Below are 144,179 nucleotides of genomic sequence, written 5' to 3'. Positions count from 1 at the left end.
CTGGTTAGTTACAAATATTCCCAATTACTTGAGCAAAACACTTGTAGCATTTAAAAAAATATTATCTATTTGCACAAGGAGACACTTAAACCATTCCCTGGAGCTGGAATGGTCTTTAACTTTACTGTCATTAAGCACTGTTCTACAGGTTTACATAGGCTGGTAGGTAATGTTGACTCATGGAGAGCTGACTCCACAATCAGTAAGATTGTAAAGTAGGTATGTTTATACAGCACTGGGCGGCACAGGGGGTAGTCCCACCAAAGTCGTGTGCCCCTAACACGGCAATTTGCTTTGGTTATATGCAGTAAAGGTTTACATATGCATGAGGTTTCCCAGTATGCCTATACATATTCATAACCCGTCCCCGCTTAGTATTAAAATTAGTTCCAAGAAGTAATTTCCATAAACTCCTCCCCTCTGTGCTTGCGCAGTGCCTTCTGGTGGTGGGCACTGAGGGTTGTGAGGATGAAGTAAGATGTCTTCATCCCCAAGGTTGAACTTTTCACCTTGTCTCCTTGCGCATGCTCTCTGAGCCCTTGGTCACAGTCCGAACCATAAAGTTGGTTTGATCTGGTTCTTGGGGTCCCAGGGGCTCCTGTTATCTGGAAGCCTAAGTGCAGCACAGGCACATCGCAAATGTAGCACATATTAAGCAATGACTGTTGCCTACATATTCATTCTTAATCAATCACTCTCTAATTTCTAATCCCATGTTTCAATGTAACAAAGCATTTAGAGGCTAGCTGTGCAAAGGAGTTGATTAGAATATTTTCCTTTCACTCACCAGGAGTGGCATCCTGTGTAACTCTGATGGAATACAGTGTAGCAGCAAAACCAGAGCCATATGAGAACACGCTAATTCTTTGTCCTGTGAGCTGCTCTGGAGAGTACCTACAAATCAAACAACAGTTGTTTAAAGTGTTAGACCTGGGAACAGAGGCGGGGGCAGTGTCTCAGCGGCCGTCAGTGCCACCACCCACAGGGCCAACGGCGCTGCCCGTGGGGGGTCCCTTTGACCCCTGAGATCATTGGAAACAACTTCAGAGAGAAGCAATAAAGGCGGGGGGGGGGGGGGGGGGGGAAACTCGCTTTTCCAGTCCAAGTTCAGGATTGTGGGCAAAATGACTGGCAACCCTTCCATCGGGACCTTATTAAAGAACTACGTAAGACAGTGACCACTTATGGGTTATTGGCCCCATCTACGCAGTCCCTGCTGGAGAATGTCATGACAGGACAGCTTTTAACTCTCTTTGACATACGACAAGTAGCAACGATGATATTAACTCTGACACAGAAGTTATTATGGGAACAGAAATGGAGAGAATTGTGCGAACACTCAGCACTCCAAAATTTAGAAAGACAACCGGGGGAATCCACTTTTCAGAGTCGGTATACCTCAATTGATGGGTACAGACCCGATGGCGGATCCACACCTTCAGGCGAATCTAGATTCAGGCATTCTCCGGCTGACTGCAACCCTAGCCCTCCAGGCAATGTTAAGAATCCCAGAGAACTCCGAAGACAAGGAAGCCCGCGCAGCCCTTTACAAAGGTCCAGCAAGGGGTGTCTGAACCATACACGCAGTTTATCGATCGGCTTCGCGATGCACTAGATAAGCAGATTGACAATCGGGAAGCAAAAGACGCCTTGCTACAAAGGCTAGCGGTAGAAAACGCAAACACCGACTGTAAAAAGGTGCTACAGACTCTGCCCGTGAATGCAACAATAGTTCAGATGATAGAGGCGTGTAACCAAGTGGGTTGTATCGAACATCATACCGAATCGCTGGCGTCCGCTTTTGCAACAGCACTAACCATCAGTCAGGACCCCCAGGGGAGATAAAACGCAGTCGGTGTAGAGACCCGAACCACCTAGTCTCTGCATGCCCCAGGTGGGGGCGGGGGCGGGCAGCTCGCCTCCAGTCCCGCCCACTTTGTATCCCGGATGTGGGAGGGGACGCTACTGGGCGAGCCAGTGCCGCTCTAAATACAACGCGGAAAGACAGCCTCTGTCGCCGCGGCAGGGAAACGGGAGGAGGAGCGCGGGGCGGGGCCGCACGACGACACAAGTACCCCCGCCTCCCGGTTAAAGGAGGAACCTCCCACAAGGGAGGGCTCCAAATGCAATGCTGACGCAGGGTCCAGCGCCATCTGCTGCCGCGTTGCCACGGTTACCACCGTGGACACCCGCTCAGCAAGAACCAGAGGGAGTGCCGGAGTGGATGTCTCTACAGTAACAGACGCCACTTTGTGGGGTACTCACGTTCATAAAATTCCATTGAATGTCAAAGGACCAATTGGGAATGGCTGTAGTGCATTGCTGCTAGGACGATCAAGTACAACTTTGACCGGATTGTTTGTTTTGCCGGGGATAATTGATGCCGACTGTAATGGACAAATCCAAGCTATGGCTTGGACACCGTCTCCACCATTGTCAATACCAAAGGGAACTAGAATTGCTCAATTGATTCTTTTTCGAGCAGTAGTACCAAAGGCTGTGGATGCTATCAGGGGAGCAGCAGGTTTCGGGTCAACCAGGTTCCCCGAGATGTTTTGGGCCGCCGACATAGCCCAGCATCAGCCAATGCTTACTGTTACCCTTTGGAATAATTCTGAGCACCCACCCTCCAGTCAATGCAAGATGCTGGCGGACACTAGAGCGGACGTTACTGTAATTGCCATTAAAGACTGGCCCTCTGCTTGGCCCATGACAACTCCCTCAGGTGGATTGGTTGGAGTGGGAGGAATGTCAAGCACCTTTCAGAGTGCCACGACGCTTACTATAAAAACCCAAGAAGATACTACGTGCACAGTACACCCTTACATTACTAATATCCCCATCAGCCCGATGGGGCGAGATGTGATGGGACAATGTAAATTCACCATCTCCTCTCCTGAAAATTTTCAGTAGTGGCCATTGATAAGCGACCGACACTCTGTCTCACATGGAAAAGGGAATCACCAATACGGGTGGATCAGTGGCCGCTTACAAGAGATAAGATTGCGGCATTGCAGGAGTTGGTTCAAGAACAACTCCAGCAAGGACATATTGTTCCAACAAACAGCCCATGGAATTCACCAGTGTTTGTCATCAAGAAGAAGTGCAGGAAATGGAGATTACTGCATGATTTGCGACGAATCAACGCAGTGATCGAGGACATGGGCTCCTTGCAGCCAGGATTACCCTCACCTACAATGATACTCTGTAATTGGGACATCGTTGTTATGGACTTGAAAGACTGTTTTTTCACAATTCCTTTGCATCCTGATGACTCTTCTCGTTTTGCCTTTTCATTACCAAAGATCAATAGGAAGGAGCCTATGGACCGATATCATTGGACCGTACTACCACAAGGCATGAAAAAACACCCCAGCCACGTGCCAAACCTATGTCGCAAAAGCTATCCAACCAGTACACCAATGCTTTCCGGAGATATACATATACCACTACATGGACGATATCCTACTAGCTGGACCTTCTAGTGATAAGGTCCAAGAGGCACTGCCTGCCTTAAAACAAGCGTTACAGACAGCAGGACTCCAAATTGCACCTGAAAAGGTGCAGACCCAAGCACCTTGGAAGTATCTGGGGTGGAAGATACAGCAAACCATTCAACCACAGCAGATATCCATTAATGCAGATGTTAAGACACTGAATGATGTACAGAAATTACTAGGCAATATAAACTGGATTAGACTACAATGTGGGATAGACAATTCGATATTAGCGCCTCTCTTTGAGTTATTAAAGGGAAACACTGTTATTAATGCCCCAAAGCGATGGACTGAGGAGGCTCATAAAGCATTGCAAATGGTTAACGAAAGAATCTCAGCACAGTAATGCCATCGTCGTAGTGAGAACCTCCCCCTTCAATTATATATTTGTAATCAAGAACGACAACCAGTGGCTATTATCGGGCAATGGGACCCCTCCTGTAAGGACCCCTTAGTGGTCCTGGAATGGGTCTTTTTACCCCATCAACCCTCAAAAACTATTGCAACGCGGCTGGAAATGTTCGCCGTCCTAATAAAGAAAGGAAGTGAGAGAATACTTGAATTAGTGGGAGAAGAACCCAATCTGATTATAATTCCTGTAGTAAAAGACTATTTCACTGTTTTGGATGTGCTCTCACAGAGATTTAAACTGCATTGCTCATGGCTTGGCTCTGGGCAGCAGTGGGCCCCTTTGGAGTAGGCTGAAACTGGCCCTTATCTAACATGGGGCAGCTGCTGGATTCTTCTCACAGGGGCTACCACTGCAGCCCCCTCCGCTACCAGAACCTTACCATGTGAACCCAATACACTGAGGCACCTAGGTCATTACTGGCCTGTGAAGTATTAAGGCTTAAATTAACTAATGAAACTGTAAAGGTGATGGGGGTAGAAGGTGCTGGGATAACAGTGCTACTTTTGGGAGACACCAAGCTGAGGCTAGGGATAGAATGATCACTGGGCAATTACTGTATGCACCCGAGGCAGGGACTAATTTGTTGGGAAAGGATTTGATGTTGCAATTGGGCATTCAAATAGTAAACTGTTAGACTGGAATAAAGGTATTATTAACAGGGTGCTCTCAGACCTTGAGGGCAAAGATATACTTGCCTTTGAGTGGAAAGACTCTGAAATGGGGCGAAAGCTGCAATACGGATGGACAATTTTACCTCAGAGGTTTACAGGGCCACCAATGTATTTGGGCAAATACTAGAATAGATTTTGGAGCAATTCCAACCTGTAAAGGAGATGTTACTGTTACAATATGTGGATGATCTTTTATTGTCAGGACAGGAAAAAACAGTTGTGAAGGAAGCCACTAACAAGCTGTTCAACTTTCTGGGAAAACAGTGCTTGAAAGTATTGGAAAATAAATTGAAATTCGTAGAAAGAGAAGTCAAATATTTAGGGCATATAGTGTCAGAGGGGGAATGAAGAATAAATCCAGAGAGGATTCAGGGAATTGTTGAGCTACCCCTACCCAAAACTAAAAAGAACAAGAAAGTTTTAAGAGAAAGAGGTTTTTAAGGAATTAAGAGTCACAAAGTCCAAAGGAAAACAGATACTCTCTGATTGGGGGAGAAATGCTGAATAAATGAGGCAAATATTAACTGTTTTACATCAAGAGGGTTATTGGGAAATTCATGCAACATGTGAATATAGTGTCCTGGTTTTTAGAAGAGTATATGTCAAGGAACCAAAAGGGCTCCGGTGGGCTTTTGGCATAGCTGCCTTAGAGACAGAGGGCATTAAACAGTCGTCTACCTTGCCCGGTCTCTCAGAGGACCCCTCTGTTGTGGGGTTGCTGAGGGTCGAAGAACAGCAGGTGCCAATTGCTACCACAACTGTGCACCGGCGGCAATATCGCACCAACCGAGACTCCCTGATTCCCATCCATAAGCTAATTCGTCAACTGGAGAGGCAAGGAGTGATCAGCAAGACTCATTCACCTTTCAATAGTCCCATATGGCCAGTGCGAAAGTCTAATGGTGAGTGGAGACTAACAGAGTACTATCGTGGCCTGAACGAAGTGGCGCCACCACTGAGTGCTGCAGTACCAGATATGCTAGAACTCCAATATGAACTAGAGTCAAAGGCAGCCAAGTAGTACGCCACAGTTGATATTGCTAATGCATTTTTCTCCATCCCTTTGGCAGCAGCATGCAGGCCGCAGTTTGCTTTCACTTGGAGGGGCATTCAATACACCTGTAACCTTAGATCTGTAATCTAAGTTATATGTTGTAGGAAGACGCTGCAGGATCAAAGACAGGTCAAATTTGCAAGGAACCAGGCAGTGCAACAAGGACTTGAGCTAAGCTGGTGCTGGCATCCAGACATACAACTCTGCCTTCCCCGAGTGACCACTTTGGAAGATGAAGCCTAAAGCTTCAACAGTTCTTATGAATATTTTCCGAGAAAGACCTATAGAACGAAAAAATATAGCTATCAGTCTGTTAAAGAACAAGGAACAATGGTGATGAGAATACTTATATGCTAATGTATGGGGGACCCGAGAGTGACACAAATGTTATGGAATAAGGGGTGAAGGTTGTACTATCCTTTACTTCTTCCCCTCCTCTTATAAGGAGGGGGAGTGAGAGAGCAGTTGTGGTGTTCGGCTGCCTAGCACAGTAAAACCACCACAGTCACAGTACATGCTAAGCTGGCCTCACGATGTTTGGAAGGACCTAGGGGGCAGCTTTGTTAGGGCACCAAGGCTGGAGAAATATTGCAATTAGATTATAGTCACTATTATGGAGCAACTAGTTACTCAAATTGGCAATTGGCATGCAGCTTTTCATCTCATCAATGCCTTTTTCTCAGTCAATAACTTTCCACCGTGTCAGGACCAGTTTGTGTTTACATGAAAAAGTAGAAAATATACATTTCCTGTTCTCCCTAAGGGCTATAAGCATAGCCCTACAATATGCCACCAAATGGTAAGCCATGGACAGGATAAAGCTTGCCTGTCTGACAATATAGTCCTAGAACATTTCATTGAATCATAGAATCATAAAAACATAAAATGATAGAACATCCTGAGTTGGAAGGGACCCACAAAGATCATCGAGTCCAAATCCTGGCACAATACAGGTCTACCCAAAAATTCAGACCGTATGATTAAGAGCATAGTCTAAATGTTTCTTAAACTCCGATAGGCTTGGTGCCGTGACTGTGTCCCTGGGGAGCCTGTTCCAGTGCATGACCACCCTCTCAGGGAAGAACCTTTTCCTGATATCCAAGCTGAACTTCCCCTGTCGCAGCTTGACTCCATTCCCAAGGGTCTAGTGACAGCACTAGTCACTAAAGAGAAAAGATCGGCGCTAGCCCCTCCACTCCTCCTCGTGAGGAAGGTGATCTCCCCTCAGCCTCCTCTTTTCCAGGCTGAATGGGCCAAGTGAACTCAGCCGCTCATCATACGTCTTCCCCTCTAGGCCCTTCACCATCTTCATAGCCCTTCCTGTGGACACTCCCCAACAGCTTCACATCCTTTTTGTACTGTGGTGCCCAGAACTGCACACAGTACTCGAGGTGAGGCCTGACCAGCGCAGAGTAGAGCGGGACAATCACTTCCCTCGACTGACTAGCAATGCCGTGCTTGATGCACCCCGGGATACGGTTGGCCCTCCTGGATGCCAGGGCACACTGCTGGCTCATATTCCACTTGCTATCAACCAAAACCCCCAGATCCCTCTCTGCGAGGCTGTTCTCCAGCATCTCGTCCCTCAGTCTGTATGTATAGCCAGGGTTGCCCCTTCCCAGGTGCAGGACCCGGCACTTGCCTTTGTTAAACTTCATGTGGTTGGTGATCGCCCTGCTCTCCAATCTGTCCAGATCTCTCTGAAAGGCCTTTCCACCCTCAACAAATTGAACAACTCCTCCAAGTTTAGTGTCGTCAGCAAATTTTCTCAAAACACCTTCTAGTCCTACATCCCAATTATTTATGAAAACACTGAAAAGAACTGTCCCTAAAATGGAGCCCTGGCTGACTGCCTGCCAGCCTGGTATAAACCCTATTTACCATAACCCTTTGAGCCATACATGTTAGACAATCATTCACCCATTGTATGATGTTTTTGTCTAGCTGTATGCCTGTATGCTGGACTTTTTGTCCAGTAGGATCCTATGAGAAACTGTATTGAAAGCTTTACTGAAATCCAAGAAGAACACATCAGCTGGTTTCCCTTGTTCGACTAGATGGGTGATCTTATCATAAAAGAAAATCAAGTTAGTCAAAGAGAACCTACCCCTAGTGAACCCATGTTGTCTGGGACCTATGACTGCATTGTCCCCCAGGTGCGCTTCACTAACTTCAAGGATAATCTTCTCCATAATTTTACTAGGCGCTGATGTGAGTCTGAGAGGCCTGTAGTTGCCAGGGTCTTCTTTCGTGCCCTTCTTAAAAATTGGCACAACATTTGCCAGCTTCCAGTCAACTGGGACCTCTCCAGATTCCCAAGACCATTGAAAAATAACTGAGAGGTCCCGCGATGACATCAGCCAGCTCTCTAAACACCCTGGGATGAATCCCACCAGGCTCCATGGACTAGTATGGATACAGGCGGAGCAGCTGAGAGTGGAGTCCCCTCTGAGCAAAATACTCAGGGTGCACCTAGGGGCGTCCGCGCCGCAGCCGATCCCGCAGCCGAGCAGAGTGTCTCCTGCCTGGCTCACCAAAATGACTCACAGAAAGCTGACTCCACAATCAGTAAGATTGTAAAGTAGGTATGTTTACTCAGTTCTGGGCGGCACCGGGGGGGGGTAGTCCCACCAAAGTCGTGCACGCCTAATGTGGCAACTTGCTTTGGTTATATCTAGTAAAGAGTTACATATACATGAAGTTTCCCAACACTCCTATACATATGCATAACCTGTCCCTTTGTGAACAGTCCTCCTTATCTCAGACCCCTTGGTTAAAGTCCGAATCATGAGGTTATTTTGATCTGGTTCTCGGGGTCCGAGGGGCTCCTGTAATCTGGAGGTCTAAGCGCAACACAAACACAGTACATCACAAATGTAGCACATATTCATTCTTAATCAATCGCTCTCTAATTTCTAATTCCAATGTTTCAGCTGCAGCATACTTGCTCTCTTCTGGATCCACGGTTATTCTACTATTAACATTAATGTTCAAAGCCTGACAGACCCAGTCCTCCATGGACCCAAATATCGACCAAAATACATGGGGTCTTAAGGGTTCTTTTGGTCATTCTATCATATAATAATGGACCATTTTTAATTTATTCTTTCATTTTCTGGGGCCCCTATTGTTCCAATTTCTAATCATTATTCCTAATGGACTTTCTGGTATTTTTCTCCCTTTCTTCTGGTCCTTGGTCTTCAATTCTGTCTGACCCATGTAGGAATTTTACTATGGCAATTCCCACAGCCCTTGTTTACCTTAGTAAGAGTGTCTTGCAGGGGGTTTAGGACCTATCACCCACCCACGAATCCTATAGGAATCCCTTCGGTCCTTCACCGGCCAAGTCCCTCACGGGAGACTGGAACCGCGGTTAGAAGACCTCCACACTCACTTTGGAACTAAGTTCCGTCTCAGTCACACTCTTACACACACAGGCAACCGAATCCCACCCAACCAAATGGTATACTCCTTAAACACTTAGGACTCCGTCGTCTTCATTCAGATCTTCACGCACAGAATTACAGGCAAAATACAGTGCTGCAGCCGGCAAGGGAGCTCATAAAAAAATCAAAATCTTTGCTTACCTTTATTCAGGTTCAAGATGGCATCAGTCCTGACCCGACTCAAATGGGAGCCACCAAATGGTGGGGCGCCTCTCCTAGATCAAATCAGAATTCAGGAACCAAAGCCATACCGGACGAGCCCCCATTTGTAATAAATGGCTCAGTCTTCAAAATAGGACTATCATCAAAGTTTACAATTTATTAAAGGAATAGAGGTAAGCAAACAGCTCTGGGTGCGCCGGGAGTCTCTGCTCCACCAAGACGCACACCAGTTACATCAAGCAGCTGGTTTTTATGCTCCTAGGCTAATACATATTCATTACTACTTCTAAAAAAACAGGGTTATTATAATTAGTTTCCGGAATACAAACCCTCCTACTGGCACATGCGTAACAGTCTCTGGTGGTCCCTCTGGGGGTCTCTCGTGCTGAAGGCTCATAGTCTTCCTTCCTCTTGTCCTTCTCCTTTGTCCAACTTGGCTCTATGTCAGAGACTTGTGCAACGTCCCCTGCAAGCTTTGTCTTTTAGTTGTTCTTCAGCTCTCCCCATCTCCTTAATCTCCTGGCCAGTTATCAGAGACTTGCATAGTGTCCCATGCAATAGTCATAATAGTTAGCAGTTATTCTGAAACCCCCCAGATATCAGAGACTTCAAGGAAAAGCCTACAAATACATTTCCCTTCAAGCTCTCTATTGACACGACTTGCTAAAACATTCCTTTGCAAGATACAAGAACTATATACATTAACCACTCTGTTTTTCTTAGACTTGTGCTTATACAAGGGTATGTAAGACAGAAGGTCACATTCATCATACCATGCGGCCCTAGCATTGTTCCATACTGACACGAATCAGATGAATGTATTTCACAGAAGTTATCAAAACTGCTCCTAGTAGAATTCCATGTATGTTTTTACAATTTAAGCATCACTGTATGCATATTCTATTTCAAAACCATTTTTTAAAAATTAGGAAGAGAAGACTGAGGGGGGAGTAGGAAATGAAGTAGCAATAGATTATTCACCTCCCTATCCATAAGTGAGTTTTTTGCTTTCCTTAAATAGACTCGTATTCACCAATTCGGCTCATCTAAAAAAGATTTTCAAAGAAAATACACATCTACATGAGGTAGAAGACCACAGATTTGGAGGAAATTCTAGAAACAATGTTCATCCAGGAGTACCAGGTTCAATTTTTCCCTGTTCCTGAGGGAATATAATCCCAGTCTCCCAAAATATACCCTATTATAAAGAAATCTGAGAGCAATCTCAGCCTTAACTGTTCATGCTGTTATAATTTTTGCTGTAATTGATCATTCAGTGGAGCAGAAACGGGTCCCAGTTGTCTCACTACACAAATAAGAATCACAATCACTTAACTAAGCACAGTCCTGCTTCCTGCTCTCTGACCTGAAAGTATATTTAAATATCCTACATGATGTGAGGCAACTCTGACAGAAAGCATCAAGGTAAATCCACACTTCTATGTCATATAGGTCAGTAGTTAAGATTCTGACATGGAAGACCTTGGTTCAAACCCATGCTCTGAATCAAGCAGAGCAATTCTGCACATAATCTGCTGAAATGGTTTGGTTTGGACCACACAAGCAGCTTACTCCACAGCATGATGCGGTTCGCTAGAGGGAAGGTCTTGCTTTTCCCACTTGGTGAACTAAGCCCCCAAAGTTTCCTTATAGTCATTGTAGAGAGAAGGGGATGCTTGCATCCAATAATTAATAGTAGGAATCTAATTTAGGCCTTCTGAATCACTTCCTAGAATAAGTGGGCTCTCCATTGCTGGCAGGAGAATAGCCAGCCAATTGTCTTTGCTTCACTGTTCACAGATTTTAAAGGCTGAGACCTAAGAGTCTCAGACACGTTTAGCAAGTCCATCATATGACACATGCTGTTAAAAGTCTCCCATGCATGTCCAATAAATCTGACATGCCCAGTATGCACATAATTTATCTGCATACACTCACTGTGTAGGCTTGCATTTAGAAAATCAGACAGTTGTTGCAAAAGTATAGGCAAAAGTCATGCCTGATATGGTCTTCCATATGGAATACAGCATCTGACTGTGTAATATAGGATATCCACAGAATATCTACTTAATATGGCCCTAATTATTTGTATATGTATGGTTCAGAAAAAAAGAGAAAAAAGATAGTTTTTTAATCTAAACCCAAAAGATTTCTGTTGTCGTAACAGCAAAACCAAGACAAAAAATAATTAAATATCTTGTCCAGCCCCAATTAAAGGTCTATCAGTAGATTCTTCCATAAGAAGCTTAGAAGTGTTACTATTTCACTGTGATTCTGTTTCATCAAAGGACTAACTTTGATTAATGTATTGTCCTTCTTTTAATTATACATTGGAAAAACGTATATAGTGAACTACTGAATCTAGTACAAGATTCTGTAGTGATTGCAGCTGTCACTGTTTTGCACATGGAACTACTATGCAGATACATTTAAATATGGAATCTTCTGCACCGCTCTAAAATATTCAATCTCAACTTCCTCTTGCTTCAACATATTCAGTTTTCAAACAATAGGAAAATGCTTGGGATCCAAGCAAGGCCCCAAGTTAAAGATAAATCAAATGATGGACTAATAGACCTCAAGAATATCCCTCCTCTTCAAACCTAAAAAAGGCAGGAAAATGCTTGAATTAAAGTTCTTTTCATCCTTAGCACATGTTCTCTAAAGTACTCTATACTGGTGAAATGCTAATTCCACTGAAGTTTTGCCACTGTTTTTAACAAGTCCAGAATCTGAGCCCTAGGTTCTCCTTAAAATAAAAGTCATCTAAGTATCTTACTGGATCAGGACCAGTAGGCTTAGCAAAAGGCTGGCTCAAGTCACACCATTTAGAGATTATGATCTTTCACTGTGTTTACAAATTACTTGGGTCTTGTGTCTGTTTTGTTCTACTTTCTCATAGTTTTGTAAAAAAAAATATTGTTTCTTCAGGCCCTGCTTAGAACTAAGGAATATTGACCTAAAATTTGTTCTTCAAGACTGTCAGAAACAAGAGTAGCTGAACTGGTATTAAATATATTTAACTGTTTCAGCTATAACTGCTGTTGACAATCATCAGTCAATACAGGTCATTTTCTTCCAGGTAAATTAAAAAAAAACGCATATTGATAATAGATTTTCACGGCTCCTTTCCTATAAGTGCATTATGATTCTATAATGTTATGGTTAATAATAGATATATAAGAAAGATGATCTCCATATGCCTATTTCTGGGGGCAGGGGGATAGAGTGGTTTGCTTTGCTTTATGCAGTTTCTGAAAACTTAGTCTCTCAATTAAAAAGGAATTAAGGTGAACCCTCAATATATTTGTTTTCAATAACAGCTATATGACTACAAAATTTTTATAAGTAATTATTAAATGCGGTGTCTATTAATAGATTGTATTCCCATCCCAGGCAGCATAGGCATATGGCTTTCAAACGTCTATGAATTTTTCTCCATTTGAAGTGCACATAAAAGATAAATTAATACAGTCAGAGCTTCACTTTTTAAAGGACAGATTTCAAATAGATTTTCCAAGGATAACAAGCTAAATATGCTTTTAACATCAGTACTGAGAAGGTTTTTTAAGTTCTCTGCACTGTTTTTCCAGGTAAGTCCCCAAAGAGCCCCATAAGTCCTCACTGACTGTAAGAACAATGATTGAAACAAGGCATGCAAAAGGTTACCTGGGAGCAAAAAGAAGCAAGGGTATAAAAAACACTACGGTTTGTGATATTTTGTGGTATCTTTATGGCCTGGAAATTACAAAACTGATTTTCATAATACTTACTTTCAACTCACCTTAACCAACTATGATCTTTAAAGGAAGATTAAAGAAATGGACAGATTCCTAAAAGGACCTATTCTATCTCATCTGTCCAAAATCCCTTTAATAATTTGCAGCCTGATCCTTTATTTTATTGTATTATTCCAAACCACCAGAAATAACCATTAAATCAAGCCAAGCCATGCCACTGAGAGAGGGAGTTAGGAGAATCTTATCAAGTAGACATAGAGCGCTGACGGCATTAAACTAGGATGCTACTTAGTATCTTTGCTAACTATGGTGCATTGTGCAAATTAACTAAAGCAAAAAGCCTTGGGCCGCTTACCAAGGTCAGTCTCCTAATAAGAGTGTGAGCCTATCTTAAGAAACTGGTCCTGCGGATGGACAAGAGCCAAGGAGCAACTGAGTCTGCGCAGAGACAAGAGGTCAACTAGCGGTGACGAGGAAGTCATCAATCTTCATCCCCTGACCCCCGGCGACCACCACCAGGAGACACTGTTTATGGAAATGACTCCTTGAAACTAATTTTAATACGAAGCAGGGACAGGTTATGAATATGTATAGGCGTAGTATGAAACTTCATGCATATGTAATTCTTTACTGCATATAACCAAGGCAAGTTGCCATGTCAGGTATGCACGACTTTGGTGGGACTACCCCCCGTGGTGCTGCCCAGCACTGAATACCTACTTTACAATCTTACTGATTGTGGAGTCTGTTTTCCACAAGTCACCATCCTGTACAGCCAAAAATAGTTTTCCAGAGGAAGGGGATGGAGGTTGAGAAGCCCTGTTAACAGTTTTATATTCTATTTAATCTACAACAGAGTTTAGAAATCCAAAATGAAAGACACACAAAATACCAACAGCACTGAGCTTCATATGAATTTAAACACGCTTTTTTTAGCACAAGCTCACATGACTTATGTGAGAAACAAAGTTCTGTTTTTGCAGTGGAAAATTCCACTTCCATGTGGCAGGTAATAGGGAATATAAAGTTATGATATACTTTTGCTGTGCGCTCCTGCTTGCAGGACGCCCGCCATTGCAATCGCAAATAAAATAGCTTCACAGAAGATCCTGTCTGAAGAAAATTATTGAGATTTTTCTCACAATTTGCGGGTTCATCCAGGATCTTGTTGCCTACCGGAGAGTTCTTGCCACCACAGACAGGAAGGTGCACCCTACTGATTTCAGCAGTCCTGTCAGGGGTGGTAGGTTGTCTTGGGATGGCTGACAAAGAACTGAGACTGTTAAACTGAAGACAGGTTCTGTGAAACACTAGGGAGAAGGGACAACAGTAGGTACAGGCACAATTATTGAAATAGACATGGACTAAGGTAAGACAAGCTTTACTGTATTGCCTTGGGAGTTCAGGGAGACTCTTGTGTGGAGTGTGAATGAGAAGTGCTTTTAGTGCGAAGCAAGTGTGGAGTCCTGATCTGCAGTTCCATAGTCCCGCAAGGGGTGCAGCTGGAGATGGACAAAGCAAAAGATAGAAGGGCTAAAGAGAGTCTGGAGGAATTAGGAGCCTTTAGGTGTACGGTACCCCAGGCATGGTAGAGTGTTTGGCAGTACAACCCATCTCTCTCCTTATCCTAGGTACAGGCATGTGGTACCCCCATGGGTGGTGAAGTCCGCAGCAGCGCGTCAGGAAGAGATGGGGAATAAGGGCTCCAAGTATCAGTAGAATGGGGATGGAGACCCCAAAACTGTGCCTAAATATAGTACTTTGCAAAGAATGATAAGGAACTGGAAACACAACCAAAAACCAGGGGAAAAGATAAAATAAAAATAAAAAATAAAAAGGTTAGATGTTGTGTAATTGTGTGGCCTACGGGTCTGATGAAAGTTCAGGCTTTAAATTTATAAGTAAACAATAAGACTCCTTTTTCAGGAGTTATGCTCCCTCTAATCCTAATATTGCACCAGTGGTGGAAGCAGCTGCTCCAGGAGGGGAGACAGGGACTGCAATTGACACTGTCCCTGGAGGAAGAGTGCACTCTAGGCTCTGGCAAGAATTAGAACAATGTAGAAGAGATGTTGAGAACTTTGCCTTCCCTGATACTAACAGTACTAACACTAACTGTGTATCCTCTTAGGGAGGTTCCAGTGGGACAAAGTCAAATAGGTTATGTGAACTCCCCCCTGAACAGTAGAGAGGTTAGGAGTTTTAAGAAGGAAATTAAGTCTTTAACTGAGGAGCCTATAGGACTCGCAGAACAGTTAGATCAGTTTCTAAGGCCTAATTTATATTCCGGGGGGGTGGGGTACATCTTGAGTATGTTATTCACTGGAGAAGAATGTTTAGGAGGGGAATGATTCGGAGGCAGCTGTTCAAGAATGGGAAAAAAACTAACCCCCCCAACCAGGAGTAATTCTGATAGAGCAGAAATACCTGCTTATCCAACTGGGATAATAACAACCCACAACACAGAAATCATATGAGAGACTTAGGGTCAGAATGAGAAAATACTCGGGAATGAATTCTGAGGACCCAGTAGCGCAAGGGCTTTTGAAAGTTCATTTTGTGATTAAAGCCTGACCGGATATACAGAAAAAGCTACAGAAGGTGGGAGGATGGAGTGAACAGTCACTGGAGGCCTTCCTGTGAGAGGTCCAGAAGGTGTATGTCAGGAGGGGAGATCAGAGGGAAAAGCAAAGTGCAAAACTAATGGTCTTCGCAGTGGACCAGGTAGTGAGGCAGAGGGTTGGAGACAGAGGAAGAAAACTTTCAGGGGAAGTCAGGCCCAGGATGGGAGAGGAAGAGAGCTGAAGAAATGGCAGGCAAGGAAAGCTACCTGTGCTGCAGCCTAAATCCTAGCAAGGACAAGCTTTGAGAAGATGTTTTAAGTATGGCCATGCTGGCCTCTTCCAATAGGAGTATCCGGAGAGGAGGAAGGAGGAGAGATTGTTTGCTGTTATAAATTCAGAACAGGGGAGTCAGGGTTTCTCAGAAACCTAGTCCCACTGACAGCCCTTGAAAAATGAAAAAGGGCTCAAGAGCTGAGATAAGGACATGTGGATCACTCTACAATTATCATTGCAGGCAAAACAGACTTAGCATAGGAAGATTAATAAAATTTATTACCTATTGCTGATGTGTTGAGGGATTTTTGAAACAGCAAGAAGACCATGACTTTCTGCAGCTGAGCAAACCAAGTTACCAGGACAACTATGAGAAGTTCCTTACGACTATGTTCCCACATCTCCCGATTGAGGAATTAAAAAATATTGTTGCCAGCAGCTGGCTTCAAGGACAAGATCTACGTGACTGCTAATCACAAGGGAGTTGTTTCTTGCAGGTGCGGTTGTTTTCTTGCAGTTGTTTGTCTGAGTGCTTTTGATCAATAATCTTGTGTGAGACACTATCCACCCCTGTTAAGTTTGCTATAAAAGTCAGGCTATTTGGGTATGTCCTGATTTCAGTTAGGACAGAGTTAATTTTCTTCCTAGTAGCTGGTAGAATGCTATGTTTTGGATGAGAAGAGTGCTGATAACACCCCGATGTTTTAATTGTTGCAGAGCAGTGCTTACACCAAGCCAAGGACGTCTCAGCTTCTTGCTCTGCCCTGCCAACGGGCAGGCTGGGGGTGTAGCAGGAGCTGGGAGGGGACAGACCCAGGACAGGTGACCCAAACTAGCCAAAGGGGTATTCCATACCATCTGATGTCATGCTAAACAATATATAGGGGTGGCTAGCCGGGGGAGGGGGGCTGGACTGCTCGGGGTTAGGCTGGGTAGATATTGAATATCCTTGGGATACTCAGACCATCATGGTCTTGTTATGTCTCCTGAATGTGCTTCAGGTTTTGTTTAAAGTTAAACAACTACTTAGGAATCTCATCCAGAGATCTGCCCGGAGGCAGTATAGTTGTGAGTGGCAAGGAGTAGCGCAGGCATTGAGAGCAGTGGGAACCTCCAGTGTTTTGGAAATTCACCCCTGAACAACTGCAAAATCCTAAAAAAAACTGGTAGAATGCTTGAAAAAAGGGTGTCATGACTCTGGCAGTTCCAAATTGACACAAAACACTGTAGTATGCTGGGGTATGGCTCATGCCTATTGAGCTGCAATTGATACTACTATAAACTTAGTGACAGACCCTGAGGCCACTCCAAGTCCTGTGACAGACCCAACAGCTACTCTGACCCCTATGATGGACCCTGCAGCCAATCCAGTTCCTGCAGCCGCTCCAGCTCATGTAGCCGCTCCAGTTTCAGCTCCTGCAGTCACTCCAGCTCCAGCTCCTGCAGCTGCTCCAGCTCCTGTGGCTGGGTCAGAGAAACGAGCTGTAGCAGTGCAAGTTGCACCTGTAGAGAAGGTGAAAAAATGGTATAGAGATTCAGGTTTTTTAGAATGTAGAGAGTTTTCTGCCAAATCTAGGTATAGAGATGATGATGCCGGGCCATCAAGGGATTCAGGAGGAGGAAGATGAGGATGACAAAAAAATCAACAGTAACTACCCGAAACCTATACCAGCGGGAGCTACAAGATGTGCAAAAAGATTTTGGTCGTTGCATAGGTGAGCAGCTTGTCACCTGGCTGCTCCGGTGCTGGGACACGGGAGCCAATTGTGTGGAATTAGACGGCAGGGAAGCCAGGCGGCTGGGATCCCTTGCTAGAGACGCAGGCATTGACAAAGCAATTGCAGATGGAGCACAATCTCACAGCCTCTGGAGGCATCTCCTCTCAGCTGTGAGGGAAAGGTATCCCTTCAAGGAAGAACTTTTATGTCTACCAGGCAAGTGGACCCCTATGGAGAAGGGAATCCAGTACCTGAGGGAATTAGCCCTACGGGAAGTGATTTATGAGGATCCAGACCTCAGACAAACATCCACAGATCCAGATGAAGTCAAATATACACGACCCATGTGGCGGAAGTTTGTACGGAGTGCACCATCATCATATGCCAGCTCATTGGCAATAATGGCCTGGAAAGAGGATGAGGAACCCACAGTGGATGAAGTGGCTAAGCAACTCCGGCAGTACGAAGAAAGACTCTCCTGTTCCTTACAGACCTGCGTCTCAGCTGTGGAGAAACTTTCTGAAGAGTTCCACCAACTCAAAAAGAATCTATCTTCCTCCCCACCTGAACCAACCAGTGTCCACCGACCAAAAGAGAACACTGTGGAGAAACTTTCTGAAAAGGTTCACCAACTTGAAGAGAGATAATTTTCCTCCCCACCTGTACAGAGCAGTGTCTCAGCTATCAGGGGTAGGCGTTCATCCACACAAGGAAGACGATATGGTGGGTACTCACCCCGTGCCACCCTGTGGTTTTACTTACGAGACCATGGAGAGGACATGAGAAAATGGGATGGAAAATCTACCCTAGAGGCACGGGTACTTGAGTTGCAAAAGAAAACAATCAAGAAAAAGGGATTCTCTTAAAAGTTTGCTGCTCCATCTTCCAGCAGACAGTCCTTCAAACACAGAAACGAAGAAGATTCTGACCAGGATTAGGGGGGCCCTGCCTCCAGCCAGGGGGAGGAAAGGGACAATCGAGTTTATTGGACTGTGTGGATTCGATGGCCTGGCACGTCAGAAGCACAGAAGTATAAGGCTCTAGTAGACACCGGTGCACAATGCACTATAATGCCATCGAGCTATAAAGGGCCAGAGCCCATCTGTATTTATGGAGTGACAGGGGAGATCTCAGCAGTTGACTGTATTGGAGGCTGAAGTGAGTCTGACTGGGAATGAGTGGGAAAAGCACCCTGTTGTGACTGGCCCAGATGCTCCATGTATCCTCGGCATAGACTATCTTAGAAGAGGATATTTCAAGGACCCAAAAGGGTTCTGGTGGGCTTTCGGTATAGCTGCCTTAGAGACAGAGGGCATTAAACAATTGTCTACCTTGCCTAGTCTCTCAGAGAACCCCTCTGTTGTGGGGTTGCTAAGGGTCGAAGAACAGCAAGTGCCAATCGCTACCACAACTGTGCACCGACAGCAATATCACACCAACCGAGACTCCCTGATTCCCATCCATAAGCTAATTCGTCAACTGGAGAGCCAAGGAGCGATCAGGAAGACTCATTCACCTTTCAATAGTCCCATATGGCCAGTGCGAAAGTCTAATGGTGAGTGGAGACTAACAGTGGACTATCGTGGCCTGAACGAAATCACGCCACCACTGAGTGCTGCAGGGCCAGACATGCTGGAACTCCAGTACGAACTGCAGTCAAAGGCAGCCAAGTGGTATGCCACAATTAATATCGCTAATGCATTTTTTTTCCATTCCTCTAGCAGCAGAGTGCAGGCCACAGTTTGCTTTCACTTGGAGGGGAGTTCAATACACCTGGAATTGAATGCCCCAGGGGGTGGAAACACAGCCCTACCATTTGCCATGGACTCATCCAGTCTGCGCTGGAACAGGGGGAAGCTCCTGAACACCTGCAATACATTGATGACATTATTGTGTGGGGTGACACAGCAGAGGAAATTTTGAGAAAGGGAAGAAAATAGTCCAAATCCTTCTGAAGGCCGGTTTTGCCATAAAACAAAATAAAGTCAAAGGACCTGCACGAGAGATCCAGTTTTTAGGAATAAAATGGCAAGATGGACGTCATCAAATCCCAATGGATGTGATCAACAAAATAACAGCTATGTCTCCACCAACTAGCAAAAAAGAAACAAACTTTCCTAGGTGTTTTGGGGTTTTGGAGAATGCACATTCCAAATTACAGTCTGATTGTAAACCTGCTTGGCCAAGTAACCCGTAAGAAGAATGATTTCAAATGGGGCCCTGAGAAACAACAAGCCTTTGAACAAATCAAGCAGGAAGAAGTTCATGCAGTAGCCCTTGGGCCAGTCTGAACAGGACCAGATGTAAAGAATGTGCTTTACACCACAGCCGGGGAGAACGGCCCCACCTGTAACCTCTGGCAGAAAGAACCTGGGGAAACTCGAGGTCGACCCCTGGGGTTTTGTAGTTGGGGATACAGAGGATCTGAGGCCGGCTACACTCCACCTGAAAAGGAGATATTGGCAGCATATGAAGGAGTTCGATCTGCTTCGAAAGTGGTCGGAACTGAAGCGCAGCTCCTCCTAGCACCCCGACTGCCAGTACTAGGCTGGATGTTCAAAGGAAGGGTCTCCTCTACACATCATGCAACTGATGCTACATGGAGCAAGTGGGTTGCACTGATTACTCAGCGGGCTCAAATAGGAAACCCCAGTCGCCCAGGAATCTTGGAAGTGATTATGGACTGGCCAGAAGGCAAATACTTTGGGATATCATCAGAGGAGGAGGTGGGTTGTGCTGAAGAAGCCCCACTGTACAACCAGTACCAGAGAATGAGAAGAAGTATGCCCTATTTACTGATGGGTCCTGTTGTATTGTGGGGAAGCATCGGAGATGGAAGGCTGCTGTATGGAGTCCTACGCGACGAGTGGCAGAAGCTGCTGAGGGAGATGGTGAATCGAGTCAGTTTGCAGAAGTGAAGGCCATTCTGCTGGCTTTAGACATTGCTGAACGAGAAAAATAGCCAGTTCTCTGTCTCTACACTCATTCATGGATGGTAGCAAATGCCCTGGGGGGATGGTTACAGCAATGGAAGCAGAACAACTGGCAGCGCAGGGGCAAACCCATCTGGGCTGCTGCATTGTGGCAAGATATTTCTGCTTGGGTAGAGAACCTGGCTGTAAAGGTACGCCACGTAGATGCTCATGTGCCCAAGAATCGAGCTACTGAAGAACATCAAAACAACCAGCAGGTGGATCAGGCTGCTAAGATTGAAGTAGCTCAGGTGGACCTGGATTGGCAGCATAAAGGTGAATTATTTATAGCTTGATGGGCCCATGACACCTCAGGCCATCAAGGTAGAGATGCAACATACAGATGGGCTCGTGATCGAGGGGTGGACCTGACCATGGACACTATAGCACAGGTTATTCATGACTGTGAAACATGTGCTGCAATCAAGCAAGCCAAACGGTCAAAGCCTCTTTGGTATGGAAGACGATGGCTGAAATATAAATATGGAGAGGCCTGGCAGATTGATTACATCACACTTCCTCAAACTCGCAACGGCAAGCGCCATGTACTTACAATGGTGGAAGCAACCACCGGATAGCTGGAAACATATCCTGTGCCCCATGCCACTGCCCGGAACACTATCCTGGGCCTTGAAAAGCAAGTCCTATGGCGACATGGCACTCCAGAAAGAATAGAGTCAGACAATGGGACTCCTTTCCAAAACAACCTTATAGACACTTGGGCCAAAGACCATGGTATTGAGTGGGCATATCACATCCCCTTTCATGCACCAGACTCCGGGAAAGTTGAATGATACAATGGACTGTTAAAGACTACATTGAAAGCAATGGGCGCTGGGACATTCAAAAATTGGGATGCGCATTTGGCAAAGGCCACCTTGTTAGTCAATACTAGGGGATCTGCCAACCGAGCTGGACCTGCCCAATCAAACCTCTTACGTACTGTAGAAGGGGATAAAGTCCCTGTAGTACACGCAAGAAATATGCTTCGTAAAACAGTCTGGGCTACTCCTGCCTCAGGAAAATGCAAACCCATTCATGGAATTACTTTTGCTCAGGGACCTGGATGCACTTGGTGGGTAATGCAAAAGAACGGAGAGGTCCAGTGTGTACCTCAAGGGGATTTAATACTGGGTGAGAATAGCCCATGAGTTGAATTGTATCATGTTAATTACTATATAATACTGTATGTCATCACTACCATGACTACTATACACCCTAGATGAAAATGGTGATTAATTAGAATGTATGGGAAAGAGTGTAACCTGAGCCTGACATAAATGGTATGGAATAAGGGGGGAATAGATGTCCTGGTTTCAGTTAGGACAGAGTTAATTTTCTTCCTAGTAGCTGGTAGAATGCTATGTTTTGGATGAGAAGAGTGCTGATAACACCCCGATGTTTTAATTGTTGCAGAGCAGTGCTTACACCAAGCCAAGGACGTCTCAGCTTCTTGCTCTGCCCTGCCAATGGGCAGACTGGGGGTGCAGCAAGAGCTGGGAGGGGACAGACCCAGGACAGGTGACCCAAACTAGCCAAAGGGGTATTCCATACCATCTGACATCATGGTAAACAATATATAGGGGTGGCTAGCCGGGGGAGGGGGGCTGGACTTCTCGGGGTTAGGCTGGGCATCGGTCAGCGGGTGGTGAGCAATTGCATTGTGCATCACTTGTTTGTACACATTATTATTAGTGGTACTATTATCATCATTGTTGTTATTATTATTATTGTTATTATTATTATTGTTATTGTTCTTTTCCTGTCTTAAAAAACTGTCTTTATCTCAACTCACGGGCTTTACTTTCCCGTTTCTCTCCTCCATCCCAGAGAGGGAGGGGGGAGGGTGAGCGAACGGCTGTGTGGTGTTTAGCTGCTGGCCAGGTTAAACCACTATGGTGTATATTGTGGTGGGAATTGCAGCTCTGGTGTCCACTGGCTTAGTAATAACGTTCATTATTCTGAAGTTTGGAGGACACTCTAAGTTTGGGATGAAAGGTAAGCAGGGTTGTTGTCTATATCTTCTCTAACTGTTGTGGGTTTTACAAGCTTATAGCATAGGCATCTGCACTGAGAACAGTCAAGGTAACTAAATAAAATTCCATCACATTTTGTGTTATATTTATTTGTCAGGTAAGTAAGGGCAGGGACAGATATAGATAGGAATACATGTGAGAAAAATCTCAATATTTTTTTTCAGACAGGGGCTTCCATGAAGCTTCCATGATTTTATTCGCGATTGCAATGGTGAGCATCCTGCAAGCAGGAGCACACAGTGAAAGTATATCATAACCTTATATTCCCTATTACCCGACACCTGATTTCTCCCATTTCCCTGTTTCCTCATTGGCTGAATACTACAGGTTCACAAGCTACTCGACGCCTTTCTATACCATATATGTACAATTTTATCTCACCAACCATTAATTTCTCCTTTTCCTTTTTTTTCCTTCTTCTCTAGTGACTAGAGGGCTCGTGATTTTTGTTTTTACTGATTTTGTACTGCTCGTCCTGTTTTTCTTAGCTATCCTCCTTATTTTAGGATGGGGGACCTTCCCCTTATCTGCTTAACATACTCCCAAAACATATAACATTCACTGCTATGCTACTGTCATGCCTGCACAATCACTTTTGAATATACAAGGTTAGTGGATTTTTCCACTGCAAAAAACACCTATTGCAAAAACACAACTTCGTTTCTCACATACGGAATTTTGGATCAAATGTTCTACTTCTCTGTTTTTGCTTATCACAGATCCCATTTCTTTCTCTTCCATTGCACATCCCCATGAGACACTTCCTGGAATATAATATTACTTAAGTCAATGAAGGGAAGAAGATTAGAAATTACATTTATTCTGATATGACTTTGATTACAAACATTTGACAAGAATCAAACAAGTGTATGTAACAGGTACTTTCAGACCATACTATAAATGTCATCTTGAGGCAATAGATTAAAGAGGGGAAGGTAGTTGTAGTGCATTCTGTCACACTGGTGCTTTCTGATGGATGCGGTTTCTTGAGCTTGTGGGCATGGGAAAAGGCAGCTGGAAAGAGTGGCATATGCTCATGTCCTTGTGGGAGGGTGGAAGGGGAACTCTCAGCCATTTATTTATTTATTTTGTAGACAGATGGAGGTATAGATAACACAGAGGTACCTGTAAAAACTCCAGTATGGTATTATTGTACCAATCTCATCAGTCTGTGTCTAGGGATATGGATGGAATTTTATTTAAAAAAAAAAAACAACCACCTCCCCCCAAAACAAAACAAAAAACCCCTCCCCCAAACAAAACAAAAACAAAGCAACAAAAAAAACCACTTATCTTGTTGATAAGACCTAGAAGGCATTTTTTGTTAGCTAAAGGAGATGACCTTTTGATTTTGAGATGTGTAGTTTAGTATCTGTGGAGACAATGGTAAATAATTTTTATGTTACTATTAAGCTTATGTCCTTCCTCTCACTTGTGCTTATTTATAGTACCACAGTAGTTTTTTTTCCCCTATAGTTGCTTATTTTGATGATTCTGACTTGTCCTTGACAGTACTCTTCAGAGATATCTACTGTACATATATATTTTGTATTTGTATATTCTGTGTAGGAGAGAGTTCCTAGGACAGATGAGATTTGAAGAGAGTGGAAATATAAATAGCACAGATTATCTCACTAGGATGGTAACCTCCCTTTCTATCACCTCCTTCTGATTTGACACAGTCTCTGGTCTTGGGGTAGCATTAAAAGAAGACAGACCTTGTGGAATGTCCCAAAAAACAACATGGAGCCTGTGAGACAGAGATGCAGAGCTTTGGCCAAAGACTAGAAAAAAACTCTCTTGAACTGAACAACAGCTATGTGGAAATTTTCTTTGTGGCTGAAACTTACTGAATTGCATTTTAAGACCTGAAGTAAATGAAGCTAAATGAGAGCAATGATGAGAACTGTCTGACATCCGGGCTTTAAAGCTGAATGCTTGTCAGGTTTTTCAAAATTTGCATTACAGATTGCAACACATCATTATTAGAGGAACTAGGAAGTAAACTCTACCGTGAGGGAGAACAAGCAAAAATGTATTTTTCACAGTAACATAGTGAGTTACCTTCTGGGTCTCTCCTTACATGGTGGTTATATTTCAGTATCTTCAATTAGAACTTCTCTCACAAAAATAATTCTCTTGCATAACCAGTAAACTTGACTTAAGCAGTTTTCTGTTGCAAAATTACCCATCTAGATCACATCTGAGTAAAGATGCATTTCTGGGGGGAATGACTGGCTGAAATTATGAAAAGGCAGCAACTGCATATATGAAGTTTATTTTATTCTGTTAATTTGACTAGTGATGGTTAGTAAAATTAATTCACCGTTCAGGTACACTTCTTCAAACACTAATCACTGGCATGGCATGTAGGGTAATGGTGAAATGTCACTGTGAGATACAAATAACCCCTGAATGTTTCTGAATGATGTTCAGTTTTCCCTGAAATGAACCTCAAACTTCTCCAAATTTTACATTTTACATGTGTGAGCTTTGCAGTGTGGATCTACAAACTATCCATAATCCAAAGTCACAGAAACACTTTATCAATTTATCATCATCAATATTATTGAATTTATTTTAAATAGTAATATTTAAAGACCTGAGATTAGAGCACCATATTGATATGTATTTCTTAGACTGATAATAAAAGAATGCCTGCTCTGAAGAGCTTGGAACGTAAGCATATAATGAGAAATAATAAATGAAGATAAACAACCTGGGGTATTTGAACATGAGGAAAATAAGGCAAAGGTGAAGAGAATTTTTTTACAGCCAATATTGAGCAGTTGAATACATTTGAAATGTGGTTCTTTGAAATTCTGGATAAAAAGATCAAACCAGCTACCTGTGAACTCCATGAGTGGTTTTCCATGGAATTCAGTGAGAATAAATTTAAACTCAACTTAGCATACAGACATCATTTTATAGTTGGTGCAGTTTAGTATGCTCTTTGTAGGGAAGTGTCGGGGAATAAAATATCTAGAATGCCATGGAAAATATTTATAAAACAAGATAAACAAATAATCTCAAATCTTCCCCAAATTGTGAATATTTTGCATTCCTGAGAAGAAACTTTCTGAATTCCATAGGGTAGAACTGCAAAAAAGATAGTGCTTCATTTTTGTTATTTTGTTATATACCACAAGATCATATCAGAGACCCTGTCATTAAACATCCCCCCACCCTTCCTCAAATAATAGTTTAGGAAAAACAAAAAACCAAAATAGTCACTCAAATGAAGCAATAAAACTGGCACCCAATGGTATTTTTCATGTTACTGTGTACTAAGAGGGGAAAATTTTCTGCTGAAAATCAGAAAAAGAAATCTGTAAATAGGTTAAATAGGTAGTCAGCACTGTGTGTCCTGTAGGAAATATCTTTAAGTAGGGGATGAAATTTTCATCCCTTTTGAGTTCATGATGCATCTACAGCGTCTTGAAGCCATTGCTGAAACCAGGACAGCTTTATACTTCTTATTTTTAACACCAAATTATCCCATCTTCTGCATGTGCAGGGATCATCTGCCCCCTTCTTGCACCATGTCCTTATTAGTCCTTCCACTCTTTAAAAGTCTCAGCATGGCTGGAGTTCAGGACTGAAAGTAACTAGTCTCCCCAGAAAGAGATGTGGAGCAAGTAGTTGTGGTCTGAGCTATGCTATTATCAGAGCTGGCCATAACTGGAAATACTTGCACTTCAGCTGAACAGCAGCAAAAACTGCCACAGAGCTCACATACACCCATTTTGTCCTTTCCATGACTGTTCCTAAGAAGAAAACTGTCTAATTTACAAAATAGGGAACACCTGGTTCTCTGGGGGCTTCCACTACATTTGCATCGATCTCTTTTCAAGAACATGTTGAAGACTTGTACAAAAGTAAATTACCTTCTCTTTGGCTTCTCTCTACATTTTGTATATCTAAGATGAGGGGACAGCTTTGGTTGTTTTACTCGTGAGCAGCTGAGTTCCACAACAACTGCTCTCTCACTCTCCCTCCTCAAAGGGAAAGGAGGAGAAAATATGATGAAAAGGGCTCGAGGGTTGAGATAAGGACGGGGACATCATTCAACAATTATTGTGATGGGCAAAACAGACTCAGCGTAGGGAGATTAGAGAAATTTATAGCCTATTACTAACAAGGTAGAGAAGTGAGGAACAAAGGAACCAAATTAAAAACACCTTCCTCCCATCCACCTTCTTCCACCTCCTCCCCATGAGTGGCACAGGGGAACAAGGAATGGGGGTTGCAGTCAGGCCATAACACTTTGTCTCCACTGCTCCTTCATGGTCACTCTTCCCCTGCTCCAACATGGGGTCCCTCCCATGGGATGCAGTCCTTCCCGAACTGATCATGCATGGGCTTCCCACAGGCAGCAGCTCTTCAAGAACTGCTCCAGATATGGGTCTGTACCACAGGGCCCATACCTCAGGAGCAAACTGCTCCAACCTGGGTCCCCCATGGGCAGCAGCTCCTGCCAGGTCACCTTCTCCTGAGTGGTCTCCTCTCCACAGGCTACAGCCTGGAATCTGCTCCAGCAGGGGTCTTCCACAGGCCGCAGCCTCCTTCAGGGCAGATCCATCTGATCCACCGTGGGCTCCTCCATGGGCTGCAGCATGGAAATCTGCTCCTCCGTGGTACACCATGGGCTGCAGAGGGACAACCTGCTCCACCATGTTTTTCTCCACAGGCCTCAGGGGAACTTCTATTTCAGTGCCTGGAGCACCTCCTCCCCCTCCTTCTTCACTGACCTTGGTGTCTGCAAGGTTCTTTCTCACTCCTCACTCTCCCAGCTGCTGTTGAGCAGCAGTATTTTTCCCTTTCTTAAATATGTTCTCACAGAGGTCCAAACAACATCACTTACTAGCTCAGCTCTGGGCAGCAGTGTCCCCCTTTGGAGCTGGCTGAAACTGGCATTTATCTAACATGGGGCAGCTTCAGGATTCTTCTCACAGAAGCCACCCCTGCAGCTCCCCACTACTAAAACCTTGCCACGTAAACCCATTACAACAACTTGGGATATATTCATTTCACACTGATACATTCCCAAATTACAGTAGTATAGTGTTGAAGAATGGCTCAAAGAGCAAGGGCACGGGTCCCTAGAGGAATTGTACAAGCAAGGCAATGAAAATACAGAGTTTATAGCCATGGAGTAGGCCGGATGAGAAGCAGTTTTGTGAAATATGCAAGGAGCAGTCTGTCCTTGAGAGAGAGAGAGACGACTTAGGCAGAACTGAGGCCCGGGAAGATAAGGAAGTAGCTCATGCGCTGTAACCGCAAGTAGGAGGAACAGTATCTTTGCAACACTTCTAGGCTTAGCAAATAGGATAGTGACCAGTAGGCATAATTATCTCTGTGTGTATAAATATACAGATATCTGCGCAATAAAGTTGAAGCTTGTATTACCACTCATATTGAGCTAATCGCTTGCTTCCCCACGCCGAACTCGGTGGGTCCCGCACCCGCAGTATAGTGCTTTTGCAAATGAAGAAGACAGGCAAATCAGTCCACCAGTTCACCACCAGTGACAAAACTAAAGCATTTATTTGTGATATCCTAGACTCTGGCTGAACTTGGATTGCATTATATTTATGGCAATTCTTCTCCATATTTTTTGTAAAAACACCCAGCAGCAAGCTTTTATCAAAAGCTTCTTTTAATGCATCTGAAAATTTCTTTGTTGTCATAGTATGTACATTCTGAGAGTATTGCACTCCTTGGATATGAATGCTTGGAATAGAAGATCAAAAATTATTATTTTTGCAAGAGCTATGATACTTCTTTGTTTCTGAATGAACAAGAAATGTTGTAAGCCACCGTTGTAGCAGTAATGTTGCTGCTTCGGAAGAAATCTGAAAGTAAAACGTTCACAGGAATTAAGAATAATGAAGACCTGTACTGGGTCTGGCTGGAATGTTAACTTTCCCGGCAGCAGCCCATACAGTGCCGTACTCTGTACTTGTAGCTGGAACAGCAGTGTTATCACACCAGTGTTGTGTCTACTGCTGAGCAGCAGTGGCACAGCGTTGGGCCTTTCTCTAACCCTCCTAGGGGGTGGGCAAAAAAGTGAGGAGAGAAACATCACTAGGGCAGCTGACCTAAACCAATCAAAGGGATATTCCATACCATGTGGTGTCACACTCAGCAATAAAAGGTGGAAACAGGAAGAAGAGGGGAGGGGTGGGCTCTCGTTGAGAAGACGTCGGTCCTCCTCTCGAACACCGGCTGCGTGCGTTGAGGCCTTGCTTCAAGGACGTGGTCAATCATCGCTCATTTGTGGGAAGTAGAGAGTAATTTCTTTCCTCTGCACTTCCATATAGCTTTCATTTATTTTGTTTGTTTGTTTTCCTCCCTTTTCCCCTTTCCCTTTTATTTTCCCCTTAGTTAAATTGTTTAGTTCATGGTAGTCTTTATTTAATTATTATAATTATTTCCCTTTAATTAAATTATCCTTATCTCAACCCGTGAGTTGTTCTTTGCTTTACTTCTCCCCCTCCTTATCTAAAGGAGGGGGAGTGAGAGAGCGGTTGTGGGGTTTAGCTGCCCAGCACAGTAAAACCACCACAGTCCTTTTTGGCGCCCAACGTGGGGCTCGAAGGGTTGAGATAACAATAGAATTGATTAAACGCATACAACTAACACACTTGCTTGCTAGTAACCATGTTCCTTGCCCTGTTAATAATAATGGCTTTGTTCATATGTCATGCAATTCGTGTCATATTCTCCTTTCTCCTATATATCCGATCCGACCAAGTGCTACAATCTGTGTTCACTTTTTTTAATTCGTTGTGCTGCCAAGCACTGACCTTGGTTTTACTCTGGAATTCAGGCTCTGCGCTGTTATCATTTGGGTCCCATGGAAACTATCTTTCAGAGAATATTCAGAACTACACTGCCTTCCTTTTCTCATCTGGACACCAGTTTATTAATAATATCAGGAATGGTACCTTTCCCTTCTTTCACAGTGGGCTAATTACAACAGTTTGGGAGTATTTTGAAGATCCATCTGTAACCCATGTATTGCTATTTCTAATTCTGAATAACAGGTTTCATTTTCTCTCTAAGATTAGTCGATTGTTTAAAAAACTTATTTGGGAATCTGTCCCGAAACAGTCTCGTGGTGAGTGGCACGGTGTGTGGGATGATGTTAGCAGATACCTGTCACGAGTGTCTCCTCCAATAGTTTTGAACTTCACCCCTGAGCAAGTGCTAAATCCTAAAAACTTGGTAGAATGTTTGAGAGTTGTATGTCCTGATCCTGATAATGCCGGAGAACAACAGCTTGCAGCATTGTGCTGGGTCCTGGTTTATTCCTATCAAACACTGTTTAACATCATCCAGCAACTTGAAGAGAGGGAGGAAGTCTCTGAATCTGATGACCAAGTAACACATGCTGTGGCTGACCCAGAGGACCAACCAACTATGGTATCAGTCGCCCCCATAGTCAAGTCAAAACAATGGAAACGGAGGTCAGCTCGTTTAGTAAGGGAAGAAGGCTCTCCTAAGAAGGAGGGAGAAGGGGAATTGGCAGGTACCTCTAAAGCAGAGCCATCACAAAAACAGCAGGAAGACGAGACGGAAATCATAAAGGAATCAGAAATCACTCGATCCTTATCCCTGAGTGAGATGCGAGAAATACGAAAGGATTATGGTCGACGCCCAGGTGAACACATCCTCACTTGGCTGCTCCGATGCTGGGATGCTGGGGCCAGTAGCCTACAATTAGAAGGCAATGAAGCCAAGCAGCTGGGATCCCTCTCTAGAGAAAGGGTAATCGACAAAGTAATCGGGAGAGGAGCACAGGCCCTCAGCCTCTGGAGACGACTCCTGGCAGCTATCAAAGAAAGATATCCCCATAAGGAAGATATTGTATATCACACAGGCAAGTGGACCACTGTGGATAAAGGTCTCCAACATCTGCGGGAATTAGCTGTGCGGGAGATGATTTATAGTGATTTGGACAATGCCCAGACACCTCAAGATCCCGATGAAGTCCAGTGCACAACATCCATGTGGCGTAAATTTGTGCGGAGTGCACCAGCAGCACATGCCAGTACCCTGGCAGCAATTCACTGGGATGAGGGGATGGGACCAACAATGTATGATGTCTCCTGCCAACTTCAAAAATATGAAGACAATCTCTCTGCTCCGCTACAGTCCTGTGTCTCAGCTGTGGAGAAATTGTCTAAAGGACTTGACAAGCTTGTGGAGAAAGTATATTCCCCCTCATCTAGACAGAGTGATACTTCAGCCACTAAGAATCAGCATTCGCCTGCTCAAGAGAGAGAGTATCCAAGACGTACACCACGTGGCACCTTGTGGTTTTATCTGCGTGACCATGGGGAAGATATGAGGAAATGGGATGGTGTACCTACTTCAACCCTAGCTGCTCGGGTACGTGAACTGAAAGGAAATACAGCAGCAAGAAGAGGGGCTCCTAAGAGAAATGCTGCTCCAGTTTCTATTGGGCAGTACCCCAGAGGCAGTAGAAGAGCTGATGTTATTCTTGACCACGATGAAGGGATCTCTACCTCTCATTTGCCAGAATTTGTGCATTTGCAAGAATTAAGTGGCAGACGCTCCAGCCAGGACTAGAGGGGCCCTGCCTCTGGCCAGGTAGAGGAGAGGGATAACCGGATTTATTGGACTGTGTGGATCCGATGGCCTGGAACATCAGAACCACAGGAATACAAAGCTTTAGTGGACACTGGCGCACAATGTACCATAATGCCATCAGGCTACCAAGGGACAGAACTCACCTGTATCTCTGGAGTGACAGGGGGATCCCAACAACTATCTGTACTGGAAGCTGAAGTGAGTCTAACTGGGAATGAGTGGCAAAAGCATCCCATTGTGACTGGCCCAGAGGCTCCGTGCATCCTTGGCATAGACTACCTCAAGAGAGGGTACTTCAAGGATCCAAAAGGATACCGGTGGGCTTTTGGCATAGCTGCTTTGAGCACAGAGAAGATTAGGCAGCTGTCTACCCTGCCTGGCCTTTCAGAAGACCCTTCTGTTGTAGGATTGCTGAAGGTTGAAGAACAACGGGTACCAATTGCTACCACAACGGTGCACCGACGGCAATATCGCACCAACCGAGACTCCCTGATTCCCATCCATGAGTTGGTTCACCGACTGGAGAGTCAGGGAGTAATCAGCAAGACTCGCTCACCCTTTAATAGTCCTATATGGCCAGTACGAAAGTCTAATGGCGAGTGGAGGCTAACAGTGGACTATCGAGGCCTGAATGAAGTCACGCCACCACTGAGTGCTGCAGTGCCGGACATGCTAGAACTTCAGTACGAACTAGAGTCAAAGGCAGCCAAGTGGTATGCCACAATTGATATTGCTAATGCATTTTTCTCCATCCCTTTGGCAGCAGCATGCAGGCCGCAGTTTGCTTTCACTTGGAGGGGCATCCAATACACCTGGAATCGGCTGCCCCAGGGGTGGAAACACAGCCCTACCATTTGCCATGGACTGATCCAGTCTGCACTGGAGCAAGGGGGAGCTCCTGAGCATCTTCAGTACATTGACGACATCCTCGTGTGGGGCAACACAGCAGAAGAAGTTTTTGAGAAAGGGAAGAAAATAATCCAAATTCTCCTGAAAGCTGGTTTTGCCATTAAAAAGAGCAAGGTCAAGGGGCCTACACAGGAAATCCAGTTCTTGGGGGTAAAATGGCAGGATGGACGTCGCCATATTCCAATGGATGTGATCAATAAAATAACAGCAATGTCTCCGCCAACTAGCAAAAAGGAAACGCAAGCTTTCCTAGGCCTCGTGGGATTCTGGAGAATGCATGTGCCAGGCTATAGTCAGCTTGTGAGTCCTCTATATCGAGTGACTCGAAAGAGAAACTATTTTGAGTGGGGCCCTGAGCAACAACAGGCATTTGAACAAATCAAACAAGAAATAGCTCGTGCAGTAGCCCTTGGGCCTGTCCGTACTGGACCAGCTGTGCAAAATATACTGTACACTGCAGCTGGGGAGCATGGGCTCACCTTGAGCCTTTGGCAGAAAACCCCAGAAGAAACTCGAGGTCGACCTCTGGGCTTCTGGAGCCGGGGCTATCGAGGATCAGAAGCCAATTACACCCCAACTGAAAAGGAAATACTCACAGCATATGAGGGTGTTCGAACTGCTTCAGAAGTTGTGGGTACAGAGGCACAGCTCCTCTTGGCACCGCGGCTACCTGTGTTACATTGGATGTTCAAAGAGAAAATTCCCACTACACACCATGCAACTGATGCTACATGGAGTAAGTGGATAGCGTTAATTACACAGCGGGCTCGAATGGGAAAATCCAATCGCCCAGGAATCCTGGAAGAGATTATGGACTGGCCGGAAGGCAGAGATTTCGGAGTGCCAACAGAAGAGGTAACCCGTGCTGAAGAGGCACCACCATACAATGAGTTGCCAGAAGACAGAAAGCAGTATGCGTTGTTTACTGACGGATCCTGCCGTGTGATAGGGAGCCATCGGAAACGGAAAGCTGCTGTGTGGAATCCCATACGACGAGTTGCGGAAGCCATGGAAGGGGAAGGTGAGTCGAGTCAGTATGCAGAAGTAAAAGCCATACAACTAGCCCTAGATATTGCCGAAAGAGAAAATTGGCCAGTATTGTATCTTTATACTGACTCATGGATGGTGGCAAATGCTCTGTGGGGGTGGCTGCAGCAATGGAAACAGAGCAACTGGCAGCGCAGAGGTAAGCCTATCTGGGCTGCTACCCTGTGGCAAGATATTGCTGCCCGGGTAGAAAACCTGGATGTTAAAGTACGTCATGTAGATGCCCACATGCCCAAGAGTCGCACTACTGAAGAACATCAGAACAACAAAGAAGTGGATCGAGCTTCGAAAATTGAAGTGGCTCAGGTGGACTTAGACTGGGAACGTAAGGGTGAGCTGTTTGTAGCTCGATGGGCCCATGAAACATCAGGACATCTGGGGAGAGATGCCACTTACAGATGGGCTCGTGATCGAGGGGTGGACTTGACCATTGAGGCCATCACACAGGTTACCCATGAGTGTGAGACCTGTGCTGCAATCAAGAAAGCCATGAAGGTAAAATCTCCCTGGAACAGGGGGAGATGGTTAGGGTTTCAATATGGTGAGGCCTGGCAAATTGACTATATCGGACCACTCCCAAAAACTCGCCAAGGCAAACGGTACATACTCACCATGGTAGAAGCAACTACTGGGTGGCTGGAAACATACCCTGTAAACCATGCCACAGCCCGAAACACTATCTTGGGCCTGGAAAGACAAGTATTGTGGCGTCATGGTACACCAGAGAGAATTGAGTCTGACAATGGGAGTCATTTCCGAAACAATCTTGTTACCTCCTGGGCAAAGAGGCATGGTATTGAGTGGGTGTACCACATCCCTTACCACCCACAAGCCTCTGGGAAGGTTGAGAGGTACAATGGACTGTTAAAGACTATGTTACGAGCATTAGGTGCTGGGACGTGGAAACAATGGGACACAAATCTACCAGAAGCCACTTGGCTAGTTAACAATAGGGGGTCTGACAGCCGTGCTGGTCCTGCCGAAACAAAACCCCTACACACTGTGAAAGGAGCTAAGGTTCCCGTAGTGCATATAGGAAGGTGGATGGGGAAGGCAGTGTGGGTTGCTCCTGCCTCGGGAAAAGGCAAACCCACTCGTGGGATTGTCTTCGCCCAAGGACCAGGGTATACCTGGTGGGTCATGCAAAAGAATGGGGATATCAAGTGTGTGCCTCAAGGAGATTTGACATTGAGAGAAAACTAATCTATAATCTAAGTTATATGTTGTAGGAAGATGCTGTAGGATCAACGACAGGTCAACTTTGCAAGGAGCCGGGCAGTGCAACAAGGACTTGAACTAAGCTGGTGCTGGTGTCCAGACATCCAACTCCACCTGCCTTGAGTGGCCACTTTGGCAGATGAAGACCTAATCATCAACAGTTCTTATGAACATTTTCCAAGAAAGACCTATGGAATGAAAAGATACATCTGCCTATTAATCCTGTCCTGTTAAATCCTTGTCCTGTTAAAGGACAAGGGATAATGATGAGAATGCTTGTATGCTAAAGTATGGGGATCTGAGTGTGACACAAATGTTATGGAATAAGGGGTGGAAGTTGTACTGGGTCTGGCTGGAATGTTAACTTTCCCGGCAGCAGCCCATACAGTGCCGTACTCTGTACTTGTAGCTGGAACAGCAGTGTTATCACACCAGTGTTGTGTCTACTGCTGAGCAGCAGTGGCACAGCGTTGGGCCTTTCTCTAACCCTCCTAGGGGGTGGGCAAAAAAGTGAGGAGAGAAACATCACTAGGGCAGCTGACCTAAACCAATCAAAGGGATATTCCATACCATGTGGTGTCACACTCAGCAATAAAAGGTGGAAACAGGAAGAAGAGGGGAGGGGTGGGCTCTCGTTGAGAAGACGTCGGTCCTCCTCTCGAACACCGGCTGCGTGCGTTGAGGCCTTGCTTCAAGGACGTGGTCAATCATCGCTCATTTGTGGGAAGTAGAGAGTAATTTCTTTCCTCTGCACTTCCATATAGCTTTCATTTATTTTGTTTGTTTGTTTTCCTCCCTTTTCCCCTTTCCCTTTTATTTTCCCCTTAGTTAAATTGTTTAGTTCATGGTAGTCTTTATTTAATTATTATAATTATTTCCCTTTAATTAAATTATCCTTATCTCAACCCGTGAGTTGTTCTTTGCTTTACTTCTCCCCCTCCTTATCTAAAGGAGGGGGAGTGAGAGAGCGGTTGTGGGGTTTAGCTGCCCAGCACAGTAAAACCACCACAAGACCAAAGGTAGCCAAGCTGTTTGAATGCCTTTTAAAAAGAAATCTTTACATTTTGTTTAAATTCTGGGAAAAAAAAAAAAAAAAAAAAAAAAAATAGGAAAATATATTTTATTTGAACGAATAGGCCCTTTTAATAGCTCTTTTTTCACACACACATATTTATCATCTCTCTCAGGATGATACAGCTGGACAGCTTTGTCCTACTCCTTCCATCAATACATTTCTTTCTTGCCCACTCTGAACATTGAGCTGTATAATAATACAGAGCTGGCACCTCTGAGAACTCAGAATTGAACCTTTCCTCACAATTTGGTTTTGTATTATAAATGCATCATTTTCATGGAGTACCAGGAAGGAAGAAGAGAGCCCACGGCTGTGGCACCTAGCACAGCTGGATCCAATCTTTGCACTACCATAACTTGTCCATATTTCAGTTTCCCTATCATTGTAAAGGAAACAGCATTTTTCTTTCTGTTGATTGATTAACCTTATAATACTGCTACAACTGTAAGGTGCTCAGATGCTGTCATGTGCAGTGTAAAACATACTTAATGGTACAACTAGCTGAAAATTTGGAATTCAGATAAACTGTATAGAAATGACTGCAGAGAGTATATGGAAACTTCTGCAACCAGAGATCATTTATCTGAGGAATGTCTGTGTTCAGAGATCCAAAATTTGTCCCCAGATTTGATAGGGCCAGCCCCAACATGGAGACATACCTTATATGGCCTTTTAGAGTGGAAGACATTTTAATTTTGCTTATGGTTAGAAAACATTTTCAGTAATTAAACTTTGGAAAGAAATACTCAATATAAGTGAATTGAGTTACTAGAGTTACTCTTTCATCTGGGAGCACTCAGACACATGACCTGGTGGCTGTGGCTGAACGCTAATATCTAAGGGCTTCCAAGAAAATGTTATTGCCTAGCACCTCTAAGTTTGTGTCCTTTCAAAAAGTTACATTTCTGCAATGAGTAGCAATAGGCAGCAGCAAGAATGCCCCTCTGTGGTTGTTTTACTTGAGTGAGTGGCCGAGCTCCACTTCAGCCGCTCTCTCACTCCCCCTCCTCAGAGGGAAAAGGGGAGAAAATATGATGCAAATGGCTCAAGGATTAAGATAAGGACGGGGAGCTAAATAAACTAAATGGCCACTTTATGGATCAATCAACTATAACACTATCTTGCAATTAATGATGTTTTTGAGGAGAGAAGGAAAATAGGATTAAATGTGTTATACCAATATGTTGTTTCAGCAGGAATTAAGTTGGCCCCTGACTAAGCCTTTGGTGTTGGCATGAGAAATGTACAGGCTGGAGAAAAATAAAGGAAGCTTTAAAAGAGTTGTTGAAGGTGTGACATGTTGAAGGTGTGGCATGTAGTATTTAACAGAGCTGTTTGAAGTTGAATGAGCAGGGAAAGAGGATGTAGGAATGTTAATAGTTCTGCCTCAACAGGAGGCTGTGATCTCAAAATCACCGGTGTGAGCCCTCTGGGGCAGAAGGACCATGATGGGTCCGAGAGAGTTGTCATGGAAACAGAAAAGCAGTTAACTCTTAAAACAACCTGAGTTTATGAGTGAGCACAGATTGCCAACGGGACCGCTCAGGGAACTGTTGACGATTGCATTCCCCTGACCGACCCCACGCTGAGACCATAGTCACCCCAGAAATAATGAATGGTAAATACCAAAATCTGGTTAAATTGGGAATTGAGAATCTGTTCCAACAAAATCCAAAAGAAACTCCTATGGAATTTTTGGACCGACTATGAAATGCAATGGAAAACAAAACAAACAAACGAAACTGGAGAAAATAAGGGCTAAATTAGAACAAGGAAAATGGATACTGCCAGACAGGCGAGAAATATTGCCAAAAGCTTATGCGAAGCAAATATTGGGACGTTTGCATGCACAAACACATTGGTGTACAAAGGTGTTAAGTGATCATTTACTAAAAAAATTTGGTTGCATTGTGTTTTTTTTTGAAATAGAAAAGCAAATTACATAACCGTTGCTTAACTTGTCAGAAGATAAATAAGAAAGTGTTTCAACAAGCAGCCTCGGGAGGGAGAAAAACAAAACAAAACAAAACAGTTTATAGGCCTTTTGAGAAAGTACAAGTTGATTTCACTGAATTGCCCAAAGTAGAGAGGATAAAATATCTATTGGTAATAGTAGATCATTTAACACAATGGGTAGAAGCTTATCCCGTAGCACAAGCTATGGCACAAATGGTGATAAAAATTCTATTAGAACACCTGATACCTAGATATGGGATAATCCAGTACATTGATTCTAATCAGGGCACACACTTTACTTCTAAAATAATAAAATTATTATGTCAATCATTAGGTATTCAGTGGGAATACCATACTCCATGGCACCCACAAAGCTCAGGGAAAGTAGAAAGACTGAATCAAACAATAAAAAAACAATTGGCTATGTTAATGATTGTTATATATGGAGCGGTAATTCGTGTCGAGAAAATGGTTGATATTAATAAAGAAGGGGGAGATTTGGGAGTGTGGCCATGGGGATTGGAAAGCCCCATGATTGAGATAACATTAGACGCTTAACGACGAGGCCATCAGGAATGTAAAAGAGTTTAGAGGGAACAAAGAAGGGTGATTCAGGAGACTCCATGCAGTCTCTGGTTTCTTGTTCTCCAGCCATTAAGGCATGGATGTTTCTGGGTGTTTGCTGTTGTTGTTACATTCAAAGTTATTTGACCAATGAAAAGTTGTTTGGAAAAGAACTGCTGTGGAGAGAAGGGTATCAGAAGGAAGCCTGCCCTCAAGAAAGAGAAAAAAAAAAAGAAAAAAGAAAAAAAAAAAAGGCAACACGATGAAGTTATGTCTTCAATAAAGAATAAGGAAAAAGAAGTGAAGAGGAACAGGCTGGCAGAATGGAGACCAGGACAGGAACAGGCACTTTGATTGCCTCATGAAGATAGGTTTGGCCAAACTCAGCAAACCGCTCAGAGAAGCTCATATGGAAAGTCGCTGGAAACAGGCGTACTGGAGCTGGAGAGAAGCTCGAGCTGAGAGAAGCGGACCTGTACACAACTGCCTCTTGCTGGTAAGCAGTTGCGCATTATGGGCAATCATGCGTGTTATAAATTAGACCACACAATTTTATTGGTCTATTGAAAATTATTTTATTAATTGTTATAAATTAGACCACACAATTTTATTGGTCTATTGAAAATTATTTTATTAATTGTTATAAATTAGACCACACAATTTACTGGTCTATTGAAATTATTTTATTAATCAAGTAAGCAGACACAAGCAAAACAGCGCTGGGCGGCTGGGGAGTCTCCGCTCCGCAACAGCACGCAACTAACCCCCCTCAGTCCCTTCTTCTTATAGTCTAGCAGTTCCAGTTGTTTGTCTGCTACGTTGCCACATCCTGGTATATTCTGCGGCTGCGCACGCTGTTGCTAGGGGGTCGTGAAGATGAAGGCCGTAGTCTTCCTCCACGAATTGGTCTCCCTTTTCTCCTTATATGGTATTAAGTCCATCTCTCAGGTCATGCCCTGAGGACGTTGTAAAACCTGCTTGGCGACTTAAGCAAGAGGCAGATTGCAATCTCTAACTTAATCAGGGAGCTACCATGGTCCATTGTTTTATCACAATAGGTTACAACATGTATGCAACCTTCCCCCAGTCTCTGCCCTGAATCAAGGCCGAAGGGCAGAAGTTCCCCTTACAATCCCTTTTACAATGAACAAACCACTTATTCTATAACATTAATCAAGTAAGCAGGCACAAGCAAAACAGCGCTGGGCGGCTGGGGAGTCTCCGCTCCGCAACAGCACGCAACTTCCCTTTCCAGTGTTGCTGTTTTATAGCAGTTGAATTCTGGCTTATCAGGACTTGTTGAACTGGCTGAGGCTGCACAGTCTATTGTTGAGAGGGGGGGTCGTTATTCCTCTGCTTCGTGTTCAGGTGGGGGTAGTGAAGCGGCAAGAAGGATGTCTTGTGATAAGGAATTTCACAGAGTCTGGTTTAACTCAAGGATGTTCATTCAACACCCCCTCCTGCTTCCTCCCTTATCAAGGCCATTAAATTTTACAACCTTCTCTCCCCAACAGATTCTCCAAATTCCTCAAAGACAATGAACAAACCCCCACTAATTTACCACAATCCCCCCTTTTTCTTTTTCTAGCATATTTTGTTCATTGAATTTTTGCAATATTTGCTTGCTGAGCATCAAAGTTTCTGCGTCGTCCTTCTCCTGCTCAAGAGATTCATACTTAGTACGCACAAGCATAAGATGAGCTGCCTCTAATCGGCTTTTTACAATTGCAATAACTCGATTGAATATACATGGTCCAAAAGTCAGTGCTAATGTAAGTAACAACAAGGGCCCCGCTATGGTTGATAGCAGGGTAGTAAGCCAAGGTGAGTAATTAAACCAGGATTCATACCAATTCTGACGAGCCTCATTTTCCCTTTTGTGTTTTTCTAATCCTTCCCGCAATTTAGTCATTGTATCTCTCACCACCCCAGTATGATCTGCATATACACAACATTCTTCACGTAGGGCTGCACACAGTCCTCCTTGTTGTAAGAAAATCAAATCCAACCCTCTATGGTTTTGGAGTACCACTTTGGATAATGACCTAACCGATTTTTCCAAAGCTGTTATTGATTGCTCTGTACGGGCCAGATCCTCATCTACGGCAATGCATAGAGAAGTAAATTCCTGGCTTTGTTTTATCAGGGAAGCAATTCCAGTTCCCGCACCTGCAGCCCCGAGAGCCATTAAAGTGGCTAAGGTGACGGCCGTAATAGGCTCCCTCTTTACCAGATGGTATTCAGCCACTGTGTGATGGGTATACATATACTCTTCAGTGTGGTATAGAATCCTTGGTATAATGACCACCTGTACACAAAAATCATGAGATGTGCTAAACAATTTTAAAGATATGCAAGGAATGACTCCTAACGATGAACATACCCACCTAGTGTTATTTGCAGGAATTAACCATTTGTGTGTTCGGTCCATTTTTTCAGTGGCATGGCACAGATCATTTTTATCTCTTGGAACTGTGCCAATACATCTACCTTTTCCCGTAACTTGAGTCAAAGTTATCCCAATTTCCTGACCCCAACTGCATTTGGAAGGATTTAACTCATTTGAGTATTCAGACCTCCCCATATCCCCTATAGCTTCATAATATGGGGGCTTAACACTTACACATAGCCAGCACCCTTCAGTTATCTCAGGATTAGTTTGATTTAGTACCTGGAAACTAGCATTTATAATTTTCCACATACTACTCCCGGGTACAACCTCTTTCTTTTTCACAATGCTTGGAAGCAGCGTGGGAAAGGATAACTCTGTCGACTTATTAGAAAACACTGTAGTAGGTCAGGCAGTCCCAGGTATCTTTACGGTCTGGGCAATCAAACCTTCCCCTAATAACTCTTTATTAGGCCCGACTAGCTTGGAAGTCTCGGGTATTTCCTTCTTTATTAGTATGAGTCCTCCCCTATCAGTTCCAGGTTCAGTATACCTTATTCCCCACACTCTTCCCATGTTCCACCCTCTATCCGTGGGTTGGGTAACATTTAAAAAGAGATATTTGCAGTTTCCACGTCCTCCCCACCCTTGCGGTGGAATGCACCCATATGGACCCCATTGGACCCTTAAGTATTTATCTCTACCGTATCCCGGTATCCAGCTAGGGGCTATAGTCTCACAACCCCAATAGCTGCAGTAATATTGATTAGGGGAGTTGCAGTACCCCTTTCCAGGATTCGAACTCGGGCACATATAAAATCCCATATATTCCCAGCATCGGGGCCTCGGGATCAGCTTACATAGTGTAGAAGTAAAGCTTGGCCCCCCCGATGTTATCTGGGTAGCAATAACCTGTTGATCTTTGAATTGACTTAAAGTCCATTTAAAAGGTTGGTCGCTATGCAGGATGAAATCACTGCGAGAACTCCTAAATACCGATAGGAATGGCTGAGGCCCATGTCTTTCCCCACTTATTCACTCCTCTGCCTCACTCGTCAGTTGGGCAGAGTAGTGGGTTTACGTGGCAAGGTTTTGGTAGCAGGGAGCCATAGGGGTGGTTTCTGTGAGAAAGATCTAGAAGCTGCCCCATGTTTGGGAAGGGCCCCATTGTTTTCCAGATCTGAGCCAATAAGCGATGTTGTTTTGCGCCTCTGTGAGAGCATATTTAAGACAGGGAAAAAACGCTGCGCCAGACAGCAGCCGGGAGTGAGAGAACAGCCTTGCAGGTGCCAAGGTCAGTGTAGAGGGAGGGGGAGAGGTGCTCCAGGCGCCGGAGCAGAAGTCCCCTGCGGCCTGTGGTGAGGACCATGGTGAAGCAGGATGTCCCCCTGCAGCCCATGGAGTACCACGGTGGAGCAGGGTTCCACGCTGCAGCCCGTGGAGGAGACCACGGTGGAGCAGGTGGCCCTGCACCGACGGAGGCTGCCGCCTGTGGAAGACCCCTGCCGGAGCAGATTCCGGGCCGGACCTGTAGCCCATGGAGAGGAGCCCACGCAGGAGCAGGTGACCCGGCAGGAGCTGCTGCCCGTAGGGGAGCCAGGTTGGAGCAGTTTTCTCCTGAGGGATGGACCCCGTGGTACGGACCCATATCTGGAGCAGTTCTGAAAGAGCTGCTGCCTGTGGGAAGCCCACGTCGGATCAGTTCATCAAGGACTGCATCCCGTGGGTGGGACCCCACAGCACAGGGGACAAGAGTGACCGTGAAGGAGCGGCAGAGAAGAAGTGCTGTAGACTGACCATAACCCCCATTTCCCCGTTCCCCTGCGCCGCTCAGGGGGAGGAGGTGGAAGAGGGTGGATGGGGGGGAAGGTGCTTTTGTTTTTTTTTTTTTCCTTTGTTTTCTCACTTCTCTAGCTTGTTAGTAATAGGCAATAAATCTTACTATCTCCTTATGCCAAGTCTGTTTTGCCCGTTGCAATAATTATTGCGTGATTTTCTCGTCCTTATCTCAACCCTTGAGCCCTTTTCACATATTTTCTCCCCATTCCTCTTTGAGGAGGGGGAGTGAGAGAGCGGCTGTGGTGGAGCTCGGCTGCCCACTCGAGCGGAACCACGACAGTTGCAGCCAACTACGAGGTTTTAGTTCTTCTCGGCAGCAGTAGTGTTCTTCAGGGGAGAGCCTCTACCTTAACCCACGGTACCTATCGAGTTCGTCGCAATGTGAGCTTCAGGTCTTTGTTTCCTGGAGCGATCTCCCACTTCTCGTCACAGATGGGTCCTTTAACACGGCTGGCATGTGTCCATCCTTTTTCCGCAGTCAGGACAGCTGTTTCTGTAGTAAGCAAAACAACATAGGGGCCTTCCCATTGTGGTGTTAATGTAACTTCTTTCCAAGTTTTTATCAGGACCTTATCTCCAGGCTGTATCTTGTGGATTGCCATATCCAAAGGAGGACATTGCACAATTAAACCCTTTTTCTGTAATTCCCTGCGTCTATTTATCAATTGTGTGAGGTAAGGTTTTAATTGATCATCTTGTAGGTGGGGATGATCAAGGGGTATCTCGAGATCATAAGGCATACCATACAGCATTTCAAAAGGGGAGATTCCCAGATCAGTCCTGGGCTTCACGCGTATACTTAACAAAGCTAGCGGCAAGCACTTTATCCAAGAGGTTTTCGTTTCTAACATTAATTTAGTAAGTTGCGTTTTAATTTCCCCATTCATCCGTTCTACTTTCCCTGAGCTCTGAGGATGCCAGGGAGTATGATATTCCCATTTGATTCCTAAAGCTTTCATTGTGTCACGGGACACTTTTGACACAAAGTGTGATCCCCTATCAGAATCTATTGCTTCTACAATCCCATATCGGGGAATTATGTTTTCTAACAATATTTTCACTACAGTTTGTGCTGTAGCTCTTGTCGTGGGAAATGCTTCAACAAAATTTGTAAGATGGTCTATGATTACCAGCAAATATTTGTATCTTCCTGTTTTGGGAAGTTCAGTAAAATCCAATGGAATTCTTGCAAAGGGTTGGTGGGCTAATTCTCGTCCTCCCAGAACCCTTTTTCTCATGTTTTGAGCATTAACCCTCCAACAAATCATACACCCATTAACAATTCCCTTTGCTATGTTATATATCCCTATACACATATATAGTGGCGAATTGATCTACTAACGCCTGAGCACCCCAATGCATTTGTTCATGAAATCTCTGTAGCACTCTCATAGCTACTGATTTTGGTAACACTTCTCGTCCATCAGGTAGTACCCATTTTACTTTTTCATTTTCTCGAATCCCCATTTGTGTCATCTTTTCCTTTTCTACAGTAGTAAAACAAAACAAGGGGAGGGGGGCGTGCCCACCAGACCATAAAGACTTAGCTGGGCCATGCTTGTAACAGTTCCTGTAAGGCGGACTCTCCTCCTCCGATCAATTACATTCAATCCCTTCTACTCCCCAGTCTTTCCAGCAATCATAGCATGGAAATTTCTTTAAATCTTTCCCCTTGCCACAACTCGGGCAGTCTGCTCTCTTAGTCACTTCATATACACACATGAGAGCTGCTCTTTTTGCTTCCTGGTCAGCTAAGTTATTACCTCTGATTTGGGGATTCAGCCCTCGCTGGTGTCCTTTTACATGCACCACCGCAATCTCCTTAGGCTCCCTGATGGCTTGTAAAACTTGGAGAATCAACTCCTGATGAATTAGTCCTTTTTCTCGTGAATTTATAAGTCCTCTCTCTTCCCATATTTTCCCAAAGGTGTGTATTACTCCATAAGCATATTTAGAATCTGTATATATTGTTCCGCTTTTGTTCTTTAATAATTTCAGAGCTCTTAACATGGCATATAGCTCACAAGCCTGCGCTGACCAGCTCGGGCTCAGAGGGCCTGATTCTATTACCTCAAATGTTTTACCATTAACCAATGCGTACCCTGATTTTCTTTTACCCTCGACTACCCTTGATGATCCGTCCACAAATATCTTTTCCCCTAAAGGCAATTCTACATCTTCCAGATCAGGCCTCAATCTCACTTGTTCTTCTATATTTCTAAGACAATTATGTTTGGGCTGCTCATTTGGTTCACCATAAAGAAACTGAGCAGGGTTTTGTGCTGCAGTCGTGTCTAATGTTAATCTGGGTGAGGATATTAGGATTCCTTCATATTTTAGTAACCTTGCATCCGTTATCCATTTTTCAGCTTTTTGTTGCAGCACCCCACGTATATTGTGAGGGGATATAACCTTTATTTCTCCCCCTAACGTAATTTTTTGTGCTTCTTCCACTAGTAGGGCAGCTGCCACCACTACTTGCAAGCAGCTGGGCCAACCTCTACTAACGGGGTCTAATAGTTTAGATAAATAGGCTACTGGTTTTTTACTGTCTGCCCATTCTTGAGCTAGTACACCATAGGCAGTCCTCTCTGTGCTATTTACGAACAAGAAAAATGTTTTTTTTAATTCCGGGCAATTTAAAACTGGTGGATGCATCAGTTCTTCTTTTAATTTTTCTAATTGCTCCTCATCTTCTTTTGTCCATTTGAGTAATCCATCCCTATTCAATTTGTTATATAGAAATTTAACCTTTCCACTGTAATCTTCTATCCATTGTCTACAATATCCAGTTAACCCTAACAATTGCCGCACTTGCTTTTTGGTAGTTGGGGCCTTTATTCCTAGGATCCCTTTAACCCTTTCAGGATCCAGCCTCTTAGTTCCTTTATTTAGCAAATGACCCAAATATTTTACCTCTTTTTCTACAAACTGTAGTTTTGACCTGGACACCTTTAGTCCCTGCGACCCCCAAAAATTCAATAGACTAACACTAGCTTGTCTTACAATGTCTTCATCTTTTCCAGCTATTAGTAAATCATCTACGTATTGGATCAGGGTTGTGCCCGGTACTCTGTTGTACTCCTGCAAAATTTGCTCCAGTGCTTGCCCAAACAAGTTTGGGGATTCTGTAAACCCCTGGGGCAGGACCGTCCACCTTAACTGCTGTTTTCTATAGGTGTCTGGGTCCTCCCATTCAAAGGCAAAATAATCCCTAGATTTTTCGTCCAGGGGGCATGCCCAGAATGCATCTTTTAGATCAATTACACTATACCACTGATCTTCTGGGTGTAATTTACTGAGCAGTGTATGTGGATTGGCCACCACAGGAAACCTGCTAACAGTTCTCTTATTGATTTCTCGTAAATCATGTACCAATCTGTACTCTCCATCCTTCTTTTTTACTGGCAAAATAGGACTGTTGAAGGGAGACATACAAGGTTCTAATAGCCCTTGCTGTAGCAGCCGTTGAATTTCGGGTTTTAACCCTCTCCTGCCTTCTTCTGAGATGGGATATTGTTTTATCCTTACTGGTATGTCTGATTTGTTTATGGTCACTTCAAAAGGCCTTATTTTCAATTTTCCTACACTTTCTGGCGTGTACCAGACTCTAGGATTGATGTTTGCTTCATCTTCTACTCGGAGTGGGCACAATTTAATTTCTAATTTTTTCCTATCACTTCTAACCCTATTCCTAATTCTATTATTAAATCTCTCCCTAACAAATTATACTCAGCCTCCGGTACTAGAAGCAGAGTCCCCTTACTCACTTTAGAATCTGATTCTATTAATACTTCTTTTATAACAGGGACCCCAAAGGGCTCCCCCTTTGCTCCAATTACCTGGACTTTTTCGGTGGAGGCCTTGCATCCAGTGGGCAAGGTTTGGACTGTTGATCTTTCAGCCCCTGTGTCCATGAGGAATTCTACCTCCTCACGCTGGGGACCCACTTTTAATTTTATCAAGGGCTCTGTCTTATTTTGGATCCCCAGCAAATAGAGCCCCTGACACCCCTATTCACTATTAAACATCCTCTCATCCTCTTTTCTTTGCCTGCATTCTTTCTTCATGTGACCTTTCTTGTTGCAATAAAAACAGGTCACGTTTTTCCGTTCTTTACTGCCTCTTTCCTCCTCCCTAGGTCTCCCATGCATCGGGTCGAACCTTCGATTCGGTCCAGCCCCCCTTTGTCCTTCTCGCACTGCTGCCACCATCATACGTACTTGCTTTTTTTCCTTCTCTTCTTCCCTTCTAACATACACCTTCTGTGCCTCCCTTAATAATTCGTCCAGACCACGATCTTGCCAATCTTCTATTTTTTCCAATTTTTTCCTAATATCTACCCATGATTTTGCCACAAACTGGACTTTAAGTAATGCCTCCCCCACTGGGGTTCCAGGGTCTAAACCACTATATAGTTGCAAATTCTTTCGTAATCTTTCTAACCATTCCGTTGGGGTTTCATCCTTTTTCTGTTGTTCGTTAAAAGCTTTGTTTATGTTCTGTCCTCTGGGGACAGATTCTCGTATTCCCTGAATTATGATTGTTCTTAAATCTTGCATATGTCCCCAGTGTATGGGGTCTTGATTGTTCCAATTAGGCTGCTGCATTGGCCACTTTATGTCTGCAGCCGGCCCCTGCTGGTGTTGCTGATCCCAAATTCGCATCCCAGCACGCCTAATCATTCCTCTTTCCTCTGATGTAAAGAGAATTCCCAGGATGGATTGTAACTCTTCCCAGGTATATATATTTGGGCCTAAGAATTGGTCTACTCGTTCCGCCACTCCCAGTGGGTCTTCTAGTAAATTTCCCATTTCTTTTTTAAAATCTCTCACATCCCCTGAGTTAATGGGGACGGCCACGTATCCCATTCCTGGCTGGGGTCCCCCCATCACTATTTCTCGTAGGGGATATAATTCCTCCCTTAAAGCAGATTTCTGATTTCTTGCCCTGCTTCTGGTTACTGGCCCCTGTGTTTCATGATCCGATTCCGATTCTCCTGGATTAGCTAATTCGGGGAGTCCATTAAGGACGGGAGCTGTTGGTGCGGGCGGTGGAATATAGGGTGGGGGCGATGTCAGGACTTCTAAGTCCTTTTTCTTTTTATTCCACCCTCCTTTTTCTTTTAGAGGATATAGATGCGTCCTCGTATCTGAATTTATCCAGAGGTGCGCATATTCACTTTCTTCCAGATTAAAGGGCTCCTTAGAGTTAACATAAATGTTGAGGGCTTGGCATACCCAATCCTCGAAGGAGCCGAACGGAGGCCAGAAAACGCTGTCCCCTTTGATGGGCTTGTTGCCCCACACTTCTATACAATAATAAATCATTTTAACTTTACTCTTTCCCTGCCTAGAAGGGGAATCATCCCAATTCTTAATCATTTGTCCTAACGGACTGTCAGAAGGAACAGAGGGTATCCCTACAACACTGGATTCCTCCCTCATGGGGCCAGAAGGCTTACTTTTCTTCTGCCCCATCTTCCGGAGCACCTTCGCACACACACACACACAACGCTTCCCCCTTTTCGTGGCCCAGTCCCTCGTGGGAGGTGGGAACTGCACTACCGAGGGGTCCACACTCGCTTTGTCCGCACTTGGACGTCTCACACGTCGTGCTCCGGGATACCCAACCCCAACCGAACTGAACACCGGCCTATACTTACCCACCCCGTGGGTCTTCGTTCGGTCTTCGTGCACAAAGGTTGCCTGGGGTTTACCGGTTTTATTTCCTTGTGTCTAATTTTGGGTTCGTCGATGAAGGGCTCGAGCAGGAGTTTCCGTTTCTGGGGCCGCCGAAATGGGCGGGACACCTCCCCTAGAGGGACTCCTGATCAATCCGCCTTCATCCGAGTCACGGCACCAAATTGTTATAAATTAGACCACACAATTTTATTGGTCTATTGAAAATTATTTTATTAATCAAGTAAGCAGGCACAAGCAAAACAGCGCTGGGCGGCTGGGGAGTCTCCGCTCCGCAACAGCACGCAACTTCCCTTTCCAGTGTTGCTGTTTTATAGCAGTTGAATTCTGGCTTATCAGGACTTGTTGAACTGGCTGAGGCTGCACAGTCTATTGTTGAGAGGGGGGGTCGTTATTCCTCTGCTTCGTGTTCAGGTGGGGGTAGTGAAGCGGCAAGAAGGATGTCTTGTGATAAGGAATTTCACAGAGTCTGGTTTAACTCAAGGATGTTCATTCAACACCCCCTCCTGCTTCCTCCCTTATCAAGGCCATTAAATTTTACAACCTTCTCTCCCCAACAGATTCTCCAAATTCCTCAAAAACAATGAACAAACCCCCACTAATTTACCGCAATGCGTCCTTAGGAACAAAGACTGTCCTGATAACCTTACAGCTTATTCTCCTTCTTAACAATTGAGCCTGAAATATGGGACCAAACTGAGGTCAAGGTGTGGGACTCTGCAACTAAAAATGACAAGGCTGCAGTGGGATTGCTCGACACCTGGCGAGCAGTCTCTGAGGCCTTAAAGAGCCCTGTGGGATCACAGTCAGAAACGTGTGGTTTGCCAGATAGCGAGGGAGCTGCAGGCTCCTCTACTGATCTGACTGCTACGCCATGGGCCCCTCTGCTGCTACAGCCATCGAAGGCTTTTGCTGTTATGCCCCCTGTTGACCTGAATGTGCCTTTTGACCCAGGCTTATTGGCCTTGAAAAGGAGATGGATATGCTTTTCTTCGATCTGGGAAGAACGGGATACATAAGGCCTGAAGACCGAGTTGCTTGACAACTTAAAGCGAGACATATTGTTCAAAAGGAATGGAAAATGGAGACTTGTTAGTAATCAAGAAAAGGAATGGAACATGGAAACTGTTAACTTATGGAACTTAAAGGATTGTTTGTTACCTATCCTGACTGTATGTATGTATAGGCATACTCGGGTTTAGTATGCAAATCAATGTTCTGTATATTTAGATTGTTTTATGTTTGTGTGTGCATGTTGGAGGAGCGTAGACTCCCCGCACACCCAGCGCTGTTTACTTGTCTTTTATACCTTTTAGAAATATTTGTTTTATAAATATTACAAAATTCAGATTGAGTTGAGACCTCATTTATAACATGGGGAACTGAAACTTAAGCTAAGGAAGAACTAATATTCTGGCAACGAGGCTCTGCATGAAGTAAGGATGCCAAATAAAGGGGACAAGCCTGAAGGGAGGAAAGGGAGAAGGCAAGACCAGGGCAGGACCTTCCACTGCGGTGTGTATGGTCTACCGAGGGAGGCAACCCCTATGGGTATTGACTGCCGATTGAGAGGGCCTCGACCGGACTTCTCCCACACGAAGTTCAGGTTGTCCCGAGAAAATAACATAAGAACCTCTTTTTTTAAACCCTTATAAAATTGTGATTCGTTTTCCAGGAGCTGGATCACCCTGACAGGCTGAACAGTAACACAAGCCTGAATCGACCCTGAAAGCGGGCCCAACCCCTTGATTGAAGGTGTTTGCCTATTATGGTCCAGCTACATGGGCAGAAGACGGATCCTGGGGCTATAGGACCCCAATATATATACTTAATAGAATAATTAAGTTACAAGCTATAATAGAAATAGTTATAAATAAAACCGGAGAGGCACTTGGATTAATTGCAAAGCAAAATACCAAGATGAGAACTGCTTTGTATCAAAATTGCTTAGCTTTGGATTATTTACTAGCACAAGAAGGAGAAGTCTGTGGAAAATTTAACTTTAGTAATTGTTGTTCAAAGATTGATGATGAGGGTGTTTCTTCCTAGTAGCTGATAGAATGTCATGTTCTGATTTAGGATGAGAAGAGTGCTGATAACATGCTGATGTTTTAATTGTTGCAGAGCAGTGCTTACACCAAGCCAAGGACGTTTCAGCTTCTCACTCTGTCCATTTTCTTGTCTTTATCTCAACTCACAGGCTTCACTTTCCCATTTCTCTCTCCCATCCCAGAGAAGGAGGGGGGGAGGCGAGCGAGCGGCCGTGTGTTGTTTAGCTGCCCGCTGGGTTAAACCACAAAAAATCCGGTTTCTTGTTCTCCAGCCATTAAGGCATGGAAGTTTCTGGGTGTTTGCTGTTGTTGTTATATTCAAAGATGTTTGACCAATGAAAAGTTGTTTTGAAAAGAACTGCTGTGGAGACAAGTGTATAAGAGGGGAGCCTGCCCTTAAGAAAAAAAAAAAAAAGGGAAGGCAACACGATGTGATGAAGTTATGATCAATAAAGAAGCAGGAAAAAGGAGTGAAGAGGAACAGGCTAGCAGAATGGAGACCAGGACAGGAACAGGCACATTGATTGCCTCATGAAGATAGGTTCGGCCAGAGTCAGCAAACTGCTCAGAGAAGCTCGTACAGAAAGTTGCTGGAAATGGGCGCACTGGAGCTGGAGAGAAGCTCAAGCTGAGAGAAGCAGACATGCGCACACAACTGTCCCTTGCTGGTAAGCAGTTGCGCATTATGGGGAATCATACGTCCTTAGAAACAAAGACTGTCCTGGTAACCTTACAGCTTATTCTCCTTCTTAACGATCGGACAATTTATGATCCTGAAACATGGAACCAAATTGATGTCAAGGTGTGGGACTCTGCAACTAAAAATGACAAGGTTGCAGTGGGATTGCTCGACACCTGGCGAGCAGTCTCTGAGGCCTTAAAGAGCCCTGTGGGATCACAGTCAGAAACGTGTGGTTTGCCAGATAGCGAGGGAGCTGCAGGCTCCTCTACTGATCTGACTGCTACGCCATGGGCCCCTCTGCTGCTACAGCCATCAAAGGCTTTTGCTGTTTCGCCCCCTGCTGACCTGGACGTGCCTTTTGACCCAGGCCTTTTCCCCCCCCGCATCCAGTAAAGGATGGAGATTATCCTTAGTCCTCCTTTTCATGTTAATGCATTTATAAAAACATTTTCTATTGTCTTTATCAGCAGTAGCCAGACTGAACTCCTGATGACCTTTGGCTTTTCTAATTTTGTCCCTACACATTCTTACAACATACTTATTGTCCTCCTGAGTGGCCCACCCTCTTTTCTAAAGATCATAAACCCTCTTTTTTTTCCCTAAGCTCTAGCCACAACTCTCGGTTCAGCCAGGCCAGTCTTCTTCCACACCGGACCATCTTTGGGCACATGGGTGTCAGTTTTGGAGAAGTACTTCCCAAATGGCATCTGCATGGTACTAATTGGATATTACTAATTGGATAATCATGGCATCTTGGCATGGATCTGAGTGACTCCTGACATTTCCTTGCTGTTGAAACGGACACAGATCAAGAATAGAGAGTTCTTGAACAGTCAAGTTTTTGATTATTACAATTAATAATTTGTGACATTGGCCTTTATTCCAGATAATCCTGAGCAGAGTGTTATCCAAATGTGGGATATGTGTAATGAAGGATGTATGTGTCTGTAGCTGTAAAGAAAGACCCAAGAGTTAATTCTGTCAGCTCTAGAACTTATATACTGGCATATGGAAAGCTACCTTCTGTAGTCTTCTGTGACTCTGTGTTGGGTCTGTCTGAGCTGGAGTCGCCTTTTCCCTGCAGTAGCCCACACAGTGCTGTGCTCTGCACTTGTAGCTGGAACAGCACTGATATCACTCCAGTGTTGTGTCTATTGCTGCATAGTGCTGGCACAGCATCAAGACTCCTTCCAAGTCCCCAAAAGCCAGCAGGCTGGGGGTGGGCAAGTGATGGGGAGGGGACATCGCCAGGGCAGCTGACCTAAAATAACCAAAGGGATATTCCATAACACCTGATGTCACACTCAGAAATCAAAAGGGGGGCTCTCGTGGGGGAGGGGGCTGTTCCTCCTGAACAACCACTACGCGTTTTGAGGCCCTGCTTCCCAGGACGTGGCCGAACACCGCTCGTTGATGGGAAGTAGAGAATAATTTTTTCCCTCTCTCTGTGCTTCCGCGCAGATTTATTGATTCTTTTGTTTCTTTTTTTCTCCCCATTCCCTTTCCCTTTAATTAAACCTTTCTCATCTCAAACCTCGAGTTCTCTGTGTTGTATTTTCTCCCCCTTCCTCTTTGAGGAGAGGGGGAGTGAGAGAGCGGTTGTGGTGGAGCTCGGCTGCCCACCTGAGTAAAACCACCACAGACTCATGGTTAAATAATCTAAATGAGAGAAAAAATACCCGAGGGATGACTTAAGGAGCCTGTAACAGCAGCCAAAGAAACAACAAAAAAACACCACAGTATTTGCTGAGAATTTGTCAGGAGACACTGGACAGCCAAAGAGTTCCTTGCTTGTTTGTAAAATTGCTTAATTTTAGGTGAGTCCACAGTGCACTAACTGGAGACTCTGCCTCTTTTCTGAGTTACAGAACATTCTTTTAGCCGCAGAAGTTTTGTTTGAGGATGACCTTCTGAAATCTGGTACTGGTAATACTAATAATGAAAGCAGAAAAATAAAATAAATTGGAATGGGATTGTAATAAATGGATAAGTCCCAAATAGGACTACAATCAAAGTTTACAATTTATTAAATGAATAGAGGTAAGCAAACAGCGCTGGGTGCTCTGGGAGTCTCTGCTCCACCAAGACGCATGCCAGTTACATCAAGCAGCTGATTTTTTATGCTCCTAGGCTAATACATATTCATTACTACTTCTAGAAAAGGCAGGGTTATTATAATTAGTTCTTGGAATCCGAACCCTCCTACTGGCACATGCGTATCAGTCTCTGGTAGTCCCTCTGGGGGTCTCTCGTGCTGAAGGCTCGTAGTCTTCCTCCCAGGCTTTTTTTCTTGTCCTTCTCCTTTGTCCATCTTGGCCGGATGTCAGAGACTTGTGCAGCGTCCCCTGCAAGCTTTATCTTTTAGTAGTCCTTCGGCTTTCCCCTTCTCCTTAATCTCCTGGCCAGATATCAGAGACTTGCATAGTGTCCCATGCAATAGTCATAATAGTTAGCAGTTATTCTGAAACCCCTTTGTTCTCTTATCCTCTATTGACATGAATTGCTGGACCATTCCTTTGCAAGATACAAGAACTATATATATTAACCACTCTGTTTCTCTTAGACTTGTGGTTATACGAGGGTATGTAAGACAGAAGGTCACATTTCAGCATATCATGCGGCCCTAGAATTATTCCATATTGACAAGAATCAGATGAACACATTTCACAGGTTTGAGTCTCTATAGCTGCAAAGAACATGCTGCTGTTAGAGAGTCTGTCCTGGGGGAGCTTAGTCCCACATATAAAGATTTTATGTTTGAGTAGAAGTTATACCATTGGTTCCTACATCTGTCTGAAACCTGACATTCCTGATATGCAGTGTTATGTAGTTCTGTGCTTTGTTTTCAAATTATGAAAGTTAACACCACTTCAGCTTTATTTAATGTTTGGTTTCAACAAGACTGCAAAGGAAACCCATTTGAATCTACCAAGTGTGGTGGTTTTACTCGAGCAGGTGGCCAAGCTCCACCACAACCACTCTCTCACTCCCCCTCCTCAAAGACAAACGGGGAGAAAATACGATGAAAAACTCTCAAGAGTTGAGATAAGAATGAGGAGATTGCACAGCAATTATTGTGACAGGCAAAACAGACTCAGCATAAGAAGATAGTAAGATTTATTGCTCATTACTAACAAGCTAGAGAAGTGAGAAACAAAGGAAAGAAACCAAAAGCACCTTCCCCCCCATCCAACCTCTTCCATCTCCTTCACCCAAGCGGCACAGGGGAACAGGGGAATGGGGGTTATGGTCAGTCTATAACACTTCTTCTCCGCCACTCCTTCTAGGTCACTCTCGTCCCCTGTGCTGTGGGGTCCCTCCCACGGGATGCAGTCCTTGGTGAACTGATCAGGCATGGGCTGCCCGCAGGCTCTTCAAGAACTGCTCCAGATATGGGTCCGTACCACGGGGTCCATCCCTCAGGAGCAAACTGCTCCAACCTGGGACCCCCACGGGCAGCAGCTCCTGCCAGGTCACCTGTTCCTGCATGGTCTCCTTTCCACGGGCTATGGATCTGGCCCGGAATCTGCTCCGGGGGGGTTGGGGGGAGCTCCACAAGCTGCAGCCTCCCATCAGTGCAGGTCCACCTGATCCACCATCACCACAGAGACCTGTTCCTCCATCTGGACTGTAACAACTTTATGGGGCCAGATGGGATCCACCTGAGGGTGCTGAGGGAGCTGGCGGATGTGATTGCTGAACCGGTTTCCATCATTTATCAGCAGTCATGGTCATCAGGACAGGTCCCAGATGACTGGATAGTAATATCTTTATTGATGATTTGGACAAGGAAATTGAGTGCACCTTCATGAAATTATCAGATGACACCAAGTTGGGGTGAAGTGTTGATCTGCCAGAGGGTAGGTAGGCCCTGCAGAGGGACCTGGACAGGTTGGATCAATGGGCAGTGGCCAATGGGATAAGGTTCAACATGGCTAAGTGCCGGGTCCTGCACTTTGGTCACAACAACCCCATACAATGCTACAGGCTTGGGGAAGAGTGTCTGGAAAGCTGCGCAGAGGAAAAGGATCTGGGGGTGTTGGTAGATGCTTCCCTGAACATGAGCTGGCAGCGTGCCCAGATGGACAACAAGGCCAAAGTCATGCTGATGTGTATCAGGAATAGTGTAGACAGCAGGACCAGGGAGGTGTTCATCTCTCTGGACTCTGCTCTACTGAAGCCGCACCTGTGGTGGTTTTACCGTGCTGGGCAGCTAAACCCCACAACCGCTCTCTCACTCCCCCTCCTTTAGATGAGGAGGGGGAGAAGTAAAGCAAAGAACAACTCACGGGTTGAGATAAGGATAATTTAATTAAAGAGAAATAATTATAATAATTAAATAAAGACTACCATGAACTAAACAATTTAACTAAGGGGAAATAAAAGGGAAAGGGGAAAAAGGGAGGAAAACAAACAAACAAAATAAATGAAAGCTATATGGAAGTGCAGAGGAAAGAAATTACTCTCTACTTCCCACAAATGAGCGATGATTGACCACGTCCTTGAAGCAAGGCCTCAACGCACGCAGCCGGTGTTCGAGAGGAGGACCGACGTCTTCTCAACGAGAGCCCACCCCTCCCCTCTTCTTCCTGTTTCCACCTTTTATTGCTGAGTGTGACACCACATGGTATGGAATATCCCTTTGATTGGTTTAGGTCAGCTGCCCTAGTGATGTTTCTCTCCTCACTTTTTTGCCCACCCCCTAGGAGGGTTAGAGAAAGGCCCAATGCTGTGCCACTGCTGCTCAGCAGTAGACACAACACTGGTGTGATAACACTGCTATTCCAGCTACAAGTACAGAGTACGGCACTGTATGGGCTGCTGCCGGGAAAGTTAACATTCCAGCCAGACCCAGTACAGCACCTCAAGTACTGTGTTCACTTTTGGGCCCCTCACTACAGGAAAGACATTGAGGCCCTGGAGCATGCCCAGAGAAGGGCTACAAAGCTGATGAAGGATATGGAACACCAATCCTATGAGGAGCAGATGAGGGATCTGGGGTTGTTTAGTCTGGAGGAGAGGAGGCTCAGGGGAGACCTTATTGCTCTCTACAACTACCTGAAAGGCAGTTGTGGGGAGCTGGGGGTTGGCCTCTTCTCCCAGATAACTAGTGATAGGACTAGAGGGAATGGCCTCAAGTTGCACCAGGGAAGTTTCAGGTTGGAAATTAGGAGAAATTTCTTCTCAGAAAGAGTAGTCAGCCATTGGAATAGATAGCCAAGGAAAGCGGTGGTGGCATCACCATCTCTGGGGGTGTTTAAGGAAAGGTTGGACATGGTGCTTAGGGACATAGTCTAATGGGTGATATTGGTGGTAGGGATATGGTTGGACCAGATGATCTTGGAGGTTTTTTCCAACCCTAATGGTTCTATGATTCTATAATTTCAATGTATAATCATAAATCAGTCCAGGTGTGCTAAAAATATCTGTAAGCTTTAACATATCTTTTGATGAACTTGGTTTGATATTTGAGATTGTAAGAGAAAACAGCACTAGAGAACTTTTCAGTGTTCAGTTGTGGGTATTAGATACAACTCTCACAGTAATTTAGACTAGGGGCATAGGTGGCTTGTCATTACGTGGTAATTCATCTATTGACAGTTCAAGGTTTGGAGCGTGCTGCCTTTTTCACCACAAATATATGGTGAAAAAAATAACTGTCAATACAAAGTTTTCCTGAGGTTTGGAAATATTTCACCAAAGAATTGTACTGTGTTTATGTGGCAAGGTTTTGGTAGCAGAGGGCTGCAGGGGTGGCCTTTGTGAGAAGAGTTCAGACTCAGCCCTGTGTTAAGTAAGAACCAGTTCCAGTCAGTTCCAAAAGGGACCCTTTGCTGGCAAAAGCTATGCCAAGGAGTGACAATGGTTGCGCCTCTGTGAGAGCATATTTAAGAAAAGAAAAAACTGCTGTTCAGTGGCAGCTGGGAGAGAGGAACAAAAAAAAAAAAAAAAGTGAGAAACAACCCTGCAGACACTAAGGTCAGTGAAGAAGGAGGGGGAGGAGGTGCTCCAGGTGCCGCAGTATAAGTTCCCTTACAGACTGTGGAAAGGACCATGGTGGAGCAGGCTGTACCCCTGCAACCCATGGTGTACCATGGGAGAACAGATATCCATTCTGCAGCCTACAAAGGACCCCACGGTGGAGGAGGTGGATTAGGCCTGAAGGAGGCTGCAGCCCATGGAGAGCCCCTGCACAAGCAGACCCTGGCTAGAATTGCAGCCTGTGGAGAGGTGCCCATGGTAGAGCAGAAGGTCTTGCAGGAGCTGCCACCCATGGGGGACTGTGGTGGTTTTATTCAGGAGGGCAGCTGACCTCCACCACTACTGCTCTCTCACTCCCCCTCCACAAAGGAAAGGGATACAAAATATGATGAAAAGGACTCAAGGGTTGAGATAAGGATGAGGAGATCAATAAACAATTATAATAATGGGAAAAACAGATTCATCATAGGAAGATTAATGTGATTTATTACCTATTACTAACAAGCTAGGGCAGTGAGAAACTAAAAACAAACTAAAAAGGGACTGGCCACTTGTGAGGGATATAAGGTTGTTGTCATAGGATGTAGGGAGGCAACTAGGAAGGCTAAGGCCTCCTTAGAATTAAACTTTGCAAGAGGGGTCAAGGACAACAGAAAGGGTTTTCAAATACATTGTGGATAAAACTAACACTAGAGGCAATGTAGGCCCACTGATGAATTACGTGGGTTCCCTGGTGACAAAGATAAAGAGAAGGCAGAGTTACTGAATGTTTTCTTTGTCTATAATGCTGGAGGCTGTCCTGAGGAGCCCCATACCCCTGTGTCCCCAGAGGAAGTTGGGAAAAAGATGGAGTTTGCCTCGGTTGATGAGGACTGGGTTAAGGACCAATTAAGCAAGCTGGACATCCATAAGTCCATGGGTCCTGATGGGATGCACCCACAGGTGCTGAGGGAGCTGGCGGAAGTTATTTCTAGGCCACTCTCCATCATCTTTGGTAAGTCATGGGCATTGGGAGAGGTGCCTGAGGACTGGAGGAAAGCAAATGTCACTCTGGTCTTCAAAAAGGGCAAGAAGAAGGACCTGAGTAACTATAGACCGGTCAGCCTCACCTCCATCCCTAGTAAGGTGATGGAACAACTTATCCTTGGTATTGTCTCTAGGCATATCAAGAATAAAAGGGTCATTAGGGGCAGTCAACATGGCTTCAACCAAGGGAAGTCATGCTTGATCAACCTGATAGCCTTTTATGAGGACATAACCAGGTGGACAGATGATGGTAAAGCAGTGGACATGGTCTATCTTGATTTTAGTAAAGCCTTTGACACTGTCTCCCACAGTATCCTCACAGCTAAACTGAGGAAGTGTGGTCTGGACGATCGGGTAGTGAGGTGGACTGTAAACTGGCTGAAGGGAAGAAGCCAGAGGGTTGTGGTCAATGGTACAGAGTCGAGTTGGAGTCCTGTATCTAGTGGAGTCCCTCACGGGTCGGTACTGGGACCAGTGTTGTTCAGTATATTCATCAACGACTTGGAAGAGGGAATATAGTGCGCGTCAGCAAGTCTGCTGATGACACTAAACTGGGAGGAGTGGCTGACACGCCGAAAGGCTGTGCTGCCATCCAGTGGGACCTCGACAGGTTGGAGAGTTGAGCGGGGAGAAATCTAATGAGAAATTTAATGAGGGCAAATATAGAGTCCTGCATCTGGGCAAGAACAACCCCAGACACCAGTATAAGTTGGGGACTGCCCTGCTGGAGAGCAGTGAAGGGGAAAGGGACCTGGGGGTCCTGGTGGACAGCGGGATGACCTTGAGCCAGCACTGTGCCCTTGTGGCCAAGAAGGCCAATGGCATCCTGGGGTGTATCAGAAGGGGTGTGGTTAGTAGGTCGAGAGAGGTTCTCCCCCTCTACTCTGCCCTGGTGAGACCACATCTGGAATATTGCATCCAGTTCTGGGCCCCTCAGTTCAAGAAGGACAGGGAACTGCTTGAGAGAGTCCAGCACAGAGCCACAAAGATCATTAAGGGAGTGGAGCATCTCTCTTACGAGGAAAGGCTGAGAGATCTGAGTCTCTTTAGCTTGGAGAAGAGGAGACTGAGGGGTGACCTTATTAATGTTTATAAATATGTAAAGGGTGAGTGTCAGGAGGATGGAGCCAGGCTCTTCTTGGTGACATCCAATGATAAGACCAGGGGCAATGGGTACAAGCTGGAATATAGGAGGTTCCACTTAAATATGAGATGAAACTTTTTCACAGTGAGGGTGACAGAACACTGGAACAGGCTTCCCAGGGGGGTTGTGGATTCTCCTTCTCTGGAGACATTCTAAACCCACCTGGGTTCCTGAGTTGACTTGATCTAGGTGTTCCTGCTCCGGCAGGGGGATTGGACTAGATCTTTCAAGGTCCCTTCCAATCCCTAACATTCTGTGATTCTGTGAAAAACACCTTCTCCCCACCCACCCTCTTCTACGTCCTCCCACCAAGCGGCACAGGGGAATGGGGGCTAGGTTCAGTCCCTAATGCTTCGACTCCGCCGCTCCTTCATGGAAACCCTCTTCCCCTGCTGCAATGTGGGGTCCCTCCCAGGGAATGCTGTCCTTCTTGAACTGATCCTGCGTGGGCTTCCCACAAGCAGCAGCTCCTCAAGAACTACTCAAAATGTGTGTCTGTACCATGGAGGAAGTCCATCTGTCAGGAGTAAACTACTCCAACATTTTAAATCGGCCTTCAGTAGTGGTCAGGATTTGCACATCTCACTGTTGTTCTTCAGTGGCCCAATTCTTGGGTATGTGAGCATCTATGTGGCATTCTTTTACAACCAGGTTCACTACCCAGGCAGCAATATCTTTCCACAATGCAGCAGCCCAGATGGGTTTGCCCCTGCGCTGCCAGTTGCTCTGCTTCCATTGCTGTAACCATCCCCACAGGGCATTTGCTACCATCCATGAATCAGTGTAGAGAGAGAACTGGCCACTTTTCTCGTTCAGCAATATCTAAAGCCAGCTGGATGGCCTTCACTTCTGCAAACAGACTCGATTCACCTTCTCCCTCAGCAGCTTCTGCAACTCGTCATGTAGAACTCCATACAGCAGCCTTCCACCTCTGATGCTTTCCCACAATATGACAGGACCCATCAGTGAACAGGGCATATTGCTTCTCATGTTCTGGTAGCTGGTTGTACAATGGACCTTCTTCAGCACGTGTTACCTCCACCTCTGGTGATATTCCAAAATATTTGCCTTCTGGCCAGTCCGTAATCACTTCCAGGATTTCTGGGCACTCTCTCCATGTAGCATCAGTTGCATGATGTGTAAAGGGGATCCTTCCATTGAACATCCAGCCCAGTATCGGCAATATTTTGAAGCAGATCAAACTCCTTCATATGCTGCCAATATCTCTTTTATGGTTGGAGTGTAGCGGGCCTCAGATCCTCTGTATCCCTGACTCCAAAACCCCAGGGGCCGACCTCGAGTTTCCCCAGGTTCTTTTTGCCAGGGGCTCCAGGTGGGGCCATTCTCCCCAGCTGTGGTGTAGAGCACATTCTTTACATCTGGTCCTGTTCGGACTGGCCCAAGGGCTACTGCATGAACTGTTTCCTGCTTGATTTGTTCAAAGGCTTGTTGTTTCTCAGGGCCCCATTTGAAATCATTCTTCTTACGGGTTACTTGGCCAAGCAGGTTTACAATCAGACTGTAATTTGGAATGTGCATTCTCCAAAACCCCACAACACCTAGGAAAGTCTGTGTTTCTTTTTTGCTAGTTGGTGGAGACATAGCTGTTATTTTGTTGATCACATCCATTGGGATTTGACAACGTCCATCTTGCCATTTTATTCCTAAAAACTGGATCTCTCGTGCAGGTCCTTTGACTTTATTTTGTTTTATGACAAAACCGGCCTTCAGAAGGATTTGGACTATTTTCTTCCCTTTCTCAAAACTTCCTCTGCTGTGTCACTCCACACAATAATGTCATCGATGTATTGCAGGTGTTCAGGAGCTTCCCCCTGTTCCAGCGCAGACTGGATGAGTCCATGGCAAATGGTAGGGCTGTGTTTCCACCCCCTGGGGCATTCGATTCCAGGTGTATTGGATGCCCCTCCAAGTGAAAGCAAACTGTGGCCTGCACTCTGCTGCTAGAGGAATGGAGAAAAATGCATTAGCGATATCAATTGTGGCGTACCACTTGGCTGCCTTTGACTGCAGTTCGTACTGGAGTTCTAGCATGTCTGGCCCTGCAACACTCAGTGGTGGTGTGACTTCATTCAGGCCACGATAGTCCACTGCTAGTCTCCACTCGCCTTTAGACTTTCACAGTGGCCGTATGGGACTATTAAAGGGTGAGTGAGTCTTGCTGATCATTCCTTGGCTCTCCAATTGACGAATTAGCTTATGGATGGGAATCGGGGAGTCTCGGTTGGTACGATATTGCTGCTGGTGCACAGTTATGGTAGCGATTGTCACCTGCTATTCTTGGACCCTCAGCAATACCACAAAAGAAGGGCCCTCCAGGAGACTGGGCAAGGTAGACAATTGTTTAATGCCCTCTGTCTCTAAGGCAGCTATGCCAAAAGCCCACCAGTACCGTTTTGGATCCTTGAAGTACCCTCTCCTGAGGTAGTCTATGCCAAGGATGCACGGAGCATCCAGGCCAGTCACAATAGGGTGCTTTTGCCACTCATTCCCAGTTACTCACTTCAGCCTCCAATACAGTTAACTGCTGGGATACCCCTGTCACTCCAGAAATACAGATGGCTTCTGGCCCTTTATAGCTTGATGGCATTACAGTACACTGTGCATCGGTGTCCACTAAAGCTTTATACTTCTGTGGGTGTGATGTGCCAGGCCATCAAATCCACACAGTCCAATAAACTCAATTGCCCCTTTCCTCCCCCTGGCTGGAGGCAGGGCCCCTCTAATCCTGGTCATAATCTTCATTACTATGTCTGGGGGACTACCTGCTGGAAATTGGAGCAGGAAGGTTCTCAGAGAACCCTCCTTTTGTGATTGTTTTTCTTTGCAACTCACGTACCCGTGCCTCTAGGGTCGCAGTAGATTTTCCATCCCATTTTCACACGTTCTCTCCATGGTAATGTAGGTAAAATCACAGGGTGGCACGGGGTGTGTACCCACTGTATCTTATTTTTTGGACAGAGGGACGCTTACTCCTTATACCTGAGACACTGGTTTGTATAGATAGGGAGGAAGATATATTCTCTTTAAGTTGGTGGGCCTCTTGAGAAAGTTTTTCCACAGCTGAGATGCAGGTCTATAGGGAAGAGGGAGTTTCTTCATACCGCCTGAGTTGTTCAGTCAGTTCATCCACCATGGGTTCCTCATGGTTTTTCCAGGTCATTACTGCCAATGAGCTGGCATATGATGGTGCACTCCATACAAACTTCCGCCATGTGGATTGTGTACACTTGACTTCATCTAGGTCTTTGGATAACTGTTCATTTTCTAGATCATCATAAATCACCTCCCATACAGCTAATTCCCTCAGGTACTGGATTCCCTTCTTCAAAGTGGTCCACTTGCCTGGTAGACATACAAGATCTTCCTTGAAGGGATACCTTTCCTTCACACCTGGCAGGAGACGCCACCAGAGGGTGAAGATTTCTGTTCATTTTCCAATTGCTTTGTCAATGCCCCCTTCCCTAGCAAGGGATCCCAGCTGCCTGGCTTCCCTGCCGTCTAATTCCACACAATTGGCTCCGGTGTCCCAGCACCGGAGCAGCCAGGTGACAAGGTGCTCATCTGGACGACAACCAAAATCTTTTCACATGTCTTGTAGCTCATGCTGGTATAGGCCTTGGGTAGTTATTGACACTTTTATGATATCTTCATCTTCCCATTTGTGTGATTGCCCAGCCACTGTGGAGTAGCCTATCTCATCGTTGTCTTCCTCCCCAGGCTGAGTAGGAGTTCCTCTGCATTCTAAACAACCTGACTTTCTCATCCATTGTTTCATCTTGGTTACAGGGGCTACTTGCACTGCTACAGCCCTGGGCTCGTCACAGGGGCTGGAAGAGCCGCAGTGCCCGTCATAGAGGTTGGAACGACTGCAGCACCCGTCACACGAGTTGGAATGACCGCTGGGCCCGTCAAAGGGATTGGAACAACTGCTTGGCCCATCACAGGGGTTGGAATGACCGCTGGACCTGTCACAGGGTTTGTAGTGGATGCTGGGGTTGGAGTGGCTGCTGGGCCTGTTATAGGGCTTGCAGTGGACGCAGGGGCTGGAGTGGCCTCAGAGACTGGAGTGGCCTCGGAGGCTGGAGTGGCCACAGGGACTGAAGTGGTGTACTGGGTCTGGCTGGAATGTTAACTTTCCCGGCAGCAGCCCATACAGTGCCGTACTCTGTACTTGTAGCTGGAACAGCAGTGTTATCACACCAGTGTTGTGTCTACTGCTGAGCAGCAGTGGCACAGCATTGGGCCTTTCTCTAACCCTCCTAGGGGGTGGGCAAAAAGTGAGGAGAGAAACATCACTAGGGCAGCTGACCTAAACCAATCAAAGGGATATGCCATACCATGTGGTGTCACACTCAGCAATAAAAGGTGGAAACAGGAAGAAGAGGGGAGGGGTGGGCTCTCGTTGAGAAAACGTCGGTCCTCCTCTCGAACACCGGCTGAGTGCGTTGAGGCCTTGCTTCAAGGATGTGGTCAAGCATCACTCATTTGTGGGAAGCAGAGAGTAATTTCTTTCCTCTGCACTTCCATATAGCCTTCATTTATTTTGTTTGTTTGTTTTCCTCCCTTCTTTTTATTTTTCCTTTTCCCCTCCCTTTTCCCCTTTCCCTTTTTATTTCCCCTTAGTTAAATTGTTTAGTTCATGGTAGTCTTTATTTAATTATTATAATTATTTCCCTTTAATTAAATTATCCTTATCTCAACCCGTGAGTTGTTCTTTGCTTTACTTCTCCCCCTCCTCATCTAAAGGAGGGGGAGTGAGAGAGCGGTTGTGGGGTTTAGCTGCCCAGCACGGTAAAACCACCACAGTCCTTTTTGGCGCCCAACGTGGGGCTCGAAGGGTTGAGATAACAATAGAATTGATTAAACGCATACAGCTGACACACTTGCTTGCTAGTAACCATGTCCATTGTCCTGTTAATAATAGCTTTGTTCATATGTCATGCAATCCGTGTCATATTCTCCTTTCTCCTATATATCCGATCCGACAAAGTGCTACAACCTGTGTTCACTTTTTTTTAATTCGCTGTGCTGCCAAGCACTGACCATGGGTTTAATCTGGAATTCAGGCTCTGCGCTGTTATCATTTGGGTCTCATGGAAACTATCTTTCAGAGAATATTCAGAACTACACTGCCTTCCTTTTCTCATCTGGACACCAGTTTATTAATAATATCAGGAATGGTACCTTTTCCTTCTTTCACAGTGGGCTAATTACAACAGTTTGGGAGTATTTTGAAGATCCATCTGTAACCCATGTATTGCTATTTCTAATTCTGAATAACAGGTTTCATTTTCTCTCTAAGATTAGTCGATTGTTTAGAAAACTTACTTGGGAATCTGTCCCGAAACAGTCTTGTGGCGAGTGGCACGGTGTGTGGGATGATGTTGGCAGATACCTGTCACGAGTGTCTCCTCCAATAGTTTTGAACTTCACCCCTGAGCAAGTGCTAAATCCTAAAAACTTGGTAGAATGTTTGAGAGTTGTATGTCCTGATCCTGATAATGCCGGAGAACGACAGCTTGCAGCATTGTGCTGGGTCCTGGTTTATTCCTATCAAACACTGTTTAACATCATCCAGCAACTTGAAGAGAGGGAGGAAGTCTCTGAATCTGATGACCAGGGAACACATGCAGTGGCTGACCCAGAGGACCAACCGACTATGGTATCAGTCGCCCCCATAGTCAAGTCAAAACAATGGAAACGGAGGTCAGCTCGTTTAGTAAGGGAAGAAGCCTCTCCTAAGAAGGAGGGAGAAGGGGAATTGGCAGGCACCTCTAAAGCAGAGCCATCACAAAAACAGCAGGAAGAAGAGATGGAAATCATAAAGGAATCAGAAATCACTCAATCCTTATCCCTGAGTGAGTTGCGAGAAATACGAAAGGAAAGATTTGCTGAGGCGATCGGCTCCGGGGCAAACGTGTTCTGCAGCGGAGCAGGGGACCGAGGCGGGCAGGGCTTTTTGTCCGGCATCGAGGCCACTCGGGGGAGCCGCCGGGACCCGGCAGTCCTCGCGAGGGAGGCTGACGAGGCGCGGGCGGAGCCAGCAACGCCCCCTCCCAGGCTTTTTAAAAGTTGCCCCTAGGGAGCGCGAGCGACCAGGAGCGTGGGGAACAGGACGGGCAAACAGGGCGTGGCACGTCGAAGGGCGTGGCGCGGCAGTTTGCGCAGGCAGGGCGAGCGGGGGGCCCATCGTCGCTCTGTTGCAGCTGCCTCTGCCTTCGGTGCTTATAACCTGCTTGCGTAGAACCTGACCATGGTATCAACCAGGCAGAAAACCGTGGCCTCCGCATCTCGTGCGGCATCTCCAGCCACGGTCACCAGTGTGGCTACTCAGACGGAGGGCTCGGGGAAACACGCAGCCGTCCAGGTCCTGGGCTGCAGAGTGTGCCCCAGCCTTCTGTCGGTCTCCGACAGCAGTGGTGGGTATGCCTGTGGGAGGTGTGCCCAGGTTGAAGAACTGCTCAGCCAGGTAGCGGAGCTCCGGGAGGAGGTGAACAGGCTCAGGAGCATCAGGGAATCAGAGAGGGAAATTGACTGGTGGAGGTGCACTCTACCCTCTCTGATGTGGAAGAATGGTTAACTGAAATAGGACACGAGGATGTTGGGCAGTTAAGAGGCAATGGGCTAGTAAAGTACCGTACTCAACTCACAAGAGTCTGGGCACGTACGCAGCTGGCTGAGAGCCAATCAGGCTCAAGGACACGATGCCCTTGAGCCATGGGGAAAGTCCCTAAGGCGGGAAGGTAGCTAAAAGAAGGAGAAACTACCTGAAAAGAGCGGGAAAATGTTAGCCAATCCTGAGCTTAGTTTTTGCAATATGTATGAGTTGATTATGTTCAAACTAGATAAAAGGCGACTGAGCTATCCATTAAAGTTGAAGTTCACTGTTCACTCATACTGAGCGTCTGTGTCTTCCTTCCGTCGACAACAAATTGGCGCCCGAACAGGGACCGGTCTGAACAGGATTTGGACACTGCTGGCAGTGATCCTGGGCCACGTGTTCGACGGAATAAGGGAGGAACCGGTCCTGCAACGCAGCCCAGGAGGTGGAAGGGACAAGAATCCCCGCACACGCGTTGGGAAGGTGAAAGGGACGTGGAGTCCGCACCCGCAGCTCGGAAGGTGGAAGGGAGTCCCCGCACTCGGGATGAGCCTATAAAGGGTCCTGCCGGAGAAGCACCGCCGAGGTCTTTGCAAAGGCTGCAACTGTATATATAAAGGTACGAAAGACAAGCGGCGTATAATTTGCTCAGATGCTTTTTAGAAAAGCGGAGTATTTTAGATATAGATTGTAGAAAAAGATTTGCCAGGGTTATTAGCATATGCAGTAGCGCAGGGTTGTTTTACAAATCCTGATACAGTTTTTTGAACAAACAGAGTGGCGTAAATTTGGAGATAAATTGTTTGATGATGTTATTAATGATATTAAGTCTGCTAAAAAATTTATTGAAGCCTTGGAGAACAGTCACTAGCGCTTTAGCTACACATCAGGCTGAGCAGAGAGTCGCTGCTGCCGCTACAGAGCGACTGGGATTGCCGGGAAGTGCTGGAGCTGGGCATTGCCCACTGCCGCCTTCAGAGAGAATGATAACGCTGCCTTGGGGCTACGGGGCAGTGGGAGCCTCCCCCCCCTCAGTCACCGCCACGAGCAGCGCTGCGCTTGGAGCTCACCGTGTGGCGAGTCGGCACAGAGCAGAGGGACGGACATCAGGACCCTGCAGCCTGTCTGACGTAACCATGGAAGCAGCGGCAGCCGTGCTGCTTCTCTCCGGCATGTTTTTGATCTGCGGAGACCGTGCATGGCAAGGAGTACCAGCCAATGCTTTTGGAGGACTGTGTTACCTAGGGCGACTCACACTTTTCGCTCCAGATTTACACTCGTGGCAGAACTCGACAAGGAGCAGAAGAATTAAACGAGAACTAAAAACTCCGGGTTCTGACTGTAATGATGATGTAGAATTGTGGGGTCCAGCAGAAAGATTCTTTGTTTCTTTGGTGCCTGGTGTGGGAACTGCACACGCTTTGACTAACATTAATAAGCTTGCTTGTTGGGCTGTTAAACAATCAAATGTAACAACACAAGTTCTTTCTGAAATGTCACAAGATATGGAGAGTCTAAGACATGCTGTATTGCAAAATAGGGCCACTATTGATTTCTTGTTGCTGGCTCAGGGACATGGGTGTGAAGATGTAGAAGGAATGTGCTCCTTTTATCTTTCTGACCATGGTTAGTCAATTCACGACCAGTTGAAACGGTTAAGGGATCATACACAAAAAATTGTAGTACAAGATAGTTGGTTTGAAGGTTGGCTTAAATCTGTTTTTGGGAACATGGGTGGATGGGTTTTGTTAGTTAAAGAGGGACTTCGCTTTCTACTTATAATTATATTGATTTATATTATTATTATTATTTTTTTAGTTGCTGCACGTATAATCCTTAACTGCCTAACTAAGAAACTAGAGCAACTCACAGAGAAGGTATTTGTAGCGCAAAATAAAAACGGGGGAATTGTGGAAGAATGGTTAACTGAAATAGGACACGAGGATGTTGGGCAGTTAAGAGGCAATGGGCTAGTAAAGTACCGTACTCAACTCACAAGAGTCTGGGCACGTACGCAGCTGGCTGAGAGCCAATCAGGCTCAAGGACACGATGCCCTTGAGCCATGGGGAAAGTCCCTAAGGCGGGAAGGTAGCTAAAAGAAGGAGAAACTACCTGAAAAGAGCGGGAAAATGTTAGCCAATCCTGAGCTTAGTTTTTGCAATATGTATGAGTTGATTATGTTCAAACTAGATAAAAGGCGACTGAGCTATCCATTAAAGTTGAAGTTCACTGTTCACTCATACTGAGCGTCTGTGTCTTCCTTCCGTCGACAACACTCTGAGGCAGGCTCACAAGCCTGCCACACCACAGGCGTCTCCTGTTATGCAGAAGACGGAGGTTCCCTCCTCCTGCCAGGCAGCGGGAGGAGACCTAGATCAAGGGGGGGAATGGAGGCAGGTGCCTATTCGGGGTGGTAGGCGAGCCCTCTCTCTGCCCACCTCACCTTCTCATCTACCCTTAAATAATCGATATGAAGGACTAGAACAAGACAATCTAAATGACAAAGTAGATAAAAACCCGTCCCAGTTGGAGGGGGCGCCTAAGACAAGGCGACCTACACATCGCATTGCCACATCATCCTTCAAAAAAGAAAGAAGGGCTACTGTTATGGGGGGCTCCCTCCTGAAAGGGACAGAGGGACCGATATGCCGACCGGACCCAACCCGCAGAGAAGTCTGTTGCCTCCCTGGGGCTCGGGTGAGAGACTTTGCCAAGAAAGTCAAGCGCCTGGTTTGGCCCACTGACTACTACCCGCTACTGGTCTTTCAGGCTGGTAGCGATGAAGTAGCAACGAGAAGTCCAAAGGCGATCAAAAGAGACTTTAGGGATTTGGGGCGACTACTTAGAGGATCAGGGGCGCAGGTTGTGTTTGCCTCTGTCCTTCCGATAGAGGGGATCGAAGCTGAAAGGCGTGCTGTTCACATAAACTCGTGGCTTCGAGACTGGTGTGACCGGCAGAACTTTGGGTTCTTTGATCACGGGAAGGTCTATGCTACACCGGGCCTGATGGCACCGGATGGGATGCGCCTCTCTCGGAGAGGGGTAAGGATCTTTGGTCAGGAGTTGGCAGGGCTGATAGATAGGGCTTTAAACTAGAGTCGAAGGGGGAAGGGGCTAAAACCAGGCACGCCGGTGAAGACCTAAGGGATGGTACGCTAGAATCAGAGGGGCTGTGTGCCAGTGGGGTCCTTCGGTCAGATCCACAAGGTGCTGAGTGTAAGGAGACGCACCTGAAGTGCTTCTACACGAACGCACGCAGTATGAGGAATAAAATGGATGAGCTAGAAGTCCTGGCCCAGTCCCGCAACTACGACATCATCGGCATAAGCGAAACCTGGTGGGATGAGTCCTGTGGCTGGGGTGTTGCGATAGATGGTTACAGGCTCTTCAGGAGGGACAGGCAGGGTAGGCAAGGTGGTGGGGTGGCGATGTATGTGAAGCAGGGGCTGGACTGTGTGGAACTTCAGGTCGGCAATGGCAAAGTTGAGAGCCTCTGGGTAAGGATCAAGGGACAAACGAATAAAGGGGATGTCGTTGTGGGAGTCTATTACAGACCGCCTGGCCAGGACGATAGCGCCGATAAATTATTCTTTACAGAACTAAGAGAGGCCTCGAGATTAACTCCCCTTGTCCTTATGGGGGACTTCAACTTGCCAGACGTTAACTGGGAGTGCCACACGGCTGACACGAGCAAGTCCAGGAGGTTCATGAAGCACCTAGATGATAACTTCTTGGTGCAGGTGCTAACGGAGCCAACTAGGAAAGGTGCCCTCCTAGACCTGTTGCTAGAAAACAGAGAGGGTCTGGTGGGAGATGTGGTGATTGGTGGCCGCCTCGGTCATAGCGACCATGAAGTGGTTGAGTTCAAAATTTATGGTGACAGAAGGAAAAGTGCCACCAAAACCTCATCCCTAGATATGGGGAAAGCAGACTTCAGGCTGCTCAGGGAACTAGTCAGCAAGGTCCCCTGGGAAACTGCTCTTGAAGGCCTCGATGTCCACCAGTGCTGGTCATTCTTTAAGCGATGCCTCCTAGAAGCACAAGATCAGGCAATTCCTAAATATTGCAAGTCAGGCAGGTGGGGCAGGAGGCCGGCGTGGCTGACCAGGAACATTCTAATGGAGATTAGGTGGAAACAGAGAGTGTTTTGCTACTGGAAGGAGGGCCAGGTGTCATGGAAAGAATACAGGGATGCTGTTCGTGTTTGTAGGGAGAAAGTTCGTGTGGCCAAAGCACACCTAGAGTTGAAGCTGGCTGTGTCTGTGAGAGAAAATAAAAAGGGTTTTTTTAGATATGTGAATGGAAAAAGGAGAACTAAAGAATACATAGGGCCGCTCCTTGATAGGGAAGGTCTCCTCACAGACAATGACATAGGCAAAGCAGAGACGCTTAACGCCTTCTTTGCCTCTGTCTTCAATGCCGATGATGGGCTTCGGGACCCAGGGTGCCCTGAGCTGGAGGACCGGGACGGTGGGGATGACAAACTCCCAACCGACCCTGAACGTGTGCGGGATTTGCTACTCCACCTGGATCCCTACAAGTCCATGGGTCCGGATGGGATTCATCCCCGGGTGCTGAAAGAGCTGGCGGACGTCATCGCGGAACCTCTCTCAATTATTTTTCAACGATCCTGGGAATTTGGAGAGGTCCCGGTAGACTGGAAGCTGGCAAATGTTGTGCCAATTTTCAAGAAGGGTCAGAAAGAAGACCCTAGCAATTACAGGCCTGTCAGTCTCACGTCAGTGCCTGGTAAAATCATGGAGAAGATGGTTCTCGAACTTAATGAGGTGCACCTGGGGGACAAAGCAGTCATTGGTCCCAGCCAGCATGGGTTTGTGAAGGGTAGGTCCTGCCTAACTAACCTGATTTCCTTTTATGATAAGATCACCCGTATGGTGGACCAAGGGAAACCAGCTGATGTGATTTTTTTGGACTTCAGCAAGGCTTTTGACACGGTTTCCCATAGGATCCTACTGGACAAAATGTCCACCATACAGCTAATTAAAAACATCTTACGATGGGTGAGCAATTGGCTAACAGGCAGGGCCCAAAGGGTTATGGTAAATGGGGCTGCGTCAGGCTGGCGGGCGGTCACCAGTGGGGTCCCTCAAGGCTCCATTTTAGGGCCGGTACTTTTCAATATTTTTATAAACGATCTGGATGTAGGAATAGAAGGTATTTTGAGCAAGTTTGCTGATGACACCAAACTTGGAGGAGTTGTGGACTCGAATGAGGGTGTAAAGGCCTTGCAGAGGGATCTGGATAGGTTGGAGAGCTGGGCGATCACCAACCGCATGAAGTTCAATAAGAGCAAGTGCCGGGTCCTGCACCTGGGACGGGGAAACCCTGGCTGCACGTACAGACTGGGCGATGAGACGCTGGAGAGCAGCCTAGAAGAGAGGGATCTGGGGGTCGTGGTAGACAGCAAGTTGAATATGAGCCAGCAGTGTGCCCTGGCAGCCAGGAGGGCCAACCATGTCCTGGGGTGCATCAAGCACGGCATCGCTAGTAGGTCAAGGGAGGTGATTGTCCCGCTCTACTCTGCGCTGGTGCGGCCTCGCCTCGAGTACTGTGTGCAGTTCTGGGCACCACAGTATAAAAAGGACATGAAACTGTTGGAAAGTGTCCAGAGGAGGGCTACAAAGATGGTGAAAGGCCTGGACGGGAAGACGTACGAAGAACGGCTGAGGTCACTGGGCCTGTTCAGCCTGGAGAAGAGGAGGCTGAGGGGAGACCTCATCACAGTCTACAACTTCCTCGTAAGGGGGTGTCGAGAGGCAGGAGACCTTTTCTCCATTAACACCAGTGACAGGACCCGCGGGAACGGGGTTAAGCTGAGGCAGGGGAAATTTAGGCTTGACATCAGGAGGGGGTTCTTCACAGAGAGGGTGGTTGCACACTGGAACAGGCTCCCCAGGGAAGTGGTCACTGCACCGAGCCTGTCTGAATTTAAGAAGAGATTGGACTGTGCACTTAGTCACATGGTCTGAACTTTTGGGTAGACCTGTGCGGTGTCAAGAGTTGGACTTGATGATCCTTAAGGGTCCCTTCCAACTCAGGATATTCTATGATTCTATGATTATGGTCGACGCCCAGGTGAACACATCCTTACCTGGCTGCTTCGATGCTGGGATGCTGGGGCCAATAGCCTACAATTAAAAGGCAATGAAGCCAAGCAGCTGGGATCCCTCTCTAGAGAAAGGGTAATCGACAAAGTAATCGGGAGAGGAGCACAGGCCCTCAGCCTCTGGAGATGACTCCTGGCAGCTGTGAGAGAAAGATATCCCCATAAGGAAGATATTGTATATCACATAGGCAAGTGGACCACTATGGATAAAGGTCTCCAGCATCTGCGGGAATTAGCTGTGCGGGAGATGATTTATAGTGATTTGGACAATGCCCAGACACCTCAAGACCCCGATGAAGTCCAGTGCACAACATCCATGTGGCGTAAATTTGTGCGGAGTGCACCATCAGCACATGCTAGTAACCTGGCAGCAATTCGCTGGGACGAGGGGATGGGACCAACAATGTATGATGTGTCCTGCCAGCTTCAACAATGTGAAGACAATCTCTCTGCTCCGCTACAGTCCTGTGTCTCAGCTGTGGAGAAACTGTCTAAAGGACTTGACCAGCTCGTGGAAGAAGTATATTCCCCCTCATTTAGACAGAGTGATACTTCAGCCACTAAGAATCAGCATTCGCCTGCTCAAGAGAGAGAGTACCCAAGACGTACACCACGTGGCACCTTGTGGTTTTATCTGCGTGACCAGGGGGAAGATATGAGGAAATGGGATGGTGTACCTACTTCAACCCTAGCTGCTCGGGTACGTGAACTGAAAGGAAATACAGCAGCAAGAAAAGGGGCTCCTAAGAGAAATGTTGCTCCAGTTTCTATTGGGCAGTACCCCAGAGGCAGTAGAAGAGCTGATGTTATTCTTGACCCTGATGAAGGGACCTCTGCCTCTCATTTGCAAGAATTAAGTGGCAGACACTCCAGCCAGGACTAGAGGGGCCCTGCCTCTGGCCAGGTAGAGGAGAGGGATAACTGGATTTATTGGACTGTGTGGATTCGATGGCCTGGCACATTAGAACCACAAGAATACAAAGCTCTAGTGGACACTGGCGCACAATGTACCTTAATGCCATCAGGCTACCAAGGGACAGAACTCACCTGTATCTCTGGAGTGACAGGGAGATCCCAACAACTATCTGTACTGGAAGCTGAAGTGAGTCTAACTGGGAATAAGTGGCAAAAGCATCCCATTGTGACTGGCCCAGAGGCTCCGTGTATCCTTGGCATAGACTATCTCAAGAGAGGGTACTTCAAGGATCCAAAAGGATATCGGTGAGCTTTTGGCATAGCTGCTTTGAGCACAGAGAAGATTAGGCAGCTGTCTACCCTGCCTGGCCTTTCAGAAGACCCTTCTGTTGTAGGATTGCTGAAGGTTGAAGAACAACAGGTACCAATTGCTACTACAACGGTGCACCGACGGCAATATCGCACCAACCGAGACTCCCTGATTCCCATCCATGAGTTGGTTCACCGACTGGAGAGTCAGGGAGTAATCAGCAAGACTTGCTCACCCTTTAATAGTCCTATATGGCCAGTACGAAAGTCTAATGGCGAGTGGAGGCCAACAGTGGACTATCGAGGCCTGAATGAAGTCACGCCACCACTGAGTGCTGCAGTGCCGGACATGCTAGAACTTCAGTACGAACTAGAGTCAAAGGCAGCCAAGTGGTATGCCACAATTGATATTGCTAATGCATTTTTCTCCATCCCTTTGGCAGCAGCATGCAAGCCGCAGTTTGCCTTCACTTGGAGGGGCATCCAATACACCTGGAATCAGCTGCCCCAGGGGTGGAAACACAGCCCTACCATTTGCCATGGACTGATCCAGTCTGCACTGGAGCAAGGGGGAGCTCCTGAGCACCTTCAGTACATTGACGACATCCTTGTGTGGGGCAACACAGCAGAAGAAGTTTTTGAGAAAGGGAAGAAAATAATCCAAAATCTCCTGAAAGCTGGTTTTGCCATTAAAAAGAGCAAGGTCAAGGGGCCTACACAGGAAATCCAGATCTTGGGGTTAAAATGGCAGGATGGACGTCGCCATATTCCAATGGATGTGATCAATAAAATAACAGCTATGTCTCCGCCAACTAGCAAAAAAGAAACGCAAGCTTTCTTAGGCCTCATGGGATTCTGGAGAATGCATGTGCCAGGCTATAGTCAGCTTGTGAGTCCTCTATATCAAGTGACTCGAAAGAGAAACTATTTTGAGTGGGGCCCTGAGCAACAACAGGCATTTGAACAAATCAAACAAGAAATAGCTCGTGCAGTAGCCCTTGGGCCTGTCCGTACTGGACCAGCTGTGCAAAATATACTGTACACTGCAGCTGGGGAGCATGGGCTCACCTGGAGCCTTTGGCAGAAAACCCCAGAAGAAACTCGAGGTCGACCTCTGGGCTTCTGGAGTCGGGGCTATCGAGGATCAGAAGCCAATTACACCCCAACTGAAAAAGAAATACTCACAGCATATGAGGGTGTTCGAGCTGCTTCAGAAGTTGTGGGTACAGAGGCACAGCTCCTCTTGGCACCGCGGCTACCTTTGTTACATTGGATGTTCAAAGAGAAAATTCCCACTACACACCATGCAACTGATGCTACATGGAGTAAGTGGATAGCGTTAATTAAACAGCGGGCTCGAATGGGAAAACCCAATCGCCCAGGAATCCTGGAAGAGATTATGGACTGGCCGGAAGGCAGAGATTTCGGAGTGCCAACAGAAGAGGTAACCCGTGCTGAAGAGGCACCACCATACAATGAGTTGCCAGAAGACAGAAAGCAGTATGCGTTGCTTACTGACGGATCCTGCCGTGTGGTAGGGAGCCATCGGAAATGGAAAGCTGCTGTGTGGAATCCCATACGACGAGTTGTGGAAGCCATGGAAGGGGAAGGTGAGTCGAGTCAGTATGCAGAAGTAAAAGCCATACAACTAGCCCTAGAGATCGCCGAAAGAGAAAAATGGCCAGCATTGTATCTTTATACTGACTCATGGATGGTGGCAAATGCTCTGTGGGGGTGGCTGCAGCAATGGAAATAGAGCAACTGGCAGCGCAGAGGTAAAGCTATCTGGGCTGCTACCCTGTGGCAAGATATTGCTGCCCGGGTAGAAAACCTGGATGTTAAAGTACGTCATGTAGATGCCCACATGCCCAAGAGTCGCGCTACTGAAGAACATCAGAACAACGAAAGAAGTGGATCGAGCTTCGAAAATTGAAGTGGCTCAGGTGGACCTAGACTGGGATAGACTGGGAACGTAAGGGTGAGCTGTTTGTAGCTCGATGGGCCCATGAAACATCAGGACATCTGGGGAGGGATGCCACTTACAGATGGGCTCGTGATCGAGGGGTGGACTTGACCATTGAGGCCATCACACAGGTTACCCATGAGCGTGAGACCTGTGCTGCAATCAAGAAAGCCATGAAGGTAAAATCTCTCTGGAACAGGGGGAGATGGCTAGGGTTTCAATATGGTGAGGCCTGGCAAATTGACTATATCGGACCACTCCCAAAAACCCGCCAAGGCAAACGGTACATACTCACCATGGTAGAAGCAACTACTGGGTGGCTGGAAACATACCCTGTAAACCATGCCATGGCCCGAAACACTATCTTGGGCCTGGAAAGACAAGTATTGTGGCGTCATGGTACACCAGAGAGAATCGAGTCTGACAATGGGAGTCATTTCCAAAACAATCTTGTTACCTCCTGGGCAAAGAGGCATGGTATTGAGTGGGTGTACCACATCCCTTATCACCCACAAGCCTCTGGGAAGGTTGAGAGGTACAATGGACTGTTAAAGACTATGTTACGAGCATTAGGTGCTGGGACGTGGAAACAATGGGACACAAATCTACCAGAAGCCACTTGGCTAGTTAACAATAGGGGGTCTGACAGCCGTGCTGGTCCTGCCGAAACAAAACCCCTACACAATGTGAAAGGAGCTAAAGTTCCCGTAGTGCATGTAGGAAGGTGGATGGGGAAGGCAGTGTGGGTTGCTCCTGCCTCGGGAAAAGGCAAACCCACTCGTGGGATTGTCTTTGCCCAAGGACCAGGGTATACCTGGTGGGTCATGCAAAAGAATGGGGATATCAAGTGTGTGCCTCAAGGAGATTTGACCTTGAGAGAAAACTAATCTGTAATCTAAGTTATATGTTGCAGGAAGATGCTGTAGGATCAACGACAGGTCAACTTTGCAAGGAGCCGGGCAGTGCAACAAGGACTTGAGCTAAGCTGGTGCTGGTGTCCAGACATCCAACTCCACCTGCCTTGAGTGGCCACTTTGGCAGATGAAGACCTAATCATCAACAGTTCTTATGAACATTTTCCAAGAAAGACCTATGGAATGAAAAGATACACCTGCCTATTAATCCTGTCCTGTTAAATCCTTGTCCTGTTAAAGGACAAGGGATAATGATGAGAATGCTTGTATGCTAAAGTATGGGGATCTGAGTGTTGTTGAGGGATTTCTTGAAACAGCAAAAATCCCATGGCTTGCTGTAGCTGAGCAAACCAAGCTACCAGGGCAACTATGAGAAGTTCCCATGACAGTGTTCCCACATCGCCCAATTGAGGAATTCAGGAAAATATTGTTACCAGTAGCTGGCCTCAAGGACAAGGTTTATGTGACTGCTAATCACAAGGGGGTTGTTTTCTTGCAGGTGGGGTTGTTTTCTTGTAGCTGTTTGTCTGAGTGCTTTTGACCAATAATCTTGTGTGAAACACTGTCCACCCCTGTTAAGTTCTCTATAAAAGTTAGGCTATTCGGGCAATAAAATGGAGCATGATCTGACTCTACTGGTGTCTGTCGTGCTTTCGGCCGTGCTTCCTGCAACATATGGCGCCCGAACAGGCTGAGGCCGGGACATCGGAGCGGCGCCGGGACAGAGATCCGAGGCACACGGCAAGCCGACCACCGCACAGAGAGAAGCATTGAAACACCCTACTAACCGACCTGGGCAACGGCCTCGGGGTGAGAAAAGGGAATCGCGGAGAGACGTGGAATCGCGGTGAGACGCGGAAAAGGGAATCGCGGTGAGACGCGGAAAAGGGAATCGCAGAGAGACGCGGAAAAAGGAATCGCGGTGAGACGCGGAATCGCGGAGAGACGCGGAAAAGGGAATCGCGGAGAGACGTGGAATCGCGGAGAGACGCGGAAAAGGGAATCGCGGAGAGACGCGGAAAAGGGAATCGCGGTGAGACGCGGAATCGCGGAGAGACGCGGAATCGTGGTGAGACGCGGCAAAGGGAATCGCGGAGAGACGCGGAAAAGGGAATCGCGGAGAGACGCGGAATCGCGGAGAGACGCGGAATCGCGGAGAGACGCGGAAAAGGGAATCGCGGTGAGACGCGGAATCGCGGAGAGACGCGGAAAAGGGAATCGCGGAGAGACGCGGAATCGCGGGGGGACGCGGGAAGTTTGAAGTAATCGCATGAAAGTGAAGTAATCGCGGTGCGATACGGGCCATCCGAGATCGAGTTGCTACGGGAGACCAGAGGCGTCAGTGGACAATGGCGGCCGACCCTCACCGTGTGGCGAGTCGGCACAGAGCAGAGGGGCGGAGATCAGGACCCTGCAGCCTGTCTGACGTAACCATGGAGGCAGCGGCAGCAGCGGCTGTGCTGCTTCTCTCTGGCATTCTTTTTATAAGAAGTTATCTTGCAATGCAAAAAAAGACTATTCGTCCCCAGATCGGTGTTATAACTATGTTTCTGGATAACATTCCGTGGGGTTGCCACATTCTACAGACTATTAATGACGATTTAGCTCTATTGCAGGGCAGGAGAGCAGAGACGCAGATTACACCGCCAAATGACCACCGTCAGTCAGGCTCGTTCACAAACAGCTTCTAGGGTTGCAGCTGGCACGGCCTGCAGCCGTATAGCAGACGTTACACTCTCTTTCCTAACTAGTAATCATGTGTCTCACCCATTTGTGGTGAATGGTCAGTGGTAAAAAAGAAAAGGGGGAGAGTAAGGGGCGACAAAGACAGAAACGGTACCAGGTGGATGCCACTGACACTAACGGCATGGGTAATAGGAGCAGTATAAGTGACACAGGTGCAGGGCGGCGGTGGGTGCTGCCGCGCTGCGGGGCACTCTGCCTGCTGCTCGCCCTCGCCGGCCTGTGCACTGCTGCCGACGGTGCTAGAGCAAAATGTGAAGACTGCTTAGATGGCAGTGATGAGAGTGCTTGTGTGAAGAAGACGTGTGCTGAATCTGACTTTGTGTGCAACAGTGGTCAGTGTGTGCCAAATAGATGGCAGTGTGATGGGGATCCGGACTGTGAAAATGGGTCTGATGAGAGTGCTGAGCTGTGTCATACGAGAACATGCCGGGTAAATGAAATCAGCTGTGGTCCTCAGTCAACCCAGTGTATCCCAGTGTCCTGGAAATGTGATGGTGAAAAGGACTGCGACAGTGGAGAAGATGAAGAGAATTGTGGCATTGTGACTTGTAGTGCAGCAGAATTCACATGCAGTAGTGGGCAATGTATTTCCAAAAGCTTTGTCTGCAATGTTCAAGATGACTGCAGTGATGGTAGCGATGAGCTGGAGTGTGCACCTCCTACCTGTGGTGTTCGTGAGTTTCAGTGCAAGAGTTCTACCTGCATCCCTATCAGCTGGGTGTGTGTTGATGATGCTGACTGCTCCGACCACTCGGATGAATCTTTGGAGCAGTGTGGCCGCCAGCCTGCACCTCCAGTGAAGTGTTCTACAAGTGAGGTGCAGTGCGGCTCAGGTGAATGTATCCACAAGAAGTGGTGATGTGATGGAGATCCTGATTGCAAGGATGGAAGTGATGAAATTAACTGCCCTTCTCGGACCTGCAGGCCAGACCAGTTCAGATGTGAAGATGGGAACTGTGTCCATGGGAGTAGGCAGTGCAGTGGTGTGAGAGACTGTCTGTATGGCACTGATGAAGCAAACTGTAACAATGTTATTCAGTGCTCTGGACCTGGCAAATTCAAGTGCAGAAGTGGAGAATGCATAGATATCAATAAAGTGTGTAACCAGCAGAGAGACTGCAAGGACTGGGGTGATGAGCCCTTGGAGGAATGCATCATAAATGAATGTGACTGTCCAGCTGGGTTTGAGTTTATAGACAAGAGAAACTGTGGAGACATTGATGAATGTCAAAACCTTGGTATCTGTAGTCAAATGTGTATCAACCTGAAAGGTGGCTACAAAAGTGAACGTAGCCGTGGATATCAGATGATTCCTGCTACAGGAACCTGGAAAAGGCCATACTGGTACAAAGACACAAATAACACCTGTGATTGCAATGACGCTGCTAAGCAGGGTTTAGGGGTTTATAGCATGGAGACAAGGGGTAACAACTACAGTGTTTGGAACAATTGTACAGCTTTGGCCTTACCTCCTGATGTGCTTCTGATTTGTGGGGATGGGGCCTGGCAAGGTATCCCTGCAAATGCTATCAGATGTCCATGTTACATAGATAAACTCATTGTATTTGCTCCTAGCTTGTTACAGTTGCGTGAGATCACCAGACATAAATGGACATTGCTTGCATTGGATTGCAATGATAATGTTGAATTGTGTGGGGTTGCAGCTAGAGCGGCATTAGCAATTTCAGTGCCTGGAGTGGCATCTGCGGCCACACGTAACAACTTAGAAAAATTGGTATGCTGGGCCGAGAAGCAAGCCTATGCCACGACAGAGATACTCGAGGAGATGTTACCAGATCAAAATAGTCTGCGACATCTGCTTTTACAGGATCTTGCTTTTGGCTCAAAGGAATGGGTGTGAGGACTTTAAGGGAATGTACTGTTTAAACCTTTCTGATCATAATGAGTCAATTCACAAATCCATTACTTTCCTGAAAGAGCACATGAGAAAGATTCAATATGGTATCAATCCTTTCAATCAATGGTTCACTGACTTGTTTGAAACAAAGTGTAGATGGTTGCTGGGTTTAATCACAAGGGGATTAAGGATTTGGTTTATGGTGGTGGTAATCATCGTTGTGTGTTGTAGGTATAGCTAAAGAGTTACTTGTAAAACTGCTGTGTCAGGCTTGGTTTGCTCAAAAGAAGAAGGGGGAATTGTTGAGGGATTTCTTGAAACAGCAAAAATCCCATGGCTTGCTGTAGCTGAGCAAACCAAGCTACCAGGGCAACTATGAGAAGTTCCCATGACAGTGTTCCCACATCGCCCAATTGAGGAATTCAGGAAAATATTGTTACCAGTAGCTGGCCTCAAGGACAAGGTCTATGTGACTGCTAATCACAAGGGGGTTGTTTTCTTGCAGGTGGGGTTGTTTTCTTGTAGCTGTTTGTCTGAGTGCTTTTGACCAATAATCTTGTGTGAAACACTGTCCACCCCTGTTAAGTTCTCTATAAAAGTTAGGCTATTCGGGCAATAAAATGGAGCATGATCTGACTCTACTGGTGTCTGTCGTGCTTTCGGCCGTGCTTCCTGCAACAGAGTGTGACACAAATGTTATGGAATAAGGGGTGGAGGTTGTACTGGGTCTGGCTGGAATGTTAACTTTCCCGGCAGCAGCCCATACAGTGCCGTACTCTGTACTTGTAGCTGGAACAGCAGTGTTATCACACCAGTGTTGTGTCTACTGCTGAGCAGCAGTGGCACAGCATTGGGCCTTTCTCTAACCCTCCTAGGGGGTGGGCAAAAAGTGAGGAGAGAAACATCACTAGGGCAGCTGACCTAAACCAATCAAAGGGATATGCCATACCATGTGGTGTCACACTCAGCAATAAAAGGTGGAAACAGGAAGAAGAGGGGAGGGGTGGGCTCTCGTTGAGAAGACGTCGGTCCTCCTCTCGAACACCGGCTGCGTGCATTGAGGCCTTGCTTCAAGGACGTGGTCAATCATCGCTCATTTGTGGGAAGTAGAGAGTAATTTCTTTCCTCTGCACTTCCATATAGCTTTCATTTATTTTGTTTGTTTGTTTTCCTCCCTTTTTCCCCTTTCCCTTTTATTTCCCCTTAGTTAAATTGTTTAGTTCATGGTAGTCTTTATTTAATTATTATAATTATTTCCCTTTAATTAAATTATCCTTATCTCAACCCGTGAGTTGTTCTTTGCTTTACTTCTCCCCCTCCTTATCTAAAGGAGGGGGAGTGAGAGAGCGGTTGTGGGGTTTAGCTGCCCAGCATGGTAAAACCACCACAGATGGAGAGGTTGAAGAATGGCCTGATCTGTATTTTTGAATAAATCTTTTAAAGACAGCAGACTAATTTCAAGGAATCACCAACATAACTGAGAACAGAATATGCCTTTAAAATTGGAGTCGTTTCCTTTTTTTTTTTTAATACATCTCCTAAGCTAGAGCATATCCATCCCTACATTTCTGCATTCCAGGGGGGCAAAGTCAACTACAAAATAGAGAAGTTGCAGCCAAATACACATTTATATTGGCTTATTGGCACAGACTGGATATGGCGTATAAAGAAACTGGAACTTCAGAATCAATAATGCTGTGCAGGGCGTACAGTAACAGGAATGCTCTGCAACTAGCTAGTCTTTCCATCAGAGTACTCAGTAATCACTAAGTTATGAAAGAAAATTCCAGTAAGCAATATTACCTGGGCTGTAAAGAGAATGATTATACCAATTTAATTATCAACAAAACATACTTAAGGGGCATAACCTCATTTTGCACCACTGGGATCTACTTATTTTCTCACATACTCAAATAACAACATACACCAAAAATGTTGAGGATTGCAAGGCTGGTGTTGCAGTTCTTGGGCTGGTGTTTAAGGCTAGTTGTGACCCTGCTCTGAGCTCCAGGAGAGCAGTCTGTCTCTTCCCCATAACTGTCTCTCTTGAAGCTCTTACAGGTTCAGTGCAGTTCCACGTGTTAGCAAAGACTGTACAAGACAACCACTTCTCCTACACTTTGAACACAGCAACACAACTCCAGACCTTAAAAATTCTTCTTTTCTTTTTTTTTTGTGTGTGAAATAATGTCATAAAAATATTTTGAAGTTGAAGAGAAAAGGCTATTTTGACCTATGCATTTATGTTAAAATATATACTTGATCTTTTCTGAAGGACTCTGCATTTAAGTTACTAGAAACATCTTTGCCACCTTCTTTGGATCAGAATTTAATTTCTAATCTTTGATGGACCTCTAACTTCATCAGAGTAAACATCAAAGTCCCATTCTTTCACTGGTAGCCACAAATAAACTTTACTTAAAAACAAAAAAAAAAAAAAAACAAAAAAAAACAAACTTACAGATCAGACAAACCCAGATGGCGAAAAGGCTTCCTGGACAAACTTGAGAGCTTGTTTCTATGGGAAAACAGAAAATTTGCATTGATTAGGGCTGCTTCTTTTTATACTTAAAATATAGTTTGTGTCTCTCAAAAACTGAAGAGCCCAAACCAGCTCTAAAAGACCCTTATTCCTTTAACTTCAGTGGGAAAGGAATAGTCTCCTTTTACTGTTTGATGAGGTTCAAGGATTTGAAATCCATCCTGTGTCCAAAGTCAAATGCATTCTTTAAAATCAAAATCAACAGGGATCAATATTTTAACGTTTAGCACTACTGGTCATTACAGAAAAACAGCAGATTTAATTGTATTTCACAAGTATTCTGTAAAGTCCGGGTGTTAATGATATGCTCAATTTAATCATAAATGAAATGGGTGTATCCCTTTCTTTGATGCTGCACCAAACTTTACTCACATAAGCCATCCTCACATGCTAGCACAAATCCACAAATAATTTAGTTATTATTTTAAAATTATATGTGCAATATGCACCCACAGAAAAGATCAAAACAAAATTGTAAAATGCCTATATTGGGCTTTTTATGTTAATTAACAATTTATGGTTTCCAGTGGTAATTAAGTGAAAGGTCCTCTCCCATTATGCAGAGCAAAGAAATGTTCATCTGAATAAGAAATGCACCCCCTCCCAGACTTACAAAAATGCTTTCTCCACTCCAAACCAAAATAGGTCTGTTTTTCTATAGTCTTATCAATCCACAAATTAAAGATAATGAAAGGAGTAAACTGTAGAACTGCTAGAAGAGTACTGCAAATCAGCATTATGAGCAAAAATACCATGAGTCTTATGTGTTATTATAGAGGCACCATAGGGGCTCAATATTTACAGTTGCATAGCACTTAAAATAGGGATTAAACCTCTTCCCCCTCCTCCTGAGTAAAGAACACAGTGTTTACTCCTCTGACTTTCATCCCTTGATCTCTGAATACAAGATAGTTTTCAGAGAAATTACAGGCATACAAGTTTGATCTTTTATAAACATTTAGAATGGAATCTTTAAGATATTTTATTTACTATATTTCTTTGTCAATTCCTTCAAGCAAACAATGGCCTGAAGTTAGCAAGCTGACTGGTCCTAATGTGTGAGAAAAAAATGGGTGAGCTACTGTTTCATTAGTCAGGTCAACCAAGCTACCTTACAGTAGATGCTGGTGGAAACATCTCATGTGGACCCTGATAGACAAAATTCAAGTACAATTTATATGTAGGACAGAAGTTGTGGTTAAGTAAAAAATAGTCAATATGATAACTAACTATGATCTTTTCCCTAATATTCAAAAACAATAGGTTGAAAGAAAGATGTTAAATCCTCCTATGGAATTAGGCTCTACTCTATGGCACTGCAGCAACACAAAACATGTCAAATCTTACCACTCCACAGGTGATTCTCATTTATCAAAAAAATAACCTCTAGGCCTGACACTTCTAAGCAGTGCACACAGATGTCCCTGCGGTATTCCAAAACAAGGCATGCACCTGCTTCTTTTACCTGCACAGTGATTAAATCCCACCTTTCTTGAAAGACAAACAGATACACAGTGAGTTCTACCTGCAGATATACAGTTCTACCTACCCATGTGTAGTGCCAAGGTTTTGGTAGCAGGGGGCCATAGGGGTGGCTTCTGTGAGAAGAATCTAGAAGCTGCCCCATGTTAGGTAAGGGCCCCACTGCTGACCAGGGCTGAACCAATAAGCGATGTTGTTTGCACCTCTGTGAGAGCATATTTAAGACAGGACAGGACAGGACAGGACAGGACAGGACAGGACAGGACAGGACAGGACAGGAAAGGAAAGGAAAGGAAAGGAAAGGAAAGGAAAGGAAAGGAAAGGAAAGGAAAGGAAAGGAAAGGAAAGGAAAGGAAAGGAAAGGAAAGGAAAGGAAAGGAAAGGAAAGGAAAGGAAAGGAAAGGAAAACACTGCCACTCAGCAGCTGGGAGAGAGAGGAGTGAGGAACAGACTTGCAGGCGCCAAGGTCAGTGAAGAAGGAGAAGGAGGTGCTCCAGGCATTGGAGCAGAAGTCCCCTGCAGCCTGTGGTGAGGATCATGGTGAAGCAGGCTGTCCCCTTGCAGCCCATGGAGTACCATGGCGGAGCAGGGTTCCATGCTGCAGCCCATGGAGGAGACCAGAGTGGATCAGGTGGACCTGCACTGACGGAGGCTGCAGCTTGTGGAGCTCCCCCCAACCCCCCCCGGAGCAGATTCCGGGCCAGATCCATAGCCCGTGGAAAGGAGACCATGCAGGAACAGGTGACCTGGCAGGAGCTGCTGCCCGTGGGGGACCCAGGTTGGAGCAGTTTGCTCCTGAGGGATGGACCCCATGGTACAGACCCATATCTGGAGCAGTTCTTGAAGAGCCTGCGGGCAGCCCACGCCAGATCAGTTCACCAAGGACTGCATCCCATGGGAGGGACCCCACAGCACAGGGGACGAGAGTGACCTAGAAGGAGTGGCGGAGAAGAAGTGTTATAGACTGACCATAACCCCCATTCCCCCGTGCCACTCACTTGCTTCTCTAGCTTAGTAGGATTTATTGATTATTACTAACATCTCCCTACTTTGAGTCTGTTTTGCTCGTCGTGATAATTGTTGAGTGATCTCCCCATCCTTATCTCAAACCGAGCCCTTTTCATCGTATTTTTCTCCCCGTTCCTCTTTGAGGAGGGGGAGTGAGAGAGTGGTCATGGAACTCGGCTGCCCACCTGAGTAAAACCAGCACATCATGTCACTTACTATTCTAGCAGGGTGACACTTTTTTAGAGTGGGAGTCAACATATTCCAGATCATGGGAGGATAAGATTTAAATCTTGGTTTCTGCACAGTAGAGGACCCTGCTTTTCCATACCAGGATTCTCTAACCATCATAGGATGCATCTGTTGTCGACGGAAGGAAGACACAGACGCTCAATATGAGTGAACAGTGAACTTCAACCTTAATGGATAGCTCTGTCGCCTTTTATCTAGTTCGAACATAATCAACTCATACATATTGCAAAAACTAAGCTCAGGATTGGCTAACATTTCCCGCTCTTTTCAGGTAGTTCCTCCTTCTTTTAGCCACCGTCCCGCCTTAGGGACTTTCCCAATCGCTCAAGGGCATCGTGTCCTTGAGCCTGATTGGCTCTCAGCCAGCTGTGTACGTGCCAGACTCATGTGAGTTGAGTACGGTACTTCACTAGCCCATTGCCTCTTAACTGCCCAACATCCACGTGTCTTATTTCACTTAACCATTCCTCCACAATTCCCCCGTTTTTATTTTGCGCTACAAATACCTTCTCTGTGAGTTGCTCTAGTTTCTTAGTTAGGCAGTTAAGGATTATACGTGCAGCAACTAAAAAAATAATAATAATAATACAAATCAATATAATTATAAGTAGAAAGCGAAGTCCCTCTTTAACTAACAAAACCCATCCACCCATGTTCCCAAAAACAGATTTAAGCCAACCTTCAAAACAACTATCTTGTACTACAATTTTTTGCATATGATCCCTTAACCATTTCAACTGGTCGTGAATTGACTAACCGTGGTCGGAAAGATAAAAGCAACACATTCCTTCTACATCTTCACACCCATGTCCCTGAGCCAGCAGTAAGAAATCAATAGCGGCCCTATTTTGCAATACAGCATGTCTTAGACTCTCCATATATTGTGACATTTCAGAAAGAACTTGTGTTGTTACATTTGATTGTTTAACAGCCCAACAAGCAAGCTTATTAATGTTAGTCAAAGCGTGTGCAGTTCCCACACCAGGCACCAAAGAAGCAAAGAATCTTTCTGCTGGACCCCACAATTCTACATCATCATTACAGTCAGAACCCAAAGTTTTTAGTTCTCGTTTAATTCTTCTGCTCCTTGTCGAGTTCTGCCATGAGTGTAAATCTGGAGTGAAAAGTGTGAGTCGCCCTAGGTAACACAGTCCTCCAAAAGCATTGGCTGGTACTCCTTGCCATGCACGGTCTCCACAGATCAAAAACATGCCGGAGAGAAGCACCACAGCCGCTGCTGCTTCCATGGTTACGTCAGACAGGCTGCAGGGTCCTGATGTCCGTCCCTCTGCTCTGTGCCGACTCGCCACACGGTGAACTCCAAGCGCAGCGCTGCTCGTGGCGGTGACTGAGGGGGGTGGGGAGGCTCCCATTGCCCCGTAGCCCCAAGGCAGCGTTATCATTCTCTCTGAAGGCGGCAGTGGGCAATGCCCAGCTCCAGCACTTCCCGGCAATCCCAGTCGCTCTGTAGCGGCAGCAGCGACTCTCTGCTCAGCCTGATGTGTAGCTAAAGCGCTAGTGACTGTTCTCCAAGGCTTCAATAAATTTTTTAGCAGACTTAATATCATTAATAACATCATCAAACAATTTATCTCCAAATTTACGCCACTCTGTTTGTTCAAAAAACTGTATCAGGATTTGTAAAACAACCCTGCGCTACTGCATATGCTAATAACCCTGGCAAATCTTTTTCTACAATCTATATCTAAAATACTCCGCTTTTCTAAAAAGCATCTGAGCAAATTATACGCCGCTTGTCTTTCATACCTTTATATATACAGTTGCAGCCTTTCCAAAGACCTCGGTGGCGCTTTTCCGGCGGGACCCTTTATAGGCTCATCCCGAGTGCGGGGACTCTCTTCCACCTTCTGAGCTGCGGGTGCGGGGACTCCTGTCCCTTTCACCTTTCAGACCTCGGCGACGCGTGACCGGCGGGATCCTCTCCCGGGTGCGGGGACTCCACGTCCCTTTCACCTTCCCGACGCGGGTGCGGGGATTCTTGTCCCTTCCACCTCCTGGGCTGCGTTGCAGGACCGGATCCTCCCTTATTCCGTCGAACACGTGGCCCAGGATCACTGCCAGCAGTGTCCAAATCCCGTTCAGACTGTCCCTGCTCGGGCGCCAATTTGTTGTCGACGGAAGGAAGACACAGACGCTCAATATGAGTGAACAGTGAACTTCAACCTTAATGGATAGCTCTGTCGCCTTTTATCTAGTTCGAACATAATCAACTCATACATATTGCAAAAACTAAGCTCAGGATTGGCTAACATTTCCCGCTCTTTTCAGGTAGTTCCTCCTTCTTTTAGCCACCGTCCCGCCTTAGGGACTTTCCCAATCGCTCAAGGGCATCGTGTCCTTGAGCCTGATTGGCTCTCAGCCAGCTGTGTACGTGCCAGACTCATGTGAGTTGAGTACGGTACTTCACTAGCCCATTGCCTCTTAACTGCCCAACATCCACGTGTCTTATTTCACTTAACCATTCCTCCACATGCATCCCTCAGGGAAATTTGCATCCAGATGTTGTTTCATTTAATGTGATCTTCCCTGGCACCCTAACAAGGAAAGCCCAGGCTCAAGCTCTGATTTCAGACCAAGCCAAATAGAAGGGGATTTAAAAATCATTACTCTCTCACTTCCCAAGTACTATAGTATCACAATACAGATCTGAAAATGAGCCTCAAACATCTTACGTAAGAGCCCCAGCCATCCTATGAGATGGTATTTGTCTTTTTTTTTTCTTAGAAAGATACATTCTTAAAAAAATAAAAAATAAAGCAAATCTTAAAAATAATAAAGACTGACACTAGGAAAACTTTTGCTGTTGGTAACCTGAAGTGGACATAAAAGCCTACCTATTTCACAGGCAGGACTGAAGTTCCATTTTTCCTATGGATTTCCACCTGGCTGCTTCCTTGCTTAACTTACTCATGGTCATCTAATTCTCCATTTCTGTGTGAGGAGCTGAGATGCCTCATTCAGACCTAAGAGCTCTACTGGACAGCAAACTGTTTGGTGTTGCTGTAATTGTATTTTGTTCTTAATTAACTTCAGGTCACTCATCACGTTTGGAGAATTACTGCAACCCCCTAGTCATAAGAACAGTTGTTACTTGTTTAAATTCATAAGTCAGACTTACTGCCCAAATATCAGTGGGTATGTTACTTTCTGATCACTTCATGCAGGTATAAATGATTGCATGAGCCAGTGAGAACTGGAATTATTAAGTAAAATTATCAAAAGAATAAATTATTATTATTTTAACAAATGCATTTGGTTAAAAAAAAAAAAAAGTAACTCAATAGGTTTCATTGTCTTTTTTAGACTTGTACCAGTTGTGCTTGATATATACCAGACAAAGGAAGTAAGAAGCAGTAAAACCAGTAAAAACAAACAAACAAAAAACCTGTTCCAATATTCTTGGCCATATGTTGACACATTTAGTACTTTATGACTGTAGCTTTTTCCTCCATCTAGTTTAGGTTTTTCAAGCTGACAACTACTGTTATTGATTTATTACCTTAAACTATGCTTTGATAGTAAATTTACTGTTATAGATATATTTCATAAACTGAGCACTTTATATTGATTATAGAGATGCCTGCTGTGAAAAACATGGTGAAAGCAATGACCATTCATCCACTTCCACAGAAAGAGAGAAAGAGAATATAAATTAGTTCCCCATTCAATTACACACGTGTGTATCAGCCCAAAGAAGATCCATCTGGAGTTCAAAAGCCTTTTTTTTTTTTTAAAAAAAAAAAAAAAAAAAAAAAAAGGTTTGGAGTACAGAGTCTGGCTCTAAGGATAGCACCAGCATGCAGTCAAAAGAATGACTGTATTTTACATATAGGAAGGCTCTGCAGGAGGATCTGGATAGGCTGGACTGATGGGCTGAGGTCAACTGCATGAAGTTCAATAAGGCCAAGTGCCGGGTCCTGCACCTGGGGCACAACAACCCCAAGCAGAGCTACAGGCTGGGAGAGGAATGGTTGGAGAGCTGCCAGGCAGAGAAGGACCTGGGAGTGATGGTTGATAGTCGGCTGAATATGAGCCAGCAGTGTGCTCAGGTGGCCAAGAAGGCCAACAGCATCCTGGCTTGCATAAGAAACAGTGTGACCAGCAGGGCTAGGGAGGTGATCGTCCCCCTGTACTCGGCTCTGGTGAGGCCGCACCTCGAGTACTGTGTTCAGTTTTGGGCCCCTCGCTACAAGAAGGACATCGAGGTGCTTGAGCGGGTGCAGAGAAGGGCAACGAAGCTGGTGAGGGGCCTGGAGAACAAGTCCTACGAGGAGCGGCTGAGGGAGCTGGGCTTGTTCAGCCTGGAGAAGAGGAGGCTCAGGGGCGACCTTATTGCTCTCTACAGGTACCTTAAAGGAGGCTGTACCGAGGTGGGGGTTGGCCTGTTCTCCCACATGCCTGGTGACAGGATGAGGGGGAATGGGCTAAAGTTGCGCCAGGGGAGTTTTAGGTTGGATCTTAGGAAGAACTTCTTTACCGAAAGGGTTGTTAGACATTGGAACAGGCTGCCCAGGGAAGTGGTGGAGTCACCATCCCTGGAAGTCTTTAAAAGACGTTTAGATGTAGAGCTTAGGGATATGGTTTAGTGGGGACTGTTAGAGTTAGGTCAGAGGTTGGACTCGATGATCTTGAGGTCTCTTCCAACCTAGAAATTCTGTGATACATACGAATATCAAGCCCACTCTAAATTAGCGAGCCCTAATACAGCTAAAAGCATACCTATGGCAACACAGAGTGGCCTGAGAAGCTGCATAATTATTCACACAGCTAGCAACACTGTTGCATTTCAGTATCCTGAAATGATTTGCTTTACATACTCCTTATACGTCTGTTGCTCTTCGCTATAATACCTTTCTAGGTGGGTAGATTCAGTTTCCTAATCTGTATACAGTATTCCAATAAATACCTTACTAGCAGCTAAAGTAATGGAGAAAATATGCACTAATCTAACACAAAATTACTTTTAATCTGAGACTGAATTTGCTTTGTCCTGCTACATCATGCTGAGATTCTGTTCCAATATAGCTACTAAACATTTCTCTGCAACTGTGTCACTTAGCCAATAATTTCTCATTGTGCAGTTCCACAGTCATTGCATATGCACTACACGGAATTTCATCTTATAAAATCATAATTCACTAGAAAATTAACACACAGGTTGTGGGGCCAAAGGCATATACGAACTTGGATAGCCACCAAAGTCTTATCGCTTTGGTCAGCAGAAAGCCCTGGGAATGTGATGATTAGGAAACCTGGACAGTGAGAAAGTAACAAAGTGCATGTAGGCTGTATTCTGTTGCTAGGAGGTTTCTATGGTATTGTGCTATCTTGGGACAGATATAAAAGAGTAGAGGTAGAGACAATAAAAAAGTTATTTTCCTTTGCTTGCAACTTGTATTCATTGCCACACAGATAGACACAAACTCATTCTGGAAGATATTGCCCTTATTCACCAACTGATTATAGTAAAAGTGGCTGATGAACCTTGGATGGCCAACCCCAGTCATAGAAAAGGCAGCCCTAGGGAGTGCTAGCAACCAGGAACACTGCGAACAGAGCATGCAATCAGGGACAAGGACCACATTGCAATTTGTGTGGCAGTTCACATGGAAGGGCATGTGGGAATGGCTGGCCACCCTGCTCATTGACCCTGAAAGTTCCGGTAATAGTTGCTGAGACAGAATGGTGGGTACTTGTCTTAGAGCAAAGGCTGCAGCTCCAGCTGGGGTATCTCCTCCCCCGCCTCACAGTTGTCTGATGCTTCTACCCAGACAGAGCTGTTGAAGGGAGAGGCTGTAGTTCAGACCTCAGACTGCAGGAAATGCCTAGACCTTTCTCTTGTAGCAGGGACAGGCAGCAAATCTGCCTGCAAAAGTAGTGCCCAGGTGGAGGACCTCCTGCAGCAGGTGACCGAGCTGCAGGAGGCAGTGAGAAGGCTGTGCAATATCAGGAAAGCTGAGAAGGAGCTAGACAGGTGGTTCCATATGCATTCTGCTCTGGACCCACAGCCAGAAACTCCCCCTCAAGACCACACAGAAAGGGATGATACTGAAAACACAAAGGAATGGAAGCTTGTTACAGCAAGGACCAGCAGAAGTCCAACCATTTCCCCCATTGCCTAAAGTGCCCTTGCAGAACTACTTCACTGTTCTGAGGACTGCAGGGGAAGTACCTGTCACATCAGGAGAGGCACAAGTGTCAACTAATCCAGTTTAGCCTGTTCCCTGTATAACAACCAGTCCAAACAAGAAACAGCAATAGGTGATAGTTGCAGGCAAATCTCTTCTGAGAGGCACCCGTTTGCTGATCTGATCTACTCTCAAGAGAGTTTTGTTGCCTACTGGGGGCTCATATTAGGGATGTTGCCAAGTGACTACCAAGCCTTGTACAACCCATAGACTACTATCCAATGCAGTGATTTCATGTGAGCATGAATGACACTGTCAAGAGCAAAACAAGGTGTATCATGAAGGACTATAGAGCCCTTGGAGAAGCTGTAAGAGGCTCCGGAGCACCCGTGGTCTTCTCTTCAATCCTACCAGTCAAAGGAAAGGGCTTCAAAAGGAACATTCAAATCCAGCAGATAAACAAATAGTTGTGGGACTGGGATTTCACTTTTTAGACCATGGGACTCTCTTTGAGAAACCTGGTTTACTGGGAGTTGACAGGGTCCATCTGTCGGAGGGGAAGAGCTGGAGTCACAGGCTTGCCAAGCCGATGAAGAGGGCTTTAAAGTTGCTGGGGAAGGGGAACCTCAATCCAACTGACTTATTGGTTTGATGTCAGTGCCAGAAATAGATGCCCAGAGCCAGGAAAGGAATCAGAGGTCAGCAGGACAGCACCCAAAGAGCAACACAAAGGAATTCCATCCACTTCATCTAATAAAACAGTCTAATCAGGGGCCCAAGTTAAATGCCTCTACATGAATGCATGCAGCATGGGAGCTAGATGTGGGGAACTGGAAGTTTTAGCTAAGTTCCAAGGCTATGATATTATTGGACTCAATGACACATGGTGAGATGACTCACAGGCCTGTAGTGCTATGATAAATGGTTACAGGCTCTACAAGAGAGATAGGCAGGGAAGGTGAGGAGGTGGAGTAGCCCTGTACATTCACAGAATCATAGAATGGCTCAGGTTTGAAGGGACCTTTAAGATCACCTAGTTCCAACCCCCTTGACACGGGCAGGGACATCACCCACTAGACCAGGGTGCCCAGGGCCTCATCCAAACTGGTCTTGAATACCTCCAAGGACGGGGCATCCATAGCCACTCTGGGAAACTTGTTCCAGTGCCTCACCACCCTTTGAGTGAAGAATTTCCTCCTAACCTCTAATCTTAATCTCCCCTCTTTTAATTTAAAAACATTCCCCCTTGTCTTGTCATTGTCTGTCTGAGCAAAGAGTTCACAGAATTGAAGGGGTTGGAAGGGACCTCGAAAGATCATCAGGTCCAACCCCCCTGCCAAACAGGTTCCTTGGAGCAGGTTGCCCAGGTAGGCGTCCAGACAGGCCTTGAACATCTTCAGAGAAGGAGACTCCACGACGTCCCTGGGCAGCCTGTTCCAATGCTCCGTCACCCTCAACGTGAAGAAGTTCTTTTGCGTGTTGGTGCAGAACTTCCTGTGCTCTATCTTGTGACCATTACTCCTTGTGCTGTCCCTGCAAACCACTGAGAAGAGGTTGGCCAAATCCCGATGTCTCCCACACCTCAGGTATTTATACACATTGATGAGATCCCCTCTCAGTCTTTTCTCCAGGCTGAACAGACCCAGGTCTCTCAGGCTTTCCTCATAGGGAAGATGCTCCAGGCCCCGTATCATCTTTGTGGCCCTCCGCTGGACTCTCCAGGAGATCCCTGTCTTTCTTGTACCGGGGAGCCCAGGACTGGACACAGTACTCCAGGTGAGGCCTGACCTCAGGCCAGAGTAGAGGGGGAGGATCACCTCCCTTGACCTGCTGGCCACATTCCTTTTAATGCATGCTAGGATGCCATTGGCCCTCTTGGCCACGAGGGCACACTGCTGGCTCATGGTCAACCTGTCGTCCACCAGAACCCCCAGGTCCTTCTCCTCAGAGCTCCTCTCCAGCAGGTCATCCCCCAGCCTGTACTGATACATGCGGTTGTTCCTTCCCAGGTGCAGGACTCTACACTTGCTCTTGTTAAATGTCATTTGGTTTCTTCCTGCCCATCTCTCCAGCCAGTCCAGGTCTCGCTGAATGGCAGCACAGCCTTCTGGCGTGTTGGCCACTCCTGCCAGCTCTGTATCATCAGCATATCATATGTATCATTTGTATCATATGCTGAGGGCAGACACTATTCCCTCATCAAGGTCGTCAATAAAGATGTTGAACAAGACCGGACACAACACTGACCCCTGGGGAACACCGCTAGTCACAAGTCTCTAGCCGGACTCTGCGCCACCAATCGCCACCCTCTGAGCTCAGCCACTCAGCCAGTTCTCAACCCACCTTACTGTCCACTCCTCTATCCCACACTTTCTCAGCTTTGCTATCAGGATGTCATGGGAGACAGTATCAAAAGCCTTGCTAAAGTCAAAGTAGATGACATCCACTGCTCTCCCCTCATCTACCCAGCTGGTGATGCCATCATAGAAGGCAACGAGGTTGGTCGAGCACGACTTCCCCTTGGTGAATCCATGCTGACTACTCCTCATAACCTTCTTCTCTTCCAATTGCTTGGAGATGGCATCCAAAACAAGCTGTTCCAACACCTATCCAGGGACAGAGGTGAGACTGACTGGCCCGTAGTTTCCTGGATCCTCCTTCTTGCCCTTCTTAAAGACCGGAGTGACATTGGCTATTCTCCAGTCTTCAGGCACCTCTCCTGTTCTCCGAGACCTTTCAAAGATGACAGAGCAGTTTGGCGATCACCTCTGCCAACTCCCTCAGCACACGTGGATGCATCCCATCGGGACCCATGGATTTGTGTGCATTGAGCCCACTCAGACACTCCCGAACCACTCCCTCCTCAACCAGAAGGGAGCTCTCCATTTCCCAGACTCTTTCTCCTCCCTCCAGGGTCCAGGAGTCCCAGGGGGGAGTCCTTGAAGCAAAGATCAAAGGAAAGAAGGCATTTAGTATCTCCACCTTTTCAGCATCCCCCGTTACCAGGACACCCCCCTTGTTCAGCAGGGGACCCACATTATCCCTAGTCTTCCTTTTACTGTTTACATTAAAAAACAAACAAACAAAAAAAAAAAAAAAAAAAAAAAAAAAAAAAAACTTCTTATCCTTTATCTGCTTTGCAAGCTTCATCTTCAGGTGGGCTTTAGCCTTCCTCGTCATGTCCCTTCAGGCCTTAACAACACTCCTATGCTCCTCCCAAGAGGACAGGCCTTTTTTCCACATTTCATAGACCTTCCTCTTCCTTTTGATCTTGCTCACCCATGCAGGTCTCCTGCCCCCCTTCCCCAATTTCCTACTCTTAGGGATGCTCACCGATCCTGAGCTTGGAAGAAATGCTGTTTAAGTACTGCCCAGCTCTCACAAGCACCCTTACCTTCTAGCAATCTAGCCCATGAGATACCCCCAAGTAAGTCCCAGAAGAGGTCGAAGTTAGCTCTCCAAAAGTCCAGGGTTGCAATCCTGCTTCTAGCCTTACTTCTTCCACCAAGTTCCATCTTGAACTCCACCATTTTGTGGTCGCTGCATCCCAAGCTGCCCCCGACCTTCACAACCCTAACAAGCCCATCCCCGTTGGTAAGAACAAGGTCCAGAAGCACCCCCTGCCTCGTCGGTTCCTCCACCACCTGCATCAGAAAATTTTTTTCAATGCATTTTAGGAACCGTTTGGACTGCACATGCCTGGCTGAGTTGCTTACCCAACAGATGTCTGGACGATTAAAGTCCCCCATGAGAACCAAAACCCAGGATCGCAAGGCTACTTCCAGCTGCTTGTAGAAAGCCTCATTTACCTCCTCCTCCTGATCTGGTGACCTGTAGTACACCCCTACAACAGCATCACCCATGCCAGCCCACCCCTTAATTCTCACTCTGTCCTGGTTTCAGTTAGAACAGAATTTTCTTCCTAGTAGCTGATGGAATGCTGTGTTTTGGCTTGGGACGAGAAGAGTGCTGATAACACCCCGATGGTTTAATTGTTGCAGAGCAGTGCTTACACTAAGCCAAGGACGTCTCAGCTTCTTGCTCTGTCCTGCCAATGGGCAGACTGGGGGTGCAGCAAGAGCTGGGAGGGGACAGACCCAGGACAGGTGACCCAAACTAGCCAAAGGGGTATTCCATACCATCTGACGTCATGCTAAACAATATATAGGGGTGGCTAGCTGGGGGAGGGGGCCGGACTGCTCGGGGTTAGGCTGGGCATCGGTCAGCGGGTGGTGAGCAATTGCATTGTGCATCACTTGTTTGTACATATTATTAGTAGTAGTACTATTATCACCATTGTATTATTATTATTATTATTATTATTATTGTTATTATTATTTTCCTGTCTTATTAAACTGTCTTTATCTCAACTCACAGGCTTCACTTTCCATTTCTCTCCCCCGTCCCAGCGAGGGAGGGGGAGGGTGAGCGAACAGCTGCATGGTGTTTAGCTGCCAGCCGGGTTAAACCACGACACACCCACAAGCTCTCCACTTGTTCTTCACCTGTGGGAAAGGAATTCACAGGTGGCTTTGCGCTGTTTCACACATCCCTGAATTAGAGCTAATGAGGAAATAAGCAGTAGAAACAAAAACTTGAGCAAGGTCAAAATAAATTAACTTGGCTACAGTGTTAAAGATGAGCTTTGGGCAGTGGCCAATTGCTGGCTTGCTTGAGGCACATGTCTGAGGGTCTCTAACCAATTGTATGACAGATTCAGGCACATGGGGCTACAGGGAAAGTATATGTAGTGGTGAAAAATGGCAATAAAAAAGTCTCCTGTTCAAGATCTGTCAGGAGTATGTGTCTTTCATCCCTTCAAATGGTGACCCCAACATGATACACGGAGGAGCAGCACTGCAAGGAGCATCTGAAGGGAACCCAGCCGAATGAGTCAAGCTTGCAGCTGGACTGCAGCTTCAACCCTGGGACATCACCTGGAAGGCAAGTGAGCAGCTGGGCATTAATCATGGGAGCTAACCTCTCTGCAGAAGAAGAGGCCATAGTAAAACTATTAATGCAACTACTGGTAAAAAGGGGAGTAAAATATGATCTGTATAAGATAAAACTATTGTTGAAGTTTTTGCAAAAGAATGGGGCCCCATCAACAGTTTCTGTGGTTTTTGATTTAAAAATTTGGGAAAATGCTGGGACAACTCTATAGGATGCTGCCTCACAGGGAGATACAACAGTTGCTGAGGTGACTGACAACCTGGCACTTAGCGACTGAGACACTGAGATCATGACAAGTGGAAAAAAAGGTACAGACAGCGGCTGCTCAGGCTACGCAGGCGGGTGAAAGAAAAAGCAGTGACTGCGTACCGCCAGAGAAAGCAAACCTGATAGACTTGGGAATAGAGGCAGAGACAATATCCCAACCCATGGCAGCCACTCTGCGCTCGATGCCATTGCGGCCATCAGTGCCGCCGCCCGCTCCGCTGTCAGCTCCAGGCACCCGCCGCTGGCTGCTGCATTTCTCAGGTTTGAGCACCCGCACGCACGCACCAGGTGCTGCCATGTTCCGCCTGCTGTTGCGCCCGGGCCTGCCGCTCCGCGAGCCCCCGTTTGCCGCCGCCCGCCCCGCCATCCCACCCCAAGCCCCGCTCCTGGGTCGGCCTCCCCTCAGACCGCCGGCACCTCTGCTGGCGCTGTGGGCCGCCGCCGGCAGCTCAGCCAAGGACGTGGGTGGATCCCCTGAAAAGGCAGCCACAGATCTCAGCAGTGAAAACAAGAAACTCAATTAATCCCAGCAACTGAAAAAAGTTCTCAAAGAATGTGGTGCTGTAGGTGCTGTCTTTCATCCCTTCATTCATCCTCCCCCAGGTGGAGCTGGGTACATTCTAATTGCTCTCTCACATAATGGGCAACTCCTCCCCCTCACTTCCTCAACCTGTCTTTCCTAAAAAGGACATAGTCCTCCATGATTGTGTTCCAGTCATGTGAGCTGTCCCACCACGTCTCTGTGATCCCAATGAGATCGTGGCCCCGCGACTGTACACAAATCTTGAGCTCATCCTGTTTATTTCCCGTGCTTCGTGTGTTGGTATACAGGCACTTTAGGGAAGCAGCAGGCACAGTTACCCCTAGAGGGATGCAAGAAGATTCCGGACAGGGTATTGGGATCATTACCTTCTCTGAGGAGCCCTCGGACGATCCTATGGGACAACTCAGAAGTTTTTCCCTACTATCTTCAACAGTGACAGCAATGACAACTAAACCCAGCCCTTCTCTGTCACATTTTACTCCCCTCCCTTCCCCCATCAAACCTAGTTTAAAGCCCTGGTAATCAGCCCAGAGAGCTTGTTCCCCAATACGCTTGTGCCCCACTTGCTGAGTCAGAGTCTGTCAGCAGCCCATATACCTAGCTTCTCAAAGGCCTGCCCCAGATCAAAATACCCAAAGCCTTGGTCTAGACACTACCCCCTCAGCCAGTCATTTACCTGTCCTGTTCTTCTTCTTTCTGGATCCCGATCACCCATGGGGAGGACAGATGAGAACGCTACCTGCACCCCTGATCCCTTCAACATCCTTCCAAGGGATGCAAAGTCCTTTTTAATATTACTTTTTAATATTACTAATTTTTCTTGTTGCAGCTTCCCAGGACCCAGCCTGAATGACAATAAGAGGATAGTAGTCCTCCGGTTTAATGAGCTGAGGCAGAGCGTTCCTAATGTCTCTGACGCGCTCCAGGAAGACAACACGCCTCTCTGGAGAGGTTATCCGGGTGGCAAACGGGAGCCTCAGTGCCCCCCAGTAAGGAGTCCCTGATTACTAAGACTCTCTGCCCTTTTTTTGTGGCACTGGTTTGGATGCAGTGCCCCGACTGGCCCCGCTCCTTATGCTTTCCCTCAACCTTGACATGTTTCTCGGGGCCTGGGTTCCAACTACTGTCCAGATCCTCATCCCTTTTCTGTCTGAGAGCCTCAAATCTATTACCCAGGGACACAGTGAGGGTTGGGGGCAGATGCCTCCTTCTGCTTCGAGCAGAGATGAGGGTCCAGCCCCTTTCCTCTCATGGGTGGTCAAGCCCTCTGTCCTGCAGGTGAGCAGCTGGATCAGCTACTACCCCTTGCAGGGACTTAGGAGGGGGCTGCTAGGCCTCAGTAGGGGCAGATTGACACCTCCTGTCTGTCTCCCTCAGAGACTCCCAGGAGCCCCTCAGGCTGCTGATTTCTTGCTGCAGCCCAGCCATCTGCTCAAGCAGTTCCTTGAGCCAGGCATACCTGCACCCACGACAGCCCTCTCTTCCCTCAGGACCCAGGGGGGCCTCCAGATTTTGGAGTTCCCCACAGTCACCAGTCTGGACTGCTACTTCACCCCTCAGAGGATTCACCTGGGTGCCCACATGAGCCCAGAGAGGCCATGTCCCCTCAGTTTGGATTGCTGCCTCAGCCCGGCCATTGCAACGAGTGCCCACCATGGTGAATTATAAATTGTAAGAGGTAGAGTTCCCAGAGGAGAGGAGAGGAATGGAAAGGGAGGTGAGAATCCTCCCTGCACTCCTCCCTGCCCCACTTGAACTGCCTAGCCTGTCCTGTTTGCATGTCCTGTTTGCAGTGCATCCCGTTTGCGGCGCTCCCTAGGGACTGCTTTTATACTGTCAGGGGGTTGGCTGATGTCACCCCAGGCTCTGCCCTCAGCATGTCAGCACCTGCGAAGGCGCAATCACAGCTCCTGCCTGCTCGGGTGGGGGGCTGCGGCTCTGACCAAACAGCTCTGCGGCTTGTTATTGGGGGGTTCTTAGAGGTTGGCTCCATCTGCCTCCCTGACAGGAGCCCTCTCTGCAGTCGATCCGTGCGAGGTCCTCACTAAAAATAGTTGTTCTCCATCTTTTTTATAAGCCCCCTTTAAGTACTGAAAAGCTGCAATAAGGTCACTCTGGAGCCTTCTCTTCTCCAGGCTGAACATTCCCAGCTCTCTCAGCCTCTCTTCATAGGAGAGGTACTCCAGCCCTCTGATCAACTTTGTGGCCCTCCTCTGGACCCTTTCTAACAGATGAACATCCTTCTTGTGCTGTGGGCTCCAAACCTGGACACAGTACTCCAAGTGGGGCCTCACAAGGGCAGAGTAGAGGGGGACAATCACCTCCCTCGACCTGCTGGACACTCCTCTTTTGATGCAGTTGGCTTTCTGGGCTGCAAGTGCGCACTGCTGGCTCATGTCAAGCTTTTTGTCCACCAGAAGTCCCAAATCCTTCTCTGCAGGGCTGCTGTCAATGATTTCTTCACCCAGTCTGTACTCATGTCTGGGATTGTCCCAACCCAGGTGCAGCACCATGCACTGGACTTGTTGAACCTCATTAGGTTCATGTGTGCCCACTTCTCAAGCTTGTCCAGGTTAGGGAAGCTTGTCTATGTTAGGGAATGCCTTGACTGCGTGGAGCTGGGCAATGGTGATGAAAAGGTTGAGTGTCTCTGGGTAAGAGTCAAGGGAAAGGCCAATAAGACTGATATTATGGTAGGAGTCTGTTATGGACCACCCAAACAGGATGAAGAAGTACATGAAATATTCTGCAAGTAACTAGGAGAAATGTCATGAATGCTAGACCCTGTTCTCATGGAGGACTTAAACTTCCCAGATGTCTGCTGGACATACATTACAGCAGAGAGGAAACAGTTTGGGAACGTGACTCCCATCTATAAGATGGGCAGGAAAGAGGATCTGGAGAATTACAGGCCTGTCAGTCTGACCTTGGTACCAGGAAGGTTATGGAGCAGATCATCATACAGCATATATGGGACAATCAAGTGATCAGAAGCAGCCAGCACGGGGTTATGAAAGGCAGGTCTTGCCCTGATCTCCACTGACAACATGACCACCTTAGTAGATAAGGGAAAGGCTGTGGTTGTGTTCTACGTGGATTTTAGCATAGTGTTTGATATTGTTTCCCACAGTATTCTACTGGAGAAAAACTGGCTTCTCATGGCATGGACAGGCGTACAGTTTGCTGGGCAAAAAATGGCTAGATGACTGGACTCAGAGAGTCATAATGAATGAAGTTCGGTCCAGTTGGCAGCTCTGGTGGTTTTACCCAGCTGGGCAGCTGAGCTCCACCACAACTACTCTCTCACTCTCCCTCCTCAAAGGGAAAGGGGGAGAAAATATGATGAAAAGGACTCAAGGACTGAGATAAGGACAGGGAGATCACTCAACAATTATTATCATGGGAAAAACAAACTCAACATACAGAGATTACTATTATTTATTGCCTATTACTAACATACTAGAACAGTGAGAAACTAAAAGCAAACTAAAAACACCTTCTCCTGTTGCAGGAAGCACGGCCGAAAGCACGACAGACACCAGTAGAGTCAGATCATGCTCCATTTTATTGCCCGAATAGCCTAACTTTTATAGAGAACTTAACAGGGGTGGACAGTGTTTCACACAAGATTATTGGTCAAAAGCACTCAGACAAACAGCTACAAGAAAACAACCCCACCTGCAAGAAAACAACCCCCTTGTGATTAGCAGTCACATAGACCTTGTCCTTGAGGCCAGCTACTGGTAACAATATTTTCCTGAATTCCTCAATTGGGCGATGTGGGAACACTGTCATGGGAACTTCTCATAGTTGCCCTGGTAGCTTGGTTTGCTCAGCTACAGCAAGCCATGGGATTTTTGCTGTTTCAAGAAATCCCTCAACAATTCCCCCTTCTTCTTTTGAGCAAACCAAGCCTGACACAGCAGTTTTACAAGTAACTCTTTAGCTATACCTACAACACACAACGATGATTACCACCACCATAAACCAAATCCTTAATCCCCTTGTGATTAAACCCAGCAACCATCTACACTTTGTTTCAAACAAGTCAGTGAACCATTGATTGAAAGGATTGATACCATATTGAATCTTTCTCATGTGCTCTTTCAGGAAAGTAATGGATTTGTGAATTGACTCATTATGATCAGAAAGGTTTAAACAGTACATTCCCTTAAAGTCCTCACACCCATTCCTTTGAGCCAAAAGCAAGATCCTGTAAAAGCAGATGTCGCAGACTATTTTGATCTGGTAACATCTCCTCGAGTATCTCTGTCGTGGCATAGGCTTGCTTCTCGGCCCAGCATACCAATTTTTCTAAGTTGTTACGTGTGGCCGCAGATGCCACTCCAGGCACTGAAATTGCTAATGCCGCTCTAGCTGCAACCCCACACAATTCAACATTATCATTGCAATCCAATGCAAGCAATGTCCATTTATGTCTGGTGATCTCACGCAACTGTAACAAGCTAGGAGCAAATACAATGAGTTTATCTATGTAACATGGACATCTGATAGCATTTGCAGGGATACCTTGCCAGGCCCCATCCCCACAAATCAGAAGCACATCAGGAGGTAAGGCCAAAGCTGTACAATTGTTCCAAACACTGTAGTTGTTACCCCTTGTCTCCATGCTATAAACCCCTAAACCCTGCTTAGCAGCGTCATTGCAATCACAGGTGTTATTTGTGTCTTTGTACCAGTATGGCCTTTTCCAGGTTCCTGTAGCAGGAATCATCTGATATCCACGGCTACGTTCACTTTTGTAGCCACCTTTCAGGTTGATACACATTTGACTACAGATACCAAGGTTTTGACATTCATCAATGTCTCCACAGTTTCTCTTGTCTATAAACTCAAACCCAGCTGGACAGTCACATTCATTTATGATGCATTCCTCCAAGGGCTCATCACCCCAGTCCTTGCAGTCTCTCTGCTGGTTACACACTTTATTGATATCTATGCATTCTCCACTTCTGCACTTGAATTTGCCAGGTCCAGAGCACTGAATAACATTGTTACAGTTTGCTTCATCAGTGCCATACAGACAGTCTCTCACACCACTGCACTGCCTACTCCCATGGACACAGTTCCCATCTTCACATCTGAACTGGTCTGGCCTGCAGGTCCGAGAAGGGCAGTTAATTTCATCACTTCCATCCTTGCAATCAGGATCTCCATCACATCACCACTTCTTGTGGATACATTCACCTGAGCCGCACTGCACCTCACTCGTAGAACACTTCACTGGAGGTGCAGGCTGGCGGCCACACTGCTCCAAAGATTCATCCGAGTGGTCGGAGCAGTCAGCATCATCAACACACACCCAGCTGATAGGGATGCAGGTAGAACTCTTGCACTGAAACTCACGAACACCACAGGTAGGAGGTGCACACTCCAGCTCATCGCTACCATCACTGCAGTCATCTTGAACATTGCAGACAAAGCTTTTGGAAATACATTGCCCACTACTGCATGTGAATTCTGCTGCACTACAAGTCACAATGCCACAATTCTCTTCATCTTCTCCACTGTCGCAGTCCTTTTCACCATCACATTTCCAGGACACTGGGATACACTGGGTTGACTGAGGACCACAGCTGATTTCATTTACCCGGCATGTTCTCGTATGACACAGCTCAGCACTCTCATCAGACCCATTTTCACAGTCCGGATCCCCATCACACTGCCATCTATTTGGCACACACTGACCACTGTTGCACACAAAGTCAGATTCAGCACACGTCTTCTTCACACAAGCACTCTCATCACTGCCATCTAAGCAGTCTTCACATTTTGCTCTAGCACCGTCGGCAGCAGTGCACAGGCCGGCGAGGGCGAGCAGCAGGCAGAGTGCCCCGCAGCGCGGCAGCACCCACCGCCGCCCTGCACCTGTGTCACTTATACTGCTCCTATTACCCATGCCGTTAGTGTCAGTGGCATCCACCTGGTACCGTTTCTGTCTTTGTCGCCCCTTACTCTCCCCCTTTTCTTTTTTACCACTGACCATTCACCACAAATGGGTGAGACACATGATTACTAGTTAGGAAAGAGAGTGTAACGTCTGCTATACGGCTGCAGGCCGTGCCAGCTGCAACCCTAGAAGCTGTTTGTGAACGAGCCTGACTGACGGTGGTCATTTGGCGGTGTAATCTGCGTCTCTGCTCTCCTGCCCTGCAATAGAGCTAAATCGTCATTAATAGTCTGTAGAATGTGGCAACCCCACGGAATGTTATCCAGAAACATAGTTATAACACCGATCTGGGGACGAATAGTCTTTTTTTGCATTGCAAGATAACTTCTTATAAAAAGAATGCCAGAGAGAAGCAGCACAGCCGCTGCTGCCGCTGCCTCCATGGTTACGTCAGACAGGCTGCAGGGTCCTGATCTCCGCCCCTCTGCTCTGTGCCGACTCGCCACACGGTGAGGGTCGGCCGCCATTGTCCACTGACGCCTCTGGTCTCCCGTAGCAACTCGATCTCGGATGGCCCGTATCGCACCGCGATTACTTCACTTTCATGCGATTACTTCAAAGTTCCCGCGTCCCCCCGCGATTCCGCGTCTCTCCGCGATTCCCTTTTCCGCGTCTCTCCGCGATTCCGCGTCTCACCGCGATTCCCTTTTCCGCGTCTCTCCGCGATTCCGCGTCTCTCCGCGATTCCCTTTTCCGCGTCTCTCCGCGATTCCCTTTGCCGCGTCTCACCACGATTCCGCGTCTCTCCGCGATTCCGCGTCTCACCGCGATTCCCTTTTCCGCGTCTCTCCGCGATTCCCTTTTCCGCGTCTCTCCGCGATTCCACGTCTCTCCGCGATTCCCTTTTCCGCGTCTCTCCGCGATTCCGCGTCTCACCGCGATTCCTTTTTCCGCGTCTCTCTGCGATTCCCTTTTCCGCGTCTCACCGCGATTCCCTTTTCCGCGTCTCACCGCGATTCCACGTCTCTCCGCGATTCCCTTTTCTCACCCCGAGGCCGTTGCCCAGGTCGGTTAGTAGGGTGTTTCAATGCTTCTCTCTGTGCGGTGGTCGGCTTGCCGTGTGCCTCGGATCTCTGTCCCGGCGCCGCTCCGATGTCCCGGCGCCGCTCCGATGTCCCGGCCTCAGCCTGTTCGGGCGCCATATGTTGCAGGAAGCACGGCCGAAAGCACGACAGACACCAGTAGAGTCAGATCATGCTCCATTTTATTGCCCGAATAGCCTAACTTTTATAGAGAACTTAACAGGGGTGGACAGTGTTTCACACAAGATTATTGGTCAAAAGCACTCAGACAAACAGCTACAAGAAAACAACCCCACCTGCAAGAAAACAACCCCCTTGTGATTAGCAGTCACATAGACCTTGTCCTTGAGGCCAGCTACTGGTAACAATATTTTCCTGAATTCCTCAATTGGGCGATGTGGGAACACTGTCATGGGAACTTCTCATAGTTGCCCTGGTAGCTTGGTTTGCTCAGCTACAGCAAGCCATGGGATTTTTGCTGTTTCAAGAAATCCCTCAACAACACTCAGATCCCCATACTTTAGCATACAAGCATTCTCATCATTATCCCTTGTCCTTTAACAGGACAAGGATTTAACAGGACAGGATTAATAGGCAGGTGTATCTTTTCATTCCATAGGTCTTTCTTGGAAAATGTTCATAAGAACTGTTGATGATTAGGCCTTCATCTGCCAAAGTGGCCACTCAAGGCAGGTGGAGTTGGATGTCTGGACACCAGCACCAGCTTAGCTCAAGTCCTTGTTGCACTGCCCGGCTCCTTGCAAAGTTGACCTGTCGTTGATCCTACAGCATCTTCCTGCAACATATAACTTAGATTACAGATTAGTTTTCTCTCAAGGTCAAATCTCCTTGAGGCACACACTTGATATCCCCATTCTTTTGCATGACCCACCAGGTATACCCTGGTCCTTGGGCAAAGACAATCCCACGAGTGGGTTTGCCTTTTCCCGAGGCAGGAGCAACCCACACTGCCTTCCCCATCCACCTTCCTACATGCACTACGGGAACTTTAGCTCCTTTCACATTGTGTAGGGGTTTTATTGTGGCAGGACCAGCACGGCTGTCAGACCCCCTATTGTTAACTAGCCAAGTGGCTTCTGGTAGATTTGTGTCCCATTGTTTCCACGTCCCAGCACCTAATGCTCGTAACATAGTCTTTAACAGTCCATTGTACCTCTCAACCTTCCCAGAGGCTTGTGGGTGATAAGGGATGTGGTACACCCACTCAATACCATGCCTCTTTGCCCAGGAGGTAACAAGATTGTTTTGGAAATGACTCCCATTGTCAGACTCGATTCTCTCTGGTGTACCATGACGCCACAATACTTGTCTTTCCAGGCCCAAGATAGTGTTTCGGGCCATGGCATGGTTTACAGGGTATGTTTCCAGCCACCCAGTAGTTGCTTCTACCATGGTGAGTATGTACCGTTTGCCTTGGCGGGTTTTTGGGAGTGGTCCGATATAGTCAATTTGCCAGGCCTCACCATATTGAAACCCTAGCCATCTCCCCCTGTTCCAGGGAGATTTTACCTTCATGGCTTTCTTGATTGCCGCACAGGTCTCACGCTCATGGGTAACCTGTGTGATGGTCAAGTCCACCCCTCGATCACGAGCCCATCTGTAAGTGGCATCCCTCCCCAGATGTCCTGATGTTTCATGGGCCCATCGAGCTACAAACAGCTCACCCTTACGTTCCCAGTCTATCCCAGTCTAGGTCCACCTGAGCCACTTCAATTTTCGAAGCTCGATCCACTTCTTTCGTTGTTCTGATGTTCTTCAGTAGCGCGACTCTTGGGCATGTGGGCATCTACATGACGTACTTTAACATCCAGGTTTTCTACCCGGGCAGCAATATCTTGCCACAGGGTAGCAGCCCAGATAGCTTTACCTCTGCGCTGCCAGTTGCTCTATTTCCATTGCTGCAGCCACCCCCACAGAGCATTTGCCACCATCCATGAGTCAGTATAAAGATACAATGCTGGCCATTTTTCTCTTTCGGCGATCTCTAGGGCTAGTTGTATGGCTTTTACTTCTGCATACTGACTTGACTCACCTTCCCCTTCCATGGCCTCCACAACTCGTCGTATGGGACTCCACAAGGCAGCTTTCCATTTCCGATGGCTCCCTACCACACGGCAGGATCCGTCAGTAAACAACGCATACTGCTTTCTGTCTTCTGGCAACTCATTGTATGGTGGTGCCTCTTCAGCACGGGTTACCTCTTCTGTTGGCACTCCGAAATCTCTGCCTTCCGGCCAGTCCATAATCTCTTCCAGGATTCCTGGGCGATTGGGTTTTCCCATTCGAGCCCGCTGTGTAATTAACGCTATATTCTTTTTTGCTAGTTGGCAGAGACGTAGCTGTTATTTTATTGATCACATCCATTGGAATATGGAATATGCCAGCCAGACCCAGTACATACTCTCTTGGGTTTTATTACATTATATTGGTTTGTGGTTGTATTCAATTTTTAAAATAGTATTTGGTAAATTTGCTTATTTTGCTAATCTATTTAAATTCACAGAATCACAGAATTGTCTAGGTTGGAAGAGACCTCAAGATCATCGAGTCCAACCTCTGACCTAACACTAACAGTCCCCACTAAACCATGTCCCTAAGCTCTACATCTAAACGTCTTTTAAAGACTTCCAGGGATGGTGACTCCACCACTTCCCTGGGCAGCCTGTTCCAATGTCTAACAACCCTTTCGGTAAAGAAGTTCTTCCTAAAATCCAACCTAAAACTCCCCTGGCTCAACTTTAGCCCATTCCCCCTCGTCCTGTCACCAGGCACGTGGGAGAACAGGCCAACCCCCACCTCACTACAGCCTCCTTTAAGGTACCTGTAGAGAGCAATAAGGTCGCCCCTGAGCCTCCTTTTCTCCAGGCTGAACAAGCCCAGATCCCTCAGCCGCTCCTCGTAGGACTTGTTCTCCAGGCCCCTCACCAGCTTCGTTGCCCTTCTCTGCACCCGCTCAAGCACCTCGATGTCCTTGTAGCGAGGGGCCCAAAACTGAACACAGTACTCGAGGTGCGGCCTTACCAGAGCCGAGTACAGGGGGACAATCACTTCCCTAGCCCTGCTGGCCACACTGCTTCTTATACAAGCCAGTATGCCGTTGGCCTTCTTGGCCACCTGAGCACACTGCTGGATCATATTCAGCCGACTATCCACCAATACTCCCAGGTCCTTCTCCGCCAGGCAGCTTTCCTACCATTCCTCTCCCAGCCTGTAGCTCTGCTTGGGGTTATTGCGCCCCAGGTGCAAGACCCGGCACTTGGCCTTGTTGAACTTCATGCAGTTGACCTCAGCCCATCGGTGCAGCCTATCCAGATCCTCCTGCAGAGCTTTCCTACCCTCAAGCAGATCGACACACGCACCTAACTTGGTGTCATCTGCAAACTTACTGAGGGTGCACTCGATGCCCTCATCCAGATCATCGATGAAGATATTAAAGAGGTCCGGCCCCAGCACCGAGCCCTGGGAGATGCCACTAGTAACTGGCCTCCAACTGGATTTGACTCCATTTACCACGACTCTTTGGGCCCGGCTATCCAGCCAGTTTCTAACCCAACGAAGCGTGCGCCAGTCCAAGCCAAGAGCAGCCAGTTTCTTGAAGAGAATGCTGTGGGAGACAGTGTCAAAAGCCTTGCTGAAGTCAAGGTAGACCACATCCACAGCCTTTCCCTCATCCACCAAGCATGTCACTTTGTCATAGGAGATCAGGTTCGTCAAGCAGGACCTGCCTTTCATAAACCCATGCTGACTGGGCCTGATCAACCCAAATGAACCAGAATCAACCCAAAACCTGACCAACCCAAACCCTAAAAAAAAACACTAACCCAAAGCCTAACCCTAGCACAAACCCTAACCCAAAACCTAAATAACCTAAACCTTAACCTAAAGCCTAACTCTAATCATAACCCTAATCCAAACCCTAACCTAACACAAAAACTAACCCAAACTCTAACCCTGATCCAAACCCTAACCCTAACCCAAAACCTAACCAACCAAAAACTTAAGCCAAACCCTAAACAACCCAAACCCTAGCATAAACCCTAACCCAAACACTACCCCTAACCAGAACCCTAACACAAACCCTAACCGTAACACAAACCGTAACAAAAACCCCAACCCAATCCCTAACCAACAGAAATCCTAAACAAAACCCTAAGAGAAACACTAACCAAGCAAAACCCTAAACGAAAACCCTAACCCAAAAACCTAACCAACAAAAACCCTAACCAACCCTAAGCGAAAACGTAACCCTTAACCAAGCCCAAACCCTAACACAAACCCTAACCAACCTAATCCCTAACTCAAACCCCAACACAAACCCTAACCAACCCAAACCATAACCCAAACCATAATTCAAATGTTAACCAAGCAAAACCCTAACCCAAAAACCTAACTCAAACCCTAACGAAACAAAACCCGAACCCAAACCCTAACCAACACAAACCCTAATCCAAACCCTGAGCGAAACTGTAACCCTTACCCAAAGCCAAACCCTAACCCAAAACCTAATACAAACCCTAACAAACCCAAACACTAAACCAAACCCTAACCCTGACCCTAACCCTAATTCTAACTCAAAACCTAACCAATCAAAACCCTAACCCAAGAACTAATCTAAACCCTAACCTGAACCCTAACCCACCCAAAGCCTAACCCAAAACATACCACAACCCTAACTGAAACCATAACCCGAACCCTTGCCAACCCAAACCCTAAGCCAGGCCCTAACCCAAACCCTAATCAAGCAAAACACTAACCCAAACCCTTTAGGGATTAACACACTACAACCAGCACTTCAGAACTATTGCCCTAGCTTCCTTTCCATAGCTTTGCAAATGTAAACACATCAAGATTTCTGAACAGGAGCTTCTGGAATGTGTTTCATTCATACTGTGGCACACTTTGGCATCAGAAGTGCAAGGTGTTTTGGAAATTGGGAAAGGGGTGCATCTCATGAGGTTCAACAAGACCAAGTGCAAGATCATGTGTCTGGATTGGGGTAATCCCAAGCACAAATACAGGCTGGGTGGAGAATGGATTGAGAGCAGCCCTGAGGAAAAGGATCTGTGGGTGCTGATTGATGAGATCAACATGAGCTGGCAATGTGATGGCAATCCTCAGCAGGATGAGGGAGGTGATTCTCCTTCTCTGCTCTCGTGAGACAACACCTGGAGTACTGCATTCAGCTCTGTGGCCCTCAACATAAGAAGGACATGGACCTATTATGTCCAGAGGAGGGCCGTGAAGATGATCAAAGGGCTAGAGCACCTCTCCTATGAAGACAGGGTGAGGGAGTTGAGGTTGTTCAGCCTGGTGAATAGAAGGCTCCAGGGAGACCTTATAAAAACCTTCAAATAACTAAAGGAGGTCTACAAGAAAGCTGGGTAAGGCCTCTTTGTCAGTGAGTGTAGTGATAGGACAAGGAATAATGGCTTTTAATCTACAAGAGGGGAGATTTAGATTAGATATAAGGAAGAAATTATTGTCTCTGAGTGTGGTGAGGCTCTGGAACAGGTTGTTGTAGTGGGTTTACGTGGCAAGGTTTTGGTAGCAGGGAGCCATAGGGGTGGTTTCTGTGAGAAAGATCTAGAAGCTGCCCCATGTTTGGGAAGGGCCCCATTGTTTTCCAGAGCTGAGCCAAGAAGCGATGTTGTTTTGCGCCTCTGTGAGAGCATATTTAAGACAGGGAAAAAAACGCTGCGCCACACAGCAGCCGGGAGAGTGAAGGGAGTGAGGAACGGCCTTGCAGGCACCAAGGTCAGTGAAGAAGGAGGGGGAGAGGTGCTCCAGGCACCGGAGCAGAAGTCCCCTGCGGCCTGTGGTGAGGACCATGGTGAAGCAGGATGTCCCCCTGCAGCCCATGGAGTACCACGGTGGAGCAGGGTTCCAAGCTGCAGCCCGTGGAGGAGACCACAGTGGAGCAGGTGGCCCTGCACCGACGGAGGCTGCCGCCTGTGGAAGACCCCTACCGGAGAAGATTCCGGGCCGGACCTGTAGCCCGTGGAGAGGAGACCACGCAGGAGCAGGTGACCTGGCAGGAGCTGCTGCCTGTAGGGGAGCCAGGTTGGAGCAGTTTTCTCCTGAGGGATGGACCCCGTGGTACGGACCCATATCTGGAGCAGTTCTGGAAGAGCTGCTGCCTGTGGGATGCCCACGCCAGATCAGTTCATCAAGGACTGCATCCCGTGGGTGGGACCCCACAGCACAGGGGACGAGAGTGACCGTGAAGGAGCGGCAGAGAAGAAGTGCTGTAGACTGACCATAACCGCCATTCCCCCATTCCTCTGCGCTGCTCGGGGGGAGGAGGTGGAAGAGGGTGGATGGGGGGGAAGGTGCTTTTGGTTTCTTTCTTTTGTTTCTCACTTCTCTAGCTTGTTAGTAATGAACAATAAATCTTACTATCTTCTTATGCTGAGTCTGTTTTGCCCGTTACAATAATTATTGTGTGATTTTCTTGTCCTTATCTCAACCTTTGAGCCCTTTTCACATATTTTCTCCCCATTCCTCTTTGAGGAGGGGGAGTGAGAGAGCGGCTGTGGTGGAGCTCGGCTGCCCACTCGAGCAGAACCACGACAGTTGTCCAGAGAAGTTGTGGCTGCCCTATCCCTGGAAGTGATTAAGGCCAGGTTGGGTGGGGCCCTGAGCAACCTGGTCTAGTGGAAAGTGTCCCTGCCCATGGCAGGAGGGTTGGAATAGATTCCAACCCAAAACATTCTATGACTTTATGATTCTATGATCTAATCATAAGTACAAAAAGAATTATTTTTTTTTTTAATGCAAGACTTTCACATACACAGCATATATTCAACTTTCATTATTCACAAGCCCTGATTTGAATAGCATATGTTTAGACATATTTATGGAAATTACTGGCTACTTCCCAAGCACATCAAAATGTACATGCACATAAAGAAGTTATGTACATGTCTTTGAAAGTGAAATTCCTATTGGTTCATCAAATATCCAGAATTTACTGTATTTTTTCACTTAAAAGATGGAATATTGAAAACTTGTAATTAAGTTGAGAAAATTCAAACTTGGCTTCAGAGCTGCAGTGTAAACACTACTTCTGTCAAAACTCTCAGAAACATTTTTCATGCAGCTCATGATCATAGGTAAGAATTAAAAATGTTACAGAGAAAATAAGAACAGATTACCACCAAATGCATAACATGAAGTTCTCGAGCTAAAACAAACAACGTGGGCTTGAGAGCCCATCAGTGTTCTGAAAAGTAAACACAGAGAATGTTTAAGCCTTTTTTTTTTTTTTGAAGTTACTTCATTCTGCCTGTCATGTTCTTGTTTTAGTAGATTTATCTGTGAAATCTGACTGATAATGGAAAAAAATGTCATCACCCAATGTATTATGCCTTTGTTTATGGTTTTACATTGTGCTGTACCTTGCCTATGATCCAATGCTTATTTTATTGACTTGCTGTTAGTACAGATCATTTCTATTGTGGTTTATCCTAGCAGGCAGCTAAAGCACCATGCAGCTGTTTACTCGCTCACCCCGTCCTGGTGAGGTAGGGGAAAGAATAGGAAAAAAAAGTAAAACTCATGGGTTGCGATAAGGACACTTTAATAAGACAGAAAAGGGAAAAAGAAGGAAAAAAAAAAAAAAAAAAAGGATTCACAAAAAAAGTGATGTACAATGCAATTGCTCGGATCCTTTTCCTTGTGCATCCCTAGCCTCCTCACTGGCAGGGCAGTATAAGAAGCTGAAAAGTCCTTGGCTTAGTATAAGCACTGCTCTGTAACAACTAAAATATCCATGTGTTATCAACATTATTCTCATCCTAAATCCAAAACACAGCACCATACCAGCTACTAGGAGGAAACTTAACTCTATCCTACCCAAAACCAGGACAAGTATATTAAAAAATAATGAAAGTTAATTATCATTTTTTCCTTATTTGGAAACTCATTCAGTGTAGACTATGTAAAGTTGTCCCATACAGAAAAATTAACCTCACTTCCTGAAGTTATATTTTAAATTCTAAGGGAAGTCCCAGATTCAGTATTTTAATTACAGAAAAAAAAGAAACAATGCTTCACTAATGGGGATGAAAGCTCTATCCCTCTAAAATCGCTTTCCTGTTTCAGGAAATAACAAAAAACAGTCACCCACAAATGCAGAAGGAAGAAATTAGTTTCTATGTGGGTGGTGAGGCACTGGAACAGGTTGACCAGAATAGTTGTGACTGCATCATCTCTGGAAGTGTTCAAGGCCAGGCTGGATGAAGTCCTCAGCAACCTGATCTATTGGGTGGCATGTCCATGGCAGGGGGATCGGAACTAGATGATCTTTAAGGTCTCTTCCAACCCAAACCAGTCTATGACTGATTCATTTATTCCTTTTGCTGGGCTGGATTAGCCACAGTGCCTGTTTTGGGAACTGGATTAGCTGCCATGTCTGTTGCAGGAGTTGGATCAGTCACAGTGTCTGTTACAGGGGTTGGATCAGATATAGAGGCATACTCTTCCCCTTGAGGGTGCTGAATAGTGTTGAACACGACTCAGTAGCTATGAACCAGGCCCCAGCACAGTGTGGAAAGCTGTAACTCTCTTGTATTGCCAGGGTCAGGGCATACTTTTTCCAAACATTCTATCAGTTTTTTAGTTTTCTGCACTTGTTCAGGGGTGAAGTCCAAAATGATAGGACAACTGCGATAGATACCTGCTCATAGTCTCCCATACACTTTGCCACCCATAACCATAACCTCAGAGCAGATCTCTGGGTGGTATTCTTAAATAGTTATTTAACCTTAGACAAAACCAGAAATGCACGCAGGAAACAAAACAATAGGAACATGCTTGTTTGAACATCCCAAGGATATTCAAAATTATCAAGAGCCTGAAGGAGAAGGGAAAGGGGAAGGGGAAGGTGTCCTCCATAGAATGGTTCCTTTTGTGGTTTAACCCGGCAGGCAGCTAAGCACCACACAGCCATTCACTCATTCCCCAATCCCCAGTGGAATGGGGGAGAGGATCAGAAGGAAAAAAACCAAAAAAAAGTAAACACCTTGTGGGTTGAGATAAAGACAGCTTAATTGGACAAAAAAGGAAGGGAGAATAATAATAATAATAATAATAATGATGTTAAAATAAAGTACAAAGCAAGTGATGCACAGTGGAATTGCTCATCACCCCTGACCGATGCCCAGCCAGTCCCAAATCCCCACATTTTTGTTTTTCAACATGACATCATATGGTATGGAATATCCCTCTGGCCAGTTTGGGTCAGTTGTCCTGATTCTGTCCCCTCACAGTTTCTGGTGCACTGCCAGCCTCCTCTCTGGCAGGGCACCACAAGAAGCTGAAAGGTTCCTGACTCTGTTAAAGCACTTCTCAGTAACTAAACCAACTAAAACCAACTAACCAACTAAAACATTGGTGTGTTATTGACATTATTTTAATCCACTGCACCATACTAGCTACTATGAAGAAAATTAACTCTATCTCTGATGAAACCAGGGCATTATAAATTCAGAGAATAAACATGTCAGTCCTTCAGTTTGCCTTTTTCCCACTTAGAATTTATAACCACCTGCCTATAATTTCATATTTCCATTTACTTATTTACTTACCTCTAGGACAAAAACCTACCACCAGAGGCATAGACTGAAATGAAGCCATACCCAGTCCAGTCTGTTTAGAGTTATCTGTATAGTTGCTTATAAAAATGTGGCTTTCCGATTAAAGAAAGAAATGTCTTGCTTTGATGAACCTGTCTCTTTAAATGATATGTACATAGAAGGAAATGATTTCTAAAATTTTTTCAGTTATACAAACAGCACCAAGAGCAAAGCACACCCTCCACAGTACTTAATGCACAAATAGAGACAGACAAAAAATGTTAGCATTTGTAAAATCACACAGTTCCTAGGTCAGACAAACTTCCCACTAACTGACTACATATGTAAACAAATAGCTAATCTGCATATATATTTGTTATATGTAGAACTGTCCTGGTTTCAGTTAGCACAGAATTAATTTTCTTCCTAGTAGCTGGTGGAATGCTGTGTTTTGGCTTAGAATGAGAAGAGTGCTGATAACACCCCGATGCTTTAATTGTTGCAGAGCAGTGCTTATACTAAGCCAAGGACATCTCAGCCTTTGCTCTGTCCTGCCAACGGGCAGGCTGGGGGGTGCAGTAAGAGCTGGGAGGGGACAGACCCAGGACAGGTGACCCAAACTAGCCAAAGGGGTATTCCATACCATCTGACGTCATGCTAAACAATATATAGGGGTGGCTAGCCGGGGGGAGGGGGCCGGACTGCTCGGGGTTAGGCTGGGCATCGGTCAGCGGGTGGTGAGCAATTGCATTGTGCATCACTTGTTTGTACATACTATTATTACTTTCGTATTATCACCATTGTATCATCATTATTATTATTGTTATTATTATTTTTGTTATTTTTTTTCCTGTCTTATTAAACTGTCTTTATCTCAACTCACGGGCTTCACTTTCCATTTCTCTCCCCCGTCCCAGAGAGGGAGGGGGGAGGGTGAGCGAACGGCTGCGTGGTGTTTAGCTGCCGGTCGGGTTAAACCACGACAGTCTTTTTGGCGCCCAACGTGGGGCCCGAAAGGTTGAGATAACGGCAGATCTGATCAGAGTGTGTTAAACTAAAATTGGTGTAAGGATTAGACCTGCTTAATAGTCACTTGTCATGATGCTGATTGCTTTAATCACAACTCTGCTGCGCCTGTTTTCCAAATTGAGTATTATAGTACATTATTTTCCGTATTTGCTCTCTGTAGTGTTGTTTCTCCTCTCCGGGCCCTGGTTTCAGACCATTATGGTACTAAGTGTTATAGCAATGGCTTATGAGACGATAAGATATCTGGTCATGACTCTAACTTGGTATTTATACTCAGTAACATCGTGGACTCTGTACTTTGGAAACAGCATCTTGGGAACTATTAGCAATTATACCTATTGTTTTTCTCCATTAGAGAGTCAATCTGTGGAGGGGAAAGGGGAGGATATTTTTCCTTACTTGCTTACTCTCCCTTTCTCCTTCACCACCCCTGTATCCTCCTGGGTCACTCTGCCTTCCTCCTTCACCACCCTCTTATCCCCTGAGCTTGTCACAATAGCTCTCCAAGATATTGAATATTTCTGGAATACTCAGAATACCATAGTCTTGTTGTTCTGCCTCATGAATGCACTTCAGATTCTGCTTAAAGTTAAACAACTACTTATGAAGCTCATCCGGAGATCTGCCCGGAGGCAGTATAGTTGTGGGTGGCAGGGAGTATGGGTGGATATGGGCAGGCATCTAGAGCAGTTGGCACCCCCAGTGTGTTGGAAATTCACCCCTGAACAATGGCAAAATCCTCAAAAACTGGCAGAATGCTTGAAAAAAAGGTGTAATGATTCTGGCAGTTCCAAAGTAACACAAATCATTGTAACGTGCTGGGGCCTGGCTCATGCCTATCGAGCTGCCATTGATACTGCTGTCAACTTAGTGACAGACCCTGCGGCCACTCCAAACCCTGTGACAGATCCAACGGCCACTGTGACCCCTACGGTGGATTCTGCAGCCGCTCCAGTCCCAGCTCCTGCAGCCGCTCCAGTCCCAGCTCCTGCAGCCGCTCCAGTCCCAGCTCCTGCAGCCGCTCCAGCTCCAGCTCCTGCAGCCGCTCCAGTCCCAGCTCCTGCAGCCGCTCCAGTCCCAGCTCCTGCAGCCGCTCCAGCTCCAGCTCCTGCAGCCGCTCCAGTCCCAGCTCCTGCAGCCGCTCCAGTCCCAGCTCCTGCAGCTGCTCCAGTCCCAGTTCCTGCAGTCGCTCCAGTTCCAGCTCCGGCCGCTACTCCAGTCCCAGTTCCTGCAACTGCTCCAGTCCCAGCTCCTGAAGCTGCTCCAGCTCCAGCTCCTGAAGCCGCTCCAGCTCCAGCTCCTGCAGCTGCTCCAGTCCCAGTTCCTGCAGTCGCTCCAGTTCCAGCTCCGGCCGCTACTCCAGTCCCAGTTCCTGCAACTGCTCCAGTCCCAGCTCCTGAAGCCGCTCCAGCTCCAGCTCCTGAAGCCGCTCCAGCTCCAGCTCCTACTGCTGCTCCAGTCCCAGCTCCTGCAACTGCTCCAGCTCCAGCTCCAGCTCCTGTAGCCGCTACAGCTCCGGTTCCTGCAACTGCTCCAGCTCCTGTAGCCGCTCCAGCTCCTGTGGCCGTGTCAGAGAAACGAGCTGTAGCAGTGCAAGTTGACCCTGCAGAGGGCATTCCAACCCCTGTGGCAGACCCTGTAACAAAGTCAGAGAAACGAGCAGTAGCAGTGCAAGCTGCCCCTGTAGAGAAGGTGAAAATATGGTATAGAAATTCAAGTCGTTTAGAACGCAGAGAGTCTTCTGCCAATCCAGGTAAGGCTTCTGCCAAAACTAAGTATAGAGATGACGAAGATGATGACGACGCTGGGCCGTCAAGGATTCAGGAGGAGGAAGATGAGGATGCCGAAAGAGCAACAGTAACTACCCGAAGCCTAAACGAGCGCGAGCTACGAGATGTGCGAAAAGATTTTGGTCGCTGTATAGGTGAGCAGCTTGTCACCTGGCTGCTCCGGTGCTGGGACTCTGGAGCCAATTGTGTGGAATTAGACGGCAGGGAAGCCAAGCGGCTGGGATCCCTTGCTCGAGACGCCGGCATTGACAAAGCAATTGCAGATGGAGCACGACCCACCAGCCTCTGGAGGCGTCTCCTCTCAGCTGTGAGGGAAAGGTATCCCTTCAAGGAAGATATTTTATGTCTACCAGGCAAGTGGACCACTATGGAGAAGGGAATCCAGTACCTGAGGGAATTAGCCGTACGGGAAGTGATTTATGAGGATCCAGACCTCAAACAAACATCCACAGACTTTCCTAGGTGTTGTGGGGTTTTGGAGAATGCACATCCCAAATTACAGTCTGATTGTAAACCCACTCTACCAAGTAACTCGTAAGAAGAATGAGTTTGAATGGGGCCCTGAACAACGACAAGCCTTTGAACAAATCAAGCAGGAAATAGTCCATGCAGTAGCCCTTGGGCCAGTTCGAACAGGACCAGATGTAAAGAATGTGCTCTACACTGCAGCCGGGGAGAACGGCCCCACCTGGAGCCTCTGGCAGAAAGAACCTGGGGAAACTCGAGGTCGGCCTCTGGGGTTTTGGAGTCGGGGATACAGAGGATCTGAGGCCCGCTATACTCCAACTGAAAAGGAGATATTGGCAGCATATGAAGGAGTTCGATCTGCTTCGGAGGTGGTCGGTACTGAAGCGCAGCTCCTCCTAGCACCCCGATTGCCAGTACTAGGCTGGATGTTCAAGGGAAGGGTCCCCTCTACGCATCATGCAACTGATGCTACATGGAGCAAGTGGGTTGCACTGATTACTCAGCGGGCTCGAATAGGAAACCCCAGTCGCCCAGGAATATTGGAAGTGATCATGGACTGGCCAGAAGGCAAATACTTTGGGATATCATCAGAGGAGGAGGTGGGTCGTGCTGAAGAAGCCCCACTGTACAACCAGTTGCCAGAGAATGAAAAGAAATATGCCCTGTTCACTGATGGGTCCTGTCGTATTGTGGGGAAGCATCGGAGATGGAAGGCTGCTGTATGGAGTCCTACGCGACGAGTTGCAGAAGCTGCTGAGGGAGAAGGTGAATCGAGTCAGTTTGCAGAAGTGAAAGCCATTCAGCTGGCTTTAGACATTGCTGAACGAGAAAAATGGCCAGTTCTCTATCTCTACACCGATTCATGGATGGTAGCAAATGCCCTGTGGGGATGGTTACAGCAATGGAAGCAAAACAACTGGCAGCGTAGGGGCAAACCTATCTGGGCTGCTGCATTGTGGCAAGATATTGCTGCTCGGGTAGAGAACCTGGCTGTGAAAGTACGCCACGTAGATGCTCATGTGCCCAAGAATCGGGCTACTGAAGAACATCAAAACAACCAGCAGGTGGATCAGGCTGCTAAGATTGAAGTAGCTCAGGTGGACCTGGATTGGCAGCATAAAGGTGAATTATTTATAGCCCGATGGGCCCATGACACCTCAGGCCATCAAGGTAGAGATGCAACATACAGATGGGCTCGTGATCGAGGGGTGGACTTGACCATGGACGCTATAGCACAGGTTATTCATGACTGTGAAACATGTGCTGCAATCAAGCAAGCCAAACGGTCAAAGCCTCTTTGGTATGGAGGACGATGGCTGAAATATAAATATGGAGAGGCCTGGCAGATTGATTACATCACACTCCCTCAAACTCGCAATGGCAAGCGCCACGTACTTACAATGGTGGAAGCAACCACCGGATGGCTGGAAACATATCCTGTGCCTCATGCTACCGCCCGGAACACCATCCTGGGCCTTGAAAAGCAAGTCCTATGGCGACATGGCACCCCAGAAAGAATAGAATCAGACAATGGGACTCACTTCCGAAACAACCTTATAGACACTTGGGCCAAAGAACATGGTATTGAATGGGTGTATCACATCCCCTATCATGCACCAGCCTCCGGGAAAGTTGAACGATACAATGGCCTGTTAAAGACTACCTTGAAAGCAATGGGCGCTGGGACGTTCAAAAACTGGGATACGCATTTGGCAAAGGCCACCTGGTTAGTCAATACTAGGGGATCTACCAACCGAGCTGGACCTGCCCAATCAAACCTGTTACGTACTGTAGATGGGGATAAAGTTCCTGTAGTGCATGTAAAAAATATGCTGGGTAAAACAGTCTGGGCTACTCCTGCCTCAGGAAAAGGCAAACCTATTCGTGGAATTGTTTTCGCTCAGGGACCTGGATATACTTGGTGGGTGATGCAAAAGAACGGAGAGGTCCGGTGTGTACCTCAAGGAGATTTAATACTGGGTGAGAATAGCCCATGAACTGAATTGCACCATGTTAAATAGTATATTATACTGTATGTTATCACTACCATGATTACTATAGGTGACTAATTAGAATGTGTGGAAAAGAGTGTAACCTGAGCATGACATAAATGGTATGGAATAAGGGGTGGATAGATGTCCTGGTTTCAGTTAGCACAGAATTAATTTTCTTCCTAGTAGCTGGTGGAATGCTGTGTTTTGGCTTAGAATGAGAAGAGTGCTGATAACACCCCGATGCTTTAATTGTTGCAGAGCAGTGCTTATACTAAGCCAAGGACATCTCAGCCTTTGCTCTGTCCTGCCAACGGGCAGGCTGGGGGGTGCAGTAAGAGCTGGGAGGGGACAGACCCAGGACAGGTGACCCAAACTAGCCAAAGGGGTATTCCATACCATCTGACGTCATGCTAAACAATATATAGGGGTGGCTAGCCGGGGGGAGGGGGCCGGACTGCTCGGGGTTAGGCTGGGCATCGGTCAGCGGGTGGTGAGCAATTGCATTGTGCATCACTTGTTTGTACATACTATTATTACTTTCGTATTATCACCATTGTATCATCATTATTATTATTGTTATTATTATTTTTGTTATTTTTTTTTCCTGTCTTATTAAACTGTCTTTATCTCAACTCACGGGCTTCACTTTCCATTTCTCTCCCCCGTCCCAGAGAGGGAGGGGGGAGGGTGAGCGAACGGCTGCGTGGTGTTTAGCTGCCGGTCGGGTTAAACCACGACAAGAACAAATTAGTCTCATGTACTTTTTTGCTACTTTGGTTAGTGTGGTGGTTTTACCTTGCTAGGCAGCTGAATTCCACCACAATCACTCTCTCACTCCCCCTCCTCAGAAGACGAGGGGGAGAAGAAAGTAGGCTGGAAAGAAAAAAAAAAAAAAGGCTTAGGGGCTGACAGAAAGAGAGAGAAAAATTACTCTCTACTTCACATCAACGAGTGATGTTTGGGCACATCCTGGGAAGCAGGGCCTCAATAGGCATAGCAGTTGTTTGGGAGGACATATGTCTTCATAATGAGAACCCCTCCTCTCCTTCCCCTTTTTCACCTTTTATTTCTGAGTGTGACATCGTATGCTATGGAATATCACAGAATCACAGAATCACAGAATTTCTAGGTTGGAAGAGACCTCAAGATCATCGAGTCCAACCTCTGACCTAACGCTAGCAGTCCCCACTAAACCATATCCCTAAGCTCTACATCTAAACGTCTTTTAAAGACCTCCAGGGATGGTGACTGAACCACTTCCCTGGGCAGCCTGTTCCAATGCCTCACAACCCTTTCAGTAAAGAAGTTCTTCCTAACATCTAACCTAAAACTCCCCTGGCGCAACTTAAGCCCATTCCCCCTCGTCCTGTCACCAGGCACGTGGGAGAACAGACCAGCCCCCACCTCGCTACAGCCTCCCTTGAGGTACCTATAGAGAGCGATAAGGTCGCCCCTGAGCCTCCTTTTCTCCAGGCTGAACAAGCCCAGCTCCCTCAGCCGCTCCTCGTAGGACTTGTTCTCCAGGCCCCTCACCAGCTTCGTTGCCCTTCTCTGGACCCGCTCAAGCACCTCGATGTCCTTCTTGTAGCGAGGGGCCCAAAACTGAACACAGTACTCGAGGTGCGGCCTCACCAGAGCCAAGTACAGGGGGACGATCACCTCCCTAGCCCTGCTGGCCACACTGTTCCTGATACAAGCCAGGATGCCGTTGGCCTTCTTGGCCACCTGAGCACACTGCTGGCTCATATTCAGCCGACTATCCACCATCACTCCCAGGTCATTCTCTGCCTGGCAGCTCTCCAACCATTCCTCTCCCAGCCTGTAGCTCTGCTTGGGGTTATTGTGCCCCAGGTGCAGGACCCGGCACTTGGCCTTGTTGAACTTCATGCAGTTGACCTCAGCCCATCGGTGCAGCCTATCCAGATCCTCCTGCAGAGCTTTCCTACCCTCGAGCAGATCGACACACGCACCTAACTTGGTGTCATCTGCAAACTTACTGAGGGTGCACTCGATGCCCTCATCCAGATCATCGATGAAGATATTAAAGAGGACCGGCCCCAGCACCGAGCCCTGGGGGACGCCACTAGTGACTGGCCTCCAACTGGACTTGGCTCCATTCACCACGACTCTTTGGGCCCAGCTATCCAGCCAGTTTCTAACCCAACGAAGCGTGCGCCAGTCCAAGCCAAGAGCAGTCAGTTTCTTGAGGAGAATGCTGTGGGAGACGGTGTCAAAAGCCTTGCTGAAGTCAAGGTAGACCACATCCACAGCCTTTCCCTCGTCCACCCAGCGTGTCACTTTGTCATAGAAGGAGATCAGGTTCGTCAAGCAGGATCTGCCTTTCATAAACCCATGCTGACTGGGCCTGATCGCCTGCTTGCCCTGCAAATGCTGCGTGATGACTCTCAGGAGGATCTGCTCCATGAGCTTCCCTGGCACTGAGGTCAAACTGTCAGGCCTGTAGTTTCCCGGGTCTGCCCTCCGGCCCTTCTTGTAGATGGGCGTCACATTTGCTAGCCGCCAGTCAACTGGGACCTCCCCCGATTGCCAGGAGTGCTGATAAATGATGGAAAGTGGCTTGGCCAGCTCCTCTGCCAGTTCTCTCAGTACCCTTGGGTGGATCCCATCCGGCCCCATCGACTTGTGCACATCCAAGTGCCGTAGCAGGTCACCAACCAGTTCTTCATGGATAGTGAGGGCCACATCCTGCTCCCCATCCCCTTCCACCAACTCAGGGTACTGAGTATCCATTGAACAACCGGTATTGCCGCTAAAGACTGAGGCAAAGAAGGCATTGAGCACCTCCGCCTTTTCCTCATCTCTTGTAACTAAGTTACCCCCCGCATCCAGTAAAGGATGGAGATTCTCCTTAGTCCTCCTTTTTGTGTGGATGTATTTATAGAAACGTTTTTTGTCATCTTTAACGGCAGTAGCCAGATTGAGCTCCAGATGAGCTTTGGCCTTCCTAATTTTGTCCCTGCACAGCCTCGCTACATCCTTAAAGTCCTCCCTAGTGGCCTGCCCACTTTTCCAAAGATTATAAACCCTCTTTTTTCTCCTAAGATCAAGCCACAATTCTCTGTTGAGCCAGGCTGGTCTTCTTCCCCGCCAGCTTGTCTTTGGGCACGTGGGGACAGACCGTTCCTGCGCCATTAAGATTTCCCTCTTGAAGAGCGCCCAGCCTTCCTGGACCCCTCTGCCCTTCAGAACCGCCTCCCAAGGGACTCCACCAACTAGTGTCCTGAGCAGCTCAAAGTCAGCCCTCTGAAAGTCCAATACAGCGGTTTTACTGGTCCCCTTCCTGGCCTCGCCAAGAATAGTGAACTCCACCATTTGGTGGTCACTCTGCCCAAGACAGCTCCCGACAATCACATCCTCCACCAGTCCTTCTCTGTTTGTGAAGAGAAGGTCTAGTGGGGCACCACCCCTGGTAGGTTCACTAACCAGCTGCGTCAGGAAGCTATCTTCCACGCTCTCCAGAAACCTCCTAGACTGCTTTCTCAGGGCTGTGTTGTGCTTCCAGGATATGTCAGGGAAGTTGAAGTCCCCCACGAGTACAAGAGCTGACGATTTTGCAACTTCTGTCAGCTACCTGTAGAATTCCTCATCCGTCTCCTCATCCTGGTTCGGCGGTCTATAGCAGACCCCAACCAGGACACTAGCCTTGTTGTCCCTGCCGATCCTAACCCAAAGGGACTCGACCTTGTCATTCCCAGCCTCGAGTTCTACAACCTCGAAAGACTCTCTAATATAGAGAGCCACACCACCACCCCTTCTGTGCTGCCTGTCCCTTCTAAAGAGCTTATAGCCAGGCATTGCAGCACTCCAGTCATGAGACTGGTCCCACCACGTCTCCGTGATGGCAACCAAGTCGTAGCCTGCCTGCTGCACGATGGCTTCCAGCTCCTCCTGTTTGTTACCCATGCTGCGTGCATTGGTGTAGATGCACTTCAGCTGGGCCATTGCCTTATCCTCCGGCCTTGCCATTGTTCCCCCTGGCACAGCCCCAACAATCCTAGCTTCAGCCCCATCCCCCTTCCTACCTAGTTTAAAGCCCTCTCAATGAGCCCTGCCAGCTCCTGGCCCAGGATCCTTTTTCCCCTAAAAGATAGGGACCCGTCTGTGGCCATCAGGCCAGGTGCTGAGTAAAGTGCCCCATGATCGAAAAACCCAAGATTTCTGCGTTGGCACCAGCCCCGGAGCCACGTATTTAACAGGTGGGCTTTCCGTGTCCTCTCTGTACCCCTCCCTGCCACCGTAGGGATGGATGAAAACACCACCTGCACTCCCGCTCCATCCACTAACCGACCCAGCCCCCTAAAGTCTCTTTTGATAGCCTTCAGGCTTCTCTCTTCAATGTTGTCACTGCCCGCCTGGACTATCCAAAGAGGATAATAGTTAGAGGAGCGTACCAGGTTGGGAAGCTTTTTGGCAACGTCCCTGACCCTGGCCCCAGGGAGGCAGCAGACTTCCCTACGGGTAGGGTCAGGCCGACAAATAGGGCCCTCTGTTCCCCTAAGAATAGAGTCTCCAACAACAATAACCCTCCTGTCTTTCTTGGTGGAGGCAGTCCTGAGGCGTGGAGTCGACCTCCTCACCCTAGGCATCCTCCTGGGAGCACTTGCTACCTCTTCATCAGCTACTGGTCTGTCGAGCTCCAGGGCCTCAAACCTGTTGTGTAAGGGCACCTGGGAAGGTGGGGCCGGAAGGGGAGGGCGTCGCCTGCGATGTCAAGCAGGGACCTGTTTCCATTCCTCCTCAACTCCCAGATCCCCTCCCTCTGCCCGACGGCTACAGGGCAGGGGGTCCACCCCCATTTGAGGAGTCTTACCTCGGTACCTCTCCTTGAGGCCCTGCAGGGAGTTACTCCAGAAGTCTATCTCTCGCTCACACTCCCTGATGGCCCTCAACCTCTCCACCTCCTCCTTGAGCTCCGCCACCATGCGGACCAGGTCATCCACCTGCTCACACCTCACGCACGCAGTTTCTCTGCCTCCCGCCGATGGCAGCAACAGGCTCATACACTCCCTGCATCCGGTGACCTGAATGGAGACATTTTTTAACGTGTAGTCAGTCTGGGTGTGTACCGACTTCCTGGAGAGCGCACCGTGCCTGGTGGAGACCATTATTTCTCCTCAAGAAACTGGCTGCTCTTGGCTTGGACTGGCGCACGCTTCGTTGGGTTAGAAACTGTCTGGATAGCCGGGCCCAAAGAGTCGTGGTAAATGGAGTCAAGTCCAGTTGGAGGCCAGTCACTAGTGGCGTCCCCCAGGGCTCGGTGCTGGGGCCGGTCCTCTTTAATATCTTCATCGATGATCTGGACGAGGGCATCGAGTGCACCCTCAGTAAGTTTGCAGATGACACCAAGTTAGGTGCGTGTGTCGATCTGCTTGAGGGTAGGAAAGCTCTGCAGGAGGATCTGGATAGGCTGCACCGATGGGCTGAGGTCAACTGCATGAAGTTCAACAAGGCCAAGTGCCGGGTCCTGCACCTGGGGCGCAATAACCCCAAGCAGAGCTACAGGCTGGGAGAGGAATGGTTGGAGAGCTGCCAGGCAGAGAAGGACCTGGGAGTGATGGTGGATAGTCGGCTGAATATGAGCCAGCAATGCGCTCAGGTGGCCAAGAAGGCCAACAGCATCCTGGCTTGTATCAGGAACAGTGTGACCAGCAGGGCTAGGGAGGTGATCGTCCCCCTGTACTCGGCTCTGGTGAGGCCGCACCTCGAGTACTGTGTTCAGTTTTGGGCCCCTCGCTACAAGAAGGACATCGAGGTGCTTGAGCGGGTGCAGAGAAGGGCAACGAAGCTGGTGAGGGGCCTGGAGAACAAGTCCTACGAGGAGCGGCTGAGGGAGCTGGGCTTGTTCAGCCTGGAGAAGAGGAGGCTCAGGGGCGACCTTATCGCTCTCTATAGGTACCTCAAGGGAGGCTGTAGCGAGGTGGGGGTTGGTCTGTTCTCCCACGTGCCTGGTGACAGGACGAGGGGGAATGGGCTTAAGTTGCGCCAGGGGAGTTTTAGGTTAGATGTTAGGAAGAACTTCACTGAAAGGGTTGTGAGGCATTGGAACAGGCTGCCCAGGGAAGTGGTGGAGTCACCATCCCTGGAAGTCTTCAAAAGACGTTTAGATGTAGAGCTTAGGGAAATGGTTTAGTGGGGACTGTTAGCGTTAGGTCAGAGGTTGGACTCGATGATCTTGAGGTCTCTTCCAACCTAGAAAATTCTGTGATTCTGTGATTCTGTGATTATCGCCTAGCTACGGCTGTTGTTAAGGAGGTGTTCGTGTGGGCAGGGGGAGCGCTCTGCCCTTCCTGCGTGCCCTGCCTGCGCGAACTGCCACGCTAACTGCCACGCCACTCCCTTCTGACGCACCACGCCCTGTTTGCCCGCCCTGGTCGCCGCGCTCCCTAGGGGCAGCTTTTGAACAGCTGGGGAGGGGGCGCTGCTGGCTCCGCCTTTGCCTCGTCAGCCTCCCTCACAAGGGCTGCCGGGTCCTGGCGGCTCCCTCAAGTAGGCTCGATATATATATATATCCCTTTATATATATATATATATATATATCCCTTTGGTTGGTTTAGGTCAGTTGCCCTGGCAATGTCCCCTCCCCACTTCTTGCCCACCCCCAGCCACCTGGCTCCCGGGGGGGGATTTGGAGGGAGTCTTGATGCTGTGCCAATATTGCTCAGCAATAGAGCAATCAGTGGTGTAATACCAATGCTCTTCTAGCTTCAGTATCCCTCCCCACCACTGATGGGATAGAGGAAAATACCATCTGTATTCCTACTCCACCAACTAACCACCCCAATCCCCTGAAGTCCCTTTTGATAGCCTTCAGGCTTCTCTCAGCAATTTCATCACTGCCAGCCTGAATTACCACTAAGGTGTAATAATCGGACGGGCAAACAAGGCCAGGAAGTTTTCTGGTAATGTCCTTGACTCAGGCCCCAGGGAGGCAGCAGACTTCCCTATGGGTAGGGTCAGGAAGACATTTGGGGCCCTCTGTTCCCCTCAAAAGGGAGTTGCCTACAACAATTACCCTTCTTTCCTTCTTAGTGGAGGCAGTTGTGAGGCATGGAGTTGACTTCCTTGCCCTAGACAACCTTCTGGGTGGACTTTCCCCCACATACTCATCAACCTGTCCCTCAAGCTCCAGGGCCTCAAACCTATTGTGTAAGGGCGCCTGGGGAGGTGAGGTGCTTAGGGAGGGGGCTTGCCTGTAATGCCGAGCAGGGATCTGTTTCCATTCCTCTCCATCTCTCAGGTCCCCTTCCTCTGCCTGACAGCGACAGTTGTGTTGGGTCTGTCTGGGATGTAGTCACCTTTCCCTGCAGCAGCCCACACAGTGCTGTGCTCTGCACTCGTAGCTGGAACAGCACTGATATCACTCCAGTGTCTATTGCTGCATAGTGCTGGCACAGCATCAGGACTCCTTCCAAGTCCCCTAGAGCCAGCAGGCTGGGGGTGGGCAAGTGATGGGGAGGGGACATCGCCAGGGCAGCTCATCTAAACCAATCAAAGGGATATTCCATAACACCTGATGTCACACTCAGCAATCAAAAGGGGGGCTCTCGTGGGGGAGGGACTGTTCCTCCTGAACAACCACTATGTGTTTTGAGGCCCGGCTTCCCAGGACGTGGCCGAACATCGCTCGTTGATGGGAAGTAGAGAATAATTTTTTCCCCTTCTCTCTGTGCTTCTGCGCAGATTTATTGTTTCTTTTGTTTCTTTTCTCCCTGTTCCCTTTCCCTTTAATTAAACCTTTCTCATCTCAAACCTCGAGTTCTCTGTGTTGTATTTTCTTCCCCTTCCTCTTTGAGGAGAGGGGGAGTGAGAGAGCGGTTGTGGTGGAGCTCGGCTGCCCACCTGAGTAAAACCACCACGGGGGGGACATCACTATTCAGAGTGTATCACCCCGGTGCCTTTTTCTCGGGCACGGCAGGGAGTTGCTCCACCAGTCTAACTCCTGCTCACCCTCCCTGATGGTCCATGATCACTCCACCTCCTCCTTGAGCTCTGCCACCAGGCTGATCAGATTCTCCACCTGTTCACACCTCATGCAGGCAGTATTTCTGTCACCCTCCAGTGGTAGCAACAGGCTCAGGCACTCCCTGCAGCCAGAGACCTGAACAGCCGCATCTTTGGGCAGGCACTTGGTCTGGGTTGCCACATTTTTTTTGACAAGCACTTTCCACTTGGTGAAGACCATGGCTGTACTTGTTGTCCGGGAAGCAGCCGATAGGTGAGCCAATCTCCTGAGTGGGGAGGGATACTCCAACATGGGGTCCCTCCCACAGGATGCAGTCCTTCCCGAACTGATCCTGTGTGAGCTTCCCACAGGCAGCAGCTCTTCAAGAACTGCTCCAGATATGGGTCTGTACCATGGGGCCCATCTCTCAGGAGCAAACTGCTCCAACCTGGGTCCCCCACGGGCAGCAGCTCCCTCCAGATCATCTGCTGCTGTGTGGGCTCCTCTACAGGCTACAGGTCTTGCCCAGAGTCTGCTTTGTTGGGGGCTTTCCATAGGCCACAGCCTCCTTCAGGGCAGATCCACCTGTTCCACTGTAGGCTCCTCCACAGGCTGCAGGGGGACAGCCTGTTCCACCATGATCCTCACCACAGGCCACAAGGGAACTTCTGCTCTGGCGCCTAGAGCACCTCCTTCCCCTCCTTCTTCACTGACCTTGGTGTTTGCAGGGCTGTTTCTCACTCATCATTCTCACAGATGCTGTTGAGCAACAATATTTTTTTTTTTTCTTAAATCTACTTTTGCAGAAGCACAAGCAACATCACTTATTGATTGGCTCTGGGCAGCAGCAGGTCAGTTTTCCAGCTCTGAAACTGGTTTATCTAAGATGGGCCAGCTTCTGGATTCTTCTCACAGAGGCCATCCCTGCAGCCCCCTGCTACCAAACCCTTGCCACATAAACTGAATACACTTGTTTCTAGCCTAACTTTACAATTCTATAAAATAATAAGCACTATTATTTTATAACCTTCTGGCTAGATACACGGCAAATATAGCTGTTTCCCACAAAGATATAACACCAACATGGCATGTACAGACTTTTGCAAATAGACAGAAGTAGATCTAATTCTAGGTGGGAACCAAAACCCATATCAGAGGAATACAACTTCAAAGGTCTATCCTGTAAATAAACACAGTGCAGAAAGAAGCAGTCTCAAAACTTAATGGCTATTAAAGGAGGGCTCTAAGGGTCCAAAGTTTTTCTATTATTATTATTTTTGCCTGAATGCGAGGTTTTATGTGAAATGATATGTTAACAAAAACTGTGCAGAATTGCACAGCAAGCAGACCTGAGTAGTGGTGCTAGGGAGAAGAGTGGAGCCTTAATCTCTTTCAAGTTTACATCTGGCAAGAGCAGTTGGAACAGTTTTCAGAGCTGGTGTGGAAGGCTAACTTTATAAAGTGAACGATCTCATTACTTCTCTCCCTGTTCCCTAACCAGAATAATTAATATCCAAATGTTCCCTAAGATTTATTTCCTACCCAGCTAGCTGACAGACACTGCTGAGATTTGATTTCACAGATGGCGAGAGCAGATGGCTACCTTTGCTAACAGAATACTGCATGAAGGCCTACAAACCATCCAGCTTTGTCTCAATAAGCTTCAACATATGATTTATAAAGTGAACATAATAGAAGAAATCCATGACACCTTTACTAGAAATCACATTACAACACCGCTTAAAACACTAGGAGAATTGCTGAAGCAGTCATTGCGTATTTGTGCTGATTTTCAAATCTTCTTATAAGAAAAAAGGCATTGCATGGGAAATCATTTGTCTTCTCCTGGCTATTACTTCCTCTCATTTAAATTTATTGAACTAATTAAACTTGAGAGACATCCAATATCCAGCTTTCAATATCCTAGCAAACATTAATGTGTTACAATTTATACTGATTGGATGTTTAATTGTATGGGACTTATTGCAGGGAAAAAAAATAATCCCTTTGCTAAGCTTCGAAACCTGCAAGTAAATGATAAAACTACTATATATATATATATATATATATCATTTTTTTTAAAGAAAAAGGGTGAGGAGGGAAAGAAAGAGAAGCATTGTTCCAGGAAAAAGAAAGGTCATCAAAAGATAATACGTACGTATCCAGCACAGAAGATAAGCTGTGCTGAGATGATAAATTGCAAGTCAAACTTCTTTATGAGAAACCCATACAGTTTTATACCCAGAGAAGTGTATGCCCGTCCAAGCCTTGAGCAGCCAGTTTCTCTTGGAGAATGCTGTGGGAAACAGTTTCAAAAGCTTTACAAAAGTCTAAGTAGACAACATCCACAGCCTTTCCCTCATCCAACAAGTGAGTGACCTTGTCATAGAAGGAGATTAGGTTCATCAAGCAGGACCTGTGTTTGATAAACCCATACTGACTGGGTCTGATCACTTGGTTGTCCTGTAAGTGCCACATGACAGCACTCAAGATAATCTGCTCCATGAGCTTCCCTGTCACCGAAGTCAGAATGACAGGCTTGTAGTTCCCCAAGTCCTCCTTCTGGCCTTTCTTGTAGATGAGTGTCACATTTGCTAGCCTCCAGTCGACTGGAACCTCTCCTGATAGCCAGGACTTCTGATAAATGATGGAAAGCGGCTTGGTGAGCACTTCCGCCAGCTCCTTCATTACCCTTGGGTGGATCCCATTCAGCTCCATAGGCTTGTGTATGTCTAAGTGGTGTAGCAGGTCACTAACCATTTCCTCATGGATCATTAGGGCTTCATTCTCCTCCCCATTCCTATCTACCAGCTAGATAGTACTACTACTGTAGTACATGTGTACAAAACAAGCGATGCACGATGCAATTGCTCACCACTCACTGACCAATGCCCAGTCCAGCTCCGAGCAGTGGTCCCCCCACCCCGGCCAGCCATGCCATATTATTTGTTCAGCATGTTATCATATGGTATGGAATACCACTTTGGCCAGTTTGGGTCAGCTGTCCTGGTTCTGTCCCCTCTCAGCTCCTGCTGCACGCCCAGCCTGCCCACTGGCAGGACAGAGCAAGAAACTGAAAAGTCCTTGGCTTAGTGTAAGCACTGTTTCACAACAACTAAAACATCGATGTGTTATCAGCATCATTCTCATCCTAAATCCAAAACACAGCAACATACCAGCTACCGGGAAGAAGATTAACTATCCTAGCTGAAACCAGGACAATATCCACACCTTATTCCATACCATTTATGTCATGCTTGAGTCACACACTTTCCAATACATTCCAATTAATTGCCATTTTTCATTTATGTATATAAAATAACCACTGAGTTTGATTAGTCTGTGACTGACTTTGGGCTGCATCTGTCACAATCTGGCCACTTGCCGAGGCAATTGACTCCGGGGCAGAGGTGTGCTGTAGCAGAGCTGTGGATTGAGGTGTGCAAGGGGCTTTTCTGCACTGAGGCAACTCGAGGCAGCTATGGGAGCCGGCAGCCCTCGCAAGAGCAGCTTGTGAGGCTTGGGTGAGTCCAGGAGCAGCAACGTGTCCCCACCCCCATACAAAGGCAGTCCTTGGGGCTGGCAGGACCCAGTGAGCCCCACACTTGCCAAAAAAAAGAGGTGGGGACCCAAACTGAGCTACCGAAAAAGCACACAGCTGTCAAGATGTCAGGCTGCAGGGAGTGCCAAAGCTTCACACCACCTTTTTTCTCCCAAGCACCAAGTGATTAAAATAGGTAAAATGGCCTCAAGATGCGCCAGGGGAGGTTTAGGTATTAGGAGTCGATCGGCTCTGGGGCAGACGTTCTGCAACGGAGTGAGGACCACGGCTTGCAGAGGTTTCTCTTCATCAAGGCCCATTCGAGGCAGTTGAGGGAGCCACCAGGACCCAGCAGCCTTTACAAGGGAGTCTGACGAGGTGTGGGTGTAGCCAGAAACGGCAGCAGTGGGACATTTAAATCAGGCATCACTGCCATTTTACAGTCACTCACCAAGGCGATTGATTGTCTCTGGGGCAGAAGCGTTCTGCAGCGGAGCAAGGGATCGCAGCATGCAGGGGTTTCTCTTCATCGAGGCACACTTCAAGGTATCCGAGGGAGCCACCAAGAGCCAGCAGCTGTCCCAAGGGTGGTTGGCAAGGCATGGGTGGAGCCAGAAGGGCCCCCCCTCTTCTGTCATACAAAGGCAGCCCCTAGGGAGCACAAGCAACCAGGAGCACTGTGAACTGAGTGTGGCTCTTCAGTTTGCGCGGGCAGGGTGCAGCAGCAAGCTCCAGTGAGAGACCAGTCATGGCAAACAGGCTGAAGAAGGCTACAACCACACTTACCAAAAAGGAGGTGGGGACCCAAACTGAGCTTCCGAAAAAGCATGCAGCCATCCAGATGCCAGGCTGCAGGGAGTGCCAAAGCTTCACACCACTTTTGGGCAGCTGCAGAGATAGCAACTGCATGAGATGTGAGTAGGTGGAAGATCTGCTCAGCATGGTAGCTGAGCTACGAGAAGAGGTAGAAAAACTGGGGGGCATCTGGGTTTCAGAGAGGGAGATAGACTGATGGTGCCAAGCTTTGACCTCTGTTAAACAAGAACAGCACCAGGAATTCCCCAACAAGAAGGGAATGCCGTATCCATCCCCCAGCAGACACAAGGCATAAGCTGCAAGGTTGTGTATGAAAGGAGTCCAGTCCAGGCTTGAGGTGGCAGGACAAATCTGCCTTCACCCATCTCACCCTATCAGGTAGCCCTGAGCAACAGGTATGAGGCCCTGGAGGCTGAAAGACAATCGACGGATGGAGAAGGCAACGATCCCTTTCCACCAAAGCTATTGCCAGGGTTGGAAAGGCCAACCCCCTGTATCATGACCACCAGAAGGAGGAAAAAAAGGTGGGTTTTAGTTGTGTGTCATTCCACAACAAGAGGAACAGAGGGTCCAATATGTAGAAAGTATCCTCTTCTAAGGGAAGTCTGCTGCCTTCCCAGGGCCAGGGTTTAGGACCTCACCAGGAGACTTCCCAGCTTGATTCAACCCTTCAGACTACTACCCATTGCTGGTCCTACATCTGGGGGGAGAAGAAGTAGCAATGTGTAGCCTGAGAGCAATCAAAAGGGACTTCAAGGAATTGGGATGGATGATCAGGAACTCAGGTGCGCAAGTCATCTTTTCCATTCTCCCCAGTACTGACAGCAATAGGAACAGAAGGATAGCATCCATTAACACGTGGCTCCATGGCTGGTGTCATTGCCAAAATTTCGGGTTCTTTGGTAAAAAGAAGCCTTATGGCACCGGATGTGGTGGTTTTACCGTGCTAGGCAGCTAAACCCCACAACCGCTCTCTCACTCCCCCTCCTTAGATGAGGAGGGGAAGAAGTAAAGTAAAGAAGAACTCACAGGTTGAGATAAGGATAATTTAATTAAAGGGAAATAACAATAATAATAATAATTAAGGAAAGATTATTATGAACTAAACAATTTAACTAAAGGAAAAAAAAAGGGGAAAGGGGAAAAGGGAGGAAAACAAACAAACAAAACAAATTAACACTATGTGGAAGTGCAGAGGAAAGAAATTACTCTCTACTTCCCACAAATGAGTGATGCTTGACCACATCCTTGAAGCAGGGCCTCAACGCACTTAGCCGGTGTTCGGGAGGAGGACCGACGTTTTCATGAGAGCCCACCCCTCCCCTCTTCTTCCTGTTTCCACCTTTTATTGCTGAATGTGACGACATATAGTATGGAATATCCCTTTGGTTGGTTTAGGTTAGCTGCCCTGGTGATGTTTCTCTTCTCACATTTTTGCCCACCCCCTAGGAGGGTTAGAGAGAGTCCTGAAGCTGTGCCAGCACTGCTCAGCAGTAGACACAACACTGGTGTGATAATACTGCTGTTCCAACTACAAGTGCAGAGTACAGCACTGTATGGGCTGCTGCAGGGAAAGTTAACATTCCAGCCGGACCCGGTACACCGGGCTTGCTGGAATCATATGGGATTCATCTTTCCCAAAGAGGGAAGAGGGTCCTTGGTCATGACCTGGGATGGGGGAGGGGGATATTATCAGGGATTCTGGTGATAAGGTATGGGATGGCATGCCATCCCACTCATGCCAGCTGAACACCACAGCTGGCAAAGGATGCCCAGAGACTAGAGAGGGAACAGAGCTTAACAGGAGAGCTACCGTAGACAGAATCACAGAATCACAGAATTTCTAGGTTGGAAGAGACCTCAAGATCATCGAGTCCAACCTCTGACCTAATGCTAGCAGTCCCCACTAAACCATATCCCTAAGCTCTACATCTAAACGTCTTTTAAAGACCTCCAGGGATGGTGACTCCACCACTTCCCTGGGCAGCCTGTTCCAATGCCTCACAACCCTTTCAGTAAAGAAGTTCTTCCTAACATCTAACCTAAAACTCCCCTGGCTCAACTTAAGCCCATTCCCCCTCGTCCTGTCACCAGGCACGTGGGAGAACAGACCAGCCCCCACCTCGCTACAGCCTCCCTTGAGGTACCTATAGAGAGCGATAAGGTCGCCCCTGAGCCTCCTTTTCTCCAGGCTGAACAAGCCCAGCTCCCTCAGCCGCTCCTCGTAGGACTTGTTCTCCTGGCCCCTCACCAGCTTCGTCGCCCTTCTCTGGACCCGCTCAAGCACCTCGATGTCCTTCTTGTAGCGAGGGGCCCAAAACTGAACACAGTACTCGAGGTGCGGCCTCACCAGAGCCGAGTACAGGGGGACGATCACCTCCCTAGCCCTGCTGGCCACACTGTTCCTGATACAAGCCAGGATGCCGTTGGCCTTCTTGGCCACCTGAGCACACTGCTGGCTCATATTCAGCCGACTATCCACCATCACTCCCAGGTCATTCTCTGCCTGGCAGCTCTCCAACCATTCCTCTCCCAGCCTGTAGCTCTGCTTGGGGTTATTGCGCCCCAGGTGCAGGACCTGGCACTTGGCCTTGTTGAACTTCATGCAGTTGACCTCAGCCCATCGGTGCAGCCTATCCAGATCCTCCTGCAGAGCTTTCCTACCCTCAAGCAGATCGACACACGCACCTAACTTGGTGTCATCTGCAAACTTACTGAGGGTGCACTCGATGCCCTCATCCAGATCATCGATGAAGATATTAAAGAGGACCGGCCCCAGCACCGAGCCCTGGGGGACGCCACTAGTGACTGGCCTCCAACTGGACTTGGCTCCATTCACCACGACTCTTTGGGCCCGGCTATCCAGACAGTTTCTAACCCAACGAAGCGTGCGCCAGTCCAAGCCACGAGCAGCCAGTTTCTTGAGGAGAATGCTGTGGGAGACGGTGTCAAAAGCCTTGCTGAAGTCAAGGTAGACCACATCCACAGCCTTTCCCTCGTCCACCCAGCGATTCACTTTGTCATAGAAGGAGATCAGGTTCGTCAAGCAGGACCTGCCTTTCATAAACCCATGCTGACTGGGCCTGATCGCCTGCTTGCCCTGCAAGTGCTGCGTGATGACTCTCAGGAGGATCTGCTCCATGAGCTTCCCTGGCACTGAGGTCAAACTGACAGGCCTGTAACACATGGATGAGTTACGGTTGCCCCATCTAGAAAGGCAGATGCATTGGGAGACCAACTCTAATGCCTCTATGTAAATGCATGCAGCATGAGGAATAAACAAGTGGAACTGGAGCTTTATGTGCGGTTGCAGGGCTATGATCTCATCACAGTTATTGAGACATGGTGGGACAGATCTCATGACTGGAATGTGGCCATGGACGGCTTTGTGCTTTTTAGGAAGGACAGGCCAGAAAGATGAGGTAGTGGAGTTGCTCTTTCTATAAGTGAGCAACTGGAATGTATGGAGCTCTGCCTGGGGGGAATGAAATGCAAATCGAGAGCCCAGGGGTGAGGATTAAAGGACAGGCCAACAGGGGTGACATTGTGGAGGGTGTTTACTACAGGCCACTGGATCAGGAAGAGGAAGTGGATGAGGCCTTCTACAGGCAGCTGCAAGTTGCCTCACGTTTGCAGGCCCTGGTTCTTATGGTGGGCCTTAACCACCCTATCCATAGAAAGAGATGAGGTTGGACAAGCACGACCTGCCTTTCGTGAACCCCTACTAGCTGGGCCTGAACCCTTGGACGCCATGCAAGTGTTGTGTGATCTCACCCAAGATAATTTGCTTCATAACTTTCCCAGGAACTGAGGTCAGGCTGACAGGCCTGTCGTTCCGTGGATTCTCCTTATGGCCCTTCTTGTAGATGGGAGTCACATTGGCAAGCCTCCAATCCTCTGGGACCTCTCCAGATAACCAGAACTGTTGTCACCGGGAGTGACTCCCAAGGGACCCCTGCAACAAGTGACCTGAATAGGTCAAAGTCCACCCTCTGGAAGTTCAAGACAGCAGTTTTCCTAGTTACCCTTCTGACGTCACCAAGGATAGAAAACTCTACAATTTCATGGTCACTCTGCCCAAGACAGTCCCCAACTTTCACATCTCCCACTAGTCCTTCTCTGTTAGTGAAGAGCAGTTCTAGTGGGGCACCTCCCCTGGTAGGCTCTTGAACCAGCTGTGTCAGGAAGCTATCTTCCACACACTCCAGGAACCTCCTAGACTGCTTCCTCTGTGCAGTATTATACTTCCAGCATATATCAGGGAAGCTGAAGACTCCCATAAGAATGAGTGCTGGTGATCGTGCAACTTTTGCAAGCTGCTCATAGAATGCCTCATCCATCTCTTCATCCTGATTAGGCGGTCTATAACAGACCCCCACCAAGATGTCACCCCTACAGGCCTTCCCCCGATCCTTATCCATAGACACTCAACTTCAACATCATTCCCAACCCGAAGCTCTTCAACATCAAAACACTCTTTAATATAAAGAGCTACACCACCACCCTTCCTATCTTGTCTATCCTTTCTGAAGAACTTGTAGCCATCCATCGCAGTATTCCTGTTGTAAGACTGATCCCACTATGTTTCAGTTATAGCAACTAAGTCGTAGTTAGCCTGTCTCACAATTGCTTCTAGCTCCTCTTTTTTGTTGCCCGTGCTGTGTGCATCGGTGTAGATGCACTTCAGATGAAACATCTGCCTCATCCCCAGCTTCAGCATTGTTCCCCTAGGCACTTCTCTGGTGAGCCCTGTTTTACTCCCTTCCCCCGTCATAGCTAGTTTAAAGTTCTTCCTGCAGATGAAATAAAGCTGGTCTCCTCCTATACTGTGGCAAAACCTGTGTTCACAGTAGCGGATGGCTTGCACAGCACCTTGTCCAGACTGCTTGTGCAAGTGGGTAATTCAGTAAAGATCGCTGTTACTTTGCCTTTCACTACTATAACTTTGCTGCATAGGAAGCTACAGACATAGGGATGCAATGCTGAGTTGGAGAATTTAAATGTTCAAAGGACATGAAATTAAATTTGGTTTCTTGTGAAAGCTCTGTAGACTAAATATACATTTTGCTTCAAAAAAAATAAAAAAATCCTTTCCTTTGGCATGTATGGTGTAGAGCCAAAATAGACTACAAGTTTATACAACCTGACTTGACCAACTGTAGCATTGGTGGCAGAGGTAACTGTGTTGGTTCATATACCAAAAAATATGCAGCCTACTGAGTGCTTTGCAGAAATAAAGTGCGTTTGTGCATGCAGGAAGATCAAAAAGCTAATGCAGCTTGTTTCTAGCATTACCAGCCAAGCTCTCCAAAATGGTCTCGGGAGCTAAAGAAAATAAAGTCTACCAAGGCACAGGCACTCCCTCCCCTTGACCAGGTAGCATCTGTCAGGTTGGAAGAGTTCCTGCTTCTGGTTTGTGTGAACAATTTCATCTGTAGACTTATGACACTGATTTGAATTAAAATATATAAAGAAATACATACTTATTTGTGCATGCTTGCCACCCATAGGGCCAACTGCATCCTGGGCTGCATCCAAAGACGATCAGAGGGCTGGAGCACCTCTCCTATGAAGAAAGGCTGAGAGAGCTGGGAATGTTCAGCCTGGAGAAGAGAAGGCTCCAGAGTGACCTTATTGCAGCTTTTCAATACTTAAAGGGGGCTTATAAAAAAGATGGAGAACAATTTTTTACTCAGGCAGACAATGACAGGACAAGGGGGAATGGTTTTAAACTAAAAGAGGGGAGATTTAGATTAGACATTAGGAGGAAATTTTTCACTCAGAGGATGGTGAGGCACTTGAACAGGTTGCCCAGAGAGGTTGCATATGCCCCATCCCTAGAGGTGTTTAATACCAGGTTGGATGAGGCCCTGGGCAACCCCCATGGCAGGGAGGCTGGAACTAAATGATCTTTGAGGTCCTTTCCAACCCAAGCCATTCGACGATTCTATAATTCTATGATTTGCAAATTTAAATTGTAGTGCTGTAGGTGCATTTGTAATAAATGCACTTATTGCTCATTTGGTTTATTTCATCTGTACGCATTACAGTCATACAATTGAAACATTATGTATATTTTCAGATACAATCATAAAATATATTCGGTGCTTTATTTTAATGCATGTATCTAAATTCACATATATAATATTTAATTCTTGTTATCTCATTTATCTCATATCTCATTATAAATAATTATGCCATATTCATTCTTTTGATGGAATTGTCTTAGATTCACCCCTGAAGACCTTTGAGTAGCATCATTTTGATAAATGAAATATCTTCGATAGCAATAAACTAGCTAAAAACTCACTTGTCAATTTCTTCTCAGATAAACAAAAAACCCCAAGCTAATTTCTAAGTCAGTCCTATATTTGGCTGAATACAAGACTAGAGAAGTTCGTTGTAGAGGGCAGTCTTCAATTTTTAATGGGAAGTCAGAAGCACATAAAAATAGCTTTATGAATGGATTTCTTATTTAACTCTAGTTTTTCCTAATAGAGCTATATATTATGGTATAGATTTCTTCTCTATAAAGCTGAACAGAAAAGCAGATTCTTTTTTCAGGTCTGTCAGTCACAACAGATTTATTCAAAATTATTTGCCACAAGGATTCCCCAAAATGTATTAGATACAATAGAAATAATGTATCATTTTCAAAGAGCACAGATTTCTGATAGGTGTTCCCAGCATTATGGTACTACAGAGTTGAAATAATAAAGACAATCCTTTCCCCTCCAAAGTTATGAAATTATAAAATAACCTTTTTTTTCTTTTCTAAGAGTATGAAACCATGCCTAATGATCTTGGAGACACCACAAATAATAGCAATCAAATCACTTCTGCGGATGTTTCCAACAAAGAGAATGAAGTTAGCATCACTGTAAGTATATACATTGTTTCCAGTATACTCTTTTTGACTATACAACTGAAATTGTGAAGATTGTAATGAGACCCTAAGCTACCAGAACACCAGATCTATTACTGTGAGGTGATCAAAATCAATTAAAAAAGGGGGGAAAAAATCAATGCACACCCCTTCTTCCCTCACCCAATTTTTTGAAAGAGTGGATCACTTTTCATTCCAAGTAAAATTGCTAATTTGTTTCATGCTTTTCTGAACAATTAATTTCTTAGCTCAAGACTTTGCTTCTAATAGACATTTAGACATTGGAACGGGCTGTCCAGGGAAGTGGTGGACTCACCATCCCTGGAAGTCTTTAAAAGACGTTTAGATGTAGAGCTTAGGGATATGGTTTAGTGGGGACTGTTAGTGTTAGGCCAGAGGTTGGACTCGATGATCTTGAGGTCTCTTCCAACCTAGAAATTCTGTGATTCTGTGTGATTCTGTAATTTTAGCCAAGGAGAGCAACTCTTTATTTACAAAATTGTTGCGAAGCACGGCCGAAAGCACGACAGACACCAGTTGAGTCAGATCATGCTGCTCCCTTTTATTGCCCGAATAGCCTAACTTTTATAGTGAACTTGACAGGGGCGGACAGTGTTTCACACAAGATTATTGGTCAAAAGTACTCAGACAAACAATTATAAGAAAACAACCCCACCTGCAAGAAAAGACCCCCCTTTTGATTAGCAGTCAGGAAAACAACCCCCCTTGTGATTAGCGGTCACGTAGACCTAGTCCTTGAGGCCAGCTGCTGGTAACAATATTTTCTGAGTTCCTTAATTGGGCGATGTGGGAGTCATTGCCGTGGGAGCTTCTCACAGTTACTCTGGCAGCTTGGTTTGCTCAGCTACAGCAGGCCCTGAGATTTCTAAGGCCTACCCCTGGTTGCTTAAAGCAAGCTCAAATGGAACAATTGTTCCACGGGCACATGTCCACGTCCTGTATGCCAATTCCCAACAATTCCCCCGTTTTCTTTTTGTACAAGCAGTACTTGGTTTTACATCAGATGTCAAATACATAACATAACACAACTATACAACTTAACCCTAATAACACTACAATTACTGTAAGCACTTAATGGTAACACAATTTAATAGTAAGTAACACAACTTAACAGTAACACACTTAAACCTAATCACTTGATGGTGATCGAAGGCTGTTCTTGACAGTCCTTGAGGTGTCACAGCCCACGTCATTGTCAGAATAATTATCAGGAATCTCCTCCTGGTCGTCTTCGGCGTGTGCAGATTCTAAAGCTGCTTCAGTCCGCTTTGCAGTGATCCACTGGGTACCTGTTTCCGGCACCACTTCAAAATCTCTATAACATTTTTGCAAGTAACCCTTTAACCACATTTATCACAATACTACGTGTAATGATGATTGACACCACAGCGAACAGAATCTTTAATCCCCCTTTGACTAATCCCAGTAACCATCTATGAATTGTTTCAAACAAATCAGTGAACCATTGATTGAAAGGATTGATACCATATTGAATCTTTCTCATGTGCTCTTTCAGGAAAGTAATGGATTTGTGAATTGACTCATTATGATCAAAACAGTACATTCCCTTAAATTTCTCCAAGTGGCTACTTCAAACAATGACTCCGTACTAGTGAAACTTGATTTTGCTCAACCGATCACAACTAGCCCTGCTAGTTGCTTACAATTGACTCCCCGTTTTTCTAACAGCGCTGTAATAAATCCATTTCCTCTGATTTTTGCCAGCACCAATTTCCTATGCTTTTAGCCTGCCCTATGGTTATATCCCGGGATCCTGCACTGTGGCAACAATAACCTGTACTAAGGCTATATTCCGGAATCCTGCACTATGGCAACAATAACCTGAATTATGGCTATATTCCGGAATCCTGCACTATGGCAACGATAACCTGTACTATGGCTATATCCCGGGATCCTGCACTGTGGCAACAATAACCTGTACCATGGTTATATCCCGGGATCCTGCACTATGGCAACAATAACCTGAACTATGGCTATATTCCGGAATCCTGCACTATGGCAATAACCTGCACTAAGGCAATAACCTGCACTGTGGCAAACCTGCACTATGGCAAAAGCGCTCTCTCACTCACACAGTACACAGCACAATCACACATACAGAGCACAATCGCACACCCAGAGGCCTCTGGCACATCTCACTCTCAATCATACCACAACCTCAATCATACCACAAGAATATAATTTAGAATGATAAGCAAACAAATATTGTCTCTCATTGTGTTCCTCGTGAAATGACTTGCAACACTTTGTTTTAGAACCTTACCCTTGCACGAATACTTTCAACACAAAATACCTGGACATTTAAGAATAACACACACAATTATTAACACTCCAGTTAGTATCCCTCCAGCAGCTGAAAACATACTGTTTGTCTGCAGCTTCAGGAGATCTTTGTCTGCTCCTGTGGTGAGCAGCTGAGAGTGGAGTCCCCTCCGAGCAAGACGCTCAGGGTGCACCTAGGGGCGTCCACGCCGCAGCCGATCCCCACAGCAGAGCAGAGTGTCTCCTCAAGTATCTCTGTCGTGGCATAGGCTTGCTTCTCGGCCCAGCATACCAATTTTTCTAAGTTGTTACGTGCGGCCGGAGGTACCACTCCAGGCACTAAAATTGCCACTGCCGCTCTAGCTGCAACCCCATACAATTCAACATTATCATTGCAATCCATTGCAAGCAATGCCCATTTATGTCTGGTGATCTCACGCAACTGTAACAAGCTAGGAGCAAATACAATGAGTTTATCTAAGTAACATGGACATCTGATAGCATTTGCAAGGATACCTTGCCAGGCCCTATCCCCACAAATCAGAAAAACATCAGGAGGTAAGGTCAAAGCTGTACAATTGTTCCAAACACTGTAGTTGTTACCCCTTGTCTCCATGCTATAAACCCCTAAACCCTGCTTAGCAGCGTCATTGTAATCACAGGTGTTATTTGTATTTTTGTACCCGTATGGCCCTTTCCAGGTTCCTGTAGCAGGAATCATCTGATATCCACGGCTACGTTCACATTTGTAGCCACCTTTCAGGTTGATACAGATTTGACTACAGATACCAGGGTTTTGGCATTCATCAATATCTCCACAGTTTCTCTTGTCTACAAACTCAAACCCAGCTCGACAGTCACATTCATTTATGATGCATTCCTCCAAGGGCTCATCACCCCAGTCCTTGCAGTCTCTCTGCTGGTTACACACTTTATTGATATCTATGCATTCTCCACTTCTGCACTTGAATTTGCCAGGTCCAGAGCACTGAATAACATTGTTACAGTTTGCTTCATCAGTGCCATCCAGACAGTCTCTCACACCACTGCACTGCCTACTCCCATGGACACAGTTCCCATCTTCACATCTGAACTGGTCTGGCCTGCAGGTCTGAGAAGGGCAGTTAATTTCATCACTTCCATCCTTGTAATCAGGATCTCTGTCACAGTCTTTTTCACCATCACATTTCCAGGACACTGGGATACACCGGGTTGACTGAGGACCACAGCTGATTTCATTTACCCAGCATGTTCTCATATGACACAGCTCAGCACTCTCATCAGACCCATCTTCACAGTCCGGATCCCCATCACACTGCCATCTGTTTGGCACACACTGACCACTGTTGCACACAAAGTCAGATTCAGCACACGTCTTCTTCACACAACCACTCTCATCACTGCCATCTGAGCAGTCTTCACATTTTACTCTAACACTGTCGGCAGCAGTGCACAGGCAGGCGAGGGCGAGCAGCAGGCAGAGTGCCCCACAGTGCGGCAGCGCCCGCTGCCGCCCTGCACCTGTGTCACTTATACTACTCCTATTACCCATGCTGTTAGTGTCAGTGGCATCCTCCTGGTACCGTTTCTGTCTTTGTCGCCCCTTACTCTCCCCCTTTTCTTTTTGCCACTGACCATTCACCACAAATGGATGAGACACATGATTACTAGTTAGGAAAGAGAGTGTAACGTCTGCTATACGGCTGCAGGCAGTGCCGGCTGCAACCCTAGAAGCTGTTTGTGAAACAGCCTGCCGGTGGTCATTTGGCAGTGTAATCTGCGTCTCTGCACTCCTGCCCTGCAATAGAGCTAAATCGTCATTAATAGTCTGTAGAATGTGGCAACCCCACGGAATGTTATCCAGAAACATAGTTATAACACCGATCTGGGGACGAATAGTCTTTTTTGCATTGCAAGATAACCCTCTTATACAAAGAATGCCAGAGAGAAGCAGCACAGCCGCCGCTGCCTCCATGGTTACGTCAGACAGGCTGCAGGGTCCTGATGTCCGTCCCTCTGCTCTGTGCCGACTCGCCACACGGTGAGGGTCGGCTGACGTTGTCCACTGACGCCTCTGGTCTCCCATAGCAACTCGATATCGGATGTCCCGCATCACACCGCGATTACTTCAATTTCCCTCGTTTTCCGCGGCTCCGTTTCCCGCGTCTCTCCGCGATTCCTTTTCCCCCGTCTCTCCGCGATTCCTTTTTCCACGTCCCTCCGCGATTCCTTTTCCCGCGCTTCCCCGCGGATCTTTTCCCACGCTCCCCACGGTTTCTTTTCCCCGTGTCTTACCGTGAGTCCTTTGTACAGTGTTTGCGGCTCGGTGTCTGGTTACGGCGCCGGTCCGATGTCCGCTCCGATGTCCGCTCCGATGTTCCGGCGGCGCTCCGATGTCCCGCGCCGCTCCGATGTCTCAGTCTCGGGCTCAGGCTCAGCGCTGTGATGTTGCGGCGCCGCTCCGATGTCCCGCGCCGCTCCGATGTCTCAGTCTCGGGCTCAGGCTCAGCGCTGTGATGTCGCGGCGCCGCTGGCCCCGGCGCCGCGCCGATGTCCCGGCGCCCGGCGCCGCTGATCCCCGATGTCCCGGCGCCGCTGGTTCCCGCGCCGCGCCGATGTCCCGGCGCCCGGCGCCGCTGGTCCCGACGCCGCTGGTCTCCTGCTCTACCTGCGTTCGGATGTGCCGGCGCCGCTGGTGTCCCGTTGCGCTGGTGTCCCGCTGCGCTGCGAAGTTCGCCCCGGCGCCGCTGCGATGTCCGTGCTCGGCTGCGATGTCTGCTCCGGTGCTGCGATGTCCTGCTCCGGTGCGATGTCTGTCCCGCTGCGATGTCCTGTTCAGGCCCTGTTCAGGTCTCCCGCTGCGATGTCCTGTTCAGGTCCTGTTCAGGTCTCAGCCTGTTTGGGCGCCATTTGTTGTGAAGCACGGCCGAAAGCACGACAGACACCAGTTGAGTCAGATCATGCTGCTCCCTTTTATTGCCCGAATAGCCTAACTTTTATAGTGAACTTGACAGGGGCGGACAGTGTTTCACACAAGATTATTGGTCAAAAATACTCAGACAAACAATTATAAGAAAACAACCCCACCTGCAAGAAAAGACCCCCCTTTTGATTAGCAGTCAGGAAAACAACCCCCCTTGTGATTAGCGGTCACGTAGACCTAGTCCTTGAGGCCAGCTGCTGGTAACAATACAAAATAACATTCAAGGTAATTTGAAGACTATTGCTTGAATACCAATTCCAAAGTCAGATGCTCCTTATAAAGAGGACACGCTGTAATGAACTTTGAAATTCTTATTGTATGTTTTAATGTGTGATTTAATGTAGTTTTTTGATACAATAATTTGTAGTGGATCTTAGTACAGGCAGCTGAACTGCTGGATTGACTCCTTTGCTGCTTCGCCTATCATGATGTTGGAAACTGAATGTTAGATTAATATTAAATGTCATGACTTGTTGGAAACTGGTAGCAGGCAGCAGATATGCTTAGTAGTGCTGCCTCCCTGCTGAAGGCATTAATGACTGCAATGTGGCAGGCAATGGAGAGTGTATGCATTTGTGGTAGACTGTGAGTTGGGAAAGAATGGAAAAGGAGGCTATGAAGGCTAGGTATTGTTTCAGTACAGCTGGAAGCGATGGGGAAGAATCTGTTTTGTGCAGGTGGGAGAAAGTCTACCTGGTGGCTCTCTTAGCACTGATGGTTGGGGAGTGAAAAGTTATAAGAATAAGGGCAGTGAAAAGGATTCCTAAAATTTCAATTTTGTTCTGTTTCCATCTGTTAAGTTCAATGGGAGCATAACTCCTACAGCCTCTAGTACCTCACATTGACAGTAGTTGTTTCATGGAGATATACTGTGTTGAAGTTGTTGGACAACTGTCCATCAGGTTCCTGGAATGTATTGAGGACTGCTTCCTGCTACAGATGTTGGACATGTTGACTAGGAACAGTACATTGCTATATTTATTGCTCACAAACCACAAAGACTTACTTGACAACATAACTATTAGTGGTAGCCTTGGATACAGTGATCATAACATTGTGAAGTTTAAGGTCTGGCTGAGCATACTGAAGACCAGTAAACGCAAAAACCCTGGATTTTAGAAGAATCAGCTTCAATATGCTCAGAGCCCAGCTGCAAGGGTTTTCATGGGAAGCATCCATGGAGGGCAAAGGAGCTTGTGAGTGCTGGGAGATATTCAAGAACAACCTCCTGGAAGAACAAGAGTAGTCCATCCCCTACAGAGGCAAAGGAAGAAGGCAGAGACCACAAGACAAAACCGTCTTAACAATGAGCTTTTGAGTATGCTTAAAAGAAATAAAATAAAATTAAAAAAAAAAAAAAAAGAAGAAAAAAAAAAGAGAAAAAAGAAGCATATTGGCTATGGAAAGGTGGTCAAATAC

General features: G+C 46.8%; 1 long non-coding RNA gene and 2 pseudogenes across 3 annotated transcripts in view; 1 reads left to right on the top strand and 2 right to left on the bottom strand.

The window, feature by feature from the left end:
• LOC309889434 overlaps positions 1 to 1,808 on the bottom strand; it is a 4,947-nt gene extending 3,139 nt beyond the window's left edge. The window contains exons 1-2 of the long non-coding RNA XR_014319242.1: positions 1,782 to 1,808; positions 788 to 894 (exon numbers count right to left, since the gene is read on the bottom strand). This is a non-coding gene — a long non-coding RNA (uncharacterized lncRNA). The remainder of the gene's footprint in view (positions 1 to 787; positions 895 to 1,781) is intronic.
• Positions 1,809 to 77,249: 75,441 nt separating this feature from the next.
• On the top strand, positions 77,250 to 96,377 carry LOC309889476 (very low-density lipoprotein receptor-like; annotated as a pseudogene). Its single transcript has 3 exons — positions 77,250 to 77,262; positions 77,504 to 78,712; positions 96,142 to 96,377. The product of its transcript is annotated as a very low-density lipoprotein receptor-like (transcript).
• Positions 96,378 to 96,510: 133 nt separating this feature from the next.
• Positions 96,511 to 143,710, bottom strand: LOC309889475 (very low-density lipoprotein receptor-like; annotated as a pseudogene). The gene is made up of 5 exons: positions 143,601 to 143,710; positions 142,073 to 142,573; positions 140,976 to 141,213; positions 101,072 to 101,972; positions 96,511 to 96,716 (listed from the first exon to the last, which is right to left on the bottom strand). The product of its transcript is annotated as a very low-density lipoprotein receptor-like (transcript).
• Between the last annotated feature and the right edge of the window lie 469 nt (positions 143,711 to 144,179).

The sequence above is a fragment of the Aythya marila genome, assembly GCF_965140915.1.
Source record: "Aythya marila genome assembly, chromosome: W".
Taxonomy (NCBI): Eukaryota; Metazoa; Chordata; class Aves; order Anseriformes; family Anatidae; genus Aythya; species Aythya marila.
The sequence above is the reverse complement of the archived record's forward strand: the minus strand, read 5'-3'. Positions and strand labels throughout refer to the sequence as shown.